A 144,179-nucleotide genomic window follows, 5' to 3' on the forward strand; every position below is an offset into this window, starting at 1 on the left:
CTCACTCATTGCGGAGAAATACATTATGAAGCAGCACCATTCTTCTTCATTCTCCCTCAGTGACGGAGAGATAGGAGGGCCAGACTGTCCAGAATAGATAACAAGCAAGGAGACTGGCACTCAGGAGAGGAGAAGGGGGGAAATAGCAGGAAATAGAAATAAACAGATAGAGAGAGAAAGAAGAAGAGGAAGCAAGAAAAGAAAAATTGAGAATTAACTAGGATTGTTCGAAAGACTTAGAGTCTCTTTCTAATTCGCCTGTGCCGTATTGGAGGCTAGTTAGCGCAATGTGCAGGGTAGGGGTCAGGATTCACACCAGGGGGGGCACTTGAGCAGGAGAGGAGGGTTATGTGCCCCCTGCACCTGCCTGGTCTGTATCTTAGTGTTTGGCAGGAAGACAGACTGAAAGATGGCCCGGTTAACAGACAGCTATACTGACAGACGAGCTCTGAGGCTGGTAAGATAGACAGACAGACAGACAGACAGACAGACAGGTACACAGCCTATTCCAAGTGTTAGGCACAGTAGACAGCGTGCGATTCATTGTCATTCTATGCAGTGTGTGAGGAAGAGACAGAGAAAAGGAAAGAAAGCAGAGACAGAAAGAAAGAAGAGGAGCATCCCTGTGTTTGTAGCTTCTGGAGAATCTCACTTAATTTGCATCCACCTCAGTCAGTACTGTGACAAGCCCATGGACTAAAAACAGACTGGGAAGGGAGAGGGCTTTACTAGAAAGGAAATACAGGTTAGAGAGAGAGAGAGAGAGAGAGAGAGAGAGAGAGGGAGGGAGGCAGGCAGAAACAGAGGGAGAGAGCAGGTGTCGGAAATCCTCCCCTTCATCTGCTTGTCATTTACTCCTTTATGTTCTCTCGTTGTCTGGCGAGGTGATTGGTTTTCTGATGCTGGCGTTCCTCTGCTCATAGGCCCTCCACAACCCAGAAAAAAACAAGAGGTGAGCAGACAGAGGAAAGCAAAAAAAGACAGCATAAAAGGAAAGGTGGAGCCCCATTTTGATTGACTAATTTTTCACCCCTTCCTTTTCTTATTTGTCAAGACGGGCTGTTATTTTTTCTCACTTTTTTCTTAAAGTAAGAGATAGAAAGAAGAAAAACACCGACCCAATCAATCCTTCATTTTCTTTGTACACAGAATTGAACCTCTCCTTCCATCAATTGTTGATTTTTCGTGACTTGCTCTAAGGGATTATTTTCTTCATCTGAATACAAACACTGGAATCCTCCAGATTCCTTCTATATGTCCTCACCCCCAGTGACACAGTGTGAACCCCTCTGACTCCTCCACGGCGTTCCCCAAGACCCCCCTTTGGCTGAAGTGCTAAAATCCTGTGGTCTCAGATCTCAATGCCTGTGTTGACTCACTACTACAGCGATAATATGGGACAACGCTTCTGATACCGTCTGATTCATTCTGTAAGTAGGACTCTCTTTCTATGTGTGTGTATTTATGTGTTCACATGTACTCTGCATGTCATTAGCGTATATTCAGCTCATGTATGCAGAAACATGGACATGGCCCGTCTTTCTGCAGTGTTGGTTTTATGGTGTCTTCACACAGGATTTGCTTTCCTGTGCTTCCTCTGCTCCAGGCAATTTGAGCATGTGTGTGTGTGTGTGTGTGTGTGTGTGTGTGTGTGTGTGTGTGTGCGTGCGTGCGTGCGTGCGTGTGTGTGTGTGCCAAAGAAAGAGATTTTGATCTTACAGCCAAGCTTACAACAGCATCAGAGTGGTGTCAGAAAGAGGGGAAGGTGGTGCCTTTCTCTGTGTGTGTGTGTGTGTGTGTGTGTGCGTGCATGTGTATGTGTGTGTGTTTGTCTGCATGCCTACATATTGGTCCTGAGGTTAATTTTAACTAATTAGTGTTGAGTATTTTTGCTTGTCAGAGTGTTTTTTTGGTTCTGTGTCAGTGTACTTGCATTCATTAGGGTGAGATGGAAAGGGGCTAAAACTGAAGAGGGTGAACCAGCTAATGAGAATAACTCTGATGCCCTGACTAGTTCTTTGTTGCCCCCATTTCACGTCTAATGCTCTGAGCATTACACCCTGGCTGCATATAATTTAAACCTCCTTTTATCTCTCTTTTTATGTGTTGCCTTGGATTCAACTGTATACTGAGACCCAGCCTTTGCAATGTCCTGCATATTACTAAGCCCATCTATCTCCGCAGACACATCTTTATACACTCCCACAGTCACCAGGCCCTGCACCGGGAGACGCTCAATCAAGATAGTCCCTTCAAACAGACCAATGAACTGTGAATAACGCCATTACACAAACTCCCAGCTCAGAGCGTTACAGAGACAGAAAGATTGGGAGGGTGGAAAAAAAGGAAGGAAAAAGGCAAGAGATAAAGAGAGAGAATGAAAAACATTCTGTAGATTGAAGAACAAGAGCAGAAGGCGAATGAGAGAGGAGAGTGTGAGACAGAAAGCAACAGAGAGGAGGACACAAAGAGGAGGGAGGGTGAGAAAAGGGAGTGTGAGGGTCTAGAGGGGCCGCGGAGCAGGAAAAGACCTCTGCTCCATGGAAGCCCTCTGATGGGCTTAGCAAGGCCCCGCTCTGTTCACACTGTTGGTCAGCCTCTCAGAATTAAGATTACTAAATAATACGATTACTGCAGCTGCACACTGATAACACACTGCTGCCGATCCCCTTTGTCACTGTCACAAAACCCAGAGAAGAGAGGAGGATTGGCATATGATGGCATCAAAGGCATGACAGTACTGACTACATTACACTGTCTCATGGGCCCAGGCTTCACAACATGGCTTCTCTGCTTTGCAGCTGAGTGGAAGTGGAAAGACATGGTGTGACTTTTAATATGACATGTGGCCATAAACAAAAGGACGCTGAGGCAAAAATAATGTTGGCCCAGGTTTTCTCCTCACATTGATGGATGTTGTCATTATGTTCAATCATAAATGGCATAAATGTTGACTTTCTCCAGTTATTAATGTTGTGCTGTCAGCTCCAAAAGGGACTAAAAACAAGCACAGTGAAACCTCAGTATATTACTTGATTCCACATGTGTAAACATAAAGTAAAGCTCTAATAGTGAGACATCTGCCCCTTATCTCGATGCTTTACACCGCATCCTCTGCGTGGGCTATTTGTTTCATGTTTCCACGCTTGACAGCTTTGACACAGATTCCTGCCAAGTTGACCTTGCAGTTTAAAGTGTAATAAAAGCTGAATTCCCAGGCTGTGTTGCACATCGATACGTGTTCTTGTGGTAGCTGATAAATGGTCTCACACCCCTCTGGAGAGGGGGAAAAACAAGCAGGCAGCAGAAACTGCTGTCCAGTCCTGCTCAGCGGAAGTAAAGTACAACCGTCTTAAACCCACTGGTCCCAGAGTAGTGAGCTAATATCAGGGTTGGGCTGGGCGCAAACCCCCTCCTACGAGATATGAAGTATTTCTACTCTCCTCTCAGCAGGAGCAACCATTTGCCTGCAGAGCTAAAGATTAGCTTGGAGCAGGAAATAGAAAAGACGCATTTAGCATGTGATGGTATACAAGAGTAACAAATAACAAACCAGAGCAGAGGGCACAAAACAAAATCAATGAAATATGACACACAGCACAAAGATGCAGCTTAAAACAGCCCCAAACTACTGAAAGTTGGCAACCATTCATTTCAATTACTAATCCGGTGCAGCACATTTGTCATCTAGTGGAGGTTTCATGTACATGTCATGGAGTGTATTTGCTTCGGTGATATCAAATGAACTTTGACCCAAGGCCCTCCCCAGCTGAGCCTCATAGTCACAAAATAACTGTATGAGTCACTGGGTAGAACCAGTACAGCTTCAGTCAAGAAGCATCCATGTTGAATCACATGCACTCTGCTTAGCGAGTGCAGACATGCAGAAACAGAAAGGCAATATGGAGCTGATGTGCCAAATTATCAGTTGTGTGTTTGTGTCATTCAGTCTCTCCCTTTTTTAAGTGCTTTTCACAACAGCAGTATACTGTCTTGGTAGAGTATGCACCAATCATTTCACTCGACTTGGTCTAAATTGGGGCAGAAATGCACACGGTTCATAAAATAATCTTTCGCGTTGGGTTTCAGAGCTTCCCGTTGCCCCTGTTTGTACTAGTAAGTTCCTTTCAGATCAGTGATCCCATCATCCCACAGGGTTAGATTTGCTAAACGCTGGTGTAGATTTTTATTTTCTGGTTCCAATTGACGATATCGTTCCTTGATGATTCTCCACTTACTGTTTATGCACAAACACATTTCCACATTGTCTACATCATCAATCATTTTATAGTCCTTTGGTGGGAACAGCTGTTCTTTTTTCAAAGGTGGTCAGCAGCTGTTATTTCTTTAACTTTGCTGTAATGTAGCAGGGAATGCTTCACTCTTCTCAAAAAGGTACAATTTTATTGTGTTATCGCAGGAATAGATAATTGTTATCAACGCTGAATCCATCATTTTCTGTGACTTTTGGCTTTTGCTATCATGCCCCATGATTCCTCTTGCATGGTAGTTCACCCCTGAAGTGTTTCAGACAGCCACTGCTCCAAAGAGCGCCAGGCTAATTTGGGATATGAGATCTCTTCTAACACTGAGCAGCACTTCAGTTTCTTCTGCCTTCAATCCTCCGCCGCTTGACCACCAGCGCGAGGCACTGCAGCCTGCACTAAACCTTTGCTCCTCATTGCCTAATGGAGCACAAAAAATGGCCCTGTTTGGTTAGTCGTTTGTCCACTCCTGCTTGCTTCAGGCTAGCTGGCCTTGGGGGGAAATATTGTATGTGTGTGTGTGTGTGTGTGTGTGTGTGAGAGTGTGAGAGAGAGAAGAATGACAAGAAATGGACATTAGGACACACATGCCCTTTTTCGTAATGTGCTCCCAGCTGGGCTGTTTGGATGGCCATAAAGTGAATGCCGCTAATGGCCTCTCAGTTAATGGAGTCATTAAGATTGGATTGCAAAAAGATAAAAGCAATGTGTATAATGTGTGTGAACCAGGTGGAAGCATGATTTCTTGTATATGTGTACTGTTACTGTAACCACTTGTGTACTCGTGTATTTCTAGTTATTTAGTGCTTCAGCAGATACACCCAGGACAACACTAAAGGGGGCAGTGACACTTAGTAGGAAAGGTCAGTATTTTGTCAGCGTAATTGTAATACGGTCTGAGGCTCAGGTGATCAGTTATGACCCGGGATGTCCTAATCACCTGGCTGGCGAAGGCTCAAAAGTCACAGCTATAATGTCTTACCGCTAGATTGCCACTGCCTTGTGTGAGTGTGTAAGTGGCAAAGGCTGAAGGGCTTAATTGGAGGTCATTTCAGGACGTGTCCCCAAAGGAATATTGCAAGGCTGGCGAAAGGCATTCTGGGTAGTGTTGCGTGTTGTTTTCATGGTGGCATGACATGCCTATTAAGTTTATGTCAATTTCTTGATTCTTACCAGAGGGTTTGCTTATGTCACTGTGCTCATCATGTTTTAAGCTTCAGCTGCGGTCTAGCTTGCCTCATTTAATTGTTGTATTCAATGAAATGCGGCCTCTATTGCACCACAAGGGGAAACTAGTTAGTAGGCAGAATTAACATTAAATTACATGATAACATAATTAAAACAGAATAGAAAACTCTTAATTAGCCCAGAGTCAATAGTTTGGCTGCTAAACTTTATGTATACTCACAATTGTTTTTCTCAACTTTGCAAAGTACTTTTTTTTTCTAAATATATGTGTATTTTACTACAGTTTTAAAAATAATATTATAAATATTTCACACTCACAAATCTGCCAGCCTAACCATATTTACCTGTCAAATGGTGTCATTCCATGTATCAGGAGATAAGAAATGAATTTCAGAGTGAAAGAGCGCACCTTTAAATCAGTTACTAAGCAGGCAAGGACGTAGCTGGAAAATGGAGTCTCAGCAGGGATGTCATACTGCAATCACTGATCAAACCTGTCTGCAGACCCCTGAGGAGGTCTGTGGGGGTCCTGCTGCAAAATAAGAAAAAATTGTTTAATTTCACTGTTATTTTATTTCGAGATAGGATAGTGAAGCCATATTATTGAAGCTACTGTTGTGAACAGATATTTCATCATTGTTAGTCAACACAGTATAAACAGTTGTAAATGATATTGATTTGAAATTATATGTGTATCTGTTTGGGGAGCCTTTTAGTGAAGACGTTTGAAACCCCTATATTTAGACAGTGTCACTACAGTAGAAGGGCAACATATTTTATTACAGTGTGAGCTGAAGCACTCTGCAAGCAGTCTTGTACTGTTCATCCACTCTGGTACAATTCTACATAATTGCTTTTGTGTGAAAAAATTTTCAAAAGTCATTCAGGTAACAGCAATGGCAGCCTTGGTCTAGTGAGTCTATTTTACATTTTAATGTTTTACTGTGGCTCCTGCTGAGCGGCAGTTTGCCTGACAGTGTAATAATGGCACTCATCATGATATCTATAGGTACCGCCTCTCTCTGAAGCCGATAATTAATATACGTAGGACTCGGCTCAGCTCTGCTAGACTCGACAGAGCTCCACGGTGGACATGGATAACATAGAATTTCCGCATATTTCCTTTAATGTACTTAGACAAAAAACGCTGTTAAAATAGTTGAGGACCACCCATGTACGTCATTTATTACACTGTAATCAGTTTTGTAGAATATAACATAAATTATTCATAACAAATAAAGATTTCACCTCAACTTGATATCTACAAACATGACGCAGCATTTTATTACTAAGTTATACACAAATGTACATGTTATTATAGGATGTTAAAATCACCTACCTGAGAGTTTTCATCTCTTGAATAAAGAAGTGTGAACTTTATTCATTCATTCATTCATTCATAACATGCATGAATGGAAAAAAAAGGAACAGGAAGAAGAAAAATCTATGGTACCTCTCACATAAATGAGATTTTATGTGCATTTGTGCACATAAAAAAAAAAAAATCAACAAAAAGAAACAAAAAATAGCTGATGAGTGGATCAACCCCAATCCTCACCTCAAACACCAAAAATGATCATAATTATCATAATAGTTTGGTGTTAAATCATCCTTATTTATGATGTTCCCTAGCTGGATGGACGTCAGCAGATGCATCATCTTCTGTTAAATAATCTGTTAAATGTTAATTCAATTTGCAAGGTTGTCACCCATTGGGGACTTTTATCTCTTCAATTAGTCAGCCACTAAGGTTTTTTCAGCAATCCTTAATAAAAACTGTAGTGTACAGTACAGGCCAAAAGTTTGGTCACACCTTCTCATTCAATGCGTTTCCTTTATTTTCATGACCATTTACATTGTAGATTCTCACTGAAGGCATCAAAACTATGAATGAACACATGTGGAATTGTGTACTTAACAAAAAAGTGTGAAATAACTGAAAACATGTCTTATATTCTAGTTTCTTCAAAGTAGCCACCCTTTGCTCTGATTACTGCTTTGCACACTCTTGGCATTCTCTTGATGAGCTTCAAGAGGTAGTCACCTGAAATGGTTTTCCAACAGTCTTGAAGGAGTTCCCAGAGATGCTTAGCACTTGTTGGCCCTTTTGCCTTCATTCTGCGGTCCAGCTCACCCCAAACCATCTCGATTGGGTTCAGGTCCAGTGAATGTGGAGATCAGGTCATCTGGCGCAGCACTCCATCACTCTCCTTCTTGGTCAAATAGCCCTTACACAGCCTGGAGGTATGTTTGGGGTCATTGTCCTGTTGAAAAATAAATGATGGTCCAACTAAACGCAAACCGGATGGGATGGCATGTCGCTGCAGGATGCTGTGGTAGCCATGCTGGTTCAGTATGCCTTCAATTTTGAATAAATCCCCAACAGTGTCACCAGCAATGCATCCCCACACCATCACACCTCCTCCTCCATGCTTCACGGTGGGAACCAGGCATGTAGAATCCATCCGTTCACCTTTTCTGCGTCACACAAAGACACGGTGGTTGGAACCAAAGATCTCAAATTTTGACTCATCAGACCAAAGCACAGATTTCCACTGGTCTAATGTCCATTCCATTTGTTTCTTGGCCCAAACAAATCTCTTCTGCTTGTTGCCTCTCCTTAGCAGTGGTTTCCTAGCAGCTATTTGACCATGAAGGCCTGATTTGCGCAGTCTCCTCTTAACAGTTGTTCTAAAGATGTGTCTGCTGCTAGAACTCTGTGTGGCATTCATCTGGTCTCTAATCTGAGCTGCTGTTAACTTGCGATTTCTGAGGCTGGTGACTCGGATGAACTTATCCTCAGCAGCAGAGGTGACTCTTGGTCTTCCTTTCCTGGGGCGGTCCTCATGTGAGATAGTTTCGTTGTAGCGCTTGATGGTTTTTGCGACTGCACTTGGGGACACATTCAAAGTTTTCGCAATTTTTCGGACTGACTGACCTTCATTTGTTAAAGTAATGATGGCCACTCGTTTCTCTTTACTTAGCTGATTGGTTCTTGCATTAATATGAATTCTAACTGTTCTCCAATAGGGTTGTCAGCTGTGTATCAACCTGACTTATGCACAACACAACTGATGGTCCCAACCCCATTAATAAGGGAAAAAAATTCCACTAATTAACCCTGACAAGGCACACCTGTGAAGTGAAAACCATTTCAGGTGACTACCTCATGAAGCTCATTGAGAAAACACCAAGGGTTTGCAGCGCTATCAAAAAAGCAAAGGGTGACTACTTTGAGGAATCTAAAATATAAGACATGTTTTCAGTTATTTCACACTTTTTTGTTAAGTACATAATTACACGTGTTCATTCATAGTTTTGATGCCTTCAGTGAGAATCTACAATGTAAATAGTCATGAAAATAAAGAAAACGCATTGAATGAGAAGGTGTGTACAAACTTTTGGCCTGTACTGTAAATAAACTTGCCTTGCCTGAATGTGCTATTTATAGCAGAAGTTTATTTGTAAAGAACCAACAACAACAATGCGATTTAAATTGCTTTACATAATTCATTAAAACAAGATTTCAAAGGAACACAAGGCAACTTAAAAAGACACAACAGGATTTTAAAAATATTAAAACAAAATAAAATAAAAGATAAAAATAAGACAAATCAAACAGTAGAATAAAAACACATTGTTGAATGCTGCTTCTTCATGTTTAGTTTTAATTCTTGGGACACCTCTCCCAGACGACCTAAGAGGTCTGGACAGTCCATAACGGAGCAGCGGATCAGAAACATATTTTGGCCCTAAACCATTCAGTGCTTTTTATAAACCAACAGTTATATTTTAAAATCAATTATTTGACAAACAGTATGCCAGTGTAAAGATCTGGAAACTGGAGTGATGCGATCCGCTGCCCTAGTCTAGTGAGGACTCTAGCAGCAGCTGTCTGATCGACTTTTTAGAGAGACCTGGAAAGACAGCGTTATACAAGTGGTTTTAAATTCTGCTGTGACATAAGTCTAGATATATTCTTAAGGTACAGTACACCAAGATTTCTGGCCTGGTTTGTGTTGTTTAACGCTAGTGATTAGATGTTAGTGCATACTTTTAATTGTTGTTCTTTGGGTCCAAAGACATTTCAGACTCAGTCCTTGAATGGGACCCTAGTCATTTGGTGATATATAAATCTGTGTGTTGTTGAAATAATTATGGTAAGATATTTTGTTGTTTCCTATAATCTGTGCTAGTGGGGGCATGTAGATGTTGACCAAAAACTTTGCACTGTATTCAGGTGGCATGTAGGTGTTTACGGATGCAGTTTGACATGAGGCTTTCGACTAAGGAGCAACATATTGAAAAGGGGCATATTTTTTTCATAAGACGTTACACTGGATAAAATTATTAAACTTAAAGGTAACTTCACCTCCTTTCTTATGCACTCTAGCTTTGCTCATGAAACTAAAGTTGTAAGAACTGCTGCACTTATCTTGGTCCAGCCAAGTGAAGTCAAATCAAGATTGTGCTTCATAATTAAATCAATAATTAAAAATGATTTGGCTGCCAAAGACCTGATGTTTAATAAAGCTAAATTTAGTGTGTTAAAGGTGCTGTAGGTAGGATTGCGAAGATCCAGGACTTCGCCAAAGAATTTGAACATCAACAACTTCTCAGTCCATCCCCCCTTTCTGCTAAAACCCAAAACGGTCTCCTAAGCCCCTCCCCACACAAGGGAGAATGAATGCGTGTGCCTGAGCAGTGATTGACATGCAGTTAGACCCCGGCCCTGATTGGTGCATCTAAACAGGGAGCTACAGGCTGTAAGTGGTGCCAGAGGAGCCAGATTTTTTAAATAAAAAAATTAAAATTTAAAATTACCTGCTTCATGTAGTTCTACTCGAACATAGGGTCAGTTTCAGCAAATATGACAGAAATTGTGTTTTATAAGGCTTACCTACTGCACCTTTAAAGGTCTATCTATCTATCTGGCTCCTGCGATGGGTAGGGGGGGTATCCCGTCCCTCTGCGTTGAGCCGACCAGATGAACCAGTTGTTTCCAAAGCTGACGGTCTTGTGCCAGCTGCTCCGCATGTTCCACCGCAACTCCATGTTGTTGGAGGTCCCCCGCAAGGACGTCAAGCCATCGTGTGCGGGGTTTACCTCGCGGTCGTCTCCAGCCTGCGGCCCTCGGATCAAATTGGAGAATGACTCTCGTCGGATGGTCAGGAGGGAGGCGGAGGACATGGCCGAACCAGCGGGTGCGACGTTGTGCAGCCAGGCAGGATGCTCTGGGCTGGCACGTGCGGGCTCTAAGCACTTGATTGGAAACCCGCTGGGGCCACCTGATGTTCTCGAGAGTTCTGAGAGCCCTGCTATCAAAGCCATCTAGTCTTGCAGCCAGTGTCTTATTTAAGGGTCACGTCTCCGAACCATAAAGCAGGATGGAAAGTACTGCTGAGTTGTAAATCCGGAGCTTCGTCTTGCGTGAGATGGTCTGGTGTCGCCAGAGTGGTTTCCAGAGAGACCGCAGTGCTGACGCAGCCAGGGCTCTTCTGCGGGTGATCTCTGTTGTTAGGTCCCCGTTATCTGTCACTATGGATCCCAGATACACAAAGTTCTTGACAGGCTCCACAATGTCATTGCCAAGCCGCATGGATGGTGGATGTGGACTGTCACCGACATACATGAACTTGGTTTTCGTCCAGCTCACCTGGAGGCCAAGCTTCTCCGCCTCTTCGCTGTATATGGCCAGAGCGTCTCTTAGCTGGCTGTAGGACGTGCTGAGCAGGATGGTATCGTCAGCGTACTCCAGATCAGTCAGGTGGTAACTGCCGAGGGACAGTCCGGGGACCCGCTCACAAACCCTAGACATCAGATGGTCAATGATGCAGTTAAAGAGATCGGGAGCAGCCACACAGCCCTGGCGAACGCCACTGGAGATGGGAAACCAGTCTGAGTCTCTGCCGTTGATGCGGACACAGCTCTGAGCGTTGCTATAAAGCAGCTTGAGCAGGGCAACGATCTTGGGTGGTGCTCCTCGGGCGTGTAGGATACTCCACAGTGCAGTGTGGCAGACGGTGTCAAAAGCCGCCTTCAGATCTACGAACCCGATGTAAAGATGACGATCTTTACGGAATTCATAGGTCTTCTCTATCAGCAATCGAATGGCAGAGATTTGATCTGTTGTAGATCTGTTAGGCATAAAGCCAGCCTGCTGGGGACGGCAGCTGCTTCTGATGGCTGGAAGAGCACGAGTGAGCAAGATCCTGGTAAAGAGCTTGCCAGGGATGGATAGTAGGGTAATGCCTCTGTGGTTGCCGCAGACTAGTCTGTCACCCTTACGTTTCCAGAAGGGCAGGATGATTCCTCTGGTCCAGTCGCTGGGAAGCCTCTCGGTCTCCCACACCTCATTGAATATGTGGGTAAGCCACTCGACAATGCTTTCACCGCCTGATTTTAGCATCTCAGCGGTTATTGCACAGATGCCGGGGGCTTTCCTGTTGTTAAGTTTTCCCAGAGCGGCTCTGACTTCCTCAGGTGAGACAGGGTCTGTACTACAGACCACACTAGGAGCTGCAGCGTTGGCGACCGATAAGATGGCTGGATCGGCCGGGAAGGTACTGTGCTGCAGAAGGAGGCTGAAGTGCTCTTTCCAGCGTTCGAGGCAGTTTACTTCAGTTGCTATAAGGTTGCCATCAGAATCTTTCACCAGGGCTATCTTGATGCGGGGGCCATTACGGGCTTGGCGCAGCAGACTGAAGACACGGCTCATGTTATTCTTATTGGCCGCGGACTCTAGGTGTTTAGCTTCTGTTTGCCAGAACTTCTCCCTATCATCGGCTATAGCCATGTTGCGCTGGCGATTCAGTCGCTGATACTCCGTCAGATCGCCTCAGAGCCGGGCCTCACGTCGCCTGTCGATGATGTTAAGTGTCCTCTCCGATATCCAAGGCTTTTTCAGGGAGGGTCGAAAGCGTCCGAAGACATTGTGAGCTGACTGGATGACACTCTCCTTGAAGGTCTGCCAGTCGTTCACCTTGTCAGTAGCCAGGTTATCAAAGGTGCGGCGGATGGCGCAACTGAAGTCTGTGGCAATGTTTGGATCACTGAGTAGGGAGGAGTCAAGGCGGGGCTGAGTCTTGGTGTGCTGGTTGGCTCGCAGCTTTAACTTGAGCTGGGCCACCAGCAAGCGATGGTCTGTGTTGCCAAGCTCTGCTCCTCGGTACACGCGGCAGTTGGTGACAAACGACTTCCAGCGTCGGGAGATGAGTATATGGTCCAGCGCTTTCCGGGTTCTGCCATCTGGGCTGTACCATGTCCAGTGATGTATAAGCTTCCTAGGGAACCAGGTATCAGTGACACAGAGGTTGTTGTAGTGGCAGAAAAGGAGAAGGCAGTTGCCGTTGTCGTTTGTAGACCTGTCGGCAAAGGTTGTGCCAACAGGTGAGCCTGTAGACCGTTCACTGCTAGACAGCGTGGCGTTGGCATCGGTGAGTATGATGGTGATGTCATGTGGTGAGGCTTGGCCAACAGCCTGCTGGAGTTGGTCAAAGAAGGAGTCCTTCGCCTTATCATCAGCGACATCGGTGGGGGCATAAGCAACGATTACTGTCATCTTGCCGTGTTGATGGAGGAAGGTCCTTTGAGACGGCAAGTGCAACGCCATAAAGGCCTGTCCGTCTCTCGGGGCCACTCCAAAAGAAGCAATGGTCGAAGGAGTGTCCGGACATTCCATGTGCTGACTCGGATCCTGTGACGAAGGTTGATCCGTACTCGTTGGTCGGGGGCAGGCTGGGTTCCGTTACCGTGTTTGGCAGTCCAGCATCTTTCTCTGATCGGTTTCGTAACAAAAGGGTTTCTCCTGGGTGGGTTGTTAGCCCTCCGCAGGATAGTCGGTTGGTGGGGCTGCCACCTTACAGCATACCGACATGCTGGGGTCTTTGTTTGTCTGGAACCTACCCTGGAGACCGGCCCGCCTAGGGTGACCCTACCAGGAGCGAGCTCCCGACGGTATCGCTCTCCAGGGTCACTGGAACATGCAAGCCCCCTCGCCACGTCAAGGCCAGACCCGAGAGAGAGACCTTTAAAGGTGCAATATTTAACCGCTAGCTGCCAGTATTACATACAATATTACACCTTTAAAGGTGCAATATGTAATATTGTATGTAATACTGGCAGCTAGCGGTTAAAATAGTTACCACTACCAATAGCACTACCAATTCAAAATACTGGAGAGTCGTTTCCCCCGCCCCCTCCTGCCCAGACTCGAAGTTCACGGGGGTTGCCAGGCTGAGACCGCAGCATTCACAACAATGTTGCTAGACGCTTTTCTCACATAGTCAGACATTACTTCACAGCACAGCAGAGTAGCTAACGTTAGATGCTAGTCTCACATAGCCAGACATTACTTCACAGCACAGCAGAGCATAGATATATACGACAGCAGAGTAGCTAACGTTAGATGCTAGTCTCACATAGCCAGACATTACTTCACAGCACAGCAGAGTAGCTAACGTTAGATGCTAGTCTCACATAGCCAGACATTACTCCACAGCACAGCAGAGCATAGATATATACGACAGCAGAGTAGCTAACGTTAGATGCTAGTCTCACATAGCCAGACATTACTTCACAGCACAGCAGAGTAGCTAACGTTAGATGCTAGTCTCACATAGCGAGACATTACTCCACAGCACAGCAGAGCATAGATATATACGACAGCAGAGTAGCTAACGTTAGATGCTAGTCTCACATAGCGCCAGACATTACTTCACAGCACAGCAGAGTAGCTAACGGTTAGATGCTAGTCTCACATAGCCAGACATTACTCCACAGCACAGCGGAGTAGCTAACGTTAGATGCTGGCTATATTGACAGTCATAAAAGCCCGTGCTCACGCGGAGCTCTGTAAGCAACTGACAGACACACTTTTTCGGCTTAAAATTACAGTATGAACCGCTAAAAACACAACAGCCTCACCGTCCTCTCCACACACCAGTCAGGCACACTTCCTCAGCTTAGAATTACAATAGGAACCGCTAAAAATACCACCACCATGCCGACTGAACAGCCCGGTCTCATGGCAGTTCGTGTAAATGTGACGTTATTTTAATCTATTGATACGTGTTCACGGAGACGTTTCTGTCGGTTTTTACGTGGCGGACAACACGAATCGGCCGCCTCCCGGCCGCCTCATCCAGCGCGTCCCCAGCGGGCCGCCTCGCGGGCGCCTCCCGGCTTATGGAGCTTCCTTTTCGGCCGCCTCCCGGCGTCCTTTCCCCGAGAAAATAGCGTGACATTCGGCGTCCTTTCCCCGAGAAAATAACGTGACATTTACACGTAAAAAACGAGAAAAACGTCTCCGTGAACACGTATCAATAGATTAAGAATAACGTTGATATTTACACGAACTGCCGTGAGACCGGGTTGGAACTACACGTTGTAAACAGCCATGGCCCGCTTGCCTGGTCCTCCCGGTAACGTTAGCAGGGTTAGCATGGCGGCGTTAGCCAGGACCAGTCGGGATCACTTTACTGGCTGTGTCTCAATTGTTTTTGCGAGTAACCAACTCGGGTACTCTAGCTATATAATTCAATGTGAGTACACAAATGTTGAAATGACCTAAAATGCCCGTCCCTAGTGGCTGTGATAAATTAGCCTGAAGCTGTGCTTACCTGTTCAGGAGGAAATAAGCCAACTCTGCGTCCTTTTGGGATCTAAGCTGTCTCCATCTTTCAAATACATCTCCAGTATTTACCAGGGGGTTGTTACGTCTCTGGTCACGCAACTGTTTTTTTAGGTCGGGTAGAATCTATCTTCATTTATCCTGTTCGTTTGTTTGCTGCTTTCATGGCTGTACTACCGTTACAGCCGTAGCGTGCTGGGTTTTTTTTTTACGCTTTTAAAAGGAAATTGGGGGGGGGCGGGGGGTGGAAAAAAGGGCGGTAAAAAAAAAAAAAAAAAAAAAAAAAAAAAAAAAAAAAAAAAAAAAAAAAAAAAAAAAAAAAAAAAAAAAAAAAAAATATAGTATTTCAGTTTAACATGTTTCCTTAATATCTGATGAGGCATTGGTGTCATTTTTGGATTTATTACAGTACAAATATTACATATTGGACCTTTAAATGCAAAATATGCCGCCTGTGCTTCGTGTTTCTATAGTCTAAGCCAAATTGCATCACCACCTCAATGTTTTGGCCGGTGTCTCATTGTCTCCACTACACTGGTGTTTTGGGATTGTGAGTCAAGAGTCTGTAATCAGCTCCACCAATCAGAAGTATTAAAATGCGAGTCAGTTCCAGCTCTGCTGCCTCGGTCCAAATGTTGATGCGCAGTTGATTATGGGCTACTGCCTGATTTTAAACTGCTGAATATTTAATTGACTCAATGAAACATACTCCAAATGGGCTCATATCATATCATTATAACTGAATTAAAAACAATACCACAGATGTGATTAATTAACTCATTTGTGATTTTATGGGCTTTAGATTTCCACTAACATGTGGTGGATTTGGAAAATATGACAGCTTTTTTTCTTTCTTCAATGAGTCAAAACTTGAATGCGATGACAACCCCCGCCACTGCCCCCTACTGCAACCACATATACAGAAGTGTCACGAAATAGTACAATATTATCTGTGTCATTGCCTTTTTGGATTATAACTTTCAGATGAACCCACATGCAAAATGGTAGCCTGTGTATAATGTGAATTCAGACACCCAGGGAAGGAAGTGTTGACTGTAATTAAGCTAGTATGGAGGTGTGCGTGACATCAAGTAAAAATGCTTTGCTACAGCAAAGTAAGTCTTTAAACGGTTTGACACCTTCCTGAGGGCGATACATTTCTGCCTCACTTAAACAATAGCAGCACATCATCCAAGAGGCTTATTTAAAATGAAAAACATTTTTTTTGTCTCTGCTTCAGTGGTACTTGATATAATCCACAGAGTTGTTTGACCAGTGGTTATTTCAAGTTATCCTGATTTATTTACTTGCTCAGGAATCAAAGTTTAAAGCTCGAGTAATTTATTATTGTGTGTGCTGCGGCGATTTTTTACATTTCACCAAACCCAGAAATGTTACAGTCATATGAAAACAAAATGCTATATGTACATGATTAACAGTTTTTTTACACAAGAAGATTGAGGAGGAACTTGTCTTTCGCATGTGTGAGCATAAGCGTATTGTATGTCTGTTTATACATAAACATATGATGTAACCTGGGTGGGCATGCATATGCTATGTTTATACATACCATGCTTGTACTGTATGTGCAATATAAATGTTGTGTGGGTGTCTTTTCCATCTGTGTTAAGATGAGTGATTTAGCCGTATTGTGCTGCCCGTGTGTGTTTATGATTCCTTTGAATTCCATACATGATGAAACCCTATGGGGAGGGCCTTTATCTGTGTATTCTGCCATTGTCACAGTTAGATCTGGTATGTGCAGAAATCAATGTATTGGATATTATCATGCTGAAAGGCACAGATGATTTCAGCCTGCTCATGAGACAGTCTTTGATCTGAAAGTAAAATACTCTAATGATCTACACAGGAGATACCAGCCTATTAACACCTGCAGTGCCTCAGCGCTGCTGTTGCAGATCAGTAGTAGAAAGTAAAAAGTCAGAAGGATAACGTGGGACACAACATATTGTGTGTCTTACTTAAAAGATGCTTGATTAAAGATGTTAAGCATTGGGTATTAGTGAGCAAATTGTGGATTAGGAATAGATTGTAGGTATTATATACCAGGTGCTATATTGACTTTAATTTGATTTAATGGCAGAAACAAACTCTAAACAAAATACTGACATATAATCTCTCCTCATACAATGTGTTGCGTATAACCACCGAATATTATATTTCTTGAGCTCTGAAAGGTGCCGTGAGCACACCAGGCACACTGGCTTCCCGTTTACCTCTGTGAATAAATAGGAACTGGTCGATCTTTCTTGGAAAACCTGACACTCTGTGTCCACTTTTCACCCTATTTTTCACCGGTGGCTCTTGCTGGTTTCCTTAACGTAAGCATGTGGGATCTATAATAGCCAGTATCCAGCATATGGCCTGCTACTCTTATTAGGACCGTGCAACCCCCAGTTAATTAATAGGAATAGCAGTGCATTTCATTGAAAAATTGGAATTAATGACTTCTCTGAAATTTTCAAACTCAGCAAAGTCATCCAGTGGGCCGGATTGGACCCTTTGGCGGGCCAGTTCTGGTCATTGGGCCGTATGTTTAAATCATCTGGCCATCTGATGAATGAAAGTCCTATTGTCACTCTTCTTTCAGCTCTGTTTTTGCTCTCCACCAATTTCTAATGCTCTACTATGTCCACCAAGTTGTTGGTACCTTTGCCTCTGTGTCGTTTGGTGCTAGGCAGGTATCGTACAGTAGGGTATTAGGCTATGTTTAGACGGAAATGATCTGAAGAGAAAACGTAGTGGCATTGCGTTCTCACTTTTTATTCCGTGTTTAGACGAGCGTTTTGGGGGGGAAATTTGCGTGCATATGGTGATGCAAAAGTGTGTGAAATTCGATGTAGTATGCACACCAGGTGGCTAGGTGGTAGTATAAAGCACTGCCACACAACACCACCAAGTCCGCGCGTCTGTGTAGAACCTTTCTTCTACTTCTCTTCTTAGTAGCGCAAAACCAAAACATGGCGAAGCAAACAACAAAAGCTGACAATTTTGTCTGGACAGACGAGGAGGTGGAGTTATTGCTCCAAACAACCTTAGATTGCAAAGCCACAAAGGCACAACAGGGCGTGGACTGGGAGTCCTGCCTGTCAAAATAGATAGACATATGGACCCGAATTTCTTCAGCAGTATCCTGTACCTGGAGGGACGTCATATCTACACGAGAAAGATGCTATCTGTAAAAGTCAGATATCATCAAAGCTGAAAGCCATCCGGACCAAGTATAGGCAGGCTGTGGATACCCAACGGCGGAGTGGCCATGGGCGAGTAATCACTCTATATTTTGATTTGTGTAACGAAATATGGTGTGGGTCGCCAGCCACCACAACAATGGAGGCTGGTGTTGAAACGTGTTGTGTTGAGACGTATGGAAATATTCCGACGTGTTTGTTGTTATTTTCCTGTACTAGTGCATGACTGTGACGTAAACGCGTACGCGACGAGAGCCACAGTGAGCAGATCAGAGCAGACTTTTGCGTTTTTACCCTTTAGACGGGAACGCGACGGTGGAGCGTTTTTTAAGATTCCCGCTCTGGAGGGTGGTTTCACTTTTTTGCGTTTTTAAACCCCAAAAATGCCGTCGCCGTCTAAACGAAAGGCACATCTGATGAAATATTTTGTCGTTTTCACCCGCGAGCATTGTCGTGTGAAAACAGCTGTGTGCTACATTTGGAAACAATGCTGATGACAGCAGTGAGAGTGAATCAAAACAGAAAAGCTATAACAATGACAACAAAGATGCTAAAACGCTCTCTGGGGTTGAGGGGACCTGCAGAGTCATGTGACTATTCTCTGTATCAGAACTTCAAACGACCCCTTTCACATTATATACAGCAGATTTAACGGTACTACTAGGAATAATCTGCATAATACATGAGAAAATAAGATGTTGGGGCTTGTAATCTTATTGTATCCTGGTGAAAATACACCCCAGGTAGCTAATTAGTAGTTATGTTTTCCCAGTGTTTACCTGACAATGTCAGACCTTTGACCACTCTGACAATTTGCACAGCTATCATTTGCACTGCCTGAAGATTTGTGTAACCTCAGCCCCTGATAACACCATTTTCCAATTTTGCCATCTAGTCTCAATGGGACATAATCAGTAGCGAGCAGTCGGCCGGTGGCACTTTCCGGTGATATCCTGTCCACGATAATAACAACGACGTCTCATAAGGAGATAACCTGCCTTATTGCTCAATGGATTTACATACAGCATGTAATCTTTGTAACCGCAGGCTATCTGTGACTGATGGTGTGTGTCAGCACTGTATGCAGCCTTTGTTTTCATTTGGCAATCAGGCCTGTCGAGCCATGCTGCTACAGAGATCAATGTACCATTGTGTGTGTTGTGTGTGTGTGTGTGTGTGTGTGTCACCTAAATGCTTACCTGTGGGCCATATCCTTGCTGCCGCCATGTATCCATCTCACTCAGTGTTGCTGTGAAGCAGATAAAAAACATAGGGCTCTTTTCACGGGAGACCAAGCCATTACAACAGCAACCTACTCTCCCACTAAGGCTTTGATATTAAAACACTGTCGTACAATATTCCATTTTAAGAGCCATATTCAGAAATATGCTAATAAAGAGAAGAAGGGGTGGACTAACTCTCTCCCTATCCTCCACTTTCTCTTCCGACCACCTTCTCCAGCTCAGGCCACTGCTTTCTCACGGGAACATGAAGGTACAGCGAACAGAAGATTGAAGATGGAAGGAAAGCAATCAAAAGAAGAAGAAAAATGAGGAAGGTGTGTTGAGCGAGAACAACTGACAAGGAAGACAGGAATCAAACAAACAAGCGAGCCCAGAACAGCCGTGTTTTGTTTTGCTCTGATCATAAGCCAAAATCTGAGTGTGCTTGCGTCTGCGTGTGTTTGTGTGTGTGTGTGTGTGTGTGTTTGTGTGCATGCACGGCAGCTGCTGAGTTGCTGTGTTTATCTGTGTGAAAGCTTTACGGTAAATAAAGTTCAGGTCCTGGCAGGGAGACAGGTGCAGCAGGCTGGGCCAAAGGAGAGCTACTGTAACTCAGGAAGAGAGAGAGAGAGGAAGAGCGAGAGGAAGAGAGCACCTCTCTTGAAAGTGCCAACCGGACCATCTTTTGAAGTGGCACATATTGGCATATCATGAATAAACATGAGCAATGTTTGCTTTCGAGCAAAGCAAAGCTGAAGGTGTGAGGCTCATTAAAGACCAACAGGCCATGTTGATAAAGAGAACTGGGGCCACGATCATTTACTGCACTGAGAAGCGCTGCAAGTTCATCCGGTAGTATTTATCATTTTAACCCTCGTATTCGTCTAATCGCGCATGAACTGATGAGAAAGAATGGAGGCACTAATTAAAAAGAAAATTTCCCAAAGTTGAAGTGCACCGTGTAGACGTAAGATCATCTACTGTATTATCTATTCATTGCTCAGTATTTCAATATAACCTAGCAATTATGTTTTCAACTACTTAATGATACTATTGTGTCACTACATTTATTAAGAAAACCAATAATCTTCTTAGTTGCTGGAATCAAACTGATGATAATGTCTATTATTGCTGATAATGATAACGCAAATTACATAACTCTTCCTGCACTTCCACTCCAAAACATAACTCATCTATAGGCACTTGGAATATTAACCCAGTGCTCCCTCAAGGCTGAGAATCCAGTATAAACCAGCACCTTATGAGCCCATGCAGCCCTGTGCAGCGTTGGTGTGATTAGAAACCCTGCCTGGTGAACTTCTAATACACTCGCTGGAGTTTGATAGCCTCCAGTATGGCAGGCTGCTGGTTATGAATAACCCTCTGCATAACCAACCCTCCCCCACATCACACAGTTTTCACTGCCTTTCCTTCAGTGTTCTAGGGTGTGCACTTTAAGTTTTTTTTTTCTTGCTAACTGAATACATGTCAGAGCATAGGATTCATCTGAAAGCATTAGAGGAATCAGTAACAGCCCTTAAGTCTGTCTGAGGCGGATCTGGGTGGAGATTAAGCAACATCGGTTAAAAGGAGACGGGAGGGTAAATGTGTTTTGGTCTTATAGGCATCTGACAGCTCCTCCATAATAGTGAGCTAATCCTTTTTATGCTGTGTCTGTCTGTCTTCCTTTCCTACACACATTGGCAACATCCAAACACACAGATTTACCACCTGCATGCAGACATGCGCGCACACACACACACACACACACACACACACACACACACACACACACACACACACACACACCCATGGGCACAGGCACATGCATTCATAAACACAGACAAAACAGTACATAAACACACATCTTGGCACATCAGTCTTGGCTGATTTGATGAATGGAGAGGCCTTTGAACTGTTAATAATTTCTCAACGTGTTTCAACATTTCAACTTGACATCTGTCAAAACTGCTCAGGCCACCGCAGCCAAATACATGTGTGAGGAAAGGAGTGTGTGTGGCTACTCCTGGCACATCACTACAAGCTACTTAGACCCCAAATTCACTCATTGTAAGTGCTAATGACAGGTGTCCCCTTATATCTGGTTTGCGGTTTAGAAACGCTGCCAAATTCCTGCCATCACTATGCTGCGGTGTGCAAATATTCTGTAGCATGAGGTCTTAGCTTATCTTTTGCTGCACACTTGTTCAACTCATTAAAAATTAATTGACATGTGACATTTGATAACCATTGTTGAATCACTTTAATGACATTGATGTGACAGACTCAATTTAGCCAGTTAGGCTGCATCAGAGTAAGAAGTCACTTTGTCCCTCCCGTCATTATCTTCCTCGTCGCATACTGTGATTGCACAGACCAATTAAAACAGATTAACCTCCCATCCAGTTTGCCCCTTTCTGCCACCAAATTGTTGTCATTTGTTGAGCATCATGGCTGCCCAGGCTCACTCTTTGTTTTTTTTGTTCAAGTCTCTCAGGGGCTGTCGAAAGTAATAATTGTGTTTCTTGCTGTGTGATAATGCGGTGCCCTCTGTTTCTTTCGGCTCTGTATTGAAATCTCGATCCTGTCCCTCTGCAGTGGCTATCTCCCTCTGTATCTGAAGAACTAATAGTATCTCCCTCCCCCTGTGAATTTCCTCCTCTCCAGTTGAATTATCCATTCTTCCCCTATCTTTCTCAACTTTCAATATTTCCTCTCCTCTTTATCTTCTCCCCTTATCTCTCCTTCACCACTACATTTCCTCCATCTTGCTCTCTCTGTCTTACTTTCCTACCTTTTCCTATCTCTCCTCTATCATACTCTCAACCTCAATCGCTCTCTTTTGTCTCACTTTAGTTTAACTCGGTATCCTAAAGACGCTTTGCATGTCTCTGGCCAGGAAGCATCCGAGTGTAACCTGCTAAATTGGAATGTTATGGTGAGGCAACACACACGCATGAGAAACTCTTGAGTTAATGGACAATTTACCTCACCTCATTGTTATTGCCTTTACATTCATTAAGCCCCCTCTGCCTCTCTTTATCTTTCTCACACTCACTCATTTTATTCCTTCATTCTCTCCTATCTTTCTCCACCCTGGTTGTCTTCATCCTAAAAGCCTGGCTGCATTCTTCTTCATTGTGTCCATCCTATACTGTATGTTTCCTGTGGCTCTGGTGTTTGCCTTTTCCCTCTTCTGCTCTCTGTCCCCCCTCCGGCTTGAGCTGTCCAGCCTGGTTCCTCCAGCACGCTGGAGTAAATGGTAAAATAATGGTAACAGCCAGCCATAAATCAACCCAATTGAAAAACATCACCATTATATGTCTCCCTCTCTTTCCCTCCCTCATCTGCTCTTTTCTGTGCCCTTCACCTTTGTTCCAGGAGCGAACAAGGGAGGGGAAGATGACTATTAGCAAGTGTTGTGGGGGAAAATAGAGGCTTCCAGTGAAGGTGAAGTATGATGGAAAAAAAATGTAAGCACATGCGTTACTGTGTATGTGTTTATTTGTTTCTGTGCATTTGTGCAGTTGTTAGTTCAGAGAATGAGATCTAGTCTTTAAGCTGTTACGGGTGTGTAGATGTTCTGTCCTGACCAGAAGCTTAGTGGAGAAGGCTCATGCGAAAGGAAGAATATCCTTGTGTCAGCACATCCGCAATCTGTGTGTGTGTGTGTGTGTGTGTGTGTGTGTGTGTGTGTGTACACGCGGGCATTACAGGCTTAAGGGGGGGAAGAGAAAAATGCGTCACTGTGAGACAGATAGCATAAAATGGTAAAAAGAAAGGAGTGATATTGAGAGATCATCATGGTAGTAAGAAATTTGCAACAATGGGTGTGTGACGCAATAAATGTGATATGGCAGAGAGACGTACATTTTGTAGACACACAAGTCTACTCATTCATAGAAGACAAATGCATTGATACACCCACACACACACTCCCACATATTTAGTTACAGCAGCTGATTGCAGGCAACTGTGCAATGTTCAAGCTTTATTGGACCAATAAAATAAAAGCCGGTGTCAGGCAGAGTCCTGTCTGGGTTTGGTTGTTGTGGTGATGCATTTTCACTAGGGCTGGGCAATATATCGATATTATTATATCGATATCGTGATATGAGACTAGATATCTTCATATATGACATAAGTGTTGTCTTTTCCTGGTTTTAAAGGCTGCATTACAGTAAAGTGATGTACTTTTCTGACTGTTCTAGCTGTTCTATTATTTGCCTTTTCCCTACTTAGACATTATGTCCATATTACTGATGATTATTTATCTAAAATCTAAGTGTGAAGATATTTTGTTAAAACACCAATTGTCAACCCTAGAATATTGCCGCCATATCGATATCGAGGTATTTGGTCAAGAATATCGTGATATCTGATTTTCTCCCTATCACCCAGCCCTAATTTTCACTTGCTTCTGGTGGTATCTAACCATTCAGATAGTTTGATCTCCCAAGATATCCGCCCCTGACATTACTGCCTCCTCCCCAATGCTATGTTGGTGAATCAGATTTTTGATTTTGCAACAATAAAATATTACCTTTAAAAAATTCAGCAGCAAAGTGTTCCAATTACTCTGGATGATCCACAGACTTTAGTGAACAGTTTTGGAACCACTTTCTCACCAAGAAATAGTCACTAATAAAACCACTGACAGTAAGTTCCAAACAACCAAAGCCAATACTATCGAAATCAAAATAATCTGATAAAAGTAGTCATTATCCAAATTTTCCTTTTCTGAAAGTTATGTTATTATATTATTGGGTTGCATTACTGATTATTACATGTAAGCAGCATTTGGGTACTTTCTGAACTGTTCCATCCATAATAATATACACAATATACAATAATTTAACAATGTGATTATATGTTTAGAATGAAAGTTTTATTTTGGAAAGTAACAGGTGACTATAGCTGGCAAATTTAAGTGGTTGAGTTAAAAGTCAAATCAGCCAAAAAGCAACTCAAAATACACAACTCTCATGTACTGTAGCTTACAACTCCTGCACACTTGACTGAACCACATGTGCAGTGACACATCTTTGCAGATACACAGGCCTCAACGTATCCTTACAGACTCCCAGCGCAAAGGCCACGCTGCACAGAGGTGCTGACGGCTGTCATGTTATTTTTCCACGGAGGCTGGAGGATTGGGTTGTTACTAGCAGGCTGAGCCAGAGGAGTAGAGGAGAAGGGAGGTGGAGTAGGAAAAAAAAAATTCTTCAAATTCTTTATCCAGCTCTTTTACAATGAGTGACATCTAATATTGCAAAGTGATCAAGTGCACAAAGAGCTTCTTTTTTTTCTTTTTAAAAGATGTAGGCATATGAAATGATCCATAACACTTTACAACAAAATGAGTAGTTACTAAGGAACGACATGATGATTAACAAATTGTTAATGAGTAGTTCCTGAATAACTCTGACATGTAATAGATAATAATTAGTTACTAGAGAAGAGACTGGGAGATAAATGGTCCTCTGTGGACCATTGCTGGATTGCAATTGCTGGGCATGAATTAGTTTTATATGTGATCTTGAATATATATTTTGATTAACCTGAAGAAAATACTGTTATTAATATCCTGTTGTTAATTAATCAGCTCCAATACAGAAGGATCAACTTCAGGTTGCGAGGTATTCCCATAAAATGAATACACAGAGGTGTGGAATAGAGGCCCTATTTAAATGACAGTGGATGCAGAGAGTGGTTGATGAGATGAAGATGAGGGGTGTGTAGATGGGGGAACGAGGGAGAGAGGGAGTTAGGGATGGGCAAAAGGAGAAAGCTGCCCAGGATGAGACTGGAGAGAAGTCAAGATTGAGAAAAGCAAGAGGGAAATCTGATGATAGGATGAAAATACGCAGGGCGGGGGGATGGGTGGAGGCATGGAGTGGGGAAAAGGATGGATTGTTGAAAGGAAGGAAAGGAGGGGGATTTGTCCTCCATCCTGCAGGAGTGTGGTCTTCACTGGCCCCTGTGGCACCGTCCTCACAATTTCTATCCCTTAATCAAGAAGAACAAAGATATGCATGTTATTAAAAATCAGGCCTGTCAAAGGGAGCAGGGGAGAGAGGGAGGGAAATAAATAAATAATGGCATAGTAGAGTATAAATATAGTGATATCCTCCAGGCATGTTCTATCTATCTCTTTTTTCCTCGACCATTAAGGAATTCTTCTCTCTCTTTCGCCTCTCTCTTTCAAATAAAAATGAAATAGTGTTGATTTTCACTGTGTGCCTTCACCATGTCTCCCCATCCCATCTCTGACTGCCCATCTCTTTTTTTCCTTCTCATTTATTCTACTGTTCTGTGACAGGCTTTATCTCACAGTTCTAGTTAGGTTTGTTCTCATTCCCTCACCTGTTCTTCATTTTTCTCTTATACTCGCTCCTTCCTCTATTACACCATTAGTATATGTGATGTCAAGCTAATCACTCTGCCACTGTTTCTCTCTGCTTCTCTTCCCTCTCTCTGTCCCTCTGTGGTGTGAAAGTGATTGTGATGGCACATGCACTGGGTGGTTTCTGTGTGTGTGTGTGTGTGTGTGTGTGTGTGTGTGTGTGTGTGTGTGTGTGTGCGTGTGTGCGTGTGTGTGCGTGCGTGCGTGCGTGTGTGTGCGTGTGTATGTGGGGGAGTTATGATGATCATGCATGATGAGAGACAGGTGAATGGTGAGGCATGGGTTGCAGCTAGAGACTGAGGCGTCAGTGTGTCATCTCTTATCAGCAGTATTTAGTAGCGGATGTGTTACCCCAGCTTAGCTCAATATGGAATTATACAATATTTACATCCCAGGATAATTAGAGGGCTGCAGTCAGCTTTCACAGTGTCAACAAGACACAGGCACACTTAATTACATGTCACATGTTTGGATTTAGTCAGACTTTAATATTTACAGTGTTTTGAGAATGATGTTCAGTAATAGTGAAGCAAGACTCAAGCTGTGTCCCTATTCCATACAATATAAACGGCAAATAAATGTTTCTGAGTATCACAACCCCGAAATGACTCTTTGTATTACCAATTTGATCCATTCGGTCCAGTAACATTTGGACAATATAGAAGAGCCTTTTGATTTAATTATTTTATCCCATTAATGTGTGTGGGGAGCCAACAGGAAGTCAACCAGCCAGGCCAGTGGAGTTTTTTTTGGCAAATGTGCTCAGTTAGCTAACATTAACTGGAATGAATGGGGCACCATTAGTGAATGCGCTATTAAATTCTTCTTAATACATCCATGTGATGTACACTATTCCCAATGCAATACACAATGGAAATGGAGGAGTGAAATACAAAAAAAAAGAGTGCATTTTAGTAGAGCTCCCTGCTAGGGTAGAAGGCACGGCCTGTTGCACTTATACACAAATCATTCCAGATCCAATATTTACCCACAACTGAATGGTAATTTGAATTTGAAATAAAAAAAATGACAGCCCTTCTAGTATTGAATTATGTGAGGTTGTAAACGCTTATTATGAACCAGACAACAAAATAGTGGGGGAAGAGTGGGGGGAGGGGAGTTATAATTTGGCTTGAGGGTGGCACCAGAGCAAAGGCCATATTGTTACATAAACATCAGGGTTTAGCATTCTTTGAGTGTCCATTTTAGCACATCTCAGACTCTACTTCCCTTAACTTTGATCAGACTAAGCCATAGCTATATGTAAAGTTCAGATAATATTCCCTAACATTAGACTTCTAGAACATAGCATAGCATGATAATAAAGACATTTAGAATTTAGTTCAAAAGCTCTGCAATAGCTACCTTTGTGAAGATGTTCTGTTGTAGGCCCAATAGTTTTATAATACTATACAGTTCATGTTATTGTGTTGACCCCGGTATTTGCCATAATGTTTGAATCAGTCAACTCTTCTACCTTTCTTATAAAAAATATGTGACCACACAGAGAGGGTGTTGAGCACTTTGACCTTTGTTGACCAACTCCTTTGTTACCATTTATGTGTTTACAGAGGTTCGGTAAGCACATAAACTGTGTGCTCTTTCTCTGCCCTGTTTAGCCTCTCTCTATTACACTCTCTCTCTGTCTCTCTCTCTCTCTTTCACACACACACACACACACACACACACACACACACACACACACACACACACACACACACACACACACACACACACAAAACACACACACACACACACACACACACACACACACACACACAAAATGTACCTGCCTGACACAAACCATTTATTCCAATATATAAACAATCTACCAAATGCTGCTCAGGCTTTCGAGCAGTATTTATGATTTTCCTTCTATGACAAATGGAACATTTGTAGGACAAGAAATAAGCAGATTGCAGGAAAACAAGTCAGATTTCTTGCATTGCTCCAAAGCTGTACAGTTGATAGGCCCAGGTGCAGAACATGATTGGTTTTCTAATAGGTAAGGTGGTGTGAGACACAATGAGGATGTGGGACAACCTGAGTGTGTGTATGTGCACATGAGATTCATGGCATGTTTGACAGCAGTGCGTATATGTGTGTGTGTGTGTGTGTGTGTGTGTGTAAGAGTGTGTAGTATTGTGCTCATTAGGCTATCACGTGGATGGTCATTACCAAGTGAAGATTCAGACAAGCTGCCATACTATCCAGCATACGGTCACTGAGGAAGGTAACAGAGATTATGAGTGGTCAAAACGCTAAAGTCATGCTAAGAGGAAAGGCTTTTGTAGAACAGGTGCTCAAAATCAAATTACAAGTTAAAATCTGAGTGGTGGTGAGGTTAAAGTCATGCGACTGTGGAGTGTTTCGATAAAACCTAAAGTTGGCTTTTTACTTCTGCCAGTTGCATTTACGCTTAAAAAATGGTGGTGTTCATTTGTGAAGATTATCCTGCTGAACAAAACATGTATTATAAACTTCTGTTTGCCACAGATGGCCTGTGGTTAGCCTTAGCATAAAGACTGGAAGCTGGGGCTAATGGTTAGCCAGGTTCTGTCTAAAGTTCAACATTACGCCTACCAGCACCTTTAAAGCCCAGTAATTAAGACATTGTATCTTGTTTGTGTACCTTGTGCCCATACACAAACTAAAATGTATGAATGACAAGTTGTTTCCCAAAACATCAAACTATTCCTTTAAAGGTTACCATCCTGATAGACTGAGGCTGGTGGAGTGGTGAGCTAATGGACTTGTCAATCTCCAGTCGAGACATAGCTGTTAACAATGGCACCACAGAGGATCCAGGCATAAAAAGAGGCGAAGATAAACATAAGGAAGGATGATGAAGAAACAGTTATAATAATGAACATATAAAACAATCAATGAGCATGTTTTAATTTTTCAGAAAGACAGATGAAAGAAACCCTCAATAGGACATTGCATTGATATACAGAAACTTGTAAAACAGATATAGCTTGAATACCACATTAGGACTTTGCCTCCTTATTGAACGCCTATTTGGAAATCCAAAGTGAGTATACAGTAAGTCAGTCTCAATAGATAATTGCAATTTATCTAGTGGGTTTATTGGTGGTGATTTTGAAAATGATTGTTCCATTAAGGGAATATTAAGATTTAAATTGAAGTAGGTCTACCAAGCTACTGCACTCCGCTGTGGTGTATGCTACTTGCTTAAACCATGTCAGCTCCACACAGCCTCTGGGCCATTGCCAAAATTAGGAATTTCTGGCTTTGGTATCTGATGGCAATTAATCCAACTTCAGGGTTTAAAACCTCCCATCAGACACCATAAAGTGATGTCAAAGATGCTAATCCCCTGTTCTCCTACAGTCAATGAGTCCAGCCAATCACTACCTTCTCTCTCTCTCTCTCTCTCTCTCTCTCTTTCTCTTGCTCTCTCTCTCTCTCTCTCTCTCTCTCTGATTCCAGCAGTAGCTGCTTGGCGTGCTGTGGATTTGTCCTCATTTGCAGACATGACTAATGCATGGAACACACAATATACCTGCCTGTCAAAGCAAGCTAGACTTGTGTGGGAGAGAGCGTTGTCACATTTACCTTTTGTATATGCTTAATAAAATAATGTAATCTGCTAAACATACATAAACCTGGATTATAACACACACACACACACACACACACACACACACACACACACACACACACACACACACACACACACACACACACACACACACACACACACACACACACACACACACACACACACACACACACAGATTTTCTCATCTCTATGTTGATTGTCCTTCACCTGATGAGTGTGTTTACGTAGCGGTGCTGAGATTCCTGTGGTTTGCTGATGTTCCATCATAGCGTTCTCTCTCAGTGAGCCGGCACTTCGCCACAGGGCTGGTCACGCTAATACAGACCCTTTGAACTGAACTGAATTGACTTGAGACAAGCGGAGAAAGGGGGAGGAGAAGAAAAAAAGAGAAAGAGAAGTGGAATTAGGAACACAGACCAAAAGAAAGAAAGAGATAATGAAAGGTTTTGTCCGTTAGGTAAAAACCTGCCATTTTTTTCTGTTGCCCATGCTAACATTAATAATTAAAGGCTAGGCAGGTTGGATGGGGTCCCTAGATAAGGGCATATGATGTCCTTAGATAATGCTTGTTTCAACCTTTATTTTGATTTCTAAGGTCGTACTCGAGGGGCATTTGACATTTTGACATCTGACATTTAGAGTAGGCAGTGGACTTCACTTTGGCATTTTATTACTATTTTTTGGGGGGGACAGTACATTGAAGCTAAAATGTGAAAAGAGATGACACAGGCCTGATTTGAACCCATTTCTGGCTCTCATGTCAGTACTGGAGCATTGCCAGACTTCATGTTGTGCCCTCCTCTCCAGTCATTCTGCACCTCTAACTATTTCTACAATGACAACGGGAGTCTTCAAATTCCATCGCCCTGATGTTGTATAATACTTACTGTTTCAAGTCACATTCTGACAAAATGCTGTTGAAATGGATTCTTAGAGATCCGTGTTGAGTTTATTTTAAACCTGGTTCCAGTTTAGCAAAAAGGTTACCATAAGAACCAGACAGTATGTCAATCAAACAGTCAATTTTGGCACAACAAGACATCAACGAGGGAAATGAAACCTACAGGCTGTGTGTGCAATGCATTAGTTACTGTACCACCTATGAAGCAATGTAACATCTTGTGTGTGGGCCTGCGGCAGATTCAGGCCTGCAGAGGCTGTCTAGTCCGACTAATGAGGATGGAGAGAGAGGTCAGAGATGATAGCCAATCTAAATAAGGACCTTGATATGACTTTAACACTGTCTCATAGTGTGTCACTCTGTATGTGTGTGTGTACGCTTGGAGGTGATGTACTCCCACCTTCCTGCTGTTATGTTATGACTAGCGTCCTCGCTCCGAGCCCACTGTCAACGGGAGGTGTCATCGACGCGGCGCAGCCATCAGGGCACTGCTGGCTGCATTCTGAACACTGATGGAGATGGAAACACCTTCAAAAACTCACAAGTATTTAAATGTGTACCAATACACACACAGGTGTGTGTCACGTACTCCTTACTAGGCATTCTGCGTGCATAGACAAATACAGGACATGTTCCCACGTGCACACACATGCTCCCACGTGCACGCACATGCTTCCTGCTCTGTCAGTTTTCCCACTGGCCATTGGTGAGTGTCCATGTTATGCAAACTCATAACAAAACACTGTCTGAAACTGTGAGTGTGTGTCAGCTTACCTGACAGGAACAGAGGGCTGTCTTCCTCCCTCACTATCCCATTTTCCTTCAGTCCAACCTCATTCATCCTGAGGCAGACTCTTTACCACGACATATTGACATATACTCACTTTACATTGACACATTTCTTGTTTCTGTCTCTTTTACTTATGTAGTTCCTCTGTTACACCTGACCACTGATGTATATGTAACATATATAAAACAGAATTATAGCTCAGTTACCAGGGTACGCTGGACATGTAATTGCTTACTTGAAATTGGTACTTTTTGTTTTCAGGAAATCTGTTATTTTCCCAGCTCAGCAGGACTCTGAGTGGAAGCATGCCTGTCTGTCTAACATGGCATGCAGAGAACTATTTTGGCGCTCTATCCCTATGCTTTAATACAGGGCTTAGCAGCCACAGCGGAGTTGTTAAGAAGTGTTGTAGCAGAATGTTAACCAATACTGTGATGCCAACAGGCCTCATTGTAAGTGTAGCTGTCAGGAAGAACAGGAACTAAGCCCCACACTGGGGCCTGTTTCAAGCGCACACCAGATGAGCGGCTGTTGAAGAAGACGGTGCCTTGCAAAAGAACGCAAGTGACATTTGAACACTTGAAAAATTCCCAGAGTTGTTGTTGAAAACATTCCCTGGGTGTAGGGAAGGGATTTGAAAATCTGCTGTTATTAGGCATATTTTGTGATGATAATGGGTACATTTGTGTGTAGGCTATCACAAAATACACAGAACACAGCATCTCTTTGGTGTGCCAGTGTTTACAGATACATCATGGTTAGTGTATTTTTCAGTTTCCCTATGAAATGTATGTTTGCTCCTCTGAATCTTAATAATGAAGTCACAATTGTTTAAAGCCATATGCTGCTTTTCTTACTGCCCCAACAGCTTGTATATAGTTTTTCAGCTGTTGTTGTTTTAGCCTGCAGGCCCTTGTGATGGGATCATTTAAGACTTATTCGCTTCAATGACAGCGAGAGTGACACCTCCCTTAATGTGTCCACATATAGAGCAGTGTAAGGGGAATTCACTTTGTCACATTTAGAGCCACTCTCACCTAGCAACCCTATTATTTGAATGCATTTCTTGCAGTCTGACAGGCTTTACTGTACAGTATACGAGTTGTTTAAGTTGTTTCCAAAGCTGCAGCATTGTGGTTGTTTCTGCACCTCCTGACACAGAAGCTATAATGAAAGAGACCCCTTCTTTTGAAGCACTGCTTCTCATATAATGGCTTAATTCAGGCAGGAATGGAATTTGCTGCACATACGGATGTGATACCCGCTGGTCAATCATAGCAACTCACATAGCAACAAGACCTGCGTAGGACAACTGAAATAGATGAGATGAATCAGTAGCAGTGCTGTACTGTTGGCATGCTTTATCTCCTGGCCATGGCAATGCCTTTGTAATCACTGTTTGTCAGTTTGTCCCCACATTCTGGGGTGGACAACATTGCCAAGAAAAACACTGTGGACAAAAGAAGCTAATTAGTAGTGGGAATAATACATAAGAAAAAGAATGTTTACAACATGCACTGTTGCTTTTATCTGAGAGCACTGCCTTCACTTCTTAAGCTAGAGAGGACACAAACAACTACAGGAGGGCAGCCACTTGCAGCGATGCCCTCGGTTAATCCGTATTTTTACATCCCTGATTGCCCACCATGCGTACAGATGTTACAGCTGAAGGTTGTTGACCTGGCCACATGTTGTGTGTGTATGGTACCTGTCTCCAGTCTATTACACCGTATCCCGAAGTGAAACCTGAGGGTAGCGTCCATAGATTGATGAGTGTTCATACAGCTTGGTGGAGCCCCAGGTGGCGTGAGACAGATGCACAAAAGCAGGCGGGCACACACGTTCACACACAAACACAAATGGACAGGTACAATGTATTCACCACCTGCTCAGTCACCCTCACACACTCTTATCACAGTTTTTCTAGATGGGGTCAGCATGTCAACTAGCTCACCATGAAAGAAAGGGAACTAGAGCCATTAGTGTGTCTATGCATGCATGTGTGTGTGTAAGCATGCTGTAGGCCTTTGTTTGTATATTCGACCCAAGTCCTGCAACACTCATTCTAGCACGACACAGAGATAGGAGCCAACGCTGCTGCCCGCTGACTATACATGGTTCTTCCTGCATCATCCAGGCTTTGGTTTAGCCCATTAGAGAAAGTAGGACAGAGCTGGGTCCTGATGACCATATTTGGCCGGGTGCTCTGTCCCCTGCAGCCATCTTGCCTGGCTCCACTGCATGCTGCCAGGGCACTGTTGCTCAGCTCCTTCCCTCTTGTCGTCTATCCCCATTTCTTCTGTTTTCTCCCCCTTCTTGTCCTCCTCCTCCACCACCAGAACAACACTTTTCATCCCCCTCTTGGTTTCTTTTTTTGCTCCCTCTGCCCCTTATCACTCGCTTCCCCTCCTCTCCTCTCCAGCTCATCCTGTTACTGCGCTGTTTTGTCTTTTCTCCCCAAACCCACTTCTTCCGCTCATCCACCTTCTCCCTGCTTCACCCCTCTTTACTGCTTCCTTTGTTCTTTCCATTTTCATTACTTCCTGTGTTCCCCCTTTCTGCCTTATCCTTCCCCAGCAGGAAGCTGTGCACATCCAGGTTTACTCCACTGGCTGTGTACAGGGAGCCAGGGTCTGCTGGCCCCTGGCCTATTCTGGCTCCATCCCTGTGTTCCTAATCAGCCCTGCTGCACGATGCACACGTGTTTGCAAATTCATTAACTTACGCACATCCTCACACATGGGCACCAACACTTTTGTTATATACAAGTCTGAGGGTGATAAGCCTACATCTGCACACGCACACCCATGTGTTTGTTAATGCAGGTGCACTCTCACACTCACTCAATTTGTGTGAGCGCTTTAATACTCACGCACACACATACTCTATCCACCTCCTGGCAGCGGGTTTGATCGCCTGGAAAATGAATACTAAATGCAGGGCAAAATGGCTGGCAGGGATCACCTTGGCTGCGTGCAGCTCACCGCCTGCTCTATGCAGGCATGAAACTGGAGCACCTCCATACCTGTCTCCCCACTCAGATAGTCTTGGACTCCACAGCTTGGTAAGGAGACACACAGTGATAGTTGGCTTTTTTTATTAATTTGGTGTCTAAGTAGAGAGGAAGAATCTCCTCTTGTGCACTGGCTTTAGCATTCCCTCTGAGCCCTCAGCCTTCCCTCTTACCACCTCAGACTGGAAGGATACAAACGCACATACTGTTCACACTCACACACACAAACATGGCATACCATAAAAGCTCATATATGCACAAGCAAGCACACACACATGCAGAAACTATTTAATTTGCATGCACACATCCTCTGGTACTAGGGTTGAAAGTTTTCCCTTGATTTTAAAATTGTTACTTTCCGGGTGTCTGTCTGTCCTAATTTTGATTTTAAACACAAAACTATTTACTAAGTAATATTGGTACAGGATTTCTCTTAAACTTACACTCTCTTTGAGTAGACCAACCTTACAGAATCATTACATTCAATGTGTTTCAATACAGCCTCTTAACAGTTTTAATACGTCTGAGTGTGGGACCATGGGAGCGTATGAAAAATATTATAGTGCTGATCTGAGGTTATTACTGGGGTTTTAGTGGTTTGAGGGGTAGATGCACTATTCTTGTACATTAATTGGTAACATTATGTCTTCTGCACTTGATCTTGTTAAATTCCACTGATTTGAGGATAGAGGCCTGCATGTCTGAATAACCCACTCCGTTGTATTACCATAATAAGGCCATCGCAGGTTAGGTTAAAAACATTTTTATTTTTTTTTTTTTTAAAAAAAAAAAAAAATTTTTTTATTTTTTTTTTTTTAAAAAAACAAAAATTAAAATTGAGTAGATTTTGGGCAGTATTTCAGTTAATAACGGGATCTCGAATTGTCTGTATTCAACCCTCCTTGGTATCCCTCCTTTCAAACCACAGTAGCAAAAGGTTAGAGTTCTTGCAGAGCTGAAAATGAACAATTATGGCCCTTGTCATGGCTCATTGTGTGCGTTTTATGTCTGCATGTGTGTGGCAGGAGAGTGGCATGGCTGCTTGGGTGGAGTGTTTACAATACAGCATGTCTGTGTGTTTTTATGTGATTATGAATCTTTTTGTGTGTAGGAGATGTGTAGCTCAGCAAAAGTGTGTTTGTGTCCGAGTGTTTGTGTTTGTTTGCTTCTGTTATCAATCCGGGCCAGACGACAGAAGCTCTTTAGTTGAGAGTTTGTTCAGTTTAGCATGAAGATGAGGTTTGCTGGCCCGTGTTTGCCAGCATTACTTTGCCGAGTGTATTCCTCATATGTGTGTCAATGAGTGTATGTAGAATAATTGTGTGTGTGTGTGTGTGTGTGTGTGGTCTTTGATGTCAGCTGGTGGCTGCTACTGTTTGCAGATGTGAGTGTTAGGTAATCACAAAACACAATCACTCTGATCTATTCCTGAACCTCTGCCATTATATATAGCATTCTCTTCATTCACCCACAACCTCTCTCCATTTCTCCCTTTTTTTTAACACACACACACACGCACACACACACAGTTTCTCTTTTTTTCCCTCTATTTTCCATCTCTCCTCTGCCTCTGCCACTCCTCATCTCTGTCCTCCATCTCCTACTCCCACACTCACTCTATCTCTGTGTTTTGTTATATATTACTGCTCTCTGTTGTTTGGTCTCCAGTCTCTGGACATTTTTCTTGTCATCTCTCCTTTTCCCCCTGTTCTTTCACCCGCTGCCCTGAAGCCCTACACTCCCCATCACTAACGCTTCCTTTCTCCCCAGCCTTTCTGCCCCTCTCCTCCTTTCCTCTCTCCAACATCTCTTCTTTACCCTTGCTGTCCTCCTCCTCTGCTCGCTTTTTGCCTTCCATCACATGTGTGCACGCTGTCGGAGGGGGAGTATTGATTGCACGCTTGCCTGACAGGCACAGTAATGGACGATTTGCAGCGTGTTTGTGTGTGTGTGTGTGTGTGTGTGTGGTAGGGGGTGTTTAAGGAACAGTCCTGGCAATAACTCACCTGACCAAGCGGATGGCCAGCCGGCAGACGGAGGGAGAGGTGCTGCAGCACGCGGGGCAACTTGACAGGCTGCATTTGAAAGCAACTGAGCCAAATATAGGGCAACTTTCAAATCACACCCCATTTCTTCCTCGGGGAACGCATTTTTGACCATGTGAAAACATTGGCAATAAAACGGACGAGTAAATTCAGGAACTGCAGTGACTAGTCTCCCTTGCCATCATATTGTTTTACATTTATCTCAGACATGCAGGATATCAAAAGTGCCGTTTTCAAAAACACAATGTGCTTTGTTGTTGCCAAATCCTGAGCCATGCGCCTCAATAATCACCACTGCAGCATGGACAGCAACACACTGTAAGACATACACTGCAGTTAAAATGCTAATATGGGCGATTCAATTAAAACAATCTCTTTTCCATTGCCCATAACACCGTTTTGTGGTGTTTTGTGTCCACTCTTTTATAGATTATTATGAAAACAGAGAGTTTGGCTTCTCTTCTCTCAGGCAGTTTTTGGACATTGTCATAATGATTGCAGAGCTTTATGCAGCAGCTCCTTTGACAGTGGAATAGCTTTTTTTTCATGGTGATGATCTAATAGAGAGAGCTTGTGACATTTGGGTTCAGACCGGATGTTATTATAAATACTGTACACCTAATTCTGGTCCATGTGCTGCATGCCAACAGCCTAATTATGGATTATCTGTACACACCAGTACAATGCAGTGTGTATCATTACTAACATAGCACACATAAGTGATAACATCTTTACTGCTGGCATAATGTTCAGCACATATAGTACATAAATGCATGCTAATATACATGAAATCCCATCGTGTGATGAGACATTATAGCCCGTATTATATCACTTTCATCCTCAAACCACATCATTTTATTTTATTTAATTCAGTCTGCATCGAAAAGTGAAAACATAAAGCTGTTTGGCATGAAAGAAGTGCTACTACACGACAAATAGTAATTCAAATAAATAAGCAATTGAATAAACACACATCTCTCATACATAATTAAATCAAACCTGACCTAGATCAAGTTACGTGAATGAGTGATTCTAATTTGAGATGCCAGTTGTTCGGCAGATAAAAAATGAATGTGGATATTCATAATTCTGTAGTAAGTTGTGGAACTTCTAAGGCTAATGTACCATAGGCTAACTAAATGTATTATGCATTTATTCACCAGCATTTGGTTCTGATTTACTGAACAATGGAGCAAACAAATGCTAATCCTGCATTAAATACGGTGCCGTTGCATAAATATTTCGAACAGACATTGCTTTTAGCATATGCTACCATCTATTAGCATAGAGCCGGCGGAGAGATAACCAGCAATTTAGCATGAGAAAGCTGAGCATGAGAAACCACTGAATGGCAAACTGAATCACTTAATTGACCTTGTGAAGGTCACACTCTGGTCATGGTGACACACACACACACACACACACACACACACACACACAAACAAACACGGGCACACACAGCCTGAAAGTGACCTGCATTTTTGCTAAAAAATAAACAGTACAGCACTGTGTTTTCATTTTATATTTGGATGGCTCTTCTGCATCGAGGCAGCTCTCCCACTCAGCTGAAATACGGTTTGTGGAGATGTTTGAAGAGCCAATCTGTCCAGCTGGTGAGGGACATTAAATATTGACTTACAGATAGAATCAAGGCCCAAATGGCAATAAATTATTCAACATTTATCTGACATTCTTATGTTTTAGACCTCTGGCCTAAAACCAATGTTTGTACTGTTGGTTTCTTTATTGAAATGCAATGTGTGGCATGTTGTAAATTTGATGCTTACTTAGTAACGATAGTAAAATGCATTCATCGTCCCACAAACATGGAAACAAATGTTGTGTTTATTAATCACAACAAGTGGTTGAATCTTCAAAAAGTCCTCACTTCATGCATAATGTCCTTTTTGTTTCTTAACTGGGCTTGAGGGGTATAGAAAAGGAGAAAAGGCCTTTTGCCCAGGGCATCTGAAAACAATTTGAGAATGCTGCTGTTGTTAATGCATTTAGCACAGATGGATACACAAACAGAAAGCTTTTTATGCAAAACTGACGCACACAACATTTTTGAAAGTGCCCAGTCACTCCATATTTCTGTATTTTGCTGAATCTCGCTGCCCCTCCCTGTCCCCTCTTCAGTCAGTCCCTATCAGGCCTAATAGTGTGATGTCTCGTGTTGAGCGAAGATGACCAATTTTCGACTCAGTCATGGATGACAGAATTATACAACATCCTGAGGAGACATGCAACATATTTAGGCAAACTGTGAAATAATTTTAAGGTAATAAAATTCAGATAAGTATTAACCATTAGACTGTATTTCAAAATAAAAAAAAATAATTATATGACTAATTTCATCTCATTAATATGTATCGCAGCCGGTTGAATAGCTCAGCCAGGCTTGCATCATTTAAAGTTGGACAAACTATCTCTGGGCAATTTACATAAACATAAGTACCAATAATTAAACTTTTATTTCATAATATACAATTATAATCTGATACAAGCAGCCATGATGGAACATACACACAGCTTGAGGATTATTATGATAAAATATGGTCAGATGAAAGCAGTTTTTTATGGTTACAATACAGATATTAATGTATTTATGGTCTGTAGGCTTATACAGTAAAATTGGATAAGGAGAGTAAAACTGATAACATCATTTGATTAAAAGGATTATGTATGGCTTAACTCAAATAGAATATTGAAGTTATTATTTTGTTGCTTCTTCCAGCAATGTGGCATTTTCTAGAGCCATTTCACAATCTGGCAAAAAACTGTTCTCCTGGCATTTCCAGTGTGCTGGATATTGCAGAGTGCAGAATGAAAGACACCATGGAAGAGAGGGAATTACATCGACCAAGGTCATGAGCTATATTCATACCCATGTTGTTTTCAACATGATACACAATGAAAATAAATCCCTCAGGGCTTCAGTGTGTTATCCTATCGCTTCTGTGACCTTTATAAAATTGATGGGGCTGTTTTTTTCTGTTGCAATGAAATTGCTCATAAATAATTTGATCAATTATGTAATCCAATACAGCCAACAGGAGTGCTAACAGTTTTTGTTCTTTTATCTATGCACATACACATTTTAGGGACAATAAATACAGCTATTTATTTATTTAATTGTAGATACAATTTTAAATTAGCCTAGTTTTCGGTGACAGACAGATTATTCCGCTATAGTGACATGAAGGCCAAAGTCAGTATTATCTATAAAGACGCAGACTTCAGATTTCCGCTGAGTCAATACAGATTGGCGGTGTCTCGAGTTGTGCGGCATTATTCATGGCTTATTTTCACCATCTGGCACCAATGCATAGTTCTCAGCTATTTTAGCAGCAGCATCAAAAGTAAAAATTAATTTTTCATGCATTTATCCCAAGGCACAATCTAAAACACAACCAGAAAACAATGTCAGACGAATAAACATGGAGTGAACAAGATAATTACAACTTTTTTTCTCATTAACTTAAATTATTTTTCCATCCACTTCCTGGCGCCTACTTAACTTAAAAATGTATTATAGTATGAGATTAAGAAGTGAATATGTGATGAAGGCTTTGATGCAGACAGGAAGTTGAACTGGCCGGCAAGTACTTACAAATGGCAATTACTAATAACACACTGTTCTCATGCTGATGCTAATTTGAAATAATTCCCTTGTCTGATCATTTTAATGATCAAGTTAAAAGTCTGTTCACAGAGAGACATTTACTGGAAACTCATAATGATGTTTTCATTTTGTCATATTGATTTCCTGAAAGTCTTTTATGATACCTGCAGTGATCTTAAAAATACACTTGATCTATGTCAGAGATAATTCAAGTCTTTTTCATCCATTACACATACGTACATGCAAATGGATTTCTTTGTAAAATGTCTCAAATGTAAGACATTACATTCAAACCCCCTGAAGAAACATGATGTAAAAAAAACATGATGTAAGATTTAGTTTTTTGACAGAATTTGTCATTCTACATGAATGCTCGACAATTTAGCTCTATAAGAAAGCATGATCATCCCTCTGCTGAATGAGAAACAGTGGCTTGCCCTATATATTTTGGTCTTTGCATAGTTACTTTGCATATTTGCAAGTGAATCCTTTTCAGATGTTGAACTGAGTCTGAGAAGTGCAGTCAGAGAGAATTTGTCTCTTGCCCGGGGGAGCTGAAAACAAACCAAATTTGAGCATGCTGCTTTCAGCAGAGCAAATTAGTACAGACGAAAACACAAACCAGAAGCCCCACATGTAAACTTGAATCACAAGAACACTTTTACAGCACTTAGTTGCCCCTTTTCATGTTTTTTTTTCTTGCTTTTCGTCTCTCTTCCCAGTTGCGCTCTATCAGCACTGATGGTGTGATGGCTCGATCTCAGATGACCGATTTTAGACGTAGTCGTGGGTGACAGAATTATTCAACAATCTGAGTGGACATGCAACATGTCCTAGTCATGCAGTACACACCAGAGTGTTGTGTACCGTGCACACTTGTGTCCAGTCACGTAGCACACATTCATTGTGTTTCTGCCTCTCACTACTAGAGCATAGTCAATCACACACACAGAAAAACACACACTGCAGCAGCGATGAAGCCCCGCCTCACATGACCAGTGAGCTCTGACTCCCCGATCTCTCATTTACCTGTTCCATCACCGATCCTTCTCCTCTCTCTCCATCTCCCTCACACTCCTCCCCACTCCCACTCCCTCCTCCTCTCATCCTCGACTCTGTTGCCACGGCAGCAAAACCTGACAATAAGAGAGAGCGGGAGAGAGAGAGACAGAGAGAGCAAATGCCATCTGAGTCATTTAATCCACAACCTGTTTTTGTGTGTACTTGTGTGTGTGCATGACGGTGAATATGTTGGATGTGTTTGTGTACATCTCTATGTATTTGTTGTGTGTAACTGATGTGTGTGTGTGTGTGTGTGTGCGTGTGCGGCGTGTGGGTGTCTAAGTGGGAGAGCTGTGTGGAGTAGGTTCATCGGTTCATCACAGAGTTATGGCAGTACGAAGGCAAACACTCTACCTTTGTCTGTCTCACCGCATATAGCAGTGCTGTTTCCGTTTTCTATTTAATGTTCACTGTAAATGTGGTTCTTTTAAAGCTATATGCCCTCTGAGTGATACGTGTGAAGCCTTTGTGCTCTGACTGATCGAACAAAGTCAACTTCTGACTCTGAAGTGCTTTCATGATGTAACATAGCTTCTCTTAGCGTACAGTTACAGACATTATTGAAATATTCTGCGTCAGTAGTCTGGAACGCAGAAGTTATCTGTGTTGATATGAGGTCAGGATGCCACTGCACCAAATCAACTCAAGTCAAGTCAGAGTTTTTTGTATTGCCAAGTATAGCCGAATGTCACACCATTGGTGCTAAGCTCTCAAAGACATGGAAACTACTATTAAAAACACACACACACACACACGCACACACACACACACACACACACACACACACACACACACACACACACACACACACACACACACACACACACACACACACACACACACATAAAGCCTTTAGCACATAAGCGAAACATTTTTAAAGAAGCCTAAAGAGAGGCAATTCAAAAAGACATCCCTCCTCGGATGGCCGCCTGTAGGAGCAGTAGTTTGGGAAAAAGACAAGTAGGCTACAGAAAAAGAGCAAGAAATTGTACAGTATGGTTACAATTTGAATACATAGTCCAACAATATGATTACAATAAATAAAAACCCAAAAAATTAAAAAAAAAAAAAAAAAAAAATAAAACCTAAACCATGATGAAAGTTAAAGCATTCACTGTGACTGATAGCTAACACTGATTTAAATTGACAGCGCTCTATTCTCATTCAGACATTGTTCTCTTTGCAGTGCCATGTGTAATAATATCACTCTTATATTTCTAAGGCTTTGTTCTGAATGCAAATTTTAGCTCTGCAAACAAGCCAGGGGGCGAGTGAGTTCAAGGAGAGCTTCCTAATTGTGATTAAACTGCTGTGCTTACATAAACCACAGCTGCAACAAGTGGGACCTGTGTCGACAGCTAGTGACACTGAACAGTACATCTTTTTTAAACAGCTCCTAGGGAAAGCAGTGCACTGAGCTTCACCCCCATCCAACCCCCATCTGCACTGATCTGAACAGCGGGTGGTAAATATGCATGCAGGAAGGCTAAAATGCAAACTCACTGCTGGCACGTACAAACAGATAACACGCAGACATGCATCAGAACGCAGATGTTGAGAAAACCAAAAGACACATGCTTACGCATAAGCAAGCACACACACAATGTTCTTTGAACCTTCCTCGAGAGTTAGTGTATGTGTGTGCAGCAGCAGCTAGTAGATGCTTGTGTGTGTGTGTGTGTGTGTGTGTTTGTGTGTGACATACTCGGATGTGACAGTATCACAGGAGCACGGTGGTTCCCCAAGCAGGCGGTGTCACTGACTGAGGGCCTCTTTGTCAAGGAGAACACTGGGAAGAATTTATCCATGTCCAATGAACAGGGATAGAGAGGGAGAGGGGGAGAGAGAGGGAGAGGGGGGGACTGTAACAGAGAAAGTGCACTGTAAAGATTGAAGAGACCAGTGAGAGCTAAGATAGGGAGAGAGAAGAGAGAGAGAGGTCAGTAAAGAGACAGGGGTATAGAGTGTGTACTGAGACAAAATACTGTAGATAGAGGCTGTGTGAGAATAGATACAGAGGTGGGGGAGGATGGAGAGTGAGAGAGAAAGAGAGAGAGAGAGAGAGAGAGAGAGAGAGAGGAGAGGGCAGAGAGGCTGAAAATGAGAGATCAAAGTGTCTGCAGCCCTGCTGAGGGAGGACAAGGTGAAAACATATAGGAAGTGGGTGGGAGTAACAGCGAGACAGAAAGCCAGAGACTGGAGTTACTTAGGTTGGACACAATAACACGAACACCTGAGGAAACCCACAATATGATTGTCATGAAATAAATGCGAGAGATTATATATGTAGGGTTGCAACTAATCTTTATTCTACAAATTAATAGGCGTGTGTGTGTGCACATCACATTTGGTTGCAAGGCTACTGGGAACTAGCATTGACAAGAAGTCTACACACATTTGTCTGAGTGAACAACGTTTCGATCCCATTTGGATCTGCGTTTGACTTTTTTGTTCTTGACCTGAAGAAGATCCGACTGGGATCGAAACATTGTCTACTTATATAGATTTGTTGGTTTGGAGTCAATGTGTGCGTGTATTACTCTTTTCATCATTATTCTACAAATTTACTTAACTTAAGAACTTAGGATGATTTCTTCAAACTGCTTGTTTTGTCCAACAGACAAACAATGATTGGAAACAGTAATGCAAGAAATCCTACTGTTCAAGTAGCTGGATTCGTTTTTTGTTTGTTTGTTTTTTTAACATTTTTGTTCATTATTGATTTAAACACTTAATGATCAAATTGTCTGCTGGTTGACTACTATTTTAAAAAGTAAAGAAAACTCTCTGAGCAGCCCAGTACCTCTGTTCATATTGTAGGATTCTGTGGTGCATTATTTATGTCCATTGCCAGTGTTCGGGGCCAATCATATGGTAGTCTCGCATTGCCAGACCTTTCTCCACAGAGCTGTAGACCGGCTACACCACAGATACATTCTGGGATAGGAGGAAAAATGCTCTGGGTTGTTTGCATTTCTTTAAACCAATCACAATCGTCTTGGACAGTACTAAGTTCCAGAACCTTGTTTTGGTGGAACATTTGCACCCTGCAAAAGAAAATGGCACATAAAATAATAAATTAAGTTAACTGTTTACACAATACAGTAACGTGAGCTATTTAAATTAGCTGGACACATGGTTAAACGTAATTTGCTCTTACCAGTGTATCGACGTGTGTTCTTTTTGTCCGTAGCAATCCCCACCAATCTGTCTGGAAAAGTCCCAGTTAGATAGTAGTTGCTGTAAACATATTCTTTGTAAATATTTACAATCATTCATCGAAAGAACCAAGCAGGCACGCCTTATTGCACGAACCAAATTTTCGTCAAAACTTGCTATTCTGAAGCTAGCTCGGGGGTTGTTGTGAAGGCTTATCCTAGCAATGTACTTCCGTTGATCCAGACTAATAATATGGTAACAACGCGGGTAGTGTGCCCTTTTATGGATTCATATTTTATTTATTTATTTTATTTAGAGCATCTGACGTTTATGCAGGAGACTGCAGGAGTTCACAATTTCCATCAATACAACATCCTACTCACCTTAACCATGTAGAAAGACATTATTTAACAAAGAATCTCTAACTGGATGTTAAAAAATGTTGTCATTGGATGCACTGTGGGGTTTTGCAGAACCGTCCAGTATTGTCCAAGTTGTGTCTGGCAATGGGTTTGGTTTAAATCAACTCATTGTTGAGGCTGCAGTTTGTAGTGTTGCTGTATTAGATTGCACTACATTTTCAGAGGTTATTTTTCTTTTCCCCTCACTGGAGTGAGAGGAACTCTTTTCAGAAACATTCAACACTCTAATCTTCACAAGGTTGTGGTTATTGCACTACTTGGATTGAATTGCATTATTTATTGTACTATAGCTGTTCATGTTATTGTTGTTTCTTATTCCATTTGGCCGAGCTAATATCATAACTTTTACCCAACATTCTGCCGTCAAGAAAACATTTTCAATATCTCGATTAAGATATACGTACCAGCTTCCTGGTAGGCAACATCACATGAATAAATCATATGTGCTCAACATGTTTAACCTCACCTTAAAGGTATGCCTCAAATCCAAATTCTCAAAATTCCTGAACACGGAAGATGGCAATAAGAAGGAAAGTTGAGGGTGAAAATACTGAAACAAAAGGGATAAGAGGAACAGGGAGACAGTGGTATAGAGAGGAGCACAAAGGTAAGATAGAAGAGAAAGGCAGAGATGGTGAGATGAGAGAGGTTAGAGAAAAGGAGAGGGAGAAAGAATGGGTGCAAAGTGAAAATACTGAGTCAGTGCGACAAAGAACATGTGCTGCTTCTTTGATATTAGATGCAGAAACAAATTACTAAACACTTAATCCTACAAAAAGCCAAAAGGGGTGAACGAAGGGCCCTTGGTATTTTTCCACACACACACACACACACACACACACACACACACACACACACACACACACACACACACACACACACACACACACACACACACACACACACACACACACACCAAACAGACCTCCCCGGCTTGTCCATATTGTCTGGGGGTAAACAAATGCTCTCAAATGGCCTGACCATGCTCATTCAGGGACAGAAGCCCAGCTGTCTGCAGCAGGCGCTCTCTCGTCAACAGTGACTTTTAATTGTGAGACGAATGAGCAAAATAACACTTCTGTCCCATAATGGCCGGCGGTACAGTCGTCTTAAATCCACAGCCACAGAAGCCGTTCCACTTTCAAATTCAATTATGGAAATGATTCATCCTTCCATTATGATAACTGTCAGATTTTCTTGTGTCATACAATAAGACAGAAAGGGAAAAACAAATGATTTGCCAGCCCCCCACCGACACCCTTCTCCTCTCGTTCTCCTCACCCCCCTCCCCCTCAAGCTGCTTTTTTCCATCTGAGTTCTTTTTTGTCTTTCTCTGCATCCCTCTCTTCTTCCACTCCTCCCTTGCTATCGCTCATGCTGCTTGCTCTGTCTTAGTCTCCGTTCATCCTCTCCTCATCTGCTTGGGGGTGTGAGGCGAGATAGTGTTACCTTGTTTTCAGATTTTCTCCCCCCCCCTCCACACTCTCTCTCTCTCTCTCTCTCTCTCTCTCTCTCTCTCTCTCTATCTCTGGACGTCCCTTTGCTTCCCCTCCCTCTCCTGCAACACACTGCCCCCTTCTCCCTCACGCTCTCTCTGGATAATTAGGTTCTCCGATTTTACGGTTTTCTCTTTCACTTTCTAATAGGCACTGCAGACACTATAAGCAAGCCGCCAAGTCTACACACACACACACACACACACACACACACACACACACACACACACACACACACACACACACACACACACACACACACACACAGTATACATATGCCTTCATACACACACAAAGATGAATGCATGCAGCATACAGCTAAATCTCCAACTGGGATGAATGTCCCCTCTCTTACTCTCAATTCTCTCTCTCTTTTATACTCTCTCCTGCACACACACACACACTCGCACACAGCGAGTCAGGATATTTATGTATTTTGCTTTTTTGTATATCTCAGTAGTGCCAGCGTGCCGGGTGACTTACAGCAGAATGAAAGCAAGCGAGTGAGGGGGGCTAGAAGCAGTGTTTTCTGTACAGCTCAGACTAGTCTGGCCCTCTCGTTGTTCCAGCTCCCTGCAGACTGACACCCGACTGCTACAGGGACTCAGCCATGTACTAATACAGCAACAGAGCACATACAGCAGCCAGACACACAGTCCTCGCAGATTAAACACGGCAATAGTATCTCGCCGTTTGCTCTCTCTTTCTCTCTGACTGTATTTTCTTTGACTCCCACCACCCTTCACTACCATATTATAATTGCTTTCTTTCACTCTCTTGCAATGGTGGAAGAAGTTCGCCAATCCTTAAGTAAAGTCACTAATGCAACTATGTAAAAATAATCCTGCATTAAAAATTGTATGTACACATTTAAGTACAGAAGTATTAGAGATACTGTATATTTACAATAAAGTATCGAAAGTATTCATGATGTAAAATATCCCATTTCAGAGAGTTATGTTTTAGTAACTTTATTTTTTAATACCATTGAGATCAAGATCTAGTTTCGAGACTCTAGCCTGAGGGCAGTTTGCGGTTCAAACCATTCAAATGGTGCGTAAAGGTTAGTACGTACTGTATATATTGAATGCCGTGTTTCAACTTCTTGGTACGGCTCTGCTCAACGTGACTCAACTTTTGGTACCAGGTCCTTTTCTCTCTTTCATTTTCCACTGCGGATAGTAACCCTGGCATTCTCAGCTGAGATGAGAAACTGCCTTGATATTACATCTGCACTTTGTCAATTATACAACCTAGTAGTTCTGTGGGGCTGCCATTTTTTTAAAATCTTGGGCAAGTGATTAAGCAATTGCGGTCGTTATTAATGGTAGCTTGGCTTTTAAAAAATTGTGATTTGTGATTCTTTTAGACCATTCGGCTCAGCTTACTTGGAACCTTGACTGAGGTGGTACTTAAAAAAGTACCAGGTACTATCCACGACTTTTGCTAATGGAAAACCAAAGAAGAGCAAGTTGAGTTGAGCACTGCTGTACTAGGCTGTACTAGGATATATATATATATATACTGCCTTGCATCCATTGCTATTATTTTATGATATTTTATTTTTGTTGTGTGTGTCCTATAAGTGAATGTCTTTTCTTTTACAATTGCACACTATTTCTGTTGAATTTAGTTTTGTTGTGACAAGTTGTCATGGATCATGTACTGTAGATACAAGACTTACAACTTACTTACAATCAGTTAGGGAGAGAGGAAAGATGTGAGGTAGCTGTAGCTTGTAGCTGTCAAATGGTGGTGGTAGTGGAGTAAAAACTACAAAAATTCCCTCTGAAATGTGGTTAGTATACCTGAGTACAGCACTTGAGTCAATGTACTTTGTTACTTTCCACCACTGCTCTTTTGTCTTTCTATCTCTATCCTGCTCTTTGTCTCTTTCTGCAGATACACTTTCCAATCTCTTCTCTCTGTATTCAATTTTGTTCTCATATTCCTGCATCGTCCCCAGCCCTCCCTTTGCTTATTTTTTTTCTCTCATTCTCCTTACTTCTATCACAGCTTTCCATCTCCTTCCTCCCCACACCCTTCTTCTTCTCCTTGGAGTATAGATGCTGTAATCTTCTCTGTCTAATGCTGTCAATAGCTCTCAATAACAATGAACTACCACCAGTTCCATCCTATTGTTGATGAAGGCATATCCTCAGGTAGGATCGTATTCGTCATCATGGCAATCTGCTTCTTGGTAAGCCAATCAGAGGGCGCCGGTGAAATGCAGCGCTCCCATGATAGGTTCCCCGTTGTTTTGATCGACTGCACCTGAAGGTCCGCCACTTCAGCTAGGCTCGATCAATACGCCATCACACTCGCACATACCCATACATGCCCTGGAATAAACACACTGGTCCGGACACCACACATGAACGCACACACGCACACTTTGGTGAAGAGTAAATTGAGAAAGAGACAACTGGTGTGGGGAGCAAACACAATACAGTAGCAACAGCCAGCTCAATGGAGTACCTTGCAGCATATTACACAGCTGTGTGACAGCAGTGTGCAGTGATCTCACCGTGTGGTCAAAATAATCAGCTGTTGCATAACTGTCTCTGTTGTACATGTACACCATTATACACATGCAAACAAATATGACAACAGCATAGCACATTTTACTTTTAATGCAGCTATTATTTATTTTCACCTAATGTAACAAACTGTGCTTAAACAAGAATGAATTATTGAAAAGCATGTGGGGAAATAAATTACTCCCACTGTGTGCTAGTTATTCTATGTTGTGTCACACATACAGATGTCCTCGCATAAGCCCTGCCTATGCTCACTTTGAGCTGCGGTAACCATAATGAGAGCAACACAGCCATCTGCACAGTATGACGCATGCTATTAGTATTACAAACATGTTCGCGCACACGCTTGACACAGCAAACGCGAGAGTGAAAGACAAGTATAGTTAGACTGGAAGAAAGAAAATTTGGTAATTGCATAGAGGACAAACAAAAGAATGTGTGGTGGTTGGTTTATGAGATGTAAAGAGGGATTCAAAGCACAAGGTTGCAGATTTTTTTTTATGTGCTTTAAACATCAAAGTAAATGTTGGAAAGGTGAGCGCAGAAAAAAAAACACAAAATAAAGATCTCAAAGTGAAAAGGCTGTGAAGAAAAAAGAGAATGGAGGTGGGAGGGATGTTCAACACAGTGACCGACAATCCACATCATCTGCCTCTTTGATGTGCACACAAGTGTATGCACAAAAACAAGGTGCCAACTAATTTCCATCCCCACATTTACTTGTCAGTGTCAAAGGTCAGCCTTCAACCACTCTAGCACCCCTGTGTTTACAGCTGCAAGGGTCAATTGAAGGTTATGAACTGGCTTTCAGCTGTCTGTCAGACCTGTCAAAAGGTTAGGCCGGTGAACCGACGTTTGCAACATTCCCAGGTCAACAGCCCCCCCCCCAACAACACCATGCCTCCCTCATCCTCCCTCCCTGTCTGTCTGTCTGTCTGTCTGTCTGTCTGTCACACAGCACTCCTTCTCCTCTCCTCTGTCTCCATCCCTCCCTTCATCTCTCCATCCTTTCACACTGCCTTGTCAACACGTCAGTCAGAGCAAGGCTTGTCACTCCTGGAGAGGGCTGCTTAGCACTCAGCTGGGCTCTCTTGGTGTGCTTTTTTTGTTTGTGTGTCTGTTTGGAGGTGGGGGTAGGGCTAGGTTATGGAAAACATGTCAGTGTGTTTAGGCGTTTGTGGGTGTATAATACATGGCTGTGTGTGTATTCAAAGCAGTTGTCTTTGTACTTGTGAGTCTCTTTGTGTGTTTGGTAAGTGCTACTCATATGTGACTGTATCTCTTTGTATGCCTTAATTTATATGTACGTACGCGTTTAGTAGTATATGTGTACTAGTGAATGTGCATCAATGTGTGCCAGCTGTTGTGATGTCGTCTTTAAACCCCCGAGAGATCTCTTCAAGGCCGAGTCCTGTCACTTCAAAATGTCAGACTTTCCAAGGGAGACATGAATAGAGATGTGTGAACTGTATTTTATTATGTGTGTAAGGGACTGGGCTGCGTCTGTGATGTGACAGTGAACATCTTTATAGCTCAGTAAGTCTATTGTATGTGCTGTCAAATTATAGCTGCTCCCACTACATGGAAGATGTGACAGAACAAACTGAGGATAAGCTGCAGGATGACAATTTTAGGAGAGACATCTTGTGCCAGGAGAACGATTGTGTCCAGTAACACGTAGTGTGTCCTCCAATCCTGCAGGTGGTGGTACAGGCAGCCAGCAGACCATTCTCCATGAGGAGAAGTAGAAGATGCCGGCTCTGCCAGCACTGCTGCTGTCAATACACTTCCTTTCCTTCCTGCTAGTCACCATGCCTCCACGCTCCCTCAGTCAGGCCCCTTTGCTCTCCTCCGTTCGAATGGGTGAGTGGCCAGCCGTCCCTCCATCCTTGCTCGATGGTGTTTTTTGCCCCCAACTGCTCCATCCAGGCAGTGCTGCGACCGCTGCCTTCAAGGCACCTAACCCTAACCTTAACCCTAACTCTAACCATAACCAGTGCCTCCCATCGGTGCGTTGGGGCCAAAAAACACCAATAAACTCCATCCTTACTACGCCTGGATCAAAAGGTTTCTCACATACTTTTCATGGTTTGTTTTTAGTCTGCTTTGGTGCCTCAAAGTGGGGTTTTCCACTTTGGTCATTAGAGTAAGAGATAAAGTGACAGCAAAGTACCTAAAAAATGAGCACTAATAATCTACCTGTTGATGTCCAAACTGTCCTTATACAGTACAATATTTCCCTAAGTGATTGACAGATATAATCTTAGTAGAATTATTTAAATCTTTTTAATCTACTGTATGTATGCAGGTGTTAACGCCTCTATCTGACACCAGCAATGTTTTAAAAATCTGTGGATTTCTTGGATTCAGCTGTAAGAATACCTGCACAGTATTCAAAATTAGAATTTTCTGTAAGCACTAAAGATTTTTGTCTGACCAAAACAGCTCATGTACTGTACACAGAGGCTAGTTCTAGACAAAATAATGTGCGCATATCAAAGACTAAAGGACTTGACCTTTGCAGCAACTTAATCACAACTACAAACACTAAAGGAATACTGTATGTTTTGGAAAAACACAAATTTGCTTCTTGGTGGAGAGTTAGATGAGAAAACCTTCACCAATGTCTCCTTCCCCTCTCTGCCTCTCTAGCGGCAATCCTGGATGACCAGTCTGTGTGTGGGCGTGGGGAGCGTTTGGCGCTGGCCCTGGCCAGGGAGAACATCAACAGCGTGATGGAGGGTCCGTCCCGAGCCCGAGTGGAGGTGGACATATACGAGCTGCAAAAAGACTCCCAGTACGACACTACTGACACCAGTGAGTGGAGCCGATGAATGCCAATAAAAAAAAAAACGTAGAGCAGATTCACCCAACCCATCAGAGTGATAAAGAACTGCTTAATCCATTATAGTCCAGTAGGGCATAGCGTCTAATTAGCACAGGCAGAAAGTGACCACTAAAAATACCAGTAGATATTATTAGTAGTGTGGAATATTAATATTAATAGTGACCAGTATAGAGTAGAAATGAACAGTAGTCTACTGAATACTGCAGGTTTTTTTCCCCCTTAAAATATCCCCATAAGATATTTGTCAAAAGAGAAAATGACATATTATGCTAAAATGCTGCCTTTTTGTGAGCAAAAACCTCCAATGATGACTAGAATAATAAAACACCACCACTTTCATGTGATTAGGAACCAGTAAGAGCTTTTACTGATTAGTTTACACGTCATTGGAGACCAGTAATGGGCCAGTAAGCCTGTCTCATTAAAAACAGTGGGCCAGTGCCCTCCAGTAACAGCTGGCACTACTGTGCAGCCCACGACAAAAACAAATCATCAAATACTAATACAGATCAGCAGTGTAGGCCAGCAGAAAGTAGCAGCACAGACGCCACTCCATGAAATTTGAATTGCTATACAGAGTTAAAACAGAATGTATGGAGTGTATAAAGACAGAAGAAGTACTGTTGAATCCAGTCACTGAGGAGACAAAAGACTCCCTGCTCCTATTCTAATAGGTTACTGACCCTGCCACAAGCTACTGGCAAAATGTCTATGTGTGCTTGAGTAGGGTTGTGTACATATGTGCATGCTTGAGTTGTGTGTGTTTGATGCGTTTGTGTGTGTGTCCTTGACCGATGGGCAGGAGACTCTGACAGGCTTGTTTGCTCACAGCGTTTTTTGGTCTCTGGATCAGAGAGCTCATCATCTTACAGCTACTGCTGTCTGAGGCACGCTTGCACGCACACACCCAATCTCACACACACAAACACACACACACACACACACACACACACACACACACACACACACACACACACACACACACAATCACACACACACACACACACACACACACACACACACACACACACACACACACACACACACACACACACACACACACACACACACACACTGGCAGGGACTGAGAAGGACTAATTGGGATGAATTTAAATACCAACCAAATATACCAGCAAGAAAAGAGCTTTAGGAATATCAGCATAACACAGTTAAGACTCCAGACTAATTTACTGCTTTATCTGTGAAAGCATTTTTCAGGTGGGTAGACATAAAACTTCAAAAAGAATAAACTCCCTGCATATCCAAAAGATACTGTACAAAAACAGGCAAGTATTTCTGTATGCTAAAAGATGAAGCCCCTGAGTACATGGCATGGTCAAACTTCTAACTGTAATGGAGACTGGTCAATAGCAGAAGTTTGATTTTAAAGAGAAAAAAAAACTCATTAGCTTTCTTGCCCAGAAGTAGATGAGAGGATTGATTATATCTGTAGGCTAAATACAAAACTATAGCCTGCAGCTGGTTAGCTTCAAATTTATCGCACAGACATGGGACATTGGTCTTCTTATCTGACTATCACAAGAAAGTGATCAGTAACACAGACTGCAGGCTGGTCAATTAGTCAAATATAAGACAGACAATGAACATAATCTATTACCACTTACTTTTAATCATTCATCATGTATCTCAACATAGTAAGGACATTTCAAGTATGTGCAAAAGAGCAAACTCCAGGCACTCACATGTAGAGGAGAAGGATTATATGGTGTTATATAAGGATCTTAATAAAAAATGATGGGATTTGGACCTTAGCTGATCTTAGTAAGAGTTTAAATGAAGAGACATTACCAAACCTTACATTTTTATGCATTCATTCAAAGGTGTGTCCTGATTGGGTAATTGTGACAAAAGATAGGACATAATAAGTGCTTGAACAGACTGTATACTGAACCATAAAGGTAGTGTTTACCTAAGCCATTCCTGAGCAAAGTACTTACTGTAATAGACAAATGTGTAAAACAGTTTTTCCCACATAAATGCCTGCCTGCAAAAAGGATAATCATGCAAACTGGCATGTGTTATTTGAAAGTGACTACCAATCTGTTAGTATTGTTCTGATGCCAGATATATAATTACAGCTAAATATCTTAAAAATCAAAAAGCAACTATCTAAACAAGTAAATAATAGCAACAGACGACCCCTGGCCTGCCTTGCTGTAGTCTTTGGAGTATTTATCTCAAAATAAATCTGATTATAATGTGACAGATTTTGCTACTACAATAGAATTCGTGGTTAAAGTGAGTTTTTGCTGCATTTTAAATTTCCACACTTTCCCCTGACTGCAGCCCCTACTGTATGCCAACTCTTTTCTGCCATCAAAATGAAGCAGAGGGAAAGGTATGTGTCTGCATATTCAATGGTTATTTTCCCTTTTCCCTTTTAGTGTGTCAGATTCTACCCAAAGGCGTCGTTTCTGTGATAGGTCCCGCCTCCAGCCCTGCCTCTGGCTCTACTGTCAGTCATATATGTGGAGAGAAGGAGGTGAGTGAGTGTGGAAAATAAACAAACACACACACACACACACACACACACACACACACACACACACACACACACACACACACACACACACACACACACACACACACACACACACACACACACACACACACACACACATATGTACAAATCTGTGTCTCTGTGTGCATACAAACCTCTGGTACCTCTTCCTCTCTGACTTACTACCCCTCCTACCAACCTAGACGTAATGATGAATGTATCTAAAGATTTGGGGTGTTTTTGTTGCCCATTGAACTTCTTCTCTTTTAATTAACCATCATCCACTTCTTCCAACTGTTTTCTCCTTTCTTCCCATAGCCTTTTATCCTTAAGGTCTCTCTGCCTCTGCCATCTTTCTCATCTCTTTTTTCACCCTGTAGCCTCTCTAATGGATCTTCCTTATTCACAGTTTTTTTCCCTGCTGTGTGTGTTTGGAGGGGAGATAATCACGACACATTTGCCTTCCTTAATGTTTCCTTAATGTGTCTCCTCTCTTCTACTCTCTCCTTCTGTCAGATCCCTCATGTGAAGATTGGTCCGGAGGAAACTCCCCGATTGCCATACCTGCGTTTTGCCTCTGTCACTCTGTACCCTAGCAACGAGGACCTGAGCCTGGCCATAGAAGCCATCTTGCGCTCGTTCAGTTACCCCTCAGCCAGCCTGGTCTGTGCCAAGGCTGAGTGTGAGTACATATGCACCCCTCTTTTATAGTTATACTGTACATTATGTGCGACTGCATGGCTGTGTGTGTTGTTTAGGTGGGTGTAAGTGCACAGTTGTGTTTGTGTGAACTCATTCATGTGTGCAAATGCCTGTGGGAGTGTTGGCACATTCACACTGTTTGGGCGGATATGACTGTTTTGCACTGTTGGATACTCATTTTGACAGTGTGGTCATAAAAGTTCTGTTTGTTGTCAGAGTTCAGAACATGGCCCCACTGCTGCCGCCTTCCTATTATTATTTTTTTTGTCCTTGCTCTCGCACACTGTCTCTTATCCACCTGAGAAGGTTTTTAAGCCAAACCAATTTAATAAATATTCATATTTGAAATGCTGTCCAGTATTGCAAGAACTTAGGGGACATTTGATTCAACTTGCCAGGCACTCAGAAAGCTTTAACATCACAGGGGATTCGGGGCTTAGTCACTAGCCCTCTTTATTTTCATTTTTATAGAGTGTTTTATTAATTTATTATGCACTGCCCCATCGAGAGACACATTAATTAAAGGGCTTGATTTAAACAAGCTTTGTGAATACATGCTGTAATACACTGTATTGTACCTCAGCAGGAGGTGACAAAACAAAAAAGAATTGACCTGAATAGTCAAGAATTTTTGCTAGTCCTGAGTGAACTAAGCTGGGATGAGTTGTTGTGCAGCTGTTGACTGCTCACACCAGCCAAGTAGGACCGAACAAGAACTGAAGGGCAATTACATAAAGAATGAGTGGGACCATTAAAGTCTTTGAACACTTCTCTTGGCAGTGTGAAAAAGGTAGACTTTGACAAACAAAAAGCTGTGACATTATGAAAAATGGATTCAATCTCTGAGATGCTTTCATTATCTCCCCAGCAGTTAGCCAGCCTGCCTAGGGTTTCCTGAAAGTAGCTGAATTCCTTGTGGACTTGCCATTTCATTGAACTAAAAGAGCTTTGAAATGGCATCAGACATCTTTTTCCAGTTTTGATCATCAGTTGAATGTCTAGATACGAGCCCTGTCTTTTACCAGGCTTTCTTGTCATTAGAATTAGAGGCAACATATAGCATCATAGTTACCGTCCGGGCCAAAAGATGCAGCTTTTATCGATGGAGAGGCCGAGGGCTGTGTGTGTGTAATATGTTTGGCTTGAAGGTGATCTTTACAAGGTTATCACACTTACAGACTCTGACCCACTTGGCTGCGCTATCTATCGCCATGGAGCTGGTTGCCATGGCTGCAGAATAGGTGCTAACTGCCACTCAACAAGCTTGTTCCACACTCTGAGCGACTGTGTGGGTGTGTGTGGCGCAGTATGTGTGTGTTTGATATATTTTCTCTGAGTGCTTGGTTCACTTTGTCCGTACATGTGCGTGTGTTTGAGTGCTCTGGTTTATGCGTGTGTGTGTGTGTGTGTGTGTGTGTGTGTGTGTGTATGTGTGTGTGTTTGTTGCCCCTGAGTGTACTGTACTGGACATGTGTGAGTGGGGTTTTGGGATACTTGTATGATTGTGTGTGGAGCTCTGTGTGGCGCTACAGAGGTTTGACATCAGACAATGTTTACCACCAGCCCACTTGTTTTATTCATTTTGTTTACCCCACTAGAGTGGTGTGTTCAAGTGAAGTAGACATTCTCTCTTTTTTTTCAGTGAGGGGAATAATGTGTGAAGTCAATGTGGGTGTGGATCCTAATTAACTAACATATGTGTGTGTACTGGTTAATTTTATAATCACATTTTCCCCTTTTTAGCCCATGGAAGCAGTGCAGATATTCTGTTAGATGAGAGCAAGTCAAAGATTTTGGGTAAATCTGACATATCGTTCTCTCGATATGCCTGGGTCACAACGCGCTATCTGAGCCTAATTCCATTATGCAGTTTTCATGAGATGGATGAGGTTAAGGACAGCGAGAAGGAGAGACTGAGCACAAGGAGGAGGAGATGGTGGCGACGTTAAGAGTGAGATGGAAAAACACAGAGAGAGGTAACTAGAACACAGGGCTAAGACAAGAGAGATAGAGACTAGAGCTTATGTGTGAGAGAGAGAATATGTGAAAGAAGGAGAATGGGAGAGGGGAGGAGAGGAAGCTGTAAAGTGCATCGATTTCCCCCCCCTCCTTCCTCAAACTAATTAAAGTTTTGGCCTGGTTCAGTGATTACCCCACTGCTTACAGGGGCTTTCTCCTGCTGAAGGGCTCTGTGTGCTACCTCTCCCCTCCTCGTCTCCCCTTCCCCTCCGTCCCCCGGATGCCTGCCCCACCACTTATTTACATAGCTAGGGGTGCTTTACTATGGAATTACAATTAGAAAGCATCAGGGTAGACTTTCTAGTAAAGGTTCATTCCACACACAATGTCAAGTGAGTCTTGACTGCCATTGGTTATACTCATTTCTGAGAGGAATTCGCTTGAAGTGGGTGAATTGTCTCAAGTACTGTATTTCAGTCTTTCTGCTCCTGCAGTTCTGCTCCTGTTTTTGTCAAATTTTTCGCCGAAGGTTTGCAGAATCCTTGAATCTACGGTTTTTGTTATTTTACTTTAAGGTTATCAGTTTTTTGAACACATACTATTTTGCTCACAGTACATACTGTACATCACTCAAAGAACTGAGAAGCAGTCATTGATGGATGAGACAACAGACACAAAGTGAATTACAAAGCACTCAAAAAGCGCATTCCTCTGTCAAGGCTGCACAACTCTAGATTTATTATTCTATTAATAGAAAATTTGTCATACTGATTGGCTGATGGCATTCATGAATTTTGGAGGGTACCTAAAACCTCTATGGTTATATTTTATACATGCAAAATGTCATCAGATTTTGCTGTACCACTGGAAGTTGATATACAGTACATGTATTATCTTGTTGCATTTGCACAGTGCATTTAAATGTTATGTCAAACATAGAAAACATTTGCATATAGGAAAACACATGTAGTAGCATGATTCTGTGACATCAAAACTTGATTGAAAGCCAATCATGGTCCAATATGCAACTTAAACTAATGTGACGTGAAAACTTGAAACCTCCGGTGTACTTACACTGGATGGAAAGTAAAGCAGGATATATCTTGTGTCTAGTAGTAGTAAACTTTTAGAAAAATATGTTTAATTAGATGAATTATTGGACTTTTTAATTACTATTCCAAGCAGAGTTTTTTAATGTATATATGTATAGCATAAGAAGAAAGGCTCTTTACATTAGCTGGGCTCATCCAAATATTTTATGTACCAAATTTGGTTAAGATTGGACAACATCTGTATGGGTAACATTTAAGAGGAAAAATGATGTGACGATCCATGCATATGATGTGATAAAATCTTTCTAAATGTAATGTAATGTGATCTGATGGAAGCCACTCAAGCAGATAGCTTTAAAAACAAAGTAATACACATACGTTATGGTCTGAACTCATTAAATTAGACCAACGTGTACTGTATGTATACCTTTGTCTCCGTCAGTCTGTAGGAGGAATGCTAAAACAAAATTCAAGATGGTGGAAAATCTGTCTGGGTGTAAATGGATGTCGTCTGAAAGATTCATGTCGAGTCAAAGAATCCAGAGGAAGAATTTTGCTTCTGTTCCTCACTCTTCAGGTGTTAAGTGCAAAATGTAAAGGGATTCATAAATAGCCACATGGAGGTGCTATCTACAGCACAAACTAGTCAGTTGTTCCCTGGCCCATAACCTAACTCTTTTCCAAATAACAAAATCTGTCAAGTTCATTTTGAGATATACTGCTAATTAACAGATAAACAAACAAACATATGGCACTGAATGCAAAACCTCCTTGGTGGAGGTCATAATAGATGAAAAAGTTCTTCTTAGAGAAACAGAGAATGGAGACACACAGTAGACTCCATATTAAATGATGTTTAATTTCCTGGGGATTTAGGCAAACCGTCGATCACGCTTTGCAAAATGACACGCACTGTATATGACCACCCAAGAAGATATCAAGATTTTCACACGTCCTGCTAGGCTTACATTTTGGAAATATGAGTTGTGTCTACTGATACAGACATTGAAATGCAGCTCGTCTGTGCTTTGGCTCTGCCTCAGGCCTGCTGAGATTGGAGGAACTGGTCCGCCGCTTTCTCATCTCTCGGGAGACGCTGTCAATCAGGATGCTGGATGACAACCTGGACCCTACACCACTGCTGAAGGAGATCCGTGATGACAAAGTGGCCACCATCATCATTGACGCTAACGCTTCTATCTCTTATCTCATCCTCAAGAAGGTCAGTTCTCAAACATTGATCATTCTTCAGAGCCGCCCATTCGCGAAGGACATGAAGTTGTATACAGTGCACATAGTAACTCAGCTTCTCTCAACTTCTCTTATGTATGTTTTATGTAAAGCACTTTGTCATTTTTATCTGTGATAAGCGCTCTATAAATACATTTTACTTACTCATTTGGGAAATTCAGGTTACAGTCATGAAGGGCATGCAAAGCTTACCATCTGTAAAATAATAAAACAACTCTCTCAAGGGCTGCATATTTGTTGCCATAACAGAATTAACATGCATTTCTACCTTCTGTGCCCTCCAGGGCTGCATAGGGAACATCATGTATGCAATTATGCCAGCAACAATCACTTGTACTTTTAAGAAAATATTTGACAAAAGAACATCTTTTGCTGGGATGCGGTGCAGATGTTACCCAGTCTTGTTCTGATTCATAGTACGGCCTGTAATGCCGATAGCCAGCGCAGTGAGTCACAGTTTGAATGTGTATGGGATGTTTTTACTGGGCACATTGGAGCGGCTCTCCGCCCTCAGCGAAATGTCCAATGTTAGCCTGATGATGTAAAACTGTTATTAACGTATGCTCCCTCTCCTCCACCATATTTCCTTCTGCTTTGTCCCCCAACTGTCTCCTTTGCTCCCTTCTTCTTAATAACTCTCTCCCTTTTTGCCCCCTCTCACTCTCCCTCCATCAATCTTTCTACATCTTCTCTCATTCTCTCTTACCACATTCTGTATCTTACCTGCCTCTTCTTTATTTTTTTTCATCTTACTCTCTCTTTCTCTTTGTCCTACAGGCATCAGAGCTGGGGATGACATCGGCATTTTACAAGTACATCCTCACCACCATGGTAAGAGTGTACCAATTCTGCCCCTTCCTGTCTTCTGTCTTTCATACCTCCATTTTCACTTGTTTCTCTCTCCTGCTCCTCCTCTTCTGTCACTTTATGAGCGAGCAAAGGTGCTAAGGCGGAGAAAGTATGAGATAAAGGGAGAAGAGAGAGGTGACAGAGAGAGAGGAGATGAAGGATGGGGAGAGAGAGAGAGAGAGAGAGATCTGAGAAATGAGCACACTGTACAAAGATGTGGAAATGCAGAGGAGGATGGCAAAGAAACTGAAGAAAAAGGGGTCTGAGGTGAAGGTGATGACAGACGTGATGTGCCCTTTTTCTTCTGCCACCCGCCACCTTCTCTACACTGCCGGTGTTTTTCATCTGCCTCTTTGATACACATCACCCCCCCCCCCTTCTACCATTTGAATGAATGTGTCACTTTATGCCATGTGCCTGGTTTTTTTTTTCTACATGATGTGCTCTTGTGCTTTAGATGCCACGTCTTGTGTGTATATCTCTGTGAAAAGCTACTGAAGTCATTTCCATCAACCTATCTCATTCTTTTTCCCTTTTTTTTTCTTTTTTTTTTTTTTTTTTTTTTTTCTCCTTTTTTTTTTTTCCCCCAGCTTCTCTTTTTCTTTATCTCACTCTCCATTGCACAGTATTTTACTTCTGTGCTAAGATTTGATACACTGTCAACATTGCCACTCACCTGAATTTTCTATTTCTCTCTGCAAACACCCTCCCTGCTCCTCCTCCTCCTCCTCCTTGATAGGACTTCCCACTCCTGAGACTGGATGATATAGTGGATGAGCAGTCCAACATTGTGGGTTTCTCCATGTTTAACACCACCCATCCCTTCTATTTGGAGTTCATCAGGAGCCTCAACCTGTCTTGGAGGGAGGGATGTGACCTAACGTACCCCGGCCCTGCGGTCAGTCTCATGGAAACTTGAGTACTCATGCATGCGCATATTCAGGAGTAATTTTCAAAGCTTTGTTTGTGATCCACGTAACATTAAGCTACTTTATTCCTCACACTGATTCATGGAGCAGTTAAAGAGATTCAGCTAGTCTTTTGCTTGTATTTAATGGGTATTGATGTAGCCATCTGTTTCCTCCCCACTGCTTTACTCATACCTCACATCTCTTCTCTCTGCCTCTCTCCCTCCATCCCTGTTAACCATTCAATCATTTGTGCACGCACATCTTTCCTCATTGCATCTTCTCCCTTGACTCCTTGTCTCTCCTCACTCACTCCCCTCTTTGCCTCTCTCCCCCTCTGCTTCTCTCTGGTTCCCTCTCCCCCTTCCACAGCTCTCGTCAGCGCTGATGTTTGATGCGGTGCATGTGGTGGTGGGGGCGGTAAGGGAATTGAACCGCAGTCAGGAAATCGGTGTGAAGCCACTCAGCTGCACCTCACCTCAGATCTGGCAACACGGGACCAGTCTTATGAACTACCTGCGCATGGTAAGTGCTTGATGTATTGTAAAATCACCTGCTGATATACAGTACATGCTCATACACATGTAAATGCATGCAAATACATCACGAGAAACATAAGTAAAATATGTGAGTGTGATCTGTTATACTGTATATTATATGATATATATATATATGATGTTCACATTTCATGTGAATATCGATATCGATAGAAATTCTTTTGAAAATACCTTTCTTCAACTATCTTCAAATTAGAGTTGAAATGATTAATTAGCAACGATTTTGATAATTGATTAATCGTTCGAGTCATATTTCAACTAAACATGCCAAATATTTGCTAGTTCCAGACTCTAAAAGGTTAGAATTCTGCTGCTTTTCTTTATCGTATGTGAATCATTGTGTTTTGGACTGTTGGTCCGATCAAGAAAACCATTTGAAATACCTTGGACTCAAAGAAATTGTCATGCTATTTTTCAGTGTTTTCTGACATTTCATAGACGAAACGATTGATCGATTAATGAAAAGAATTGACAGATTAATCGATAATGAAGATAATCATTGCAGCCTTGTCTTGTGGAACCAACAGTCCAAAACCCAAATATTTTCATGTTATAATGACATTAATAAGAGTAAAGCATTTGAGAATGTACAACTCACAAATGTTTGACAATTGTGCTTAAAAAATTACTCAGATGATTATCATTAATCAGAATTGTGGTTGATTAATTTTCTCGATTGACTTATAAATAAATGACTACAGTACAGCTACATTCTGAATCATCCTCATCTCATGTTGCATGTAACCTCTCTCTCTCTTGTTACTCTTTGTCATCTCCCATCTCTGGTCGTCTGTGTGTTCTTCTCATCGACTACCTGTTGTCAAGGCAGCCTGAGCCCCATCTCTCATTGCCTCCTTCCCACCGGCCCGACATCTGCCTTTGTTAGTCAACGTCATGATGTGCTCCATCTTCAGCCCCGCGCCATTCATCATAGATCTCGCTAACTGTGCCAGCACCTGGGTTTTGGAGAGGCAGAGCTGAGCTGTGAGGTGCAGATTTGAGTCTTATTAGGAAGCTGTTGACTCTCTGCTGCTCTATCTGAGCCTCTCACTCACTTTCTCCTAGTTGATCCAAAACTGATCACCCCTGTCTGGTCCAGCCTCACACACACTTCCTCTGTCTCTCTAGCTCTTTCGTTCTTTTAGTCATCACGCTTTCTTTCCTCCTAATCACTCTAGATAGTAACTGTCTGCTCTCCTCATTGTTTCTACTTACTCTCCTCTCATTTTCCCATCCTTCTTCTCCTCTTTTCCCTTCCTCTGTCATGCTTTCTCACTATACTCTCTCCGTCTGCCTGCCAGGTGGAGTATGATGGTCTGACAGGCCGCGTGGAGTTTAACAGCAAAGGTCAGAGGACCAACTACACCCTGCGGATCCTGGAGAAACACAGAGGAGGCCACAAAGAGGTCAGGAGTCACCTGTTATCATGCAGCAGCCAGGTCACACCGGCCATAGGCTTTGGGTTAGTTACAGGTCACCCATCTGATGTCACTATGCTGCAGGAGGTGTTTAACACTGAGGTCAGCCTCATCGCTAGCTCCCCTGATAGTAGCCAGATATCTTTACTTTGTAAAGTTGATTTGATGCATTTCACCTGTCGGCACTGTAATGTCAACTAACATCAGACATGGGTCGTGTTATAGCTGCAAATATGTGTTAACATTTATTTTATCTGAAGGCTACTGGAATACGTCAGCTGCCTGTAATGTTTATCAACTGAATTTCAAACAGTTGCTAAATTTTATAGCAGCTCTATATCGAGTTCCGTGTACGTTTTTTTTTTTTTAGTCTCATGAATGTGTTTTCATGTTTGGACTGACCCTGTCCCAGGAAGCTTTGTTTGTTGTTGTTTGTTTGTTGTATGTTGACTTGATGTTTTCTGATCTAAAAACTTACGTAAATGGCATTTTATTAATGGTTGGTTTATTTTCGTACCATGCCTACAAACAATGACATTTATTTGTAGGAATCAGTGTTTGTCTTGGCCTCCAGCTCAGTCCAGAGTGGATGTGCAGATAGAACTACATCTTTGCTCATCCTTCTCTATATATAATACTGTATGGAGGCTTAATGGAGTTCAATTCTCTTTGTCCTGTATAGCACTGGATTTGCTCAGGCCTAGTTTGTATTGGTTTTGGTTTCTTTTGGTCTTCACATGGACTCTTCTGGATCAGGTCTTGCAGTTGATTTAGACCTTTAAATTGTAGAAGGAGTCACGTTATTTCGTCTTTGAAAAGTTACGCTTTACAGTTTTTTTTCTACACATGAATTCCATTTCATTCATTTTGGACCAGACCTCCACTGTCAGTCTGGGCATTTTATCTATTTGATATACAGGTTACATGCCACAACAAATTTGTTAAGGGTAGTTGGACAATGTCGGGAACCAAAATAAAATGTTGGCAGACAAGGATTTTCAGACCATTTTGGTGTCATTATTCTGTCAATGCAGACTCCTCTATTGAGCATTAGAGGGATAGGTGAGGGAAGATAGAAATCAAAATGCATTTCAAAGTCAAGATTAAATGAAGCATAAGTACACACATCACTGCAGATCCAGACTGAGGGAATTACGTTGCAGTTCATTGACTGGAGGAAACACTTTCTCTCACCTTCCCTTATTATGTCTTGCTGGGTTCTGCTATAGGCCAACTGCCTCCCATGCTAACACTAAATACCACCTTATAACCATACTTAGATCTAGACTTTAACTCTGTCGGAGAGTTAGGTTGGGATAATTAACATTTTAACTCTGCCCACCTCTCTGCACAGCAGCACCCACACTGTAGGCAGTTGCGGTTCACAGAGAACAGACCACTCTTAAATGTCATGGAGGGATGAAGAGTGTTATAGAAATACTGTGATTCTGTCTGAGGAGTCATTACCTCTCCTCTGACCTATTGAAAGTTGTATAGTTGTATCTCCAAAAGAAATGCTTCTGTGAGCGGCGGTTCCAGCCCTGCACACTGGTTAGGTCATAATCACACAAATATCTACCTAAGTGACTTTACTGTCTCCATAAAATGGAAATATGTGAGCTGTTTTGTATGCAATTTAATAAAGGTGTTAGTAAAGGAAAATAGACATGGCATTAATGCTTTTTATATTTTGCCATCTTGTCCCAGATCATTGCTCTGCCTGTAAACAGTAGTTATTTTTATTTTTATTTTTTTACAATGTATGGTACTTGCCGGAATGTGTTTGGCTCCAATGGGGACATTTAAATCAGTGTGCATATACAGTATGTAACAGTATGGATATCAAGGAAAAGCATAAAATATTCAACATGTAAAGGTACTCTTTAAAATAGACCAATAGTGTTAATGCACTCACTGAAATACTTATTTGCTATAGATGATGTGTAGCTTGCCACAACAGTAAAACAGTTGAAGTCAGAGCTTAATAGTACATTATTTATCCCACAAAAGCCATTGATTTTCTCTTGCTTTCTTTTCTCTGTTAGATCGGTGTCTGGTACTCCAACAACACCCTGGCAATGAACTCCACTAGCTTGGATATCAATGTCTCAGAGACTCTGGCAAACAAGACACTCATTGTCACCACCATACTGGTAAGGTCGCAGTTACCTTCTGGACCACCACGCTGGTGAGGTCAGAGTTGTTTTTGTGTTGCTGCGCAGGCTGTGCCGCAGCTCATGCTGTGTTGTGGTCTGTTTCTGCTAATGTTGCTGTCACTGTAGCTGTCATAGAAACTGACAGAGCACTGACAGAGATGTGTTACTAAATTCAAACGGCCAAAATCCTGGTCTTCTGATAATGACAGAACACTACAAGTTGTCTCCTGCTGGTTTCCATATGAGTAATGTCATATCAGAAAATCAATAAATCCCGTACATGATGCTGCTCCATCATCTTCAGGTTGGCCCAGATGTGTTAAAACACCTAATACAGTAAATCCCCTGCACCACATTATGCTATAAATAACATCAAATAAGCTTTATCAGCATGCAGGTCGATGTTACATTATTGCCAAAGCTTAATTACATTATTGTAAAATAATCACAGGACAACGCATAATTTTAAACAGTATAGGAGATCAATACCACTCTCATGTCTGTACAGTAAACATGAAGCTACACCCTTTTAGTTTAGCTTAGCACAAAGACTGGACTGTACCGGATAAAACAACCAGGCTATTAATTAGTGAGATTTACTGTAGAGGTGGTGGATTTGAACATCCACTAGAGCCAGGCTAGCTGTTTCAACCTGTTTCCAGACTAAGTATGGGATTGGGAGTGGTATTAGTCTTCTCTCTGCCAGGAAGCAAATTTCCAAAAACGTTATGTCAATCTATTATTGATATAACATTTTTTATTCATTTTTTTACAGTTGAAATCCTGTTTTCAAATCACTTAGTCTTACTTTCCACTCAAGCAGGATATTCTTAGTTTTGAATTGAATCCTCTCATGTGTCTCCCATTCTCAGGAGAGCCCATATGTGATGCGCAGAGACAACTACCAGGACTTCCAGGGCAACGACCAGTATGAGGGCTTCTGTGTCGACATGCTGAAGGAGCTCGCAGACAGCTTAAAATTCTCCTTCAAGATCAAGCTGGTGGATGATGGGCTGTATGGAGCTCCAGAGCCCAATGGCTCTTGGACTGGCATGGTTGGAGAGCTCATCAACAGGGTGAGTATGCTCCGCCTCTCCCTCCCTCTCTTTCTCTGTCTCACAAGCACACCAGAAACTTGCTCAAATGTTCAAACCAGTGTCTCTACAAACAGAAACTTATGTTGAACACACACGCATGCACCCACACACTTACTCACGCTGTAGCCCCAAACCACAACTCTACTATAACTTCCCATGTCTCAAATTGCCCTCAGAGGGGAGTAAGACTCTTATCTAGGACAAAAGCTGACTTGATAATTCCCCAAAAGAGAGTGGTAGCATTGCCTAGAATTGATTGCACCATCTTTCCTTGCAGTAACTCTCTTCTCTCCCAGCCTTTCCCCCCTCTCTCTCCCCCTGTCCAGGCCTAGTGCGCCTCTGATAGACGCTCTGGTTGAATCAGGCTAATGAGAGCCCCTCTCTGCTTAATTACCATACGGTATACTTCAATTACCAGACTGTGGTCCCTGTGTGGGCCTGCCACACTGGTGCTCCCCCAGCTCTCCACATGTCCTCTCTCTCCATGCCCCCCCCCCACTGCCTGATCACTCAGCTCTAATTAGCGGCCCATGTTCATCAATTAGCTTTTAATGGAAGAGATGGAGGGGAGGCAGAGCGACTAGAGACCTGCAAGGTTTTATGCAGGTGGAAAGACCAGCCACCCAGTGCTTACTTGCAATTAGCCTCATTTGGATGGTGGATAATGTGTGAGTGCGTATGTCAGAGCGAAAGAGACAGAGTGCACGTCTGTATGTTTTTCCAAATGTGTTTTCAAGTGCCGTAGTCCAACTTTTAATTTTTCATTTGGAAAATCAACATTTTATACAAACAGAGCTCTCATCTACTCAGTGCAGCGTCGAGTGTCATTCTATTTTTACGCAGTTACCTGACCACTTGTTGTTTTTCTCCCTGACTCTCCTCCACTACCTCTCTTTTCTCTCGCCCCCACTACTACTATCTATCCACCTATCTGTCTTTGTCAATCCTACAGAAAGCAGACCTGGCCGTAGCAGGCTTCACCATCACATCAGAGAGAGAGAAGGTTATCGACTTCTCTAAGCCGTTCATGACCCTGGGGATCAGCATCTTGTACCGAGTTCAACTGGTGAGGGTGTTATCTGGGGATGCAGGGCACCCGCTGGGTGATACTCACTACAGATCTTGTGTTGGATTTCATGTCTTTTGTTTGCGCTGCTTTTAAGCTGGCAGGGTCGTACATAAGACAACCGGCTCCACTTGTTTGATTATTCTTATGGAGTTGGACTAATTATTACATAAGAGTTGATTTTATCTTTGAAGCTGAGGATAGAGTTTGTGTAGTATGCTGCATGCTGTAGCCACTGTGTCCACAGTGAAATTTATAGGTGTAATTTGAATTGCTCAATAAGTCAGTGCTCTGTAACTGGGTAACAGTGGTGGCTTTACATTGCTAATGAGGTTTTAGGTCCAAGCCACATATGCTTCAGCAGTAGGCATTGTGAAACGGAGCATATATGGATTGTAGCATTAGCGTATCAAAACACTGCAGACTTACTCTCAGCGTGCAGTAAAGGATACTGCCCTCCTGTGGTGCAGAGGGGACATTCCCTGACTGCTGAGACATGGCACCTTGTTTTTTAACACATTGTGTCTGTCTGTCTTTGTTGCTCCATCCATCTCTCCACTTCTCTTTCTGCTCTTCTTCTTTCTATCTGCACAGAGTCGGAAGCCGGGATACTTCTCCTTCCTCGATCCCTTCTCTCCAGCTGTTTGGCTCTTCATGCTGCTCGCCTACCTGGCTGTCAGCTGTGTGCTCTTCCTGGCTGCAAGGTCAATACTTTACATCACACACTGTACCCATAGTCTGCAGCTCTATCGCCATTTATCTTGTTGAACACGAGTCGCCTGTCACATATCATAATTTCTTACCTTACGCAACCTCCCGAAGACAGATTGACAGGGATCGAATGACTGATAGGTGGTGGCTTGAATGATGTGACAGAGGTGCATTACTGTACTGCAGTTTGACCTCAAGGTTATTCCAACTCTATTTCATTGTGTTTCCCCACCAGGCTGAGCCCCTATGAGTGGTACAACCCTCACCCGTGTCTGCGAGATCGCAGGGACATGGTGGAGAACCAGTACACGCTGGGAAACAGCCTGTGGTTCCCTATTGGCGGCTTCATGCAGCAGGGATCAGAGATAATGCCCAGAGCCCTGTCCACCAGATGTGTTAGTGGGGTGTGGTAAGTTAAAGAATGGTTACGTATGTGTGCCTGCCAGTTTAAAGTCCCCTCCACTCAAAAATGTGTTTTGAGTATTTTTACTTCACTTTGATGTTTGAGCTTCACTGTGCAATATGACGTATGTGCAGAGTTTGACACTATAAAGCTGTTTTCACATTAATCTGCTGAAGGGGAAAGGTTTCTCTGTGCTCACGTTAACTCTGGGTTTAAAACGTGTATGTATGAGCATGATTTTGTTATCCAGTGTGCATTGAAGACATCTAGCATTCAGCAATAAAAAATTGGAAATATTTGCATATTTGTGGATTTGGGATTTTAAGAACTGTTGTGTCAGATATGTTAAATGTTGCTACATGATGTTATACATTTAATTGACATGTTGCCATGATATTAAATTGTATTTGTATGGCACAAAGTCAGAGGTTTACAAAGTGCGTAACAAAAGGAGATACAAAGGAATGGTAGAAATCATTAAGATGACACATTAATACAATAGTAACAGAACAGCAATAAAATACGATAAAAACACATTAAAATGATAAAAAGGGCTATTAGACAAGATTATATAATAACAAAAACAGGAGGGGGCAGTAAATGCAGATTACGACAAGTCCAAGCCATCTAAACGAGTCTAAACAAAGCTTTTTTTTTTTTTTCAGTCATTTTGACAATATATTTAAATTTAGATTTTAAATTCCTCTTTATATATGTGTTTTAAAGCAAATTCACTGGTTAATTAAAGGACCTGCATTTTTCCTTGAGGTTGCTGTTTTTTAACACACCTACTGTGTGAGATAATGACATTTAAATTTTAAAGTTTAAATCATATAGCTGACATATCGCTCATAAATTTGTCCCTTAGCACTAAGCAAAAAAAAAAGCCAAGTTCACAAAAATACTACAGTAGCCTAATGATATTCCTGTGGCAACAGAATGACTGTGAAAGACACGCACGCATGCACACTCACACACACACACACACACACACACACACACACACACACACACACACACACACACACACACACACACACACACACACACGCACGCACGCACACACACACAGTAAAGAAATAATAATCGCTAGGAGCTAAGGAGATAAAGGCTAGAGGAAGACAGGAAGAGCAAATTACACTGAGTTAAGCAAGATATGGGATGGGGGGATATTATTAAGTACAGTGAGTACATGATGTTCTTGAAAAAAGTTTTTAGACATGCAAGAAAGGTTATAAGAGTATCATCTTTGATGTTCAACGTGTAAAGTATTATCTCTTAGTCCTGGAAACATGAGCTCCTTTTTTAGCATGATAAATACTGTGAGACAATGCAGTATATATTGAGGAATTTCACAGATTTTGCTGTTTATACTGAGATATCTCTCTCTTTTACATAGGCCATTGTGAGCTATGTTGCAAATCAATAAGCAGGACTTATTTATAGTTATACTGAATTCTTATATGACACAATGTGATAAATATATCTGGATTTGGACATTTTGATACAGAAATCCCATATGCCGTGATAAAAGAGTGTATCTTTATTGTCCATCCTTACTTAACCTTTTCACTGTTTTCTTCCCCTTGTCTCCACCTCATAGGTGGGCATTCACCCTGATCATCATCTCCTCCTACACGGCTAACTTGGCAGCCTTCCTGACCGTCCAGAGGATGGAGGTTCCCATCGAGTCTCCGGACGACTTGGCCGACCAGACCAACATCGAGTATGGCACCATCCACGGAGGGAGCACCATGACCTTCTTCATGGTAGGACCCACTGCAGCAGCCATGGCTCTGGTTGGCTTTGTGTTTGGCATTTTTGAACGGGTATATGTGTATGTGTGTGTTTGTATCCTTGCGCACATATTGAATTGTGTTGTTTTTGATGGCAGTTGGATTTAATCTGACAATTTCCTGAATTTCCTTTTATAGCATCAATTTTTCATAAAGGTTTTGCTTTTGTGCGTGCATTTGTGATTTAGTGCACTGCATTTGTCTTTATTGCCTTGCCTAGAGTGAGTGGTTGTCCTCATATTTGCTACTATATCTCTGAGTTCCTCTGTTGTTTTCTTTATGGCTGTTTGTGTTAAGTGGCTGACTGCCCATGTTTGCTTATGAGAGAGCTGGCAGCATCTGTGTCGGCATCTGTGTTTGTCATTGAGCTGTGTGTGTGTGTGTGTGTGTGTGTGTGTGTGTGTGAGTGTGGTCTGTCTTTGTGTGTAGGTTTGTTTGCATGTGGGAGTGTGTTTAGGTGAGTGTATAAGAATATGTATTTGCTTATTTGTGTGCATGCATGGGAAATGGCTGCATGCCAAATTGTGAGCGTGTGCTTTGCATTCTCGTGGTGTTTATCCATATTGAGAATATAAAAAAGAGTGGTCTGTTTGCCTACATAAACCAGTTTCAGTGCTACAGTACATCACCCCACTCAATGCCTAATCCACACACACACACACACACACACACACACACACACACACACACACACACACACACACACACACACACACACACACACACACACACACACACACTCACATTATTGCACACAAATTCCTTCCTGTCTACTCTTTTCCTTTCTTCTCACACAAAGAGATGCAACATGTAATTGTACATTTTAAACACTCAATCCTGTTTTAGAGCTTACCATATTTGCTGAACCACCTCCTGTGTGCTGATTTACCTCCATCTGTTTGAAAGATGATGCATCAGCTACACCATGAGCGAATAATCTGTTGCCTTGATTCACGTTGCTTTTCCCACCTCTATTCTCCTCTCTCCTTTTTTACATCTGTTTGCAATTGATGTTTTACTCTTCTTGTCATTATTAATTCTGTCTACATATACTTCCCTCCCATGTTTATCGAGGATGCATCTCTCTTTCTTTGTCTTCCCTCTTTCATTTTGATCAACTTTCATTTCTGTTTCAAAGACAGATGATAGGACATGTTAGGACAAACACATCTGTAATCGGCTTTTAATTTCAGTTGTTGTGGGTTCCCATTCTTCTGCAGAACTCACGTTATCAGACCTACCAGCGGATGTGGAACTACATGTACTCCAAGCAGCCCAGTGTATTTGTGAAAAGCACAGAGGAGGGCATCGCCCGTGTGGTCAACTCCAAGTACGCCTTTCTGATGGAGAGCACCATGAACGAGTACTACCGCGGCCGCAACTGTAATCTCACAAAGATAGGAGGCCTGCTGGATACCAAGGGCTATGGCATTGGCATGCCACTTGGTAATAATACTAATATATAATTTTTCAAACAAAACATACATGCCTGTAGCAGCTGGGAATGTAATAACTAACAGGTAATGTAAAAACTTGAAGTAAAACTTGTAAATTTGATGAATTGCTAGAAGGTAATTACGTTTGTACATTATAATAATAACTGAGATTAATTAGTTCATTACAGTCAATTAAATGATCTGTAATGTTTCTATTATATCATTAGTTAAACACATTTTACACTCCTTAAGAAGTCACATTATTAGAGATAATCATTGTGTAAAGCTTCTATCTGGTAAATTGTTTTTTCTTCTATCTTTCTTTTTTTTTTACTATATTTGCTATTTAGAGAAATACAGTATGTTATCACATTATACATCACAAAATATTGAAACAAAACATAAAAACACCAATAAAAATGAAAGGAGCTAGATAGATACAGTTTAAAACATCTTAATTAAACTACAGTATCACAAGTCTTTGAACCCTATAAATAGGTTGTGAAAACATCAATATTGATTTAGTTTTTTTTCAGGCAGAGCATTTCAAAGCCTACAAGCGCCTGCAGCAAACATACAGTCATGTCTGAAGATCTAAGGCTACAATGGCCTCATCACGTCTTTGATTAGACCTTTAATTTATTAAAAAAATGCCTGACATTAATCTTTAAATTAATACAGGTAACCAGTGCAGGGAAGCTACAAGGGAGGCAACACTGATTGTTTTTTTTGGACCTGTTCCAAAAAACTGCTACAGTAATTTTCAGGAATTTAAAAAAATAAGATTATTGTGGAGTTGAGCCGTTAGAATGACTTTTCTAATTACACTTCTTCATTCGAATAGGCCCAGAGAGATAAAACTATATAGTATTTCACAAGAAAAAAAGCAAAGATTAGAGAAATGTCTCAAAAATAAAACATGACAATATGTAGCAACATTTTAATTCCTCCTGGTAGTCAACCCTTTAGATTAATCTTGCAGCCCCTTATTGGGGTCCTGAACCCTCGATTGGGAATCATTATGATTGAATTTGCAGTGATATTCTTGCAATCAAGTTTTTGAGCTTTGTTTACGGTCAGACACACATCAGACATCCAGCCCCGAACATCAGCTCATGATATACTGTAACAGACTGTTTGCTTACACATGTCATTGGGCTTATGTTATTGCAGTACCAGGGATGTAAACATTAGGGGTGTGCAAAAAAATTGATTCACATTCGAATCGCGATTCAAGCTCGACCAATTCAAAATCGATTCATAGAATTCCAAAAATCGATTCATATTTTTTTATTGAAAATTATTTATTTTTAATTGTATGTCTACTGCAATCACATGGGAACATTTTTAATCGAGAATCGTTTTTGAATCTAAAATCGATTTTGAATTGAATCTTGAGCCTGATATCGAATCGTGACATTTTCTATGTCGTGCACCCCTAATAAACATATTCTCTATGCCTCTTATGGTCAGTATTGTCACAGATTTACTGTAGTTTAAAATATAAAGATTACATATATATATATATATTACAAGTGTGTTAATATGCTGATTTAAATGACTTTCTCTATACACCACATCTACCATAGTAAAAGAAATAAAAAAAGTAATTGACTGTTGGAGAGGCAGAAACACCTGCATGAGATCAATTATGCTAAATAGACACATGTAGTAGTACTGATTGGTGAGAGATTAGATCTGAAAAATGTCTTGTACGTGCTTGATTTATTTTTATCTGAGGGATTAGTAAGTATTTCAACTGAAAGTAATGAACATGCGGTTAATTGCTTTTTCACACACGTCCGGCTCCTCTGAAGCTCACTGAGGTGGTGTCACTGCATCGCAGTGATCTGTTCTAACGAAGAGAAGGAAGGCATGACTACAGTGAGGGAGAAGAAGGACAGAAAGTTAGATATGAAAGACCAAAGATGTGCAGAAAGATAAAGCTGAGTTACTGTATATCAGCATAGAGAGCAGACACAGCCATGAAGAGGCACACCAGGAGAAAGATTTTGATATTTCAAAATACTTTTTAAAGGGTTGGTTCAACCAAATGTAAAACAAACAAGCAGGTATTCTGGCTCACCTCCAGGCACAGTTCAATTTAAAGGGATAGTTTGACCTTTGGACATTTAGACATTTGGAAATACACTTGATTGCTTTTTGCCCGGGGGGTTGTTGGTGGTGCCCCCCCCAAAGTGGGGGGCCCTCCAAAAAAACCCCTTAAAACTTTTTTTTTTTTTTTTTTTTTTTTTTTTTGTAAAAAAAAAAAAATATATTAAAATATTTTTTTTTTGTTTTTTTTTTTGTTTTTTTTTTTTTTTTTTTTTTTTTTTTTGACCACCACCCTTTTTCTCCCTGTTTCCAGCTAATCATCTCCTGACTGTAGCTATATTACAGTAAATATACAGATATGAGAGTGGCGTAAGCCTTCACATCTGAGTTTCGGCAAAAAAAAGCGAATAAGCTTACTGTATTTTGCAAAATGTGAAACTATTCCTTTATTTCCACATAATTCACTTCGATGACCAAACCGATATGCTGGTGGACTTGCTGCAGTGTGTAAAAGCACATTTGGAGCTAGGAGTTCAGGTTGTGTATTTCAGTGGGGGATAAAACTATTGTATTTTTGAAATGGTTGGTCATGGTGGGAAGTGATTTGTTTCTGCCTCCCAGAAGATATGGGCTAAAACAGGTGATCTGGAAACAGCAACCCTGTAACAATTCACAGAGCACACTATCAGCAATTTTGCAGAATGCAGTTCAGATGAAAACTGAAGGTCTACTGAATAGCTAAAATAGAATTAAAAAACTATATATATATATATATATATATATATATATATATACACACATACTTGCAATTTGTAGTGAACCTACCCATTAAACCTTTCCATTGTTTTTTACTGTATCTAGTTTATAACATGCTTTGTGTGCTGAATGACTAGCAGCTGTACCACTGGCTCTTTTAATCTCCCTCTTTATCGCTCACTAATCCTCTCTTTATTCTCAAAGTAAGATCGCTCGTAGCCATCTCGAGGCTGCAACAGCAATACTATCCCTGCAATTCCTCTCCTTTCCTCTTACACTTTTTCTCTTCTCATTTCAAGGTTTTTTCTTCTTCTGAAATAACCCATCTCTTGTTCCTCTTGGGCTCTTTTGCTGCACTTTTTCCATCCTCCACCACTTGCTCTTATCCTGATTTCCTGTCATGTCCCAGGGTCTCCGTTCAGAGATGAGATCACGCTGGCCATCCTCCAGCTGCAGGAAAATAACAGGCTGGAGATACTGAAGAGGAGATGGTGGGAGGGAGGCCGATGCCCCAAAGAGGAGGACCACCGTGCAAAGGGTCAGTCAACCGCAGCTGTATGTCTCCTCTCCCTCCTTCCCTCTAATGTCCCCAGTAATAGTCTCCTTATTCTTTGCTACAGTCCAGCTAATGGCTAATGCCTAACCTAATGTCCTTGTGAAGGGTGCTTAGCACAATCTACTTTCCCAAATGTCTTCTGTTGTCTCAGGTGGTGTGCAATGGGAATTTTATTAGAGTGAGTCTGTCCACATGTGCGTGTGTGTGTGTGCCTGTATAAATGACAAAGACAATAAAAATGCCTCAGCATTTCTGCCATTGCTGTCAGATGGAAATCTCTTTTGAAAAAACAGACGCCATGCTTACAGTACTTTTCTGCATCATTTAGCTTTATCTGTACGGTGTATCTAGATTGTTCCAGGGCCTCATAATTCTGGTATTCACTCAGCCACTCCATCATGGGCCATTTGGACTTTTTAATTCAATTGAAAGAGCACTCCAGCAATTTAGTATTGCACTTACATAAAGTTGAGTACGACGGACCATTAAGGCCACATCAAGGGGAAAAAAATTAAGGAGGAAGATTTGTTTTTATTTATTTAGCATTTCGAGAATAAAGTCAAAATGTCGAGAATTAAGTCGAAATGGCGAGAATTAAGTCAACATGGCGAGAATAAAGTCGAAATACCATTTTGAAAATAAAGTAAAAATGTTGAGAATAAAGTCAACATGACGAGAATAAAGTTATACTACCATTTCGAGAATAATGTCGAGATTAAAGTTGAAATGACGAGAATAAATTCAACTCATTTATCACTTAATCACATTAGAGCGACTGTCCGCCATGCCAGTTGCCATGTAGGCAACATCGTAGATATGGGTTACATCCTTGGAGTGCTGCGCTCGCCTGAGCTCCACTCCTTAAGGATAAAACAATTTGATCAATTGTCTTATTGTGTATTGTGAGGTTACAACATATCCTCTCTGTATTGCGTGTAGGTGTAACCATATGGGATTAACCATCGATACCCTTGCATCTGTCCATTACAAGCTATTTCAGTTTGCAGGAATACGGCCACCTCTTCCAAGTTTGTGTGGTTTCTCCTTCTGAACAGACGCAATTTTCGGCACAATCTCTTCAAAGTCCTATTACTTATCACCATACTGTGTTCATGCTAAAAGAGAAAGAATTTCCTTGTTATTAACCGATTCTGAAGTATAATTTCAAGAATTCATATAGGCCTTCACAATGCATTTTGTAGAAGACTATAGGTAAAGCTAGTAGTTTGGTTTATTCTCAAAAGTCCGACTTGATTCTTGAAATATAATTTTTTTTCTCGACATGTCGACTTTATTCTCGAAATGGTAGTTCAACTTTATTCTCGTCACGTTGACTTTATTCTTGACATTTCGACTTTATTCTCGAAATGCAAAATAAATAAAAAATCTTCCTCCTTAATTTTCTTCCCTTTGATGTGGCCCTAATGCTCCGTCGTAGTTGAGACACTTGCAAGAGACAGATTTTTTATGAAGGGGTGCTGCAGAGGCTGAGAAATCTATATTTTTAGATGCTACATTTAGACCCTCCCTGAGTGGTCTTTCAAACTCCCTGCAGTTTGTTACACAGGCTGTCGATTAAACATTTGGGGTCTCAAAACCCATTCTGAGAAAAGTTAGGTCACTTTAGTAATCTTTCTCAGACTTAAAGGAATAGTTTGACAGTTTGGGAGTACTTATTTGCTTTCTTATTTAAATTTGACCAGATGGCCTTAGTATAGGCCTAGTACATTACAGAAATATATGGCGGTTATATGACATTTGATACCATGTAGCCTATCTTTTTACAGAAGAATTTGAAAATGTAAATGGCATGATGAGTTGTCAGTGTAACATTGGCGTAGCCATCAATGCTAAAACATGTTTTTATTTATTTAAAATTGTGGATTTGGATAATTATGACACCCCTAATATTTATCCTATTAGAGTGGTATCAATCTTCTCACCTAATTCTCTGCAAGCCAGCAAACAATTATATTTCCCGAAATGTTGAACTTTAACAGAGCTCTTCCAGATCCACAGAAGGTATTATACAGTTTTCACAGGCTGTGTAGTAGTCCATGTCTAGTCGATTTTAAAGTAAAGTAATACATTTAAAACCATGCCAGTGTGCATGTGTGTACTAACGTTTGTCTCCTGTGGCCCACTCTCAGGTCTGGGCATGGAGAACATTGGGGGCATCTTCGTGGTGCTGATCTGTGGCCTCATCATTGCCGTGTTTGTGGCCATTATGGAGTTTGTGTGGTCGACACGGCGCTCTGCAGAGACAGATGAGGTATGCCCCCATACCTGCCCTCGCCGACCCCACAGACACACCCCAGTAGGTTCCCATGGCATCCCGCCAAACCTTTTTTATTGTTGTTTTGTGTGTTTGTGTGTGAGTGAGTAGATTTCTTTCAGCTTTTGCCTCCATTTGTAAGTGTTTGTTGGTTTGTATGTTCTCTAACATTTGAGGATCAATGTGTTATGTGCATGTGAGATGAGAGGAATGTTCAAGTATGCGGCACTGAACTGCTGTAGTGTCCAAAATGTATACAACAAATAGATAATTTGATTTCACTTTGCATGTCCTGCCTGTTTTTAGCGTTTGGTGTTTAACAGTGGCAGCAAGTGTTTGTGAGCTAAATTTGATGGTACGGATAAGCAATATTGAGAAATGCCAATATTTGCTTGCATTAAGAAGTAGTGTGATCTTTTTCCCTGGCATTAAATGTCATGATGTATCTTCTTTTACATGCCTCACATGTACGCTGGTATTCTTCGTTTCCATTCTTGGATTACTTCTCACCCATTTCACTGTGTCTTTCTCTATCTCTCAAACACACACACACACACCTCCTGTCATCAGTGTCTGTTCTCTGATAACGAGTATTGTTTCTGTTTATGTGAGCACATTACTTTTTTATTATGATTTCAATGAGAATGTTGTTTGTCTGTAGTGGACATGTTGATGCATTTTGGTCGTTGTGTGTGCAAATTACAGTAGTGTCATGCTGTTGGAATGATGAAAAGATTTGTGGGTGTCTTACTGTTTGTATGTGTCTGAGTGTGCCTTTCTTTATGTGCACCTGAGTATGCAGGCCTGCCTGTCCGTTCATAGTGCATAGTGCCATAATGAAGTGCTCATAAACTAAACATTTTGGTGTTTGGATTGTAATAACTCTCTCTGCTCCTTGGATATTCTCCCATCTCTATTCATCTCCACATCCTTCCCCATCACCTTCTCATTTCTGTTTTAAAACCATCCCTCCATTTGTTGATCTCTGTGCCCTTGCATCTCCTGCGACTTTTAATTTTTCCATGCCTTACTGTGTCTGTTCTTTCTGCCTTGTTCCTGTTTCTACTTTTTGTTTTTGCTTTTCCTTAAAAAAAAAATTGTTTTCCCTCCGCTCTCCTATTTATGTACTGCCTTACCACCGTCTCGTTCTGCTGCCTGTCTTTGTGTCTGTGGCGCCCCTCCTACCCTTTTTCCTTCCTCCTTCCTTTTCACCTTTAGGTGTCTGTCTGTCAGGAGATGATCACAGAGTTCCGAAACGCCGTCTCCTGTAAGAAGACCTCCCGTATGCGCCGCCGTCGGCCCCTCAGCAGCTCAGCAGCCCTGCGTCATCCCACACGCATAGCTCTGGGGGCCCCTCGGCCCCTGCGCCTGGTCCGGGAAATGCGCCTCAGCAACGGCAAGCTGTACAGCGGAGCTGGCCCGCTGACAGGTGGAGCTGGAGGTGGAGCAGGAGGGACGGGGCCTCCCGATCTGGGCCCTGGGCCCCAACGGATTCCAGATGATCCACTAGGGGCCAACACCACCCCTCCTCCACCAGCCCCTACCCCTGTGATGCTGCCCGCCCGAAGCTGCACCCATGTGCGGATCTGCCAGGAGTGCCGGAGGATCCAGAGCCTAAGATCAGGATCAACCACAACAAGAATACCACCTTCATCTGCACCCTTGCCGAGGCTACCCCCACCCCCACCCCCATCCTCATCCAACACAGACAGTGAGGGCGGAGGGGGGGCCAGCCCGCGGCGGCATCACCACAGCCCCCCGCCTCATACCTCCCGACCCATTCCACCTCCACAGAACAGCAACACCACAGACCTACTGGGCGACCAGGACTGAGACCAGATGCAATGGGCAGAGTGAGAGGGCTGCAGGGAGCTGGTGAAGTGTGAGGAACATTTGTGCTGTGGAGAGAAACACTGCTTGTTTCCACAGTTTAAATTAATCGGAGAACAAAAGAGGGAGAGATGGAGGGACAAAACGTTGAACTCTGCGAGGTCAGCCAATAGAAAATGAGACGACCTTTCAAAAGAAGAATAAAGGAGAGAAACAGTGACCCTTTCTCCAGTTGAGCTTGAGGCCTACAGACAGAACTGGCTACAAGCACGCTGTGAGATGGTCGTCAGTTAAGCTTCTGTAATCATCTCTGGAAAACAGTTCAGTTTGGACAAATCTGAGCGGAAATGCACATGACCAGATGATGGTTTCTATTGGCCTCGTTTTTTTTCTCCTTACTCCCCCTCTCACTTCACCTTTAGATTTGAGGGTTTTGGTTTTCTTCCACTGACATTCCCTGGAAGTTTTCTACCCCTCTAGTAAAATGAAGCCTTGTTGGAGGACATACTGTTTCCGAATGTGATTAAAAACAGTAACTAAAAGACTTCCAGAGAATTATTCCTGTTTTCTTTTTCTTTTGTTGTCTTTTTGGTTTTGCTACCATTGTTCTAAGTGGGAATTACAGAGTTAAATACAGACTATGTGTGACAATATGGTGGATTATAACATACTAAGAAACTTGACTGCAGCTAATTGTGTCCTAGAGTTTTGTGTCCCTCCCTGCGTCCCATAGCTGCTTTTTGGATGTTATCAGGGAAGGCAGATGAAACAACTTCAAGACAACATAATGCAAACGGTAGCAGAGGAAACTGTCTGCCTTTCTTTACACTGTGTGTGTGTATGTAAACGTGTGCTTCCTGTAAGTCTGTCTGTAACTACTTAAAGTGAGGAGAACCATGTACCCAGCAACAGCACCCTTCTACAAATGTTAGATAATCAGACAGCCACAAAAAGAGGAGGAAGAGCAAGAGGCTTTGAAATGTGAAATGAATGTCCCTCGTTATCCTGGGTACCACTTGCCAAGCCTTTATTTCTTTTTCACCTGTGTTCACACAGCGTAGAAGAGATAGAGAGACCGGGCGAGGCAGAGCCAGAGAGGCAAGAAAGAGAAGATCCAATAGAAAGAGGCAGAGAGTGAAAAGGACGCTACTGAATTTGAATGAGAAATCCCTAACTGAACTACTTCCATTATTAGATCTGTCCTGATCTGTTAATTCTGGGCATCTTTTAAAGGGGCTTGTTAATGCGCCAGCAAACTGTAGCTACAGCTTCTTCGCTTCTCTCTGTTTAACAGACAGACTTGGCCGTTCACAGTAGAGGCTCCCGCCAGAGTGATAGCCTCAACACAGCCTTGTCAATACAGTCTCAAGCTTTTGATCGCCTAATTACTCCCCTCGGTGACTGGGGACTCATTCAGGAGGGTGTTGAACACAGGGAAACATGCTGATAAATAGATTGAGAAGAAATACATGTTTTTTTCACTCGGGCTGGGATAGGAACCTGTTGTTAATGTTACAGACCTAGGGCCCTATTTTAACGATCTGAAACGCAAGTATGAAACGCAGAACGCAAGTAGCTTTGTGGGCGGATCTTGGGCACTGTTGCTATTATACCGGCAGGATAAATGAGTCTTGCGCCCAACGCAAATCTAAAATGGGTTGGTCTGAAGTAGCTAGGTGTGGTTTGGGCGTAACGTGAAAATAACCAATCAGAGCGTCATCTCACATTCCCTTTAAGAGCAGACGCGCTTGTTCCATGGCGGATTGCTATTATGACGGCGGATTTTCCTGGCGCACGCCAGCGGGAGCTGTCCGAGATGTGGCAAAGTAATAAATGCCTGTCTTGACCGGGTGGCGATGTTGCTGCGGCCTCTCGGGCACATCTCCTCAAGTCTGGAGAGGATTGCTGCAGCCATGGAGCGTGGGCCTCCAAACGCACCACCTGCACCTGTTGTGCCCCTTCCTCCTCCCCCAACTCCATCTCCGTCCACCCGCTCCACCAGGAGTGCATCACGCATTACCACTCCCGGACCCTCCAAGTGTCCAATCTCACCGTAGTTCAACATCACGTCTCCTTAAGTCCTCTAATATTTCCTCATTTATGTCATCAACACATCCATGATTCATGGAAATGTTGTGTAAAACGCAACAAGCCACAAAGAATGCTGCGACTTTTTGAGGACTGTACTGTAAAGTGCCTCCTGATCTATCCAAACACCTGAAGCGCATTTTCAGTAATATTTTTCCTTGTAATTATGTATGGTTTGCAAAAATGGGAATTGCTGCGTCCCTGTAGATGAGAGAAGCAAGGTGTAGACCTATATGTGCGTTGTGCGCACGTGGCCAAGCATGCGCCCCTAAAATAGCATCTGAATAATGCGCCCCTGACTTTAGACCAGGCTTTTCCTGGTCTGTGGCGGAATTGTTTTCTGAAACTGCAAAATAGCACCAGGGAACGTTTTCACCGGAACACGCCTCCTCTTTTCGCTGAACCGCCCCGGGAGCGCAAATACATTCCCTAATTTACCGACGTGCGTCTGTGGAGGGAAAAGTCCGCTGTGCGTTGGGTGCAAAATAGGAATTATACAAGCGTCGGTGTACAAAGGCAATTGCGCTGAGTGCAAGATAGGGCCCCTACTGTTGTGGGAAACTCCAACTAAATCTTAACACTACAGTATATTAGCCACGGTGCTTAAATAATACACCAAATACACTGGTGGATTTGCATGTTTTAACCCTTTAACTTCAAATTTGGAACTTTATTTATTGCTGATAATTATTCAAAGCATACCATACGTTTTAAAACAGATTTCCAGTTTCCCAAGTAGCCACTGCTTTTACAGTAAGTAATTGTGTTATAATTACAAGGAGCATTAAAGAATAAGGCTTGTGATATTTCATATTTTTCTTATTGTCAACAGATCCAATGAAAAGACCAAAACCACCAATAACCTTATGAATTGATCTGACTTATAAGTAGCCAAAGCCTCATGTAGCTTATTTATCTGTGCTAGACCTCCATTTAAAAAAAAAAAAGATTAAACACACAATAATGAGTCACACTGTTTGCTAATAACTATTTTCATAAAAAAGTTTATATTTGTGCCCATTTTTTAAGAGTTGAATCTTCAGTGAGACCAAAGGGGTTGAGTGCCACAAACAGGCTGCAGAAATTGGAAAATATTGAGAGACAGACCAACACTTTGGTTGTTCTGATCTTTTCATGGGATTTGTTATATAAGTCAAATATACAACATTGTCAGCCTTATTCCTTTGAGTCTGCTTTATTTTTAGTACAAAAAAATGACATTTATGATCACAATTAAAACAGATCAGCTTTAGGTCCGTGGGAATAAAATGAGGTAGGATTACCGCAGCAGGATTTCCCTTAAATGTAACCAAACGTACCACTTTGTGATCACTTTCAAGTGCTGCAGCTGTGCTCTCTGTGTACAACACCTCTGTGAAAGAGTCCCCTCGGAAGCAATGCCTGGTCTTTTGCTAATAGCCCATCATCCCAGAGATTATGTATTTTGTATTATTATATGACATTGTTATCAAGTGCTGTATTAGCATTTTCTGCACTGCAGGTCATTGACTCATCAGTGTCTCAGTGTTCATTGAATCAGTTATCTAATCAGGTCCCAAAATACTCACTGTAGACTGATCTAAGGGGCGGTTTGATACACACCCTTAGTTATAGTTACTATACTCAGTTATAAAAAAGTCATTCTGCTGTGTTAAATTAAATGCTGACATCCAAGATTTGAAGGTTAGCTGATGCAACATTTTCAATTCAAGATATAACTAAATTTGCGTTATCCTGTTCAGTGTTTGTGTTTGCTTATTGTTTGTCTTTTATGGTTTCATTTCCTGACAGCAGATTTTATGAATGTCATGCTTTTCAGCAGCTGATTCTCAATTCTCGAAAGCCAGTGTTTCCTGCCTCCTGAACATATTACGTTGTCTTTTCCTTTTCCTCTTCTTTGCCCTTTGATTTGAATGCCACCTCCAATACATATAAAGCTGCTTCACCTTTAGTCAAGGAGCTACATGCTATCTTTTCAGATCTCCACCAGTACATATTCAGGAGTATTACAAAATATATACAAACCCACCAGTTCAGCCCTTTATAAATCCCCTGAAAAAAATGTGAAATGCTGGCATTGTTGTCTGGGCAAACATTGAATTGCTGTACAAAATTATGCATTTTGCAGTGAAACAGATTTGTCGACACTGTTGTGCTCCAGATAATGAATGATAACATTGTTTGCACACATTATGCTGTTTCTCTGAATGATTGCTGTCAGCAGAAGCAGGCCCAGATTTGATGTCTCTTTCTCTCTGTTTACTTCTGCCTTTGTGTTCAGAATGCTGACAAGGCAACAGGAGCCAACCCCATTCCGCAAGAAGTCACAGTACACACACACACACACACACACACACACACACACACACACACAAACAAAAACACAAGCGGAGACACCGTCCACATCTTCCTTTCTAATTCCCTTGTTGTCTAAAGGTTGTAAACCCACTGGTTGTTTTTGTTGTTTTCAAATGTGTCTCTTTTTTGTGTCTTTGGTTTGTTCTGTGTATGAATTCACACTTGATATGTGACAGCACCACATAGCCAATAAGTGGCTACCAACAGCTTTAAACCGTGAGCTGAAAGCATTTATTAGCTGCAAAGCATCATTGTGGAGAGGCAAGAGGAAGTGTACAAACCCTAAACAGCCAAAATATTGCTAGTATGAATAATTATGAAGGGAAGGGAGGGTCACAAAACAGATCAGATGGGGTGTCTGAACAGTCACTCCGCAAAACAAACCCTTTTGTTTACTTTTATGTTCTTTTCTTTAGTATTTTTTCATATTTCTATACTAGTGCTACATGGATTATTAAAACTGATGATGAATATTATGATTAAATTGTTGTTATTATTCCTATTGAAGAGCAAGAGGTTCTATAGTGTGATTGTGGGTTGAGGGTGTGGGATGGTGTTGGGACGAAGGTGCAATGATATTCTTCAGAGAGATCGCCCTGTTGTTCAAACCTATAGACACACAAACGTCTTTTGGAATAAAAATATTCAAACAGTCCCACAGTGACACGTGTCTCCTCTTTGTCAGTGGAAAGTTTGCTGCATTTTTTCTTCTCATGTCTGAATGAAATGATTTACTGGTATGGAAACACTGTCATAATGCCAGGGGTGGAGGAAGTACTCAAAATACATAGCTTATGTAAAAGTGCTACGGCGATCATTTAAAAATACTTTATTACTATACAAGTAAGTCATGCATTCTAACTCCTACTTAAGTAAAAATGCAGAAGTATTATCAGCAAAATGTACTTAAAGTACATTTTTAGTTTATAATACTTATAAATAATACAAATATATGAATAAATGTATTTAGTTACTTTCCCGAAAACTGCATAATGCACTCCCTTCAAACAGCATTTGTCTCATCTTTTATATCCATTTCCTGTCATAGCAGAACTCTTCAGTACATACAAAATATGGGAAACCACAGATTTAGTAAGGTCTGGTAAAATGTGCAACTATATTAAGTAACAATAGACGAAACAAAAAACAATTTACAGAACTGTGCCTTGTAGTATATCTGCTCGCCAGCATGATTTGATAAACAAGCAACAGGACTGAATTATCTCAAAAGCATTACACTGATTGTAAACAAATCATAAGCACCAACTTGCAACAGAAAACAGATGTAACTGCACAACAAATAAAAAAATGTAATATGAGCCCTTATGTTTATATTTTTACACTTCAAAAAAACTAATTTTGCTTCAGCACTGAATTTCAATATACAATCAATTAAACAACACAGCAAATAAAACACAAAATGAGCCTGTAAAAATGTTGTTGTTCTCACATGTTCTGACAGTGAGTCTAACTTTCATGAGGTCGGTCTAGTTGTTTGTTTTGCCTGCCATTCTCTACCTGTCCACCAGATGTCCTCAGACCTTCCCACCGGTCCCAGTCACCTGCTCACCTGTTTCCACTTTCCCTAATCAGCCCTGTCCCCTTTCCCCACGGTTACCTGTGGATTATCAGTTACTTCTGTTTTGGACTTTCTGCTCATGTCCTTAAGCTTTTGAATTTTCAGAATAAATCATTGAACTGCCTCGCACTCTCCTCCATGACGGTACAGACAGGATCAGATCCAGGGCCCCTCAACTGTTGAACGAGCTGCTGGAGGAGATGGTAGGCCAGCTCTGTTTCTTTGTTTAAATCTTTTTTTTTTCAAAGATTATTTTTGACATTTTAGGCCTTTATTTATATAGGACAGATGAAAACATGAAAGGGGAGAGCCCGCGGCCACTGCATCGAGGAGTAAACCTCTGGGCGCCTGCTCCACCAGGTGAGCTACCCAGGTGCCCTTCTTTGTTTAAATCTATTTTAAAAATGCATAGTTTTAGATTTGCATTCTCTTGAACTGTTCTGGTTTTGTATTTATGTTTTAGTGAAATAGTTTTAACATAATTTGTTACTATATTTGCTTTAATCTTATTGAATTATTTAATTCAACATTTATCTGGTGTATATTGGCTTCATGTTTTTGCAAAGTATTTAACGTACGTTTTGTGTTTTAAAAATTATTTTCTCACATTGACAAAATAACATGGTGGGGAAACACTGGTTGAGAACTTAAAACTGACTGTTGTTAATGTTAAGTGATGAGGTGTTTGCATCTTTACAAGACTTTAAACAACATTTGGTCACCTTTTTGGTATAAAAAAATCTATATTGCCATCATACGGCAATATCTGCTTACAAGATTCTGACGTTAACACTGAGCATACACAAAGTTGTATAGAGAATACAGGATAAGAGAACAAACTACAACTATTTCTAGAATCTGTCATTTGAATAGTTCTGCATCATGATATGCAATTTTTGATTTGGGTTTAAAGCTGCTGTAGATACTGTAGCTGTGAAGAAATGGTACAAAATATCCACCCTTTCTCTCTGATTCCCAAAGCCTCTAACCCTAAATGAGGTTTGAATTCAAACATTGTCTAGCAAATGATAAGAGAAACATGTACAAATGTTAGCTGTCATCAAAACAACACGGGGCATCTATAATCTTCCACAGCAATCAAAATGGTCGTTGCTTTACCCAATTTAGTTTCCTTTTGGTTGTGGAGAAAGGAATGTGTGTGCTACTCTTACCGTTTCCTGACCTTGAGCAACAGAGTGAAATGTTATGTCAAGCCCTCAGGAACAGCGTTTGTTCTGTGTGGGATATTTAGAGAACAGCCACAGTTATCATTGCAAGTCATGTAATATCCTGGGACTCGTATTGACTTTTTGCCTTACACATCAAAACAGAAAGGGCTGTAAAAAGCAAATTTCCTGAGTGTAACATACATTCAACTTTCACTGGAATGAATGGCACTCTGTTTGGATTTCTCATCCACTGTTTGTTACATCTAAAGTTTTTGTTACTCAAAACTATATGCTATCTATAATTAGGTGAAGTGAGAATGTTGAGGGCCTGGAGAGCCACATGTTTTTTCGTTTTATTTAAAGAAAAAAGGTGATTGATATTCTGCATTTTCTTATTGTCAACAAATTCCATGAAAAGCCCAAAACCAACATCAATCCATTGTTCAGAAACACATAAATGAACTTACACTGGGTGACATATTGAACATTGGCATTGTTTATTTTGAGTTGATCTTACATACACAGGCATGCTGCTGTAAATACTTACGTTATTAACGTGTATTAATGTAATCCACAGCTAAAAAATACTTCTCCAACAAATGCATTGTTTACTCGTGAGTAACGTTTCCTAAAAAAACTGTTTTGGTCTTTTGATGGGTTTTTTATTTTGACAATAAGAAACATATAAAATAACATGGGCCTTATGCTTTTAAGGTCTGCTGCAACTCAGTTCTTTTAAATCAGGACTGAAGACTTTTGTGTTTGCCGCTGCCTTTTTATTAAATCAAATAATTGTTGATTTCTTACACTGAAATATTTGTATTTTATACCCATCTTCTATTTGTTTTCATTTTCTATTCTCTTGGCGCTTTAATGCCTGTTTTAATGTTTTTTTTAAATGTACTGTTAATGTTCTGTGTAAAGCTCTTTGAATTGCCTTGTTACTGAAATGTGCTATTTAAATAAGCTTGCCTTGCCAAAGGAGCAGTTCATTTACTGATGTCATGATGTGATAAGTTTACAAAATGATGGCAAATGCAATTTACAGTAAAATAGCTTTAAAAGTAAGTGCAAGACAGAATGTCATTATGACTTCAGTCCACATCTCGCTTACTTCCAAGCATCAGTATGACTTCATCATGCTGTGTGTGTGTTTGTCATTGGATGAAGATGTAACGTCTCTGGATGATAGAGTAGACCCTTTGGGTAAGGGTGTTTTGAGGAGGATACATTTATTAAATTAAATTTACCTTTTTAAAATAAATGTATGTTTGGTGTTGATTATGTTGTATCTTGTTGTTACTTGTCTGCCAGTCACCGACACTGTAATTCTCTCTCTGTATCCAGCAGTTTTCCTCAGTGTGTTCTCACCATCTCTACCTGCACACCTCCCTCTGATTATCTCCCTACAGGTATACACTAGTGATGTTACCTGTGAGCCCCCTGCTTCGAGGCATGTATCGAAGACCTGAACCAATTTGGAATGGAGCTTTGTATCGGAGCGTGATTCGTTTGGTGAGAATCACGTGACCAGTGATGTCCGAAGCTTCGTTTCACACACGCCCAAGTGACCTCTTCGAAGTTGAATTCAAAGCTTTAAAGTTGAGCGACACTGGGCACACCTTTGCGGGTTGTTGCAGTAGAGAGTTATACAGAGAGTTAGTGAATAGAGAGATTATTATAGCGATTATTATAGCGATTAGAGAGTTTATAAAATATAGCGAGTAAAAAAGTTGCTCTAGGCTACATACTCAATATAATCACAGAAATGTGTGTGCAATGTGTTCTTCATTCATTTCCATCCCAAATGGATGTATTTGTTTACAAACACTAGACACGTCCACAACCAAAATCCTAACTTTATTGAGTTTTTTTTTTTTTGGAGAAGGCAATTACATTTTTATCTATGCAAGGTTCCAAATAGGCTTAGTTATTTATGTAATTATTTATTTGTTTATCCATGAATTCATACTCAAAATGTATTCATCTTCGACTTTCATGGCTATTATCTGTGTAACAGTTTGTGATACATGCTATCGTGAACTTTCACCACCAGATGTCCTCCTACAGTTCTGAAGCTTAGAGTACTGAAGCTTTTTTCGATACAATTGGATTGAAAGCTTTATTGGTTCAGAAAGCTTCAGTTCGCCATCACTACTATACACTCACCCCATCATTTCAGTTCTTGGACAAATATCTGATACTCACCCTGAACAACAAGGTTGGTGGTTCCTTCGAATGAACCACAGGATAGGTTGAAATGCTGCAGGTGTACTACCCTGCATCTCTCATTTCTTCCACACCTAATGATCAAAGATTGTTCTGCAATCACCACTCTGTCCTTTAGAAATGATACTTAAACATTAAGTCCAAATTGAACATTAAAAAAATAATGAGGATTTCCTTTCCTTCTGGTGAGATGAGATCCCACTGAACCTGAGTAATATGGCATTGCAGGGTGACATCACGCCCGAGGTATCCCATTACTTCAGGCATCTTGTGCCTTATTAAGAACTGCCAACAAATAAGAATTTATGGCAGAAGATTAAAGTAGGAGATTAAGGATTCATCAATCAAACCCAACTTTATTTTTTTGTAATTTCACTGCGTTTTAGACATATTCAGCCATCCTTTAGTAAAACCTTGTTATAGGCGACTTTCCCCCAGGCACCAATCTCCCTGTGTACGCACAAAGTAGTCTTAGGTACATTTATTCAAGAACTGTACTTAACAAGTTTGAGGTACTTGAGTACCTTTAATTTTCAGTTACTTTACTACTTCACTACATTTCAGAGGGAACTATTGTACTCAACATTTAGTTTAGTGTATCAGTTAAAGTAAATTTGAAGATTACGATTTTACATACAGAACCTATATGAGCAACTTGTAAAATGTAATGCATTGTTATAGATTAAACTACCCAACTGCATGTAGTAAAAGTGTTCTCCACCTCAACCAGCTAAATAATTAGAAGCACATTAATATGCACCTTACTGTAATACATTCATAATAATCCAATGATATAACACAATGCTGTTTCTTAATGAGTACTTTCCCTTGTGATGCTTTAACATTATGCTGCCAATACTTTCACTGTACAGTACTTTCACTTAAGTTTTTAAGCCTTTTGTCTTACCTGGTATCTGCTGCAAATTTTCATTGTGCACAAAGGAAATAACAGGAGCACTAACATAAATGTTTTCTCAGTTTTCTCGTCTGTTATTCACTAGTTGTCATGATGTTTCCCTTTGGTTCCTTCCTCCCTGCTGCCAATAATAACCTTCAGTAGCACAGTGACCTCATGTGGTCAAATGATAATGTACAGAGAAGCACCATGCGTCTCAAGTAAGGTGAAATTACAAATATGTTTCCTTATTGCTTATGAGAATGCACACACAATCTCCCTGGTGCAGACTTTCCAAATAAACCATGTTTATTTCTCCAAATGTTTTCAGCTATCTTGTCTTAATCAGGGTGGTGTTTCCTTAACGCTTAATTATGGTTATTATGGGGTTCATTTCCTTAAGCTTTTAAAGAAAAGCTCCTGTGGAAATACACTGAGTTGAAACAAGAAAGCAGGACATCACTAAGATTCAGACCTGTGCACAACAAGCTCAGGATTAATGCAAAGGCAATAGTGGGTAAAGTTTTTTTTTTTCACATCTTGAGTAAAACTTGCAATGCAGCTCAACAATATGCTTTTACTGTAGGTTATATAAAACGTTAAGGTCTGCAATGAATCTAATGAATTTAACCTTTTATTGGTGCAAATGTAAGTCCCCCTTCAGTTCATACTGTAAAAACGGCAACATATAATAGTAAAATGTCTTCACTATTTGAGCAACCAAAAACTTTATTTAAATGCAAGACACTGCCAATTTGCACACCATCCCTTCCACAAAGTCCATTCTTGCTTATTGTTTATCCTCAGTGTAATTTCTTAACAACATAGCTCATGAATGTGTGGCTCCTTCTCAATAGTACTACTGTGACATGAATCTGCGTTGTCTGACTAATTTGATGAGTGCAATGGAAATACTTTTATAACACACTCCCTTATCTTTTTGATCTATTTCCTGCCATGACCGAACTCTGAAATACATGAACAAGAGGAACCACGGATCTGGTAAAACGTAAAACTTTATAACAATAAGATATGCAAATGTAGAGACAATTTAGAGAACCATGCTCTGCTGCTTCTGTCCCCAGTTTATCTGCATTATTTGATAAACAAGTAACATGACTGAAATATCTCAAATGCATTTCATTGATTGTAATCAAAGTTACAAGCACTGATTTTCAATATAAACTAAATGGAGAAAAAAACAAATTGTAAAATTAAAGCTAATATTTTTACACAACAGAATATAAGTTATGTTCCGATGACACATTGAGTGTATAAAAAGCCGTTGTTTTATATCTATGATAAAAGCAAACAATCTCACACCCACAAATTGAAACTGTCAGGAAATGCTTCTGAAAACCTGCAGCTAACAGATAATGACTGTTGGTAAAGTTCAGTGATGGTGTGTGCATCATTGCAATAACTTTGCAAACCACATTTTGTCACCTTCTTACATAAGGCATGCTCAGACTGCAACACCTGTGATCAATTCTGACATTCATACCCAAAGCAGACAGAATACTATAGGATAAAGTACTACAACAACTATTACCAGTGTCTGTATTTTTTTGGATCAGGAAAGTTCAAGTAAGAAATTGAACCTTTTATCCCTAACAAAGGCTCACATTGTTTAAGCAAGAGCTACACATCATAGTCTCCAAACATCCTGACGTCCAATTTAGTTGAACCTAAAAAAATTGGAATGTGGAGTTGGTTCCTTTTTTTTGTTATCATTTTTGTCTTCCTTTTTTGTCTTCCTCCTTTGATGGTCAGCAAAGGAGGAATAGGAACTTTGTGTGATGAGATCCACCGTGACGACTCAAGCCATGTTGGCACACTGCCATTGTACAATATGGCAAGGTAAAATAAGTGGTTAACCTTGACGACATGTTGGAGCTGTGCTGGTTTGTACCATTCCTCTCTTCAATATTTAAAACCAAGTGGCACCAAACGTTGGTGGTGGTAAACATTATACCTGCTAAACCTCCACATACTAGCATTGTCATTGTGAGCATGTTTGCATGGCATGCTGGTTTGAGCATTTAGCTCAAGAACAACCCCACAGAGACGCTGGGATACTTTGCCGATTTGATAACAGCTCTGTGTCATCTTTGTGTGGGCAGTGTGTTTAGATGAATGGTGCTTGGCTTCCCTTCATGGTACCATTGCACTGTGGATCTCAGCGGACCACTAGGGGATTTCGGCATACCGCTGCTGCTCTGCTCAGCTGGGAGTTCCGTGCGCTGCGGCCACAGAGGGAAGCCACACGCCATTCAACTGCTCACACTGCCATGACACAGAGCTGGATATAAATCAGCAAAATATCTATTATTTATCTTTAAGAATACCACCACTAATTAAAGCATTGCTAACGTTATGATACACATGTTACATTTGCTTTTATACTGCATCACCTGTTGTGAGGTTGCTGTGGAAACACTGGAATGGAAAAAACCATATGGAAAAAACATATATGAGAGCATGACTAGAAGGCGTGGAGCAGCCACTAAGGTTAGGTTGTATTGACCGCTGTCAGGATGTGCTGATATAAATAGTACCAAAATTATGGTAAATGTAACTTGCATACACAACAAGAGTGCAATTAGTAGAAGAAAAAGAACTTCACTTTTCAAAAAAAACAGTACATTTCATCTCATTTGGTGACTACGACCAACTATGACTTCGGAGTATGTGACATCATCATCCACTGTGTGTTTCTCATTGGATGGAGGTGTAGCATCTCTGAATGGTTTAAGCTCGACGTCAGAGTAGACCACATCCTATGAAGGAGTGTGAGAAAGTGTTATGTGGAGACTTTGTTGTCCGTTGTATCTGTATGTTACTACAGTGAAACAACTCATTTTCTTATCACAAACAACAGCATAATTAAACTGTCTGACTGAAACTTATTCAGCTTAAATTCAGAGAACCAGCTCACCTCGTCTCTTAAAATCACAGATGTCCTGGCCACATCCATCACTGGTCCACATGTATCTGAAAGACAGACACACTAGTCAAGGGAAGTGAAACAAACAAAATATATAAATGAATCCAGTTGCTGTCTAGAAATAGAGAAAAGTGCTTTTGTTCTTACCAATGTAGATGCGGTGCCTGACCGTATGATCATGTCTAAGTAAAGAAAAAAGTGCTGTTAGTTTTTCTGTAAGTGACTTTTGATCTGAAGTGATTGCTAATCCCAGAAAATCCTTTGTGAAAAAAGTCCCTTCTTTAGTACAAATACTTTTTTTTATGTTTTGAATAAACTGAATATAAAATATAGTTAATCCTTTAATTTTAATTTAATAAATATTTAAAATGTGAGCGGAAAGCTATCTCGAAGATACTTAAAAAAATATTAAGGACCATGGTTAGAATAATAGAAATGAATCTCAGTAAAGGGAGTAAATCTATGGAACAATCTCTAGAATGAAGAACCAAATTGACTTCCTAATTAGGCCAGCATATGCAATAGTTAAATATAACCTTCCACGTGATTTAATGTTAAAAATAGTACTTAAATGGATGATTAATGCTTAAGTCTTGGTTATGGGAAGAGGTTTCTTTTCTATAGCTTCTATACTCCTACACAAAATACACATCAGACGCACACACTCACCTTCTGATAAAGATGAGGTAAACTATGGCTGCCATGACCACTAACGGCAACAGGACAGCAATCACTATAGCAGAAACTACAGCTGAAGATAACTGCATCTGTTCTGGGAGAGGAAACATGACTGTGGTTAACCCTGTGTGTGTGTGTGTGTGTGTGTGTGTGTGTGTGTATTAAGGATATACGGTATAATCCCAATTTATTTATCATTGCTGTATAAATGATTAAGTTAAGAGTCATACAAGGTCACACAGCAGTTGTATCAAATGATCCACTTATTTACTAAAATAATTAAAGCCGGTTTTCCCCCACAGACAAGCAAAGGACAGTAGGATTGAAAAACCTTAAACAGAAACAAATCATTTAAATTTAGTTTTCAGCTTGGGATCACAGGGATTTTATCTTTACCTAATTTTACAGTAAATTGGACAGTTTGTGTGAAAAGACTTTTTATACTCACCCTGAATAACAAGGTTGGTGGTTCCTCTGAATGAACCGCTGGGAAAGGATGCAATGCTGCAGGTGTACGGCCCTGCATCTCTCATTTCCACACCTCTAATGATCAGAGATTGTTCTACAATATCCACTCTGTCCTTAAACGATTCATTAACATGAAGTCCATCTTTAACATTAAAAACAAAAATTAGGATTTCCTTTCCTTCTGGTGATATGAGATCCCACTGAACCTGAGTAATATTGGCGCCTTGTGGTGCTGGGATGAATTGGCACGGCAGGGTGACATCACGCCCGAGGTATCCCGTCACTTCAGGCAATACTTTGACTTCTTGGGCCTCAAGAACTGCCAAAAGATAAGGTAATATGGTGGCAGGAGATGTTCAGTCTTGTTAAACTCTGGTTGCACTTTTTCATAATTCCCCCTTTTTTTTCAACAGTACTCAAACTTATCTTTTCACATCACTGAGCATAGAAGCTGTGTAGGATTTATAGAACTAGGTTCTAAAATTAAAGTTACATTCTGATAAAGGTGAAATGTGGAAATTTCAGAAAATCCTTATCGTATGTGGGCTTTACTAGATCTAACATTTGTATTTGTGTGATTATTTTTATTGGACTCTGTGTTGTGGTGGTTAGATATATAGATGACTCCATTTCTAAGATAATGTTGCACATTGTTGTTGCTGTAGGGGAGCTGAAGAGAGGCAAGGCGCTCGGGAGTGCCATTAATCGTTACATTCAGGAGCTGATGGGATAACATTTCACTAGATTTTTACCTTGTAGCCTACTAGTTCATGTGACTTGAAAAAAAAATAATCTTCACATTGTACCATTTTTAAAGGGGAATTTTCAGTCTTAAAAACAGTCATTGTAAATACGTAAGTTCTACACACAGTAACCAACACTGTAATCAGCCTTTCAAGACAAAATTTCCAAAGTTTGAATCATTTTGTCTTACCTGGGAGTAATGTGATGCAAATTAACTTCAGCAGTATGACAGGTGGTTTGCAAGTATTCATTGTTCATCACTACAGGTGGTGGACAAAATAACAAACGCATTACAATATAGCACAAAGGGGCATATACTAATTAATGCACCAGCAATTTAGGAGGTTACAGTAACCTCCTAAATGTTAACCTTACGTCGATCACTTTGTAATAATTACAAAGTGATCGACGTAAGGTTAAAATAGCATATCATAACAATTTTCATTATTTTTTATATTTATCAACTTTAATGAAACTTACAGTTTTAAGAGTTACAAAGAGGCAGATCGGTGGATGACCAGCTGCTGGCGTTTTAGTCAATAACACTGGGAGAAGTGTGGCAACATAAGAAAAGTCTCACATGATGACATGTGGCAAACAGAACAAAATAGCATTTGCAAGGAGGAACGAAGTTTACTCAGAACTAGGTTGTCATCACCAACACTGACCAACACAACCACGGCCTCAAAACTGATCCGAGTTGACTCAGATAGGCTACTATTAAAAAAATAACTCTGCCCTGATGTATGTGTAGCCTATAATATGCCTATATTTTGTCCACTTCATGTAGATTTAAGCTTCAAGTTAGATAACCGAACATCCAGAGTTATCAACATCTTATTGAAGTGTGTCTAGGCTACATTATTAGACTTACCCAAGAGAGAGAAGAGGATATGACCTTGGCAGGAAGCATTTTCCCATCTCTCAGCACTTTCACCAGGAATGAAAACAATATCACAACTCTTACAGGCCGATCGTTTCTCTATTGAGTATTCAAGTCTGTAATTTTCAAGTCGGCAATCGGCAGTCAGCATTATTTCCGACTGCTGGTTTATTAAGTATCTACCACTACAACAGCGACCTCTGGTGGTCAAAATGTTATAATGACGTCTGAAGAAACAACATGTTGCATGTTACAATGACTTGTATGACCTAAATGGAATACAGGTACAAATACAACACATACAATAAAGTATACAGTTAATTTATGGAAACTGAATTCATGTGAAGTCAAAAGTTTTGATAGCTAAAAGGGAGGTAAAAAAAGATGGTCATAAACTGACACTATTGAAAGCATAACAGCAGGTGTACACTCTCTACAGAGCGAGAGGATAAATTCCTCCATTATTGTAGATCCAAATTACTCATCATAGTGTGTATATATACACATAAATTCCACATTCTTTAATTTGCAATACATCTTTAAATCTTTATAACTCTAGTTATTCCAGTCATTCCAGTGAGTGGCTGGTAATGTCTAATTTAAAACCATTTGTAAAGTAATTTTGGGTTTGCATGTATGTACTTTTATGTGTACTATGCATGCTAAATGTTTGATTTTGTTTTTATATAAAGCACTCTGCTCATTTGAATTTAAAGGGCCTCTTTAATTCAGTGTACTTAAAACAGATTTTACCACTACATGTACTCAGTGTGAGTCAAAGGCACAGCTCGCCTTGCTCGACCGTTTTAGTTAAGATGCTTGACAAAAACAGTGTCAGGAGCATAAAGCAGAACACTGCATTCATTTTATAGCCTCTCACCAGTGACCTTGTGTCAAGCCTCCTGATAGAAGCTGCATCTCAGAAAAGTGATGTATAATTATCTCCACCAATCAGAGTCCCTGGCTAAATTAGCCCCAGGTGTTCAACAGGGTAATCAGGTCAGGGATGCAAAGCTTTGCCTGTTTCAGTTGGTCGAACTCAGCTTGTTGCCTGCATGTAAATTGCTGGTCTTACGGGGCATGACAGGAATAACAACTGCAACAGGCACAGCTCTGCATCCTTAGTTACATTCCTCCAAGACAAAGCATGCAAAATATTTTCTTATAGGAGACAGTGGTGCATTGAACATAAATGTAAATGTGTTGGTATTGGTTGGTATTGGCAGCAAATACAGCTCTGTGTATATGTCAAGAAATTCTTAACAAGCCTATATTTTGGTGATAATAGTACCGTAGTGTATTGCTGTCTAGTGTAGGCTCGATTAATAATGTAAAAGTCATACCTGGCCAGTTTCCCCAATAATTCTGTTAGATGGATTCAGTACAAGAAAATATTGCAGAATTCCTTAACAGGCCATAAAACATTTCTTCAAAACATTTGCATTTATTTCATGCTCTTAGCAGAAATTATATTTGCCACAAACTTAAGCTTTGCTGCATCTTGTAAATGTACACAATCACATTTTCAGCAAGATTATCATACGGTGCTTAGCAAATTATGTATTTATATATAAATAATACAATAATAGTAATACAAGATGCAGCTATACCTTTTAAAAATTTTCATATACCAAGAAAAAAATATGACATGGAGCAATTGTCTGCATATTATAACCCCACCTTTTAAATACACAAACTCTGATGAGCCAAGTGTTGTTCATAATGTGTGTTTAGCTTCTTCCAAAATAATCCCAGAAGACTTTTTTTTATTTTGGTTTTAAAACTGATTATAATTATAAGTAACAGCGGAATAGGGAATTTATGGGGCTATTATTTGTGGTACCAAATGTGGACACACAGACGTTTACACTCTTACATCTCTAAAAGTCTATTTAATTAACAAGAAAGATAATTGTTTATTTTCAAAGTGAGAGTTTCAACTTTGTCTCAGTAATGATAAGTTCTGGCATCTATTAAGTCAAAATAACATTTCATGTACAGCACATTTTTATTGATTTTAATCAGAGTCTTCAGTTGTGAGCAAAATGCATCAGGGAATAAAGAATCTGAGAAAAAAAATAATACAATGGAAGTTAATATGACAAATAGATTAAAGGGAAGTTTAATATGAAAAAGATGAAAGATATGAATATTAATCTCACCTGCCACTTCCTCTCACATTAACTCTCTCAGAGTCAGCGCATTGATCAGCATCAGTAAAAACGACCAGCAGAGAGCAGCGCAGGATGCTTCATGAAGTATTAAAAAGACAACAGTTATTACCCTTTGAAATGCCACCAGGCTCTAAAATGTACTCAACAATGACAGAAAGTGAAATCTCACCTCTCAGATCCAGAACTGTGGAGTTTTCCAACATGGTCACCATATTTCTGGCAGTGCAGGTGTAATTTCCGATGTGTTCTGCCTCCAACCTCTCTATGATGTACATGGAGTTATTAACATGTGTCTCATTGCCGTTGAATATCCAGCTGAATGTAGCTGGTGGGACAGAGTCAGCTGTGCACTGCAGTGTCACTCTCTGGCCAGGGGCTGCTGATGAAGGTCCACTAATTGATATGTTATGTGGACCAACTGCACAGAGAAAAGAAATATAGGAAGTATTCAGATCCTTTACTTATGTAAAAGTACTAATACCACACTGTGAAAATACACTGTAAAAACGAAAATGTTGTGAAAACTCAAAATTTCAAGGCAACTTACTGCACTAGATTTTTGAGTTTTGAGGCCAACTCAAACTCCTACGTTTTGAAAATAGTTCAGCCAACTAATAATGTTTTGTTCAAATAATTAACTTTCATATGCTGTGCCAACTAATAATGTTTTGTTTAAATAATTTATCTTTCATAGATGTAAAAACTTAAAATCTTAAGTTTCACATACTAAATAATTCAAAAAACAGTCATGTCAACTAATTATCTTTTGTTCAGATAATTAACTTTTGTGTGTAAAAACTAAGTTTCGACTTCTAAAAAAGCCCCCGTGCAAAATAGGGGCCCATCTAAAGCTGCTGATCTTGCATCACTTGACATAAAAGGGCCACTAGTGAAGTGACGCGCCGCAGAATACTGGCTGAAGGAAGCCTATTACTGCTCAAAGTCTAACACTGCAAAACTCCAGCTCTTCTTATCAAACGTAACAGTCACTTACCTCATGGTTACAAATGTAAACCAGCACAATGACAATTACCAGGCAACAAAACACTACATTCTAAGCAGACACGTTTAATAAACGGAATTCATAAAGTTACATTTGTATTTCGAACAAACTGCAAACTTTTCAGCAAAGTTTGACACAACCATTTACTGCCTTGCATCATGGGAATTGACCAGCCAATGAACCACCTGACTGCAGTACGCATATCAGAGTTCAAAGCATAGAGCAGGCCGAAAAGGTAGGCAACTGAAAACCCCTGCAGAACTGCCCAGGAAACCCTGTTTTAGCGTGGAGCATGAAAAGAGTAATTGACCTGGCCTCAATTTGAGTCTAACTACAATTTCAAAGTGGCGCCACCATACATTTTGAAGTGAGACCAACTTATCACAATAAACTTAATACAGTGAGTTGAAGTAACTACTTTAACAAAGTTTATAATGCAATTATGTGTTTTTTGTTCTGTTTAATTGAAAATCAAAGTAAGATGAGCAATTTCAAGTTCTCGTTTTTACAGTGTACCCCATTACAAGTAAAAGTCCTAAATTTGCAGAAAAATGTCCCCTGTGTCTGTTAAACTAATATGTGTTCTATCATCTATTAATGTAAATAGCAGGATTTTAATATTGGTTGATGTGGAGCAAATATTTTAACTATTTTGAATAGGACTACAACAAATGATTATTTTCATCATGGATTAATCTGCTGATTATTTTCTCAAATATTGGATTGATTGTTTGGTCCACAAAAAATAATAGTCAAAATTACAGAGTCTAGTCTACATCCACGACGTTCCACTTCCGGGATTGCTCCAGTGGCGGTGGAAAATCCGCCGCATGCCACTCTTTTCGGCCTGATGTCCATTACCTTCCTCTTTCTTTGCGTTGGCATTTTTAACTTTTGTTGATTTATGAGGAATATGGTTAACTACTTCTCAGATCTCTGCAGCGTAAATCCAGACAGCTAGCTAGACTATCTGTCCAATCTAAGTTTTCTTTTGCACGACAAAAACAACCTTTGAACGTGCACGTTCACCAAAACAAGTTCCTTCCCGAGGCTATTTTGCAGCAGCACCGTGGCTGCGTCTGGCGCTTATTGTGATTGGTTTAAAGAAATGCCAATAAACCAGAGCACGTTTTCCTCCCATCCCAGACTGCTGTGTGGACACATCATCCAAATGCTAGTTTTATCCAACCAACGAACTGTAAAATCTTTTTGCATTTTTGCAACTTTATCAAAATAGTTAGTTTCAGTTAGTGGTCTATAAATATTCCGTCAATCAAATCATTGTTTCAGCTGAATTTTAATGTTTTTTTGTGCAATAATCTTAATTTGTAATGTAACTACTAAAGTTGTCAAACAATTGTAGTGAAGTAAAAAGTACTATATTTCCCTCTGAATTGTAGTGGAAGTAGAAAGTGGCATTGGAAGAAAATACTAATGTAAAGCACAAGTAAATTTGTATGCTTTTAAAATTAGCCCTTAATTCTTTGCTGTTATTAAAGTTATTTCTCTACAGGTCTGAACTTAATATAGTGTATTCAGTGGTGAAATGTAACTAAGTACATTTTATTAAGTACAGAAATGTACTTTGTCATTTTGAAATCAGTCTTCAGGGTCTTTTTTTGCTTAACAACAGTTACTGGAAGTTTTTCAGTGAGCATTACTCACAGTTAACAGTGAGATTATAGGCTGCAGTCATGGTGCTGACTGGGTTGCTGACTTGACACTGGTAGGTGCCGTGGCTGGAACTGTGAACAGGTTGCACGAACACCGTCATGTTGTCTGCTGAGAAAGTGACTCTGTCACTCTGTTGGAGCAGCTGGCCATCCTTCATCCAAACTGTGGTGCTGATGGACCCGGAGGCCTCGCAGCTGAGGTTGGTGGAGCTTTTGTCTTCTATTAAGATGGCTGCGGGGGTTTGGATGGTGGCTCCGGTTATCAGTGCTGACAGAACATAAAGAGCGTCAATACAATGAAAAACATTTCATTTTATTTATCTATTTGTTTCAAAGTGTTAATACAGATACATATACAGAACAAAATTATTAACGCAACACTTTTGTTTTTGCCCCCATTTTTCATGAGCTGAACTTTTTCAGACTTTTTCTATGTACACAAAAGGCTTATTTCTCTCAAATATTGTTCACAAATCTGTCTAAATCTGTGTTAGTGAGAGAGAGAGAGAGAGAGAGAGAGAGAGAGAGAGAGAGAGAGAGAGAGAGAGAGACTGGGGGCAAGTGTTACATTTATCATTTTGTTCAGTGTATTACATAAAAAAACTATTTTATTCACTACTGATCTTTGTTTATCTTTTATCATTTGTTCTTTAATAGTTTTTAATCATTTATATTTCTTATTTTTCATTAGTCTTATTAACCGCTACATTGCATTTCAAACCTAAGAAAACCTATGAATCCTTGAATTCTAGCAAAAACTTTGGTGCATTTATAGGACAATAGACATACAGATTTATTGGACTAAATTCAATGAATCCAGTAAAATCAAACAACACCACATCCTGTTTGCCAACAATTTAACACAACCACCTTACAGTCTAAAATTAGATTAAAAATAAAAAAGGTGGAATTCACTGCAGGATTACAGTATTGGATTGAATTAGACATTGCATCATAATAGTGTAAACCAAATGGGTAACATCAGATTTTTGGAGTATCAAGAGATATGGATTAAAATTAAGATGTATGTACTAAAATCATAATATATTAATGTCCTTTGAAGACAGCTCTTACTTTAGAAAAAATATTTTCATATGATTGACGGGTGATTTCTTGTCATATTTTAAACAGCACTGCAACATTAAACCCACCATACACATTCAGTGTGGTCTTGCCCTTTTTCTGCTGCCCTCCGGCCGGTGTGATGGTGACTGTGTACTCCCCGCTGTCCTCCAGCACCAGATTCCTGAGCTCCAGGCCCCCCGTGGCTTGGTCTAAAGAGATCCTGTTGACATATCCAGGCTCAGTGATGTTGGTGTTGGTGAAGGTGATGATGTTCACCTCTTTGAAGCTCCAGCTGACCAGGAGTAATGGACTCCCAGGAGGACTGAGGGTGGTGGTGAACTTCACTGTGCCCGCTACAGCTCCACTCAGGGGCCCTGGGGGTAAGATTCCCTCACCCACACACACACCTAGTACACAGAATAGATCATTAAGAGCAACACTGTTGTGCTTTTGGCCTTGTGTCGTTCAGCCAAACAATAAATCTTGGTTATTAATATAAACAATAAATAATTCATGATGTAACTGACTAACATTTTTTTCCATCATATCATCTGAATTTTAACTACCTGTAAAAAACAGCGCCAAACAAGCAGCCGTCCTGAGCATCTTGTTCTCCATGCTGAATAATGACGTATGTAACGTTGTCTGACAGTTGTCTCCAAAATCAAAATCATGTAGAGTCACAGGTGCTCCTGCTCTTTTATCCTCCCACACACCCACAGCGCAGGACCAACCCCCTACTCTGTAATCAAAAGCACAAACACTGTTTACGATGCTAGTGTGTAAATACACCAAAATGCCTTTGGGCATATGTTTAGTTAGGAGTTACCCAGACCCAGGTTGATGGACTGAGTTGGTGTTTTGTAGAAATGTCCTTTTAAACTGACAAATAGTGACCAGCAGTGATTAAAGAAACCATAATTATTGGTCCAGATTTTGCTTTAAATCTGTAATAGGAAAAAATCTAAAGAAGAGTCAAAAGCCACCCAACAGCTCGACAGATCTCATCTCTTTAAGCTAAACCTTGACATGATCTTGGTAATCGCATGAAGCTTTATAAAGGTCTGCCCCTAATATTATAATATAAACACAAAGTACTGTATGATTGATATTTTAACAATAAGCTAGCCACAAAACTTCTATTTTGAATGATTTTGCTGAAGATCTTATCCTGCCGGAGGTCTCATCAGCCTGCCTCTCCTTGCAGAATTGTACCTGATTCTTGTTTTGAGCATAAAGTATGAAGCTACTTGCATCAGCATGTATAATTTATAAATGATCCAAACTCTGCATTTAGACTCATGCATTGATATTTTCTACTTGGCTGAACCACAACTGATAAAACACAATATTTGGACTCTTTGTGCACATATTGTTTTGCTTTGGATGACAATTCAACTATTAAAAAAAGTTACTAAGTTTAATGATAGACTGATCATGATGACTATAAATGTATTATGCTACATGACTACTGCATGTGTAGCAAAAGTCTGAGTCTCGATGGTGGATTGGTGTGCGTCAGTTTTATGAGCTATTCAGTGAGTGCTTTTGGGTTTCTTACTGTGTAGTGTTTGAGGAGCGTCAGTGAGGCGTGTAGCATTCCTCGGGGAGGAGGATCAAAGATGTCCAGGCGACACTTAGCCTCCTCCAGACAGATTAACAAACATGTCTCTGGTTACAGTGTCTGCAGATAGACTGACTTTCTTAAATTGAAAAAAGGTTGGGATAATTTATATTGTCTTACTGTTTTTTATAAACCTCTATCCAGAATTAATCTGATTAGTGACATGCCCGTTCAAATACTGTGACCCAACCATCAGATCAGCTGAAACAATAAGTTATTCACAATGTGTCACATGTGTCTATAATTCCTGAAATGTACAGAAAGGGAGGTTAAACATCAGTCAGGGATGTGTCACCGACAGATATGATGTGGCCTCTCAATAACAATGTGCTTTGGTAAGTGATGCTCGCAGTGTAAATATGATGTTACTCAACCTCTGTTGTGACACTGTATACTGGGAGTGATGGGAGTGAATGTGGCTTCCTAGGTGCTGAGTCACAGATAAGAGAACATGTCCTACTACTAGAGAAGTGGCTCTCAATATTTATGGCTTGTGAACTCATAAAATGAAGCAATCTTCTATTTGTGACCCCAAGATGTTAGGAGTTTAACCAAAGCTTTAAATTGTTCCTGTTTTGGTTGCTGTTTGATTTGAATAGAATGTTAGAGGAATGAAATATGGAAACTATTATTAGGTAGTTTAAGTAAAGATAATAGAAAAGTCAAAAAGAATCTTGTGACACCTAGGAAATCAAAGTAATTTCTCATAAAGACAAATTATTTACTGATGCTTTATTATAACACCATGTCCTTAGTAAAAAAGAATCAAATTTCCCACTCACTTGTTTTTTTTTTTTGAAAGCTGAATTTCACAACTATAGTTTAACACAGAAACCAGTTTTATGTGAAACAAAATGCATTCTTGGAGTCATGTTACACCTTTAAGTTTTTATGAGCTCTTTATGGATTCTTTGGGTATTTTCCCAGTCTGTAAAGTTTACTGTAATGTAAACAGAAGACAGACACTGTTTGCATCCAAAACCAAACTCCTTTTTTCAATGCAATAACTACATCAATAGTGTCACACTGTTCTGTTTTTTTCCGCTTAACCCTGTAAAGCCTGACACATGAAACAATAACCAGAAAATTCTAATTTTTTGGAATTTAGAAAAATATATATTAAAATCCCAAATTCTTTTTTTGCCATATGATTTTGTTTATGATATATTTTTTTGTATCATGTTTGATACATTGGGCGTTTTGGGCAACATTTTGCTCACAACAATGTTCATTTTAGGTACAGAATTTTTTAGTTTTTGGGACCTCAACTTCCATGCTTGTATGGGCTACACTTTCATCTTGATAGTCTTCCTCATCACTGCTATCTGAACTTTATCATGCATAGCCTTAGAAGTCCATTCCTCCTCCTCCTCCTCATCATCTTCCCGTCACTGCTCCATGTCACTTGAATTGCTATCTACTATCATGCTGATGACATTTTCAATATACTTCTTCTTCCTCTAGTCTTTTTGACATCTAAAATACACAAATTGGTCGATATAGCATGGCGATTATATTATTTTTTTTTGGAAAATACCTAAAATGTATTTTGAGATGGCATTTTAGTCATTAATTACATTAATTAAATCATCAAAATAGTGTGTGTTTGTATAGTGGTAGGCAGAATGTAGATTACATTACAAAAATGTGACTTGAAAGTTCAGGGATAAAGAACCTTAAAACCTGCAGTATCAAATTTGATACACACATTTTTAACACTATTTAACTAAAATAAAAATAATTAATTTTTAAGTAATTATGCATTGTTTCAATAAAGAAGATATTTATTTAAAAAAATGAGTAATAATATAAATGTTATTCTTACCATAACTATATGAAAATTAGCAACTTGTTCCCTGCCAAAAGTGTGTGGAGGATTTAATGACGGCAGCCATTTTGAAAAGGTAAAAAAAAAAAATCCCACTGCTTGTAGTGGAATGATAATCCACTAGAGGGCAGAATACATGTATCAGATTATATACAACAGGTGTTTAAGGAAATTATTGATCAACTTGATGAGATAGAGGTTTCACAAACTTGCATAGCAAATATGATACAAATGGTTCTACAGGATGGATTGTCATGATAGAAATTGATTTATTCAATTGTGCTAAATGGTTTCTGAGTAAAAATAGTGTCACATTTTATTGTAAAGAATAAGCAAAATCCTTATTTATCACAACATTATTGGTTTAAAAGCTATCTAATACAGCTACACATTTGCTACATTACATATACACTTCACGCTGACATTTTACCTCCTAAAAAAGATTAAGTTTCCATCCACACAAACAAAGAAAAAGGGAAAAATTGGCCTGTTTTTTGTTTTACAATAAACTAAGGGCTATTGATTTATTTGATTTAAAAGAAAAGTGTGAAAAGATGCCCAATAGCACTTCTTAAAATCCAAGTTGATGTCCTCAGATGTCTTTTTTTTGTTGACTAAATCCCAAAGAGATCCAGTTTACTACAAACTATTTAAGACAAAGAAAAGCAGTAAATCATTTCATTTTAATCATCAACCGTTTATAAATTTTTTGCTTGAAAACAAATAATCAATTATCAAAATATTTCTTTGTTGACAAACTGATTAATTGAACACACACACACACACACACACACACACACACACACACACACACACACACACACACACACACACACACACACACACACACACACACACACACACACACACACACACACACATTCTTTCACATGTACTGACTCACCAAATGTCCCAGAAACAGTGCAGACTGACAGTTTCCTTTAAACATATATAGTGATAAATGCATATGCACATTATAAACACTAAAAGGATTTTAATCCACTTTGGTGTCGAAAAAAACTTTAACTTTGTGATTCTACAACAAGGAAATGAACATGTTTAGGAGACAATATGAAATGTATTATGTGCTTGATTTTGATAAAAGGTTATAAGCTTTTTTATTTAAAAAGACTCAACTTTTTAGATCTTTCAACCAGACTGACCTGTGACCTCTACAGAGTGTCGCTACTGCAAAGTCTTATCTCTTAGCTGTTAAATGAGTTCATATTTTACAGCAGAAGAAAGCCACTGTTTTGCATCTCAGATAATCCTCAATATTTTTTACATAATTATGTCGCTTGACTGCATGAACCAAATACACTAAAGTTACACATTGTTAATCGTCACTTCTCTGTATAGAAGCATTGCTCTGTATAGACTGGAGTGATAGATTTAGAAAGCAAAATGTTTTAAACAATGCTTAAAAGTCTTTAATGTTGCTAGAGGATGTCATTGTATTCAATAATCAGTGAGAATGTAAGAATGTGTAGAGTGCAACACTGTGTGTTTGTCCACGTCTTTTTCCTGCAGTCAAATGAGAGATGGAATTAGATAGTGAGATTATTATCTGTCTGTATATTTTATCTTTTAGTATAAAGGTGACAAACAGAAAGATGACTGGTGCCGAAATACAGAAACAAATGTTGCAATAAAACCATTAGTAGATATTTCCCTGCTCTGTGACGTGCCTCCTGCTCCTTGTGATGAAGGTCACCATGGGTTTAATCGAAGGTTAGAGATTACGCAGTATTAGCGTGGTTTGTCTAATGTATGACTGCAGCCTTATTGTGTACAGTATAGGTGTTGAAAGTTTGTAGGATAGGAGGTCATTTTTGTATTCTTACTTAAATTATCCAATGCCTGTTTATTTTTTTTAAATTTATTTTTAAACAAATGTTTTTGTAACAAATTCACTGAGATCATCAAGTCTGACCAACGTGAACTTTCTCTGTCCTTGTCCTGGGCTGTCTGTACAGTATATTTTAGATAAATGATTTACATGTGAAAGAATAATAGCCTAATAAAGATGATAAGATATCATCTGACAACAAGTCAGAGTAGCTACCAAAGACGCCTCTATGACTTCCTTTGTGTTGGACCAGACCAGCTCGACACACGTGTGTACACATCTGTTTAAGGGTCAAATACATAACTTCATGCTGTCATTAATAAATAACCGACAGTCATTTTTTAAAATTTTAAACGTAAATTATGAACTAAGAAACATTGTTCTTATAATAATATAATTATTATAATAATTAACAAGGCTGATGGTGTGACTATTTTCCGTCAGAATCTACACCTGCCCTGGGAGTTCTTAAAACATTTATCAGTATTTGGTATAAATTCATAAACCTTCAATAAACGTTTCACACATTGTACAATAGATGCCGATGCACTGTATGCATACAAATTAGATTAACAAGATATCTCCTTTAATTTAGCACAAACTGTAATACTACAGTTGTTAAAAAGTCATTCCTGTTTTCATCACATTTGAGAAGAAAGAAAAGAATTAAGTTTAATTACACTATATATTTTTTATGGTTAATGCAATACTTGAATTATAAAATTGGTTGCTCTTCAATGCCGCAATAACTAAGTAGACCAGTCAGTTATTTATCGTTCCCTGGAGCCTTTCCCAGTTTACACTTTGCAGAAGAGGGGGGACACACACGTCACCAATTCACTAATTGATAAACGCATACAAACACACATAATATGATAACGATTCATATCTGTTGTCAAATTAATCCCCAACTGACTTAAATTTGAAAGATTATCTCAATGTATTGTATTGGTGGATAGTATTGGTTAAAAAATCATTACGAGGCCAAAAATGGGCAAAGTGACGCTACATTTTTAAACTGAGCATTGTCTAAAAAGGCAAGAGACATTTTAAAAGCTGTAGGCACATATTAATTTACATAGCACTTTATTTAACCCATTCTAAAAAGTTCTTCATATTTTAATATTTAAACAAAATCATAGGCAAAATTGTTACAGAAAAAGAACATTGGGGTACAATTGGGGTAAGGAATCATCAATACATGCAGCTGAGAGCCAGGTCATTACTTGTTTATAGTGTTCATAGACAGATAAAAGCTAGAATAAATAAATACTACCAAATACTTTATATGGTCATTAAATAAAAAATATTTAAGATGATTTAACCACAACATATCAAAACTATCTGTTCTCACCTGTAATTGCTATATGAGCTTCAAAGATAAGATTAGTGAGTGCATTCAATGAAATAAAAAGGTTTATGATCTCCTTAGGAAACTTGGCATCATTGATATATTACAAACTCTGCTGTATGAGTCACTGTCATGTTTGTCCATAGATATGAGTAGCAGAGCTGCTTAGTGTGGAATGTCTGATAACCTCATTACTGTAAGCAGCTTAAGTATTTTAAACTTCATCATCTGTTAAAAACATCATAGAAAGTCTTTCACGTGGAGTTAGGAACTCTTTATCGTCTAACTCACATACATAGGCATAATGAAGAGTGTGCACAAACAACCAATGCTGGTGTATTTCTGGTTAGGACAGTGTCATTGAATCATTAAAACATTTGTATTTAACCCTAATTGAAATGCTGACTTATTGTATGGAGATCACCTGATACAAACTGTTCAGGAAAACATGAAAAGGTCAGTCAATGTAAATTGAATGTAAACATTTAAAGAACAGCGGACGTCTGGAACATGAGCTAGAGAGAATGGAACTGTTTCCAGAATGTTCTGTATGTTATGATGACATCACTGTTATGATCTAATCATAAGGTTCTGATGGGCCTTTGTGTCTTGAGTCAGTACGAAGCAACCTTTCAAAAGAGAGAGAGAGATTGTGAGAGAGAACTGTTCATCGTTGACAGCATCTACAAGACACTTCGAAAATCTACCAGCTAAAAATGGATCAGGGGTGGAACAGAAGTGAAGGATGTAATCTCAGCATGTTTAACACCTCAATCAGAGAAGACAAAAGCAGACAACAGGTAAATAGTGCTGCCTGTCTTACATTTTTGTGAATTCATGATGGTTAAACTTGATGTTTTTAGTTGTATTCAGAGGCAGTGATACAGGAGGCATTGGGAATCCAGTGTTTATTGATTATACATATATACTTATACATACATACATTTTGAGCAAATTCTTGCAAAACCTTCAGTCATCTTAGTAAAACCAGGTTTCACAAATGTTGCAATGCAGCTATGCGTTTAACATCAAACTCAGCACAATGAACTCTAATCTGAAGGAAGCAGAAAATGGTTTCATTTATGGGTTGAATAAATGAAAACAAAAACAAAAAACTGCTGTTTTTCTTTGAGGCTGTTGGTCTCGGAAATTGTGGAAGGCTTCTTGTGTGTTTGTGTTTCCTCATTTTTTATGCTGCAGAAGAAAAAGCAAACAAATGATCAGAAAGATAAAATGATGATGAGAACATACATATGTTCTCTCTTTAAAAATACATTTCATTCAGGCATCTTCAACTCACCTTCAAAGAAAGACAAGTTCTTTGATGTGACTGAGATCTTATACACGTCTGATCGGTTCTCTTTCACACTCAGTTTTTCTAAAGGGTCAAAACAGAGTTTCATTAAATCTCATGATTAATTAGGTCACTTTTATGATTGAGACACAAGCCTTTCCCTTTAATTCTTTCTCTGTATAAGATAAGCTAGCACAAGAACTTGGATCATATGGATACTAACCTTTCTGATGTGCTGCATAATTGTTATTGACTCTGCAAAACAAAAAACGAATTGTTAAAATGTGGTGTGCCAGATGTTACTCAAAATTCAAAACAAGAGCCCTAATAGTTACCTTTTTCTCCTTATACCATACACAATTGTTCCACACACTGTTGCAATAATAATAAGACAGCCAGCTGTTACGAAAGAAGCTCTTCCAGCAGCAAGTGAGCAGTCTGAGAAATCTGAAAAAATCACCCAAGACCTTAATGCCTTTGTCCAAAACACATAGAAAGATACATATATAATTTGTATATATACTGTACTTTTTCTGTGTCAGTTTTTTTGTTACTTACCTACAACAGTTAACTTGTGACTCACTGTTTGACTCAGCCCTGTAGCAGCATTAATAGCAGAGCAGGTGTACGTCCCACTGTCCAAGCTTTTAATGGATTTTATGACGTACACAGCCTCATGCAAACTGGTTGGCTTTCCATTATAAAGCCAGGTGAAAGTTGATGATGGTACAGACATAGTGGAGCAGTAAAGCATTGTAAAATCTCCAACATGTACTGATTCAGGTCCTGTGATGGCCACATTATCAGGTCCATCTGTAACACAACCAAAACATCATATTGTTTAAAGTTACAGCAGTTTGGCTGTATTCTTGAAGAGGCTTCTGATGTTTCCATTATACTTGTTTTAGTAATACTACAGTGTAAAACCACTCTGCTACAAGTCAAGGTCCTCTAATCAATATTTTACTTAAAAGTACAAAAGTATTGGTATCAAAAAATCATTTAATTACTAACACATAGACCTACTGCTGGCTAGCTTGTGAATTTACCCCTGGGGATTAATAATGTTTTATGATAAAATAGATAATAGATTATAATCTATAGATTATATTTTGTATCATTAATCTGAATTAGCACAGTAACTAGTAACTCAATGTATCAGATATGTAGCTACATAAAGCACAATAATTGCCCCTGAATTGTAGTGGAGCGGAAGTATAAAGTTGCAGAAGATTAAATAATATAAAGCACCAGCACCTCAGAATTGTACTTAAGTATAGTATAGGTGCAGTACCTGATTAAATGTACTTTGTTACTATCCATCACTGGTTAGGCCAGCCAGACCATAATGCCCACCACCTTCTCAAAGTGTGAGTGCTGAGAGGAGGCGCGTCGGCAGGGGGCGCTCGAGATACTCCAAAAAAGGAAAATGTCCTCTGATTTTTTATTTATTTAAATAAAAAATAAAAATGTTTAATCAAACGTTTGTGTGAAAGTGAATCCAACAACATTTATTTATTATAAAATATAAATAGTTGTATTAATTTCATGCAAAATCGACCCCAGTTGACCTCGTCTTGTGATTGGTTGCTCAAAGCTCAATCAGAGAGAGACGTATGGCCAAGTTTAGGTTTAGATAAACTAGCTAGCTATAGCTGCACGGTAGCAGAGCGATGAAAGGAATAACTTGCTGCGTGTTACAACGAGTTGTTGTTCTGCTAAAACGAGCAGAAAAATATCACAACGTTATGGAGTAAGTGTACGTGACGCTAATCTTTCTGCTGAACTTTATCTGACGACGTAAAGCATCATATTGGTAGAACAATGGGATTACAGCGGCCATATCGGGATGCTTTCCCGGAGTCCAGCGGACAACCACAGAGTCCACCGAAGCTTCTAACCAGTAAGTACACATTTCTATAACAGTCAATTTAGGACTTTTACATTATTGTTTGGACAGTGTTTGTAATGTGTCACCTTGTGTAATAAGTCTAAAATAATTACAATTAAAAATAGGTTATATCAATGTATCAAAAGATCTCTGAAGAACAACTTAACAGGTATGCAATGTACACGGAGTCTTATATGATCTATGAAGATACTGTAAGATTAATATAATTGATGATTTTTTTTAATTTTTTTTACATATAGTAGGCTATAAGCCTCAAACTTTGAACACCTAGTGGCAGTGATACTGTAGGCCTACCTAATTTTATAAAGTGCTGTGCTCATTGCTCATTTGCAAATGTATGCTGATGGTATGGCCTAGGTTACGTTATTTAAGTCTGTGCCGTTTCAGGGCTTAAGGTTTTTTGTGGCACTTGCATTATGAGCATTAGATTCGCAGTTGTAGTTTCTGTCTGCCATTCCTAGTGACAAGTGAACAACTGGGATTTATATGGAACCTGGGATTAATTGCTTCTTTAGGGATGGGTTGTAGCACAAGTCCCTTTGCCATTAGTCTCGCTTTGCCAGACCCTCTTCCAAAGCGCGCTGAAAGTCGGTCTGGCTACTCCACATAGCATTCGTGGATGGTAGGAAAACGGGCTCTGGTATTTCTTTAAACCAGTCAGAATCGTCATGGGCAGTGCTAAACTCTGCACAGAGCCGCTTCAAAATAGTTGTGCGAGAGAAAACTAAGATTGGACAGATAGTCTAGCAATCTGTCTCAGTTGACCATGCAGTGATTTGAGGAGCAGTCAACAATAGTCCTCATAAATCCACCTAATGTAAAATTCCAACATAAACAAAGCGGAAGGAAACGGAAAATACATGCATCCGGCGGAATTTCCTGCAGCACCTGAGCAATCCCAGAAGTGGAACGCAAAGGATATAGACTGCTTTGCCATAGACTCACGTTGGATGAAAAGATTCACCGGCTGGCTGATTCCACTACTAGCACCATTCAACACGTTGCACCTGAATGGTCCCTGGTCGTAGCGGGTCACGTTAACTATAGTGAGAGTGGAGCCTCCATCAGTGAGCTGAACTCTGTCACTAGCTGTAACCTCAGAGCTGCTGTTCAGCCAGAGGAAAGAGAGAGAGGATCCAGAGGAGGAGCAGGACAGACGGGCAGAGCTGCTGAACTCAACTAAGTGTGTGTTGTTGGAAGTCACCACCACATTGGAAACTGGTGCTGTGATTAAAAAGTAAAGAGAGGTTTGCAGCAAGTCAGGTATTCAAATATTTAACTTAAAGCCAGCCATTTAACTTACTAAACTTATTCTAACTTACTTAGTACAAAGACAGCTGCAGGCTGAGATGTCTCATATCTCAGAGTTTTGTTGTTAACGGCCTGACAGCTGTAGTTCCCACTCTGACTCATCTGAATGTTCATCAGTCTGAGCTCTGGTCCAGTATCAGACAGCAGGTCTCCATTCAGAAACCACTGAAACTGGGCAGCAGGTCTGGAGACAGCTGAGCACATCAGGTTGATGTTTGACCCTTCCTTAAAGTATTCTTGTGACGGAGACAGCTTTAAATGAGTTTTTTCTGGGCCAACTGGGGGAAAAGGAAATAAACCGGTATAGTCACCAATTAAAGAACTGTAGCTTGATCAATGCTGCATCTAGCTTGGCTCAGTGTGAAGGGTTCATTGCTGTTAATATGTTGTTCAGATGCTTTACTGCATAATTAAATTAAATACAGCTATCATTTAACCAGTACCAGCCAAACACTGCAGCAATCAAACAGCAAGCAGCACAATAAGTAATTTAGAGCAAACCACTCCTGACATGATGGTTGACATAATTGTGAATCAAGCTGCAAATGTAAAGGCCTGTGTAGCATTTGCATGCAAATGTTGCAACAAAGGGTTACTCACAGCTGATGTAGAGTTTAACTGGATCACTGGTGTAATTACTGAAATTATTGAACACATGACACCTGAATGGTCCCTGGTCGTAGCGTGTCACGTTAACTATAGTGAGAGTGGAGCCTCCATCAGTGAGCTGAACTCTGTCGCTAGCTGTAACCTCAGAGCTGTCGTTCAGCCAGAGGAAAGAGAGAGAGGATCCAGAAGAGGAGCAGGACAGACGGGCAGAGCTGCTGAGCTCTGACAAATATGTGGTGTTGGGAGTTATTACAACATTGGAGACTTGTGCTGAGGGTATAAAAAAAAAAAAAAAAAAAAAAAAAAAAAAATGTTAGTAGAGGGGGAGAAAAGATTGCATAAATCAATTGCTCTGACTTCTACATCAGCAAATGCATTTTGAATTTTACCAATTCTATATCAAACAACACAACTAAACAGTCTAAAGGAACTATTTCTGACCTAATTATTTTAGCCGTCAGCTACAAGAAGTCATTCTCCTTAACTTACATTTTACAACAGCGATAGCTGCAGTCTGTGATGTTTGATTCTTCATAGTTTTATTGTTAAAGGCCTGACAGCTGTAGTTCCCACTCTGACTCATCTGAATGTTCATCAGTCTGAGCTCTGGTCCAGTTTCAAACAGCAGGTCTCCATTCAGAAACCACTGAAACTGGGCAGCAGGTCTGGAGTCAGCTGAGCACTTTAGGATGATGTCTGACCCTTCTTCATAATATTCTTGTGACGGTGATAGTGTCAGATCGATATTTTCTGGGCCGACTACGGCAGGAAACAAAAAGATACGGTGACCAATAAATAGGGGGGTGGAAACGGCAACAAAAAGAACACAGATAAATAATTTTAGTATGACATGAAGCTTGACTCAACAACAAGACTTTTAAACTGTCTGGGGTTTGGATGAACATAATGTAAGATGAACATGTCAGTTAGTGACTCACAGATGATGAGGAGGTTTACTGGATCACTGGTGCAGTTACTGAAATGATTGAACACATGACACCTGAACGGTCCCTGGTCGTAGCGGGTGACATTAACTATAGTGAGAGTGGAGCCTCCATCAGTGAGCTGAACTCTGTCACTGGCTGTAACCTCAGAGCTGTCGTTCAGCCAGAGGAAAGAGAGAGAGGATCCAGAGGAGGAGCAGAACAGACGGACAGAGCTGCTGCTGGACTCTAAAATGTCTGTGGTGCTGGAATTTACCTTTATATTAGATACTGGTGCTGTGGGGAGAACATATATTGATTATCATTTTGTACATTTTGAATAATAAATATTCATAACCCTAAAGATGCATAATGAACACTTGTGTGTGTGTGAATAAAGCCTATCACTACTGTAAACACCTTAATTTGAACTTACCCATTACAGTAACAGCTGAAGGCTGAGATGTTTGAGATCTCAGAGTTTTGTTGTTAAAGGCCTGACAGCTGTAGTTACCAGTCTGACTCATCTGAATGTTCATCAGTCTGAGCTCTGGTCCAGTATCAGACTGCATGTCTCCATTCAGAAACCACTGAATTAAGGCAGAAGGTTTGGAGATAGCTGAACATGACAGGGTGATGTCTGACCCTTCCTGAACGTATTCTTGTGATGGAGATAGTGTCAAATTAATATTTTCGGGGCCGTCTGCAGTGTATGGCACATGGAAATTACACACAAAACAAAAGAGTCACCAAAAAGCAAATGAACAAAGAGCACAGGGAAAAGTTTTTAGACACAGCCGCTACTTTTAGCAAATTTCAGTATTACATATTAATGTGAACATTTTAAGCTCTTGGATTCAAAGGAACATGCAACAAATGAGCATTTTAAGTAAGCTAGTAACTGACAGCTGATGGAGTTGGTTACTGGATCACTGGTGCCATTACTGATAGGGTTAAACACGTGACACTTGAACGGTCCCTGGTCGTAGCGGGTCACATTAACTATAGTGAGAGTGGAGCCTCCATCAGTGAGCTGAACTCTGTCATTGGCTGTGACCTCAGAGCTGTCGTTCAGCCAGAGGAAAGAGAGAGAGGATCCAGAGGAGGAGCAGGACAGACTGACAGAGCTGCTGAACTCCACCAAGTCTGTGCTGCTGAGAGTTGCCACCACATTAGAGATTGGTGCTGTAGGTTTAAATAAAGAACACAATTATTAGGAGTCATATGAGGGGGAAGTTTTAATTGCCCTGGCTTTTCTATGCTGTTTCTTTAGCAGAACAACCACAAAAAACATTATGTGCCATACGTAAAATAACCCTGACCCTAAACATCCATGATGGAAAATTGTGACTTGGTATTCACTGTTCTCGCTCCTTGTATGCCAATCAAAGTCAGATTTTATTGAACTGATAACAATATTGCATAAGAAAAAGGCTGCAGGAAAGATATGGTCTAGGTCAAAGTCATAATTGTTGGAAGAGCTGTGTAAAGATTTACAGTAGCTACTCCAAACATTTGACAAAGATATTGAACATCAGTGGAAACATTTAGTATTTGAATTGTCAAAATTCTTTTGGCTTCGGGCATTTCATCAAGCAATGACTTCAAGGATGTCTTGTAGTTTAAAATGATAGCATATTTGATTCTGTAGTCATATCATAATATCTGATTCATTTTGTGGAAAAGTGGAAAATCACTTCTTTTTTTAAAATCTCTGATGCCTCTTAAAGAAACAAAATCTTGTTTTCTGTAGGTTTTTAATTTAACAGTGTTGCATCAATGTACCATGTATGTCCAGTCTGCAGTTTCCTCTCTGCTGTGCTGCACCATTGGGTATAATGGTGATGGTGTATTCTCCACTGTCACTAAGGGTCAGATTCCTGAGCTCTAGAGATCCAGTAGATCTGAAGAGGGTAATCCTGTCTGAATATGCTGGTCCAGTGTAATTTACAGTCGTTGAGGTAATTATATTAGAATCAAAAAAACTCCAGGTTACTATCATGAATGGTGTTTCTGGTGGAGTCACTGTTGTGGTGAACATTGCTGTCCCTCCAACAGCTGCAATAACACTGTCTGGTAGCACTCCGTCTCCATGGCTTAAACCTGGAGGAGAAGACAGTTACATGTTTGAAGAAAATGTTACTGAGACTTGGACAATGCGCTGTTGATCACTGGGACTGTTATCAATTAAAAACATTTCTAAATACCAGAAGCAAGCAATCCAATCTAAAAAATTATTGTGCAAGAATATCAGACTCAGAGAGGTGCTATTAAGTGTGAACAAAAACACTGCACTGCTGATACAAGACTGTTATTTGAATAAAGATTAGGTGTTAAGTCTATCTGTGTAATCTAGAGTTTATAAGACGTCCTACCAACAATAAATGATTATGTAACCAAGGCTATGAGAGCGCTTTGTTTGTATTTATAGTTTGTCGTCCTAACCTTGAGTTTTATTAGCCTATCTCAGCAACAAGCAGTACCGGCATGCAATAGTAAGCCTTTGTTTTCTTTCTTCACACTCACACCGTTCTGGGAACCAAGATGGAATTTTGGATAGACTCCTGTTATGGCTGGCGGTTCAACCGGTTTTGAGTTTTGGCGACCTGTCGTCTCCACTTCACTCAATCAGGATCCAGTACTCCAGGGAGCTCCTTTTACGCTGGAGGCATGTCACTGACCCACCGACGGATTTATATTCACCGAGTTGGGACCCAGCACGGTCAATTGGACAACAGGGCCATGGATCACACCGTAAAACAAGGACCAGGAAGCGGGGGCATAGAGGAGGCATTCGTCTCAGGGTGAAAAGCCAGTAACTCTCGCGCATTTCCCTGCCATCTATCATTATTTCCAACGTCCAGTCTCTGCGGAATAAAACCGCTGAGTTTCAGGCGCAGGCTCGTTACTCTCACGAGTTCAGAGATGCCTGCGTTCTTGTGCTTACGGAGACATGGCTGTCGGATAGAGTAGGGTTGTGCCGATGGACGATATCATCATGGAGAGCCACCATCGTGATGCCACGCCCCCCACCCTGTCAAACACGCTAATCCTAGTCGCGGGCGCTGGATGAGAAATTGACAAGTGCGTTGGTCTTAAACTAGCAAAGACACAAAGACAAGACATAGGGCTCCTTAAGTGGAAGCTACTTTTCCCCCCCTTACGTGCAACCTATTTGTGAAAAAGACCATCGCTTTGAGCAGACTGGATTGGCTGTAGTGATACATTCTCTCTCTTCTCTCTCTCTCTCTCTCTCTCTCTCTCTCTCCCCCTTTCAGTTGTAGCTCGCTCTACCTTCTAGTAACGTTGGACACAGCGGTCTCGAGTGAGAGAGAAAAAACGTTAACGTGGAACGCTATCACACTTTCCTTTCTCCCCTCATTGGACTAAGTTTGTCGACACTACTCTGTGCGTGCATCAATAAGTAGCTCTGAGGTCCTGTAGGTACGGGACGGTGTTATGCAGGATTTATGAATGTACGTTAGCAACAGTAGGCTAATTCACGAGGGTGCTATTTTATGTGTGAGCTAATATTGCGCATCTGTTCAGATTTATGTTTCTGTTTATTGAATGCGTTATTCAGTGCAACCATAACCGACAATGTAGTTTAAACTCCGTAATGATGGTATATTAGGTTATTACTGTCGCTCTGTTGAAGGCAAACGTCCCACTGTACTGTCGTTACGCAGATCACGGACATCTGATTGACTTTACTGAGCCGTAGTTAAGTGAAAGTAGGTCAAGTTGTAAAATAACGAGCCCTACCAGCAGGGCACCATTTACAGAGGGCATTTAAATGTATGTTTAATCGTTTCTATGTTAACTGTTATCCCATGGACAGTGACCTAGGAATATGTGGGTTCAGGTCGCCCATTCGGCTGGACAGAGACACAACAACTACCGGCAAGTCTACAGGCGGGGGTGTGTGTCTCTATGTGAATGAGTGCTGGTGCAAATCGGCCATTGTTAGAGATAAACTCTGCACTGCCGATGTTGAACTGCTCATGGTTTAACTTCGTCCTCACTACCTAGCCCGGGAGTTTCCCCATCTATTCGTCACTCTTGTATACATCCATCCTAAGGCGAACGGTAACAATGCATGTGAACTTATCTTTCAAGCAGCTCAAAGGCTCCAAACGCGATCTCCCGACGCCCCAATTCTCATTCTTGGGGATATGAATAACTGCTCATTGTCCAAAACACTTAAAGATTTTCACCAGTACATCACATACCCTACCAGGCACAGTAAAACTTTGGATCTGTGCTACTGCACAGTTAAAGGTCCCATGACATCGTGCTCTTTGGATGCTTTTATATAGGCCTTAGTGGTCCCCTAATACTGTATCTCAAATTCAGCCTTGGTGCAGAATTACAGCCACTAGAGCCAGTCCCACAATGAGCTTTCCTTAGTATGTGCCATTTCTGTGCCTGTAGCTATTGAGGAGGAGAGAGGGGGGGGGCAAGGTGGAGGGTGGGGGTGTGGCCTTGACCAACTGCCACTTTGCTCGTTTGAAAGCCATGATGTCTCTCTCTCATAGGTTGGCCAAATTCTCTGGTAGGTCAAAGCAGAGAAAGGGGAGGTAACCTTGACCTCATAAGGAGCAGATTCCAGATCGGCCCATCTGAGCTTTCATTTTCTCAAAGGCAGAGCAGGATACCCAGGGCTCGGTTTACACCTATCGCCATTTCTGGCCACTGGGGGAACTTAGGCAGGCTGGGGGAACGCATATTAATGTTAAAAAACCTCATAAGTGAAATTTTCATGCCATGGGCCCTTTAAATACTCATAAAAGTCCATCCTTCTCCCACCGTTAGGCTCATCTGACCATAATTGTGTACTTCTCGTCCCTTCATATTGCACTGCCCTCAAGAGGGGTAAAGTACAGACTGTGCATGTTAAAGACTGGTCAGAGGATGCTTGCTTGGCTCTCCAGGGGTGTCCGGATTGCCCAGGGTGGAATATGTTCAAGGAGTCCAGCTCTGATATTGATGAACTAACAGATGTTATCTGCAGTTGGATCTCATACTGTGAGAGTACGGTTATTCCAACTAAGGTAAAGTATATCCAAACCGTAAACCATGAGTTACAAAGTCCCTGAAGATGTTGTTGCATGAAAAGAATAGGGCTTTTCATCATTTCACAAAGATGAAATGGAAACATCGCTCAGGATGAACAACCTGGGCTCTGCCTGGGACAGTATGAAGACAATTGTGGGGCTCAAGGGAGGGGGGAGGAGTAGGCTTGAACTGAACAGTTACAAGTCTGACTCACTGCTGGCACAGGACCTTAACAGGTTTTATGTCAGATTTGACACTCACGACTTCAGCAATAAACATTCTGAACTCAGAAACAGTCTTCTGGCATCTCCCCCTTTTATCTCTCCTTTAACTGTACGTACACACCGCCGCCAACTTGAGCTGCAAAGAAGCTCTGGCCGCCCTGTCAAGGACGCTTGTCCAGAAGTACGGGGAAGCTTATTGACGCTTTGGCCGCTCTGACGTGGCAGCATTCTTCGATCATGTTCAACACACGATTGAAGAAAAACACTAGAAACCTTTTATAAATTACATATATAATGACAGAATTTGTATTGTTTGTTGGTCGCAGTGGTGTCTGTTAGCAGTTAGCTCGCTCGTTAGCCGCTGAACCGCAGCAGAATGCAGGCAGAGCGAGCAGCCGCCAGCTGTTGATCCGTGCAGGACTTCACCGTGAGCGAAGTCGACTTCGCGACTGTTTAGAGACCATGTGACCGGCAGGTAACGTTAACTGGTCCCTATACGCAAACAACGTCATATCATAAATGATAGGGAACCCAGCAACGGCGATTATGAGCTTTTCCTCTATTTTCACGGAATTAATGTTTTGGTAGGAAAGAAAGTTTACATCGTATGTTTCTCTGGGATCAGCCAGCGCGAAGGACGTCTATATTCCGATTGGTTGCTGCCATTTGCCGCTGCTTGCCGCTGAACTGCGTCATAGCTCATTACCATAAAGTTGACCAAAGTTCAACTTTCTGATTGACACTCTGGACGCTCAAAACGCCCAAAACGCGACGCCGACAGATTTGACGCTCCTTGCAGCTGAGAGAAGCCAGCTTCCATTGAAAATGAATGACTTCCGGTATCTTTAGAAGCTCAAGTCGGCGGCGGTGTGTACGTACAGTAATGAACGTAGTGTCATCAACTGTTTAAAACACTGTAGACCTAAGAAAAGTCCAGGACTAGATAATATTAGCAGCCACCTGCTGAAAGTGTGTGCGGAGCAACTAGGTCCAGTATTCTATGATATATCTACCCTGTCACTCTCCCAGCAGAGAGTGCCATCTCTATGGAAAAAGTCTGTGGTGGTGCCTGTTGCCAAGGTTAGCCAGCCCTAAAACCTTAATGATTTCAGGCCTGTTGCCCTGACCTCCTTGGTCATGAAATCCTTAGAAAAACTTATAAAGGTAGAGCTTCTAGCTAAGGCGGAACTCCTTTTAGATCCATTTCAGTTTGCCTACAGGGCCAAGAGGGGGGTACAGGATGCCACTATCACCTTACTGGTGTGAGAATGCTTTCCTTCATCTAAACATTGCAAAAACTAAGGATATGTCCATTGATCTCAGACATCATCCCAATGTCCCCTGTAGTAGTGTTATCAAGGGCCAGGACATAGACATGATGCCATATTACAAATATCTGGGCACCTTGATTGACAACCGGCTTAAATTTGAACTGAACGCTGCTTCTTTTTGCAAGAGAGGCCAACAAAGACTCTTTGCACTCAGGAAACTTGCTAAATTCCAGGTGGACAAAACATTAATGACTTTGTTCTACAGAGCTTTTATTGAGTCTGTCCTGACATTTTCTATCATCTACTGGTATGGAAACCTCACCATCAAGGATAAAAATGCGTTTTTCAGCTTAACAGGTTTCCTTAATATCTGATGAGGCATTGGTGTCATTTTTGGATTTATTACAGTACATATATTACATATTTGACCTTTTAAGGCACTCAATTCAGCTATGAGGAGGTGATAGCCCTTGCTTATATTAATGAGACATGTATGTATTCATGTATCTTTATCGTTATTCTCTATTGTTTGAGTTTTTGTAGTTATTTTTACTTTCATTATCACTCCAATACAACTCTGCAACTATTATATTTATTCTTTAACTCAGGCTGAAGCTGCTGTTTTTATTGTGTTAACTGTTGTGTGGTTTGTGTTGTATATTCTTCATGTGTTCAAATTGCCCTTTTGAGACAAAGAATTAACTGAACTGAAAGAAATCTTGTCAAAACTATTGATATTTTGATCATTAAAAAATAATTCACTATAACTGAAATGAGTGCTGCTCAACAAAGAGAATAACCATCTAAAACCGGTTCATTTAAAGACTTTGGTCTTTATAGTTTGTTAGATCCAACTGTGCCCTGCTGTAAGTTGGGATTCATAGCTGGACAAAAGCTTTGATATTTACACTTTTAATAATATCCACTTTCAGCGTTTTAAATTTAATATAGATAACCTGAATAAACATGACCTTGATGGAAGAGTTGTGTGTGAAAGTGTTTTTAGAAGTCTTGATTTCTCACCTGAGATGGCTCCCAGGATGATCAACAATATCACAGATGTCTCCATATCTTGTGCAGGTCTCCAGGCGCATAGAAAGTGTTTTCATAGAGAAGGTGCTAGAAGTACAGTGTGTTTGAGGGGAGGGGCAATGGACACCTTTTTACAACCTTTACTACTTTTGTGGTGCCTCACTCTGGACACTCTGTCCATGACAGCAGTGACAGTCATTGAGTATGAGCCATGCAATTTGTGTGAGAAGTTGTTGGGTGGGTGTTAATCTCATTTGATTTGTTATAAATGATCAATGAAACAAACTTCAGGTATGCTCATATCAATCAACAAAATAGTTCTGATAAAATCCAGGACAGAGTGGTAATTGTTGTTGAGCAAACAAAACACAACAAAAGTAGCTCTAAAAGTGTAATATAGTGCTTAATGTGAACTGTACTTTACATAATTACATGAACAGAAAACATGCAAAAATATTTCTGCGTAATCTGAAGAAGTTGTCTTTGGCCATGAAAATAACATTTGAACTGTGTAACTGTGTCTCATACAGACATTACATTACAAACTTTAAAATATCATTAAATATCATATTGGTGTCCAAAGAATCAATATATCATTATAAAACCTGGGATTTACACCCATAGTACAGTATATTACTGTATATCTATATGTATATTTTCACAGGGAGGGAACCCTGTCTTTGCACTTAATTTTGATGAGTTTGTTTTATTAAAAGTGCTTGTCACATCTCACATGTGACTTTAACTTACAACTAAACATTTGTCCAGCCCACTTCATTGAAAATACAAAGGTGTATATATCGTTGAAAAATACTGACATATGATTTTTGCTCCATATCAGCCCTAGCTCGTGTACTTGAAATTGAAGTTTACAGAAATTCATAGCCTACATGTCATTTATTAAATATATAGGTGTCACATATATACTACTGTACTGATCTTGATACAGCACACTATATTACAAAACAATTACATTACACAACAGTTACAGTTTTTGTATAATTACTATACAATACTAAACAAATCTGTAATTTTGGGATCCTAAAGTGGTTGTGAGTCCCTCAGGCGATGGCAGGCAGATACATATTTAGCTGTCAGTGGACCTGCTGTCCCCTCTCTAGGAGAACTTCCAGCTGCTTTTCTGGTGTTAACATTGGGACGTTTTATTTTTTGGGCTATTTTTCCAAGGTGTAAATCTCTTACTGAAGATACTTACTTGGAGGAGGAAGTGCATCTCTGTCTGACCCAGTTAGTGGTCACTGAGCCTGTATTTAGTCAGGATCCGTCTCTTCTTTGTATCTCTGATAGTGTGCAGATACTCTGTCAAATAACAATTTTGTCTACTTTGTTTGCTTTCTCCAATGTTCTAAATATTGATCTGTTGAATGATTTTATAATTTGTTTTGTTGTGTTGTTATGAACCACGGCTGATGGTTGAAGGCCTGGTTAGTTAGCTTCACCATTAGCTGACTGAGGGGACTGCACTCAAAATGCAAACAATGCAAATCTGTCAATTCTGTTATATGGGCATGGTGTCTTTGTGGGGAAAAGTAAGCTTGAGGCAGCAGCAAATATGGCCATCGCCACCTTCAATGAAGGTTTCCTCTGCCATGCTTTCTGTTATGGAGAAGTTGTGGCTTCAAAGCACAGTTGTGACAGTCAATTCAATGAGAGAAACTGATATGCTCAGGATCTCGAAGGCTGAGGCCGTCACAACTGCTGGTGCAAAATATAGGCGCAAGAGTCTGAGTGCTGAGTCTGGTGAAAAGGCATCAGCAGGAAGTGAATGAAGTGTCTACAAATGAAGCAAGCATGGAAAATAAGGCTAGACGCTAACTGTGTGTGTGTGTGTGTGTGTGTGTGTGTGTGTGTGTGTGTGTTAGGGCTGCACGATTATGGCCAAAATGATAATCACGATTATTGAGATCACGATTATTTGTTGATTTTAGCCAAAACAAATGTTATTGTCACATAATTATAACTGCTTTTACATCCATATTGTGCTACATTCCTCCTTTATTGAAGGATACTGTGAAGGAGTATGCCATTTCAGCTGTTGTCCGACCGCTTTCCACACATGCATGTTTGCCGTGAAAGATACAGGCAACGCAATTTTCTGTTCACGTTAACGGCGCATGTGGTGCCTGGTATCTACCGGACGAAATAGCTACATGGATTTCTGTGGCTCATTACACTGCCACTTACATGTCTGCGTTGCGCTCTGATGCTCCGAAACCCACGTTAGAGGCAACATAAACATCGCTGAATGTCACGCTAGTAAACACTAATAACACGTTACACAGCAGGTAACGTTAGCCTCCCGTTAGCCACAGTAGTAACTGGATTAAACACGGCTAAAATGCTGACTGCTAAACAGTGTAGTGTGTCTGTATTTCACTGTAGGATTCCAACAGCGGGACGTCCAACAGTCTGCTGCTAAAGCTATGAGCTAAAAGACACAAACTAGCACCGGTCACTGCTGTTGTCTGAAAAACAACACAGACGGGACAAAACGTTGCGTTTACTGGTAAACTGGTAAACATTGTGACTGGCTTATGATGACCGACTGCTACCTGTTGTGGAATTTTCCTCACGTTACTCTGTCCTCTGTGACTGTCTACATCTAGAAACTAAGCTGCGCGGTGCAGGCAGGGAACAGCTCTGATTGGCTCATGGAGACGTGATCAGACAGTGGTTTATGGAGCGCTAGATTGGCTTTGCAAAAACTGTTCTATGAAGGGAATGACGCATTTTAAACAGGGTGGGAAATTAACTTTTTTGCCCACCAGCCAAAGTGGCTGGTGGATGCCCAATTTTACCAGCCACTTAAATTTTTTACCAGCCACTTTTTCCGGAACTCAAATTTATAAATGAAAGTGCACTAGCATACTTTTAATTGCTTTATTAAATTACTTATTAATACATATTTTATTAATATAAATGTATTTATTATGTGTCAGTAGCTTGTTGATCTTTACATTGTTAGTTAATTTCCTATCCTGGCCTGAGACACACATTCATACGGTTTGATAAAGGACTTATTGGACTTAAACTTATCATTGGTCTTACAATAACAAGTGTAGCTGTCCTCAATTTAGGTCATCCTGTACGTCTCATCTCCGGTTTTTCCTGCATTTTGTGTGTGTGTGTGTGTGTGTGTGTGTGTGTGTGTGTGTGTGTGTGTGTGTGTGTGTGTGTGTTTCGTCAGTCGCGGGGTAGAACTGAGCAGCAGAAAGCCGACAGGATTAAAACGGCAGCAGCTCCTTAAACATCGTTAGTCTACATTGACGTTAAAATGTATACAGGTTGGCAGGACGGTCTGAAATGTTTTGCACGGTCTTTCGCTGTACGTTTGTCAATGCGCCACTTGTTCGAGAAGTACCTTCTCTTTTTCTTTACTTCGCTCTCAACAGTTTGTACAGCCATAGCTACTGCTGACTCCGCGGCGGGCCTCTTAACACCGGGGATATGTCGCCACATTTTTTAACAGATAATTTTCCTTTCGTCTGTACCTCAGCTAGCTAGCTACATGTGTCACGGACTCACTGACTAGCGCTGAAAACTAGCTACTCGACTATATGTGGTCAAAGCCCCGGCTGTGAACGGTTTCATTTCCTGTAAGTTCTTCACAATAAAGGTCCTCCGTTATGTTGGTATTTGAATGTTTTTATTATGAAGCAGCAAAATCTGGACATTTTGGGGATTCATTAGCAGTAACGTAACGCGACTCATATAAGCATTGTGCATTGTTACTTAACAACAGCATTCTTTGACAAAAACTGTCCAATCCGTTACAAGGAATGTTTTACAAGTCACCCGCCACTGTGGCTGGTAAACAAGGCAAAGTCACTTTGAAAAAATACCCGCCATTGGCGGGTGGCGGGTACTAATTTCCCACCCTGATTTTAAATATCGCTCGATCACGCAAATTTGATCATGGGAAGCCAAAATCGTGATCGTGATTAAAATTTGATTAATTGTGTGTGTTGTGTTGTGTGTGTGTGTGTGTGTGTGTGTGTGTGTGTGTGTGTGTGTGTGTGTAGTTTTTTACTGGGGTTCAGTTGAAGGCCATAAATGCTGTGTTATACGTTTTGATGTGATTTTTAGGTGGTTTGTATTGTTACTAATGATTTAAGATATTGTCTGTAAATAGTAAAAGTATGAATTGTTACAATACAAATCTTTAAAGACCGTTTTCTCAAAATGGGTTTATTCTCACACTCTAATCTCCACTTTAGCAGCACTTACATACACCAAATTTTCAAGTTGTGTTCCTATGTATATTCTTAAGGTTTTTGCAGAGGGGTTTGTTCATATATCACTCCGTCTGATTTATACAACATTTTATACCTAAAAATGGGGCGATGGCTGCTGACAGTATTTTCTGATTAATGGTGATAAAAAGAGATATCCAAAATCCCTTCTGTAAAAACCTTTTGACTCTAATATGTCAACAAAATGAAACAATTTTGAATCTGGCTTTATCCAATGTTCAGATTTCTCTTCTGGAAATATATGCAAATGAGTGCATATTTAATGAGATAATACCATATTTGCATATTTAAACATAAAAATTCTAAAAACTTGTAATACCAAAGATATTTGTCTTAATGTCAGTAATCCACTAGGGAAGTTTCGTGCTGATATCTTTTAGTTATTTCCTTTATCCTATTCACCTGGGGTGTCTCCCCTTAAGCATCATTGCTATATATACCACCCTCAATAAGACCAACACAGGTGGATGTGTCTAACTTTGTCATCAAAAGCAAGCCGTCAAGCTAGAGCTGGGCGATATGGAAAAAATCAAATATCTCGATATTTTTGACCAAATACATCAAAGTCGATATTGCGGCGATATTGTAGGGTTGACTATTGGTGCTTTTACAACGTGGCTACAATGACTGGGTGAAGGCATTACCCACAAGTGGGTAAAGGCAAATAATAAAACAGCTAGTAAGTCTGGTAAGTTCAGAAAGTTACATTACTGTATTGCAGCCTTTAAAAACAGTAAAAAGACAACACAATATTACGATATCCAAAATTTAAGAAGATATCTAGCCTCATGCAGTATATCTATGTCGATATAATATCAATATATTGCCCAGCCTTATGTCAAGCTGCTAATACATCCACTAGTCCTATTATGCCCCAAACTCTTGCTATGCCAGTCCTGGTCATGGGAGTTTTGGGTATACTGCTGTAAAGTCCACTTATGTGAAAATAGGTTTCACCAGTTGATTCTTTGGCAGCAGCACATAGGCACACCCTTGTGGGGGGAAAAAAAGAGGAGCGAATGGAAAGTACAAAATCTGATATAGAGTTTTAATAAAAGTTTATTGTAGTAGTAAGTTGATAAGATGTTACCAGGCCTCAGTCTGTGTTAAACAGCATAAACACTTTATTATACATTTGACGGGTGAATCATATACAAGAACAAAGTATATAAAGTAGTTCTGTTATAAAACACCTGAAATGCCAAGTGTCAAGATTGATTCATTAAAGCTGAATCTGTTAGCAGACATGAGCCCATCTCTGCTGTGGGGACAAATTGTACTGTTCTCTTAAGCAAGAGGTGCCATTACAGCAATTAGCGATACTTCAGTTGTCTTAATATACAATACGACAAACCGAGGCAGCTGTTAATCATTAAACACAACAATGAATGTTACAGATGTAGATTACTGAAGAACATTTTAAAAATACTGCAGGGCAAAAGCAAATGTGAGGGACCACTGGTTAATTTTACCATGTATCATTCACAACTTTATTTTATGTGAAAATAACATTTAAAGAGACACAGCAAAAATGCTTAACACTTAACACACACACACATTATCTAAAGTAAATCCAATTGTAGATCAAAATGAGCAAGGTTGTTATATAACCTCTATTTCCACAGACAAAATACAGTCTTTAGACCGATATGAGTGCCACCATGGTCAGGACAGTGCAAAACATGGACATAGAACCACTGATGGGAGTGGAGGAGTCTGGATCAGAAAAAAAAAAGCATTACTTTTATTCTTTTCCATTTACAATCACATACTCTTTCTTTTCCATTTGCAATCACATATCAGAATAAACAAGTTGGAGAGTTATAAAAGAGAGCTTAAATACCATGCAGGTTGTGGAACACAGAGGCTTTCAGACCAGTGATACGGTTATGGGCAGTGCAGGTGTACCTCCCCAGGTCCATCTCTTCCATCTCATGAATGTAGTGTACATACCCATGCATCATCATGTGTTTGAACGTCCAGAGGAAAGTTGCCTTAGGTAGGGAATCGGCAAAGCAGCTAAGAACAACACTCTCTTCCAGTTCTGCTCCTATTGGTGTCTGAACGATTATTGGTCTGTCGGGTCCATCTGAACAGATAAGAAAGAAGATAATGGTTATGACGAGATTGAAGAAAAAAATAATTATAGGAGCTTGAGCACTTATTCAAAATGTGAAGATAGTAAAAAACATCATGGTACAATTGAAAGTACTTACAATAGACTTCAAGGTTGCATTTGGCCGTGTCAAAGCTGAAATCATTGCTAACGTTACAAAGAAACTCTCCAGTGTCTCTCCGGTTCACGGGGCTGATGGACAACACTCTGTTGCCATTGTGAAAGCTGAATCCATCTCCAGAAACCAGAGGTTTTCCGTCCTTCATCCACACTCTAGACTTAAAGCTGTCAGCATCGCAGGTTAGGTTCAGGGAGGTTTTACCTTCTATTAAGTTTTCTGTGGGGCAGGCCATAGTGGGTTTCGACACTTTGGCTGTGCATAACAATTGAAAAGAAAGATAATAAGAGGCATTCTTAAAACAGACATCTTGTTTCAGATTTATTCATTCCAAATTCGTTGGTATTACACAGGCATTATTTTCAATTCCTTCCGAACATTAAAAACGACCAATCAAATTATTTAGTCTTACTTACTCAGCACATCCAGTTTAGCAGTTCCTTGAATCTGCCCAGCTCCATGTGGGATGATGATTAAGTCATATTCTCCGCTGTCCTTTTCAGTCAGGTTTCTAAGCACCAAAGATCCAGTAGATTTATCCAGGATGATCCTGTTCTCATAGTCTGGTCCCACTACATCTACACTGGTTGAAGTTATTACATTGGTGGTACCATTGAAGCTCCAAGTCAATGCCATAAATGGTTCAGCTGTCGGTTTTACAGATGTTGTGAAGGTCACACTCTGCCCTGCTACTTCACTAAGTAAGTCGACGGTGAGCACACCGGCTCCATAGCAAAGACCTGCTGAAATGTGAACATAGTTAGCCGACCTCTCACAACCTGTAGTTCTAATGATGAATTTAAAACCATTAATACCTTACCTGAGGAGAGGAAGACAAGTATGGTTGACCTAAGAATCGTATAGTTCATGGTGTATTACTCAGTTTGGTCCTCTTCCAATGTTACCTGACTTCTGCCATCTGAGTTTGTGCAACAGTGGAATAAGTGCCCTTGAGATTATCTGCAATAAATGAAACCTGTCATCAAGATGTCCTCAGACTTGGCATGCCTACTTATTACCTCAATTTAACCCTTTGGGTTTATGGTAGCTCTCCAAACTTGCATAACAACTACTAAAAAACAACTGCATGTTCAGAAATTATGAGTATTATCGACTCTCTCGACTCTCTCTATAGAATTACAATAGGATCTTATGTTCGGTATGGTCATAGCCAAAAGGGTTATTTTAAGGGAATGGAAATCTGCGTCCCCACCTTGCTTTAAGATATGGTTGAATGATATGGTATCCTGTTTGTACCTGGAGGAGCTGCACTACACTTTGTCAGACACCCACCGCAAATTCCGTAAGATCTGGGGGCCTTTCACGGACCATATTAAGAGAGAACAGTCTCAGGATGGGGTTTAATGGTATTAGATTGTGTTGTACTGTATGATGTGAATTGTTTTCCTATTCTCATGAGGTGAATTGCTTTCATGTAATTTGCTTGCTGGGCCCCTGCCCTTGATTTGGGCCTTTTTTGACCTCACTTCTTCCCAGCTCGAATGGACCTCTCAATCTTCAAAACCTGTGGACATTCTTTTCAATTTTTGGACTGGAATATATAGACACATACTGTTGTATTCTGTATGAACTGGCAGTTTGTTTTGTTTAATCCTGTATTTTTGGTGTTTGTCTGTTCATACTCCCTTTATCACTGTTATGCAGAAAATCTTTAAAATAAAATTATAAAAAAAAGAAATAAAAGAAATTATGAGTAGTATTCACTTTTTTAGGAGCAAAAGTCTAAAGCAGGGTTTTCTTAATGTCTGGACCAGAGGCGTTAGGCCTGGGCGTCCCCGGCTATAGCCCTGAATATTTTATGAATGACCCTCTCTTTCTCTTTTTTTAAATTTTTTTAATTTATTTATTTTTTTATACAAAAATAAGTATAATAGAATAATAAAGCCCCAGAATGGCACATACAAAGTATTTTCCAAGGCACTCGCAGTTCTTACATTTTTGTTGTAGAACTTACTGTATGGTAGAACTGTAACTTTGTCCAGTTTATTTTTCCGGCGAATAAAACCGGCAGCTACATCCCAGCTAACAATTTTTGTTTCCAAGAACGTTATGGGAACGTTCGTTTTTTGGTTGCGCGAACGTTCCCTGATGGTTAGGTTTGGTTGTGTTTTGGTTGTGTTTTGGTTATTATGGAAAGTTGGTTGAACGTTCTGGGAAAGTTCGTTTTTGGTTACATCGAACGTTCTCAGAACGTTCCCCTAACGTTGCAACCTTTAGAGAACGTTCCCCTAACGTTCTTTTTTACATTCCCCTAACCTTTAACAAACTTTAACAACAATGATACTAATTTTATTATTACTTTAAACTGTCTGCATGAGTAGGAATGAATTATTATATATTAGCAGGAATGAATGAACAGGCAAACTTCATGGGATTTAAAACTTTAATTTACAATATACAAAGAAGAATAAACAAAATGCAAAACAGATAAGGATGTAGAGTACAAAGTAATTGTGCAAATGTATTATGCAAGATGCATGTTGGAATGATAATGTATGTAATGTGTAGGTGAATGGCCAAAGTGGGGATGAGCCCACTTATCAGCAGTTCAGGAGAGTGATGGCAGTGGGAAAGAAGCTGTTGTTGTGTCTGGTTGTTTTTGTGTGCAGGGATCTGTAGCGCCCGCCAGAGGGGAGGAGGCAGGAGGATGGCAGCAGTGTAGAAGATGGACAGCTCTTGCTCTTGCTTCCGCAAAAAAATAGAGCTCCATGGTTTTGAAGACTCAGTCCTTCTCAGCTGACCTAAAAAGAAAGAAACAAAAGTTTGATATGTCATACTAAGAATAAGGCAAGTCACTCGGCGGTAGTGTAGCCCAGAGACTTTCTAATGGGGAGACACAGCATCCATAGAAATGCATGGGGTTAGTTTGTAAAGCCAGTATGGCAGCTGTGTAGCCTAAACGTATTCCGTCTCTTCCTGTATGCTTCCCCATTCACTTAAATAGGAAAATAGCTTGCCGATAACTGCCCAAAGTACGTTGCAAGGTGGCCGCCGAGTGACTTGCCTAAAATGACTGATTGTACTGGCTATCATGTATGTACGTACACTAAAACTAATTGAAAGAGCTGGTATGTCTTATTTGTAACAACAACGCAAGCAGGTTAACACGATGACACAAAACATACAATGCGGCAACATCATGCACAACAGCAAATAAAGCGCAATATATATATGCAAAGCGCAATATACAGTACAGGCCAAAAGTTTGGACACACCTTCTCATTCAATGGGTTTCTTTATTTTCATGACTATTTACATTGTAGATTCTCACTGAAGGCATCAAAACTATGAATGAACACATATGGAATTATGTACTTAACAAAAAAGTGAGAAATAACTGAAAACGTCTTATATTTTAGATTCTTCAAAGTAGCCACCCTTTGCTTTTTTTGATAACTCTGCAAACCCTTGGTGTTCTTTCAATGAGCTTCATGAGGTAGTCACCTGAAATGGTTTTCACTTCACAGGTGTGCTTTGTCAGGGTTAATTAGTGGATTTTTTTCCCTTATTAATAAAAAAAGCAAAGGGTGGCTACTTTGAAAAATCTAAAATATAAGACATGTTTTCAGTTATTTCACACTTTTTTGTTAAGCACTTAATTCCATATGTGTTCATTCATAGTTTTGATGCCTTCAGTGAGAATCTACAATGTAAATAGTCATGAAAATAAAAAGGAAACTCATTTGAATGAGAAGGTGTGTCCAAACTTTTGGCCTGTACTGTATATGCAGTCAATTTAAAGCGCAACTCTCGCCACAATGCAACCTAGGAGCTTTTTGTGAATGTACCAGAGTCGAACTTTCGTTTAAAAGCATAATTGGGACGGAAACGCCACTTTTAAGATTGATCGTATTGTCGTTTTCGGGTCAAATGGCTTTTTGAATGGGAGAACTAGAGGCTACTTTTATTGCATCAAAATCACTATATGTAAAACACTAAGAAGGCTCGACACAACATGAAACTTTGCACGAAGTCTCACCAGGGGATTTACACATGAACTCGAGCATTGAGAACTTTGTTTGTGCACAAAGAGTTTACCAAAAAGAAAGTTTTGAACAAGTCGCTGCTTGACTGGCAAGATGGCAACGAGGGGAAAAACAAATGCTGAAGTGAGTTGTTGAACCTTTTTTGGTCAACCTGATCAAAACCGGAATATAACAAAGCACTACGAGGGAAAGGGCTTACGGTTAAACCCAAACCGTTGCATTACAACCATAATAACTTCATGAAACTGTAACGTATTTCACTTACTTTTTCGTGAGATCGTTTGGCGAAGCAAATTGAATCTTCTTTCTTTGTCCGTGTATCGCATGGATGTATTAAAGCGCCCATATTATACTCATTTTCAGGTTCATAATTGTATTTTAAGGTTGTACCAGAATAGGTTTACATGGTTTAATTTTCAAAAAACACCATATTTTTGTTGTACTGCACAGCTCTCTCTCACTGCTGCAGATCCTCTTTTCACCTGGTTTCTGTTTTGGCTACAGAGTGAGACCTCTTTTCTTCTTCTTCTTCTGTACTATCTTTGATTGCACTCGCACATGCTCAGTAGCTCAGATGTAGATCATGTCAGCTAGCTAGCTCCATAGAAGTAAAAGACAAGCTGTTTCTCCAACTTCAGTCAGTTACAAGGCAGGATTAGCTGGGAGACTTCTAAATGAGGGCGCACATGTAAGTAGTTCTTTTGTAGATTATGGTGAACTTGTGTGTGTTGTAGCAGTGCTTTGCTATTGAGAACAAGGTACCATGCTAGTGTTAGCATTAGCGTTAGCATGCTAACGCTAACGCTACGAGCTAACGGTTGCGGTTAGCCAGCTCATTTCGGATTGTGACGTCACACTCCGAGCCGATTTTGAACAGCTCACCAGGAGACTGTTTTAAGTATTTTCATTTAATACAGTTAAAAAAAAAAAGAAATCAAGCACAAAAGTATTGTTTTTAACAAAATTGATATCAGCCTAAAAATAAATATATTCTCTTGCTATGTTGTTTATCTTACTTAGATTTTATAAGACCAATCATTTTTGAGTGAATCTAAATCAAGTGACTGCAAACCTTTTATATGCTACTTCAAAAACTTAAATGGAGCTGGTTTAAATAAACATTTCAAAACCGCACTCAGAACAACCAAAAACTACCAAAAACTACCAAACGGGAACGTTGTGTGGAGGTAACAGTGCAAACACAGGAGAACGTTTCAGTTGGTTGGTTCCCCTAACGTTTAGGGAACGTTATAACCATGAGGGAACGTTCCCTAAACGTTAGTTTTTGGGTTGGTTCGAACTAACCTTTAGAGAACCAGAAACTACGTTCCCTAAACGTTCTGTGTTAGTGGGGATGCGGGGTCTGACCAGTAGGGGTGGGCGATATGGACAAAAAATTATATCTCGATATTTTTAGATAATTAGATGATATCCTATAAAAATAATTCAGTTACTTAATCACTGATGCTAATAATGGGCACAATGTTGAATGAAAACTGTTCTTATTTATTTTCTTTAAAATGTAAGTATTCAAGTAAAAACAATTAAAAGACATACAAAATACTAATTGAACTAGTGTAGGAACATTGAACTGAGTACACATTCAGTTGTACACTTCTGCTGTAATGTAAATTGTGTAGCATACAAGCAAGATGAAATCATAATAATAAACAAAGGGCTCTGTTCTGTAACATTGCACACAACCATGTCCTTGGAAGCAGTCCTGGAGATGAGATAGGGCCGTGTCAGGCCAGGTTCTGATAGTTCTACTTGGCTATATAGTATAGTCCTTCTGACCGCGACGTATGCTGGGATCAGGAGTAATTGGATGATACCTGACTTGCCCAGGTGAGGGAGAGGCGTAGTTCTATATGCTTTCTTGATGTTGGAGTATACATGGTCTAGTGTGTTCTTCCCTCTAGTAACACAATCTACATGCTAGAAAAAAAGCTGGGGAGTACAGACTTTAAGGACGCCTTGTTTAAGTCCCCTGCTACAATATTTATCCCCCCCGCGCTGCAGTTTGTTCACTATGGTTAGCAGTGAGCCAAACTTGTGCTAACGTTAGCATCAGGGGCTATGTGGACGGCAGTGTGCTGTTTTTGTGGTAAATAAAATGGCCTGTATATTAGCGACATGGCTTTCAGGTCTGGTGAGCATTGCTGGGCAACGATCCTGCTGTAGGTACGCCATTCATTATCCACAAAAATGCACAGTCCTCCTCCTCTGGTCTTGCCGGAGTTCTTGTCTCGATCCTGCCGGTAGCTAGCTCGGCGTGCTAGCTGCCGACAACAATCCAGGAGCGCCCGGTCTGGCTATGTCCTCCGGGATGTTATGAGCCGCCTGGAAGGCTCTCGTAACGGCTGTGTTGTATCGTAGTTGTGTATTGATTAGTTCACTGTGGCTGTACTTGTATAAATATGCACCGACAGCAGAGCTAGTAGCCGCTGCACAATAGCGCACCACCATCTTTGTTGACATTATTGAATGTGTAGCGTTCCAATGCGTGTTTTGAAGTGTTTTTTTTTTCTAATTTAAATACTCAATAATGTCAATTTGTACATTGTTAACACAACAATGATGATATTATCGTATACGATATATCGCCCACCCCTACTGACCAACATGATGTATTTGTTGCCATCACTTAGCAACCGTGAGGAAAGTTGTGAAAGGTGAAATTTTCGGAGGAATCATTGCCAAATCAGTCTAATACATTGATGCCATTAACACAAAGTTTAGGAGTGCAATGATTTTGTTTGAAGTTCCTGTGCAGTGACGTTTAGTCTATGGTTCAAACTCAAACACACGGAGCTTTGAAGCAAACCTGTGCGTCGCTTTAATGTCCAGTCTTTTTTTTTAAAGATGTTTTGTTTTTGGCATTTTTAGGGTTTTATTGACAGGACAGCTGAAGAAATGAAAGAGGGGGAATGACATGCAGCAAAGGGCCCGCTGCCTCGAGGAGTAAACCTCTATATATGGGCGCCCACTCTACCAACTGAGCTATCCGGGCGCCCTAGTTTCCAGTCTTTTTGTAAAAATAGAGATGAGCAGCGCCGCTTCCGTGGTCTGTGCATTTTCAGGTTTATAAAAGACACGCTGCTGTGGGCATGCTGCGGTAGATGTGACGCGTTTGTGCTCAGTATATTTCTGCCGTAGTTTCGGTTTTCTACCTCCGATGTAGAGCAGCGTACAGCCACTTCCCTAAACTTTGTCTCATTCAGAGACCAGAGACCCAAACAGAGCTCTGTGTCTGTCAGAAGGTCTGAGATCTACCATATCAGCAGAGCAATCACTTAATGCACAGCAGACTATGGTGCAGATAGATTATTTTCTGAAATATATTGACTGTATTCTTGTAATAGCCTATTATCACTCATTATCACTCAAAGTATTACGACTCCTCCAAATCACAGAGAACACAGATCTTTTTTTGAATGTGCACAAAGTTTTGAACATGAGCAGAAATCTTGCTCAAACTATTACAGTCCAGGGTTTTATTATCTCATTAAAATGAATTGATGTATCATTGAGGTGAATAACTGTCATATGCAAATTTTAGGAGGTTACTTCCCCAACAAAAGACGCAAAAGAGGGAAGAGTAAATTATGCCAAGGCTACATGTGTGCTGACTCGGATAATTAGAAAAGTCGATCAACAGGAGAATAAATAGTTGAAAGCAATACAGAATGCCTAAGAGCCTTACTGCAAAATATTCTATTATGTTTTTATTTTTTGAATAGTCCCCTATGTTTCCCTTCACATAAAGATATTTCCCATGTAAATTGATTCAGAAAAGGTAGAAATCGGTGCATAACAATTGACCGAAATGCAGGAACTTAAGTGTTTAACGCTTTTCTGTGGGAGGACCCCCAGCTTCATAAGTTGCCTCACAGATCAGGAAACAAAACCTTGGCCTTTAGGTTGCCAGGCCAGTTATGATTAGGCCAAATGTTGGTGCCATCTAATTAACATCTACAAACTGGGGCTAAAATGAACATACACTGGCTATTAACAACCTGGGCAAGCTAATTGCTGTTTTGCATTGGATTACATTCATTTAAATGGGTCTGGGCTAAACCCCGAACCTCCTCAAGTCTTAGAAACGCCCCTGGTCTGGATCAAAGTCTGCATCCGGGCCGAATTGCAAGTCAATTCAGACCCAGCCCATACCTTGTGTTGAATGAATACAATACCTTATCAAGTGTGTAACATCTTCTATTTTTAAATGCATTTTATGCTGATCGATAAATTGTAAGTGACGTTGAATATACAGTAGATAAGAGGTGTAACAGACTGTAGTTGATTCCTTTGGTTGGTTGGTTGAAATGTTCTAAATCAAAATGTAATAGGATACATAAGTTGGACTTATTTTTACAACTGAAATACATTTCTTGTTGTTATAAAGTAGTCTACTGAAAAATGGTGCCGTTGGGTACTGGTTCCTAATTCCAGGTAGTGATACTGGTACAAAAGTTAACCAGGAAACAGAGTACTGGCCTTGAATCCATGTTGCTTAAAAGTTATAAATAAGTTAATTAAATGTTATTTTTTTCTTATTGCCAATCATTGTTGGGCAAGTTACTTCGAAAATGTAATACATTATAGAATTCAAGTTACTATCATTTGAGAATAAATAATTTTATTACCATATTACTGTCTTTGAATTGTAATGCTTTACACTACTTTTGAGTTACTTTCAGCAAAATTACCGCACAAGTATGACTTGACAGGTAGCTTGTGAACTTCACCACGGGATCAACAAAGTCTCATATTTATCCAATTTAATACATTATCATTTATTTATTCATTATATTTTGTATTATTAATCTGACTCTGCAAAGTACCTAAAGCTATAACATAAATAGTGAAGTAAAACGTAGGCTACAATACTTGACTCTGGATTTTAGTAGAGTAGAAGTATATCAAGTAGGAGAAAATGGAAGGTACCTAACAATTGTATTGAAGTACAGTATAGTTACTTTCCAGTTCTTATAAAATGTAATGCTAATACGTGTAGCAAGCCTAAATGTTAATTCTCGGCGCTGACATACCGTTACCTGTTGGGCCGCAGATGTTGTCTGTACAGTCTCTGGTTCTGGCTCAGACCACGGGAACAGACACAGGACAGCCACTCGCTTCAACGCAGCATAATAACTCCTGAAAATAATGGGTAGGGTTGGGTATTGTTTGGGTTTTTTCAGATACCGGTGCTAAAGCGATACTTTTAAAATGGTGCCGGTGCCTAAATGGTCCTTGAGCCGATACTTTTAAAAGAAGTTACAAAAGGCAAAAGAGAAACCCAGAAGAACAGTCAGCGACATTTAAAGGCGTGATAGAATGATTATATAGGGTATTTCACACTGTTCCTTATGGTCTCCTAATGGGGTATGTAACATTGGTTGGGCTGAAAATGGCCTGGTTGATATTTTATTGGCCCTTATGCATCCCTGTGTTTTGGCCCTATTTGTAACAAGAGCTTTTCTTCCAAATATGGTATGCTCATGAATATTTAGATGAGCTGCGCGCTGATTGGTTGAGCGACTTGCCATACGCACACATTAGAGATGCGCGCTGATTGGTTGAGCGAATCCCCAATACACATACATTAGAGAAGCGACAGAATCTCATATTCCAGACACTGCAATGTTTCATTACCAAATTCACTTCTGGGACTTTTTTAAGCGAGAAATCAACTATATAAAGCTCAAATATGGGCCGTTTTGAAAATTGATGGCTAATTGCAAATTTGGTAAGACGTGTCGGACTTCAGGAGTTCCACACAGTCTGACGAGAAAGCGGCAGCCTGCTGGGCTCCATACCCAGGGCAAAGTCACCCTTTGTGGATACTGCATACGGGGCTCCGCGGCCAGCTGCCGGCATAACTATAATATATTTACGGTTTGAATTTCGTCACGCAACTTATATAACATCATTCCCCAATGTCTTATAAAGCTAACCGTTGTGTCCGATTTTTGATTTTAAGGCATTTTTATGAACGCAAGGCGTCTTTGTAGGACGAGCAGCTGCTTGCTATATGTCCCATTCATTACAATGGGGAAATACCGCAGCTAGCTAGCTACACTGTCGCCATAACCAAATTATATTTACAGTTTGAATTTCGTCACGCAACTTATATAACATCATTCCCCAATGTCTTATAAAGCTAACCGTTGTGTCCGATTTGATTTTAAGGCATTTTTATGAACGCGAGGCGTCTTTGTAGGACGAGCAGCTGCTAGCTATATGTCCCATTCATTACAATGGGGAAATATCGCAGCTTGCTCACTTTCGCATAACTAAAGTATATTTACAGTTTGAATTTCGTCACGGCATGAATATTACAGGTTCCTCAAGGTCTTACAAAGCTTAGCTAACACTTTTCCAATTTCGGATTTCAATTGAATGTATTTTTGTGAATGTCAGAGTTAGGAGGAGGCTAGCTAGCTCTCATTGATGGACTCCATCTCACCGCGGCTCTATCAATGAGACTCGCGGACAAGAGGCATTTATTTCCCCGATTGTTTGTTTAAATAACTCAACACACATACCCATTATAAGATTTACTGGAACCTGCGGGCTGCGGTAAAAGATTGCGGGCGTAACAAGCTCGCTGACACTGCGGTCAGGGTGGCGATGTAGCAACCCAGGCAGCACCAACACCGGCGCTAAACTCCGACACACAGTCGGAGAAAATTTGCAATTAGCCATACTGTTTTCGTAAAGCGGCCCATATTTGAGCTTTATATGGTTGATTTCTCGCATAAAAAAGTTTCAGAAGTGAATTTTGTAATGGAATAGCAGAGATCTGCGTGACCTAGCTAGATTCAGAAGACTACCTGATCTCAGGTCAGTTGTGTAGCCTATGTAAATGTTGGGGCGTGACCGTTCTCTTAATATACCCATGGCCGTGACAAAGGTTCCGGATTTTGAGATGCTTACGCAAGCAACTAGCTTTGTTGAGATTCGCCCGTTTTCAGCGGCAGTTTCAAAATATGAGATTTTCATAGTAAAGGGGTGTCAATGGGATTTTGAGCTTCTTCTGTCCCATTTACCCACCGAACTGTCGTTATTCAACTAAGACAGGGTAAAATCGGTTTTGCATTCTATCACCCCTTTAAGGAACAAGATTTTTATTGCTAAGGCCTAGGGGTGTGACGAGACACTCGCTCACGAGACAAGACGAGACACGAGATTGGGGTCACGAGAGCGAGACGCGATTTTAACACTAATTTAAAGAAAACTTCAGTTAAGAAATATGACTGGGAAAAATAGTCTTTACTCAGAGAACCAAGGTTACAAGCTAGGGGTGTGACGAGAGCGCTAACGTAACCGCGACGCAAACACATCACGAGATTGGGTTCATGAGAACGAGACGGATTTCTCGGTCGCGGTGAAAAGTTGTCTCTGCGGAGGCGATGTGATGTCAGCGTGATAGAGCGTGGAATTACTATTGAAAATCCCCCTGCCACTTTTAAATCATTTGTGTGGCAACATTTTGGTTTTCCTGCGGAAATAATAAACGGCGAAAGAGTGACAGACAAGACGAACACAATATGTAAACATTGTAAGAAAAAATGCCGTATAACGCGGCTAACACGAGCACTACGCAAAAACACTTACAGCACCACCACAGCTCTCTATCTAACTCACTGCACTTCCGCGCGACGTGCGCAGTAGTTAGTAGTACGGCATTTCTTTCTTACAATGTTTACATATTGTGTTCGTCTTGTCTGTCACTCTTTCACTCTTTTCACCTCGACGAGAAATCTCGTCACGCGAGATCTCGCGAGATCTCGTCACACCCTTACTAAGGCCATATGGTCAAAATTAAATGATTTATTAATAATGTAATAACAATAAATCATAACAATAACTTATTTCACCAGTAAATTGCTGTTAAACGACAAAAACAACCACCAGATGGGAAAAGGGTATTTTACAATAACTTTGAATGCACCTCCTTAGGTTACCAGTTTCAAGTGAAAGTGTGAAAGTTTTCACACGCAGTTAAAGTGTCTGTGTTGTTTTTCCAACAACGGCAGCCTGTTACGTTCCGGTGTTGGAATCCTCTACAGTGAAATACAGTCACACTTTACACCGTTTAATGTTAGCTGTCAGCATTTTAACCAGGGCATGAAGTTAACTTTTTTGACCACCAGCCACTGAGGCACTTTTTTTTTTTTTGCCTCATAAAAGGTGAAAAACAGGACTTGCTGTGTCTCTATGATCCTATCCTGTCCTATTCATGGTAGCCTACTCGTCATCACGTGCTGTAGTAGGGGGGCCCGCCTTGATAATACTGCATAGGGGTCCGGTGTTGGCTCGTTACGCCACTGCATATAAGAGATGAGAGGACTGACAAAATCAGGAGTAGCCTACGTGCATCACAACAACAACAACACCACTTGTGAATGTGGACCATAACACATGAGTTGTTGCAAAAACATTGCAACTTTTTTTGTATATTTCTTAAAAATAAAAAAATAAATAAAAAGAAAACTTGTTTTGGGGAGAATAATAATTAGTACTATTATTTATTACCTTTACCAAAAAGGCTCAGGATGATGATGTTGGTATAATATGAAAATGGCTGGTGGATTTAAGACACAAAATAATAATTTATTGAATGAATCAAACATGAACATATCTGTCAGTGGCTTGTTGATCTTTACATTGTTAGTTAATTTCCTATCCTGGGCTGGGACTCACATTCATACGGTTTCATATTGGACTTTAACTTATCATTGCACTTACAATAAAGTAGCTGTCCTCAATTTAGGTCATCCTATAGGTCTCATCTGCGTTTTTTCCTGCATCCACGGTGTGTGATTGTGTGTGTGTGTGTGTGTGTTTGTGTGTGTGCGCGCGCCAGTCTCGGGGGGGAAAACGGAGCAACAGGCCCGCCTGCTGCAGACAGCTGACAAGATGAAACAGCAGCAACTTTCAGAGACTTAAGAGTGAAAAATCGTTACAGCGTACATTGATGTTACAATGTATACATGTTGGCATGACGGTCTTCCGCTGTACGTTTTGTTGGTAATGTGAGATGTTTGAGTCACACACGTGTCGTCTTCATAACATAAACAAGGAAATGAATTTGACCCGTTCTCACTCCCGCTTGGTCAGTGGCTGCGTGATGGGGAGCCCCGGCTGTCAATCAATGTCTTCCAGTGATGCGGGCCCCTGATTGGACCAGGCCCGTAAGCAACCGTGTACCAAGGGGGTAAGCTTCGCTTCAGAACTCGAACCTCCCATGGGATCGCTTTGTTGCTACAAAGCGATCACCTCCCGTTAGCATTCCGTTGACCGCCATTTTGTTTTTACGTCACTTGACTGCGAATAACTTTACATCTGAAGCATTTAAAGACTCTATTTGTCCACTGTTTATTTCTAAAGAAACACGACAATGTATAAAAGGCTCCATTACCTTGTACCTCACGTTCTGGCCCCGTAGCAGACGTTTTTGTAAAAATAGGCTAACGATTGTGTCATAACCAAGTGACTTACTGTCGCACAGTAGAGGAATTACCGTATAGTACAGGAGAAGCTCGCAGGCAGTTTCGACTTACATTAGCTGTTTAGGTTTAATTACTAATGTTAACTAGCATGTTAGTTAGCAATAATTAGCCTGTGCTTATGTTATCTCCTTACATATACCTACGCTCTCCGTCTCTGTAAGATTGGGAATGATTGATATTTCTCTTGGCACAGCTACCAGAAGACTTACAACTTTCAGACACGTTGCTCCCGTCACATTTACATTGTCTCTGTCAGTTGGAGGCTGCGCAGTAAAGCAAGAGATCACCGGAAAAGTGCTCCTAATAGCCTTCACTGGTCTCCGTCCAGAGCAACGGGGTCTATTGTTCCATTATATATATGTCAATGGAGAAGCCATAGACAGTATATAAGAAGGGAGAAGCCAAGAAGCCAAGCTTGCAGTCAATCGGGTGGGCGTGGAGGCATGCAGTCAAGTGAGAAGGTGAAGCCCATAGAGAGTTTATGAAAAGAATCGGAACAAAATATTTCAGCTTTATTATATATAATATTTCAGTTTTCAGCAACGTTTTGATGGATTGGAATTACTCATACTTCGATATGTAGCAAATGAATTTATATGAAGTAACATTTATCCACGAACAAGTAGGCTATGATATTTTAAGAAATGTATATGTTGTTAAATAATGAGGGTTAAGAGGTATAGCTACACAGGGGATGGGGAAATTATACAGGCAATGGAGAAAAAAAAACGTATCCATGTGTTCTGCTCTTATAATGCTACTGTTAATACACTGCACATAGCCTTACTGTAAACCATACCACTTGGTTAACTGTATACTACTGTCTACACTGCACTATGCCATATACTGTTTATACTACACTACCTGTCTATACTGTACTTTTTTTGCACTTGAAACTGCATTGAATTGTCTCTGTACTTGTACTCTGCACAATGACATTGAAGAGAAATATAATCAAATCTAATCTAAAGGTGTCTTGACACCTCCCTTATCAATATTCACTGTGTAGGCCACTGACTTTGAATATATATCATTATAAAGTTCTACCACATAAGTAATAAAACCACATGACATTTCTGTCAAAGCATGTCTACTTGAAGTGTCTACTGTGTGTTTCAATAATAAATATGTAATCATTTGGTTAATAATATTGCTTTATTACAAGTTGAAATAGTAAAACACAAATAAAAACATATAAAAAAGTAATAATAATAAATAAATAAAAAATCCCTATCCCTGTTAAGGCTGTATATACAACCCAGAACACAGAGATACCACTCAGGACACAGATAAACAGTTCAAGTATTTATTAGGCATAAATACTCAGAGGAGATGAACAATCAAGGCTGAGCTTGTAGTCTTCTGGGAATGGACTGCAGCTTGAGGGAACCAGGCAGTGGCAGATCTGAAGAAGTTCCGAGTAGAATCCAGGAGAAGCAGGTGGTTGTGTCTGAGAGTCGTGAGGCAGGCAGCACGGCAGAGCACGGCAGGTAGGAAGCAGGTAACAGCGGGATCTGCACAGAGGAACTGAAGTTAGACAGAGAAAATACTAAATCACGAAAATTTCTAGAAATACGTGCAGGGATACTGCGCCAAGTTACCACGTAGGAGCAGGGGCGTAGGCAGAAATAGTATTTTGGGCGGGCCAGTACAAAAGTGGGTGGGCCATTTTCTAAAAGACGGAGTAGCAAAAAGGACTAACTAACCTTCCAACATACTGCATTACAACGGCATTATAACAGTACTGTCTCCAACATGCTCAACCAACAAAGCTCCGTCTAAAAAGTTTGTACACAACAATATAGACAAAAACCTGTAGATTGTAACATATTCAGGCTAAAATATATTTGCACCGGCAGAAACGGCAGCATTAATGCAGCCAATTGGCTCTGCACAGCACTGTTATAAAATTAACCCTTTTATTGCACAAAGTGGCAACTAAACATGAACACACACAGCAGAGAAGGCATTTACATACTGCAGGACATAGAATAGCCTACAGTACATTGGACGGAAATCACACATGTAACAATGCAACAGCATTGTTGCTTCAGGACTATACGGTCAGATCATGAGCAGCAAATGGCTACCAGCAGTAAAAGAAAATCAAAGAATGAAAACTTCCAGCCAAGCATTGTTTAGCTAAATTATGAAAGATATAATGAAAAGTGGCCAGCAAAGCGCCAAATCTTAGACTGTGTATTAAGTCCACGGCAGTGACAGGATCAAAGAAAACTCAAAACTAGGTCACTCACACAGAAGTTATCTTCTTATTTAATGTGGGCAAAACACAAACGCGTTTCAGCTAGAAGCCATCATCAGTATTCACCATTTCTTACTAAAATAGGAAGGTTACTAGGTTAGCTAGGTTACTTAATTAATAACACAAGAAGCGTGAAAGACGTTTGACTTAATGTTACCTGTGTGAGGGCCTCTTTTCTCTCTCTGATGGGCTGTCAGTTTCTCGCTGCTGGAAATGTCTGCACATACTGCAGAAAAGCTCGTCCTTATTTACACTGGATTCCATCCAAGAAAACTGTCCATACCACTTTAAAGAGAAGCCATTGTTGTCGCAGTAACTTTTAACAGTGCATTGCTTAACACATCCGTGGTAGCTAGCTACGTTGTCTAAACAGCCAGCTAGCTAACGTTAGCTGCTGAAGGCAGCCCGGAGAGTCCGCCTGTTGTTACCATAGCAACCAACTACGTTCCGAAGGCGTTTGATCTAATTGTTTGATTGTTTGGTTTAAACAGTTTTGTTTTAATCAGAAGAAAATACACATTAAACACACTACACTAGCTAGTCCTGTTATTATTTCTTTTTTTGCATATATTTGAATATTTTTCATAACAAAACGTATTTTGATCAAACTTGGCTGGACGGGCCAGTGAGTAAAGTGGGCGGGCCAGTGCCGCCCTGGCCCATTACTGCCTACGCCTCTGCGTAGGATCATGTAACAATCTAGCGCTGAAGAGGTGAACAGCCCGGGTATAAATACTGCAGGTGTGAATCGTGGAATGTGCATCAGCTGTGCCAGCATCAGTATCACCCCTACTGGATTAAGACTCTCAAGCCTTCAGCTAAATTATTTTAAAAATATCATTAACCCTAGTGGATAAATGAACTTCATCCCTAAG

At 40.5% G+C, this 144,179-nt stretch overlaps 6 protein-coding genes across 14 annotated transcripts in view; 2 read left to right on the top strand and 4 right to left on the bottom strand.

Moving 5' to 3' along the window:
• The first annotated feature begins 1,314 nt into the window (after window positions 1–1,314).
• grik5 (glutamate receptor, ionotropic, kainate 5) lies at window positions 1,315–80,399 on the top strand. 4 transcript variants are annotated; one of them, XM_039806844.1, is made up of 20 exons: window positions 1,315–1,430; window positions 50,266–50,427; window positions 51,217–51,381; window positions 53,818–53,915; window positions 54,450–54,615; window positions 58,690–58,868; window positions 59,675–59,728; window positions 60,486–60,644; window positions 61,027–61,179; window positions 62,513–62,617; window positions 64,675–64,782; window positions 65,658–65,861; window positions 66,835–66,948; window positions 67,543–67,652; window positions 67,895–68,068; window positions 69,666–69,831; window positions 71,079–71,304; window positions 74,515–74,643; window positions 76,812–76,978; window positions 78,155–78,769. In XM_039806844.1, the coding sequence occupies exons 2-20, from the start codon at window positions 50,316–50,318 to the stop codon at window positions 78,767–78,769; spliced, it is 3,204 nt and encodes a 1,067-aa protein (XP_039662778.1). In that variant the 5' UTR covers window positions 1,315–1,430; window positions 50,266–50,315. The 4 variants fall into 4 exon arrangements, with proteins under 4 accessions (XP_039662778.1, XP_039662779.1, XP_039662780.1 ...); XM_039806845.1 differs by lacking the exon at window positions 1,315–1,430 and adding an exon at window positions 22,951–22,969; XM_039806846.1 differs by lacking the exon at window positions 1,315–1,430 and having other exon boundaries at window positions 50,316–50,427; window positions 78,155–80,399.
• Window positions 80,400–89,851: 9,452 nt separating this feature from the next.
• LOC120561864 (nectin-2-like) lies at window positions 89,852–95,090 on the bottom strand. Of its 5 annotated transcripts, XM_039805177.1 has the most exons (8): window positions 94,796–94,937; window positions 94,402–94,466; window positions 94,112–94,181; window positions 93,158–93,496; window positions 92,701–92,803; window positions 92,179–92,213; window positions 92,023–92,078; window positions 89,852–91,864 (listed from the first exon to the last, which is right to left on the bottom strand). In XM_039805177.1, the coding sequence occupies exons 3-8, from the start codon at window positions 94,170–94,172 to the stop codon at window positions 91,733–91,735; spliced, it is 726 nt and encodes a 241-aa protein (XP_039661111.1). In that variant the 5' UTR covers window positions 94,173–94,181; window positions 94,402–94,466; window positions 94,796–94,937; the 3' UTR covers window positions 89,852–91,732. The 5 variants fall into 5 exon arrangements, with proteins under 5 accessions (XP_039661111.1, XP_039661112.1, XP_039661110.1 ...); XM_039805178.1 differs by lacking the exon at window positions 94,402–94,466 and having other exon boundaries at window positions 94,796–94,902; XM_039805176.1 differs by lacking the exons at window positions 94,112–94,181; window positions 94,402–94,466 and having other exon boundaries at window positions 94,796–95,090.
• A 924-nt stretch (window positions 95,091–96,014) lies between these two features.
• LOC120561863 (carcinoembryonic antigen-related cell adhesion molecule 6-like) lies at window positions 96,015–101,375 on the bottom strand. Its single transcript, XM_039805175.1, has 6 exons — window positions 101,286–101,375; window positions 100,806–101,126; window positions 99,647–99,922; window positions 97,148–97,396; window positions 96,967–97,053; window positions 96,015–96,870 (listed from the first exon to the last, which is right to left on the bottom strand). Exons 1-5 carry the CDS (start codon window positions 101,335–101,337, stop codon window positions 96,980–96,982), a joined length of 972 nt encoding a protein of 323 aa, XP_039661109.1. The 5' UTR covers window positions 101,338–101,375; the 3' UTR covers window positions 96,015–96,870; window positions 96,967–96,979.
• A 6,979-nt stretch (window positions 101,376–108,354) lies between these two features.
• Window positions 108,355–121,053, bottom strand: LOC120561857 (carcinoembryonic antigen-related cell adhesion molecule 5-like). The gene is made up of 14 exons (XM_039805165.1): window positions 120,997–121,053; window positions 115,206–115,523; window positions 114,327–114,605; window positions 113,857–114,123; window positions 113,436–113,717; window positions 112,987–113,256; window positions 112,489–112,767; window positions 111,900–112,166; window positions 111,523–111,801; window positions 109,224–109,478; window positions 109,001–109,112; window positions 108,889–108,920; window positions 108,672–108,749; window positions 108,355–108,565 (listed from the first exon to the last, which is right to left on the bottom strand). Exons 1-14 carry the CDS (start codon window positions 121,040–121,042, stop codon window positions 108,561–108,563), a joined length of 2,769 nt encoding a protein of 922 aa, XP_039661099.1. The 5' UTR covers window positions 121,043–121,053; the 3' UTR covers window positions 108,355–108,560.
• The window catches only part of LOC120561858 (carcinoembryonic antigen-related cell adhesion molecule 5-like), an 80,827-nt gene continuing 47,156 nt past the window's right edge, over window positions 110,509–144,179 (top strand). The window contains exon 1 of the mRNA XM_039805167.1: window positions 110,509–110,568. The gene's annotated coding sequence lies outside the window, so the exon portion shown is untranslated. The remainder of the gene's footprint in view (window positions 110,569–144,179) is intronic.
• Window positions 126,351–128,461, bottom strand: LOC120561862 (carcinoembryonic antigen-related cell adhesion molecule 1-like). 2 transcript variants are annotated; one of them, XM_039805173.1, is made up of 5 exons: window positions 128,334–128,461; window positions 127,930–128,256; window positions 127,496–127,768; window positions 127,123–127,368; window positions 126,351–126,995 (listed from the first exon to the last, which is right to left on the bottom strand). In XM_039805173.1, exons 1-5 carry the CDS (start codon window positions 128,380–128,382, stop codon window positions 126,919–126,921), a joined length of 972 nt encoding a protein of 323 aa, XP_039661107.1. In that variant the 5' UTR covers window positions 128,383–128,461; the 3' UTR covers window positions 126,351–126,918. The 2 variants fall into 2 exon arrangements, with proteins under 2 accessions (XP_039661107.1, XP_039661108.1); XM_039805174.1 differs by having other exon boundaries at window positions 127,930–128,253; window positions 128,334–128,431.

This window comes from Perca fluviatilis, chromosome 7 (assembly GCF_010015445.1).
Source record: "Perca fluviatilis chromosome 7, GENO_Pfluv_1.0, whole genome shotgun sequence".
NCBI lineage: Eukaryota > Metazoa > Chordata > Actinopteri > Perciformes > Percidae > Perca > Perca fluviatilis.

Bases quoted from the DNA above. Each gene is read 5' to 3' on its own strand.
- grik5 (XM_039806844.1), top strand. From the start codon at position 50,316: ATGCCGGCTCTGCCAGCACTGCTGCTGTCAATACACTTCCTTTCCTTC. The intron at 59,729-60,485 runs GTAAGAGTGTAC...CCTCCTTGATAG, and splicing joins AGTACATCCTCACCACCATG to GACTTCCCACTCCTGAGACT. The intron at 74,644-76,811 runs GTCAGTCAACCG...GCCCACTCTCAG, and splicing joins GGAGGACCACCGTGCAAAGG to GTCTGGGCATGGAGAACATT.
- LOC120561864 (XM_039805176.1), bottom strand. From the start codon at position 94,955: ATGCTGACTGCCGATTGCCGACTTGAAAATTACAGACTTGAATACTCA. The intron at 92,079-92,178 runs GTAAGAACAAAA...TCTGTCTTTCAG, and splicing joins CAGGCACCGCATCTACATTG to ATACATGTGGACCAGTGATG. The intron at 91,865-92,022 runs GTGAGCTGGTTC...ACTCCTTCATAG, and splicing joins CTGTGATTTTAAGAGACGAG to GATGTGGTCTACTCTGACGT.
- LOC120561863 (XM_039805175.1), bottom strand. From the start codon at position 101,337: ATGGAGAACAAGATGCTCAGGACGGCTGCTTGTTTGGCGCTGTTTTTT. The intron at 97,397-99,646 runs GTGAGTAATGCT...TTCTCTGTGCAG, and splicing joins CTATAATCTCACTGTTAACT to TTGGTCCACATAACATATCA. The intron at 97,054-97,147 runs GTGAGATTTCAC...TACTTCATGAAG, and splicing joins CACAGTTCTGGATCTGAGAG to CATCCTGCGCTGCTCTCTGC.
- LOC120561857 (XM_039805165.1), bottom strand. From the start codon at position 121,042: ATGGAGACATCTGTGATATTGTTGATCATCCTGGGAGCCATCTCAG. The intron at 115,524-120,996 runs GTGAGAAATCAA...CTTCTCCTCCAG, and splicing joins CATCCTGGGAGCCATCTCAG to GTTTAAGCCATGGAGACGGA. The intron at 112,768-112,986 runs GTAAGTTAAGGA...TTATACCCTCAG, and splicing joins AGCTATCGCTGTTGTAAAAT to CACAAGTCTCCAATGTTGTA.
- LOC120561862 (XM_039805173.1), bottom strand. From the start codon at position 128,382: ATGAACTATACGATTCTTAGGTCAACCATACTTGTCTTCCTCTCCTCA. The intron at 127,369-127,495 runs GTAAGTACTTTC...TTATCTGTTCAG, and splicing joins ATGCAACCTTGAAGTCTATT to ATGGACCCGACAGACCAATA. The intron at 126,996-127,122 runs GTATTTAAGCTC...TTTCTGATCCAG, and splicing joins TGTGTTCCACAACCTGCATG to ACTCCTCCACTCCCATCAGT.